This window comes from Callorhinus ursinus, unplaced genomic scaffold (assembly GCF_003265705.2).
Source record: "Callorhinus ursinus isolate GAN/ISIS: 27379988/994484 unplaced genomic scaffold, GSC_fseal_2.0 scaffold16, whole genome shotgun sequence".
NCBI classification, from domain to species: Eukaryota; Metazoa; Chordata; class Mammalia; order Carnivora; family Otariidae; genus Callorhinus; species Callorhinus ursinus.
The window spans coordinates 2,193,347-2,302,837 of NW_027397078.1; the positions used below are offsets into that span (position 1 = coordinate 2,193,347).

Sequence of the window (109,491 nt, forward strand, 5' to 3'; positions counted from 1 at the left end):
TCTCTCTCTCTCTCTCTCTCTCTCTCTCTCTCTCTCTCTCTCTCTCACTCCATCCTTCAATTTGAGCCCAGCCAATATGTCAAGAAGTCCAGGCTCTCCTGTTGGAAAGGCCACATGAGAAAGAGAGCTCTGGAGGAAGGGAGGGTGGGGGAAGAGAAATGAGGGCACCCCAGCAGCAGCTAGGACCAATGCCAGCCAGCCACATGAGGGGCACCTCTCAGAAGTGAACCTTCACCCCAGACCCGGTCAAGTCTTCAGTTTTTCATCATCTCAAACATTATTTTGGAGAAGGAGTAGATTATTTGGTCAGTGAACCTGCATACATTTAGGGAAAAAACCCAAGTAGAACAAAATGCCTACTTGTATTATACTGAACATCAATAATCAGAGAAAGCGTGATTATTTTTATGAAATCCAACTATTAAATGAGTCTCATTTGCCCAAGATTTACCTTAGTTATGTGACCTTGGACTCTCTTCGTTTCTAAAAGAATCTTTTCAAATCTAGCACGCTTTAAAGTATTAAAAGTTCCATATCCTCATTTTCTTGGAACTTGGGGAATTTTGATTTGTACCAGTGCATATTAATCTCTACATGCCAATCAGAACAGAGCTCCTTTGATTTAAGAGACGTCACAGAAGAATTTTTTTTTTCTTCTAATGACGGTTTCTTGTGGTTCGGTAATTGGGTGGTGCACATCTTTTTTATTCAGACGAGGCTGGAGGTAGAATTTGACCATCAGTGACTTCTCCCGTTGACTAAGCTCCTGAAGATGGACCTAGGGTTGCCAAGATCTAATAGGAGTGTTCAACATGGTACCTGTGGCCACTCGTATTCACTGCAAGAGACAACATCCAAGGCCACAAGAGTATCTGTCCTTGGGCCTAGGGGTGGGGAAAATGGGTAGACCATGTGTCCACTTCCTCCATTTTCCTCCATTATCTGCTAAACCTAATTTATAGGCCTATTTCATTTTTTAATGTCTGGTGTGAACACTGCTCCGCTTGATCCAGCCATATGAAGAAGTTGGCAAGGATTCTGTTGGCTGTCTCCTGTTCCTTTAGCTAAAGCCTTGGTCTCTCTTATGTGGACTGCAGAAATTCATGACTGTTATACTTTCAATGTTGAGCATACCCTTGACTTGTAAAAAGGGTCCTTTTTGAGTGTTTGATGCTTTTTTCCTTAATTTTATCTTGAATGCATATTGCAACTGCTCTTCTGTCTTTTCTCACACGTTTATATTTATCATTGAAAAAAAACTTTCTGAATCATTTTGATTTAGATATTATTTGACTTTTGAATTTTAAAAACATTTTTAATTTTTAATTTTTTAAGATTTTATTTATTTATTTGTCAGAGACACAGAGAGGGGGAGAGAGAGCACAAGCAGGGGGTGTGGCAGGCAGAGGGAGAAGCTGTTTTTAATTCAACTTATGAGTACCTGTAAGTTTTTTAAAAACTTATTTGACTCTATGTTTATCTAATTATCAGCAGCAGAAATGAAAGACTATTCATTCCTTCTCTTTTGTGAATGCGGTGTGAGTACTCCTGGGGTCACACAGACAGGAGTCTGGACACTCCAAGAGCCCCCCAGACTGGGGTATCGGCCCACTTGGGGTAACACAGGCTGGGATGTGGACTTCCATGAGTCCCACGGAGTGCAATTTGGAAACACTGGGGTCAGACAGACTGGGTATACACACACTCCTGGTGTCACACAGACCATACTATGAATGCTTCTGGGCTTGCACAGACTGGGGTGTCAACGTTCCTCAGGTCACAGAGACTGGAACGTGGACACTTCTGGGTACATACATACTGGGGGATGGACCTTCTGGGGTCACACAGACTGGGTTGTGGAGATTCCTTGGCTCACACCGAGTCAGGCAGGGATCGTGAGAGTGTCCCAGTCTGTGACTCCACTAGAGTCCTCATTTATTTCTGTGAACACTTATGTCCACATAATAACCTCTCACCCCCTTATACCCGACTGCAGGCTCTATTTCACCAGTTGTGACCACTCTGAAGTCCTTGTACGTTTCGTAGGTGTTCCTCTCCTATATCTGAGTTCGGACCAGAAGGCTACTGTTGCCAGAATATTTACCATGAGCCTGGGTTTGAAATCTCACCACAGAGGCACAGACGTTGAAAGACTTTCTTTAACAACAGTCCAGGTTTAGGGTCAGGAAACAGGGCATGGATGATGGACTAGTTAACAGGAGTCAGGGTCAGCACTCCAAAACAACAGAGTATTACTGATGGCGAAGTTACTAACAAAAGCCCTTGTTTGAGCTCAGGCCGAGGGAGCATTAACAGTGGTAGCCTTATCAGTGAAAGGCACCACCACCAAGAGGGGAACTGACAGTGGACGAATTAACAGGGACTGTGGTTCAAAGCCAGACAAGAGGGACATTGATGGCAGAGGAGTGAGTACACAGGGTTCAATAATGGACCAGAAAGTCACTGACGGTGGGATAAAGAGACCCAGGTTTGAGGTCAAGGTAGGAGGGGCCAGGATTTTTAATTAGTTTGCAATTACTTAACAACTCAAAAGAACAGTTTGAATATTGAGGTTGAGAGATATTGCTGTTAGAATAGTCAGCAAATGCTTGAACTCAGACTAGAGTGGCATTCAGGGTGTAATACGTAACGGAAGCCCTGTTTTAGGGTCAGACCAGAGAAAGAGGGATGGGAACAATTGAATAAACATATGGGTTTGAGTTTAGTCAAAAGGGGAATAGATTCTGAAATATTTAGCAGAGCCTGGGGTTGGAGTTCAGATTTGAAGGGCACTGGTGTTGGAAGAAATAACTGTTTAAGCTCAATGGCAGACCCACAGGGCATCCCTGACACAGCAGGTATCAGAGGATCAGGTTTGAGGTCAAACCAGAGGGGAGCTGAGGGTGGTAAACTGAACCAAGGACCGGGTTTGGGGCCAGGCCTGGAATGGAGGGATTTGGGAATAGTTGAATGGCTGTGTTGGATAATTTTAGACCAGTAGAACTTCGAATATGGAAGAGTAAATAAGTCCTGGTTGAGAATCAGATAAAGAGAACAAGGGTGGTGGAAGAGCTCTGATTAGGGACCAGGATGACATTGAAGGTGGAATGACAATAAAAGAGATCCCGGCTTGAGAACAGATGAGAAGGACATTGATGTTGAGGTGGTTAATAGCAGACCAGGTCTGAGGTCAGACCAGTGTAGCACTGTGGCTTAAGAGTTAAAATGGCCTGGGTTCAAAGTCAGATCAGAGAGGACTGCAGGTTGAATAGTTCAAAGGAAGCGCAGGTGCAACCAGTGTGGCATTCTTGGATGAAGAATTAACAGAGGTCTTGGTTTGACTTGAGACCGGAGGGGTCCTTCTGTCAGAATATGAAAGGAAGGCTCAGATTCAAGGTCATGTGAGAGGAGCAGTGATGGTAGGATATTTAACAGAGACCCTTGTTTTGAAGACAGACCAGAAGGGCACTGATGGTGGGAATTGTTAATAGAGGTCACACCAGAGAGGTGGGATCTTGGAATAGTTCAAAACCAGATCAGGCGGCCTCAATGTTGAGGGTTGATGATGATGGAACAGTTTACAGAGAGGTCTGTTTTGAGGTCAGGGCAGAGGGGCACCACTAATGGAACAGCTAATAAAAGCTCGGGGTTTTGGTTGGTTGAGAAGCCTGTCATGTTGGATTAGTTGAAAGACACCCATGTGAGAATTTAGATCAAAGGAGGTCTTGGGACACCTGGATGGCCTAGTGGGCTCAGTTGGTAGAGCATGCAACTCTTGATCTCGGGGTTATAAGTTCGAGCCCCATGTTGGGTGTAAAGATTACTTTAAAAAAAAATAAAATCTTGGGACACCTGGGTGGCTCAGTCAGTTAAGTGTCTGCCTTTGCCTCAGGTCATGATCCCAAGGTCCTGGGATCGAGTCCCACATCAGGCTCCTTGCACAGCAGGGAGCTCGCTTCTCCCTCTGCCTGCCGCTCCCCCTGCTTGTGCTCTCCCTCTCTCTCTAACAAATAAAATCTTTGAAAAAAAAATCTTTAAAAAAAGAGGTCTTGATGGAGTAAAAGCTAACAGAGTCTGGATTTGAGGTCAGACCAGAGATGCCCTGATGGTTCCAGAGTTCAAAAAGGCCCAGGTAGGGCAAAAAGCCAGTAGCAGTGGATATTAATCAGAGGCCCAGATTCAGTTGGACCAAAGAATAGTCAGCAGAATTTCCATTCCAAATAAGACCAGAGGGGTATTGATGGTGGAATAGTTCAAGGGAAGTGATAATGGAATAGTTAACAGGCACATGGGTTCTGAAGTCCACCTAGAGGGGACTGATGTTACAAGTGTTACCAGTGTCCTAGGTTCAAGGTAAGATCAAAGGAGCAATTATAGGAAAATAGGAAAGAGAGGCCAGGGTTCAAGCTGAGATCATAGGGGTACGGAGAGTGATACAGTTTCTTGAGGTCAAGCCAGAGGAGCAGTGAGTGTGGAAAAGTTCACAGAGGCTCAGGTTTCATACCTGAGATGCAGTGATACTGAGTTAACTGAAGCCTGGATTCAAGGGCAAAGAGCTATTGATGGTGGAATTCTAAACAGAGTCCCAGAGTTTAGACCCCCTGTAGCACTGACGGTGGAAGAGTTAAAAAGACTCAAGTTCAAAGGAAAACCAGGGACGCCTGGGGGGCTCAGTTGGTTAAGCGTCTGCCTTTGGCTCAGGTCATGATCCCGGGGTCCTCGGATTGAGCCTCGCATCAGGCTCCCTGCTCAGCGGGGAGTCTACTTCTCCCTCTGCCTCTGTCCCCTCTGCACCCCCTGCTTGTGCACGCTCTGTCAAATGAATAAATAAAATCTTTAAAATAAATAAATGAATAATGGTAAAATAATTAACGGAGGCCCAGATTCAAGGTCTGGACTGAGGGTCCTTTAGGTTGGAATGCTTGCTGAAGCAAAGGGGCACCGATCACAAATTAACAGAATCCGAAATCCAAGGTCATATCAGAAGACAACAGCTGGTGGAACATTATAGAGAGGCCCTGGTTTGAGATTTGACCAGTGCTACACTGATGAGGTAATAATTAACAAAGGCTCCACTTCAAGCTCTGACTAGAGAGGCTCTCGATGAAGTAAACACACGGGTTCAAAGTCAAAGGGCATATAACAGTTAATGGAGGCCTGGACTGGAGTGGCATTGATGGCGGAATGGTTAAGAGTTCCAGATCCGATGTCACACTGGAGGCACACGGATGATGGACAAGTTCACAGAGGCCTAAATTTGACCAAGATGATTTTTTTTATCATTTGCTCATAACTTATTTCCTCATAGGTTGTTAGTCGAGAAAAGGTATCATGAAGATGAATTTAAAGTAGAATGTCAGGGCGCCTGGGTGGCTCAGTCACATGTGACTCCTGATCTCAGGGTCATGAGTTCGAGCCCCATGTTGGGCATAGAGTTCACTTTAAAAATAAAAACAAAATAAAATAAAGCAGAATGTCAACTCTGCCACCTCAAAATTTCACGAGAAATCCCCCAAATCATGTATAACAATATCTGTGATTAGCCATCTTGAATTCAGATTCAATAAACAACATGAAGAATGTGAAGAAACGAAGAAGGTGCTAGAGAAAAATGACGTTCTCCCAACTGATCTTGTCCATCCACTGACTTTGGTTGAAACCGAGCACCTTTTTGGTGTTGGATAGTGTTCAGAAAGAGTTAACACAGCAGGCCTGAACTTGTCTCCTTGGAAAGGCCTGCTTCGAGGATGGCCCTTGGCTGGCATCTGGAAACTTAGATTTCACCACGGTTCTCACCACTCTGTGCCTCAACTGTTCATATAAGCACTCTGGTTTATGCTGAACACCTGTTTTTCTTCCTGGAGGGTCTGGAAGTTAGGTGTGCACCAGGCAAGGGGTGCCTATGTGACCAGCCCCCCAAAACAACCTTGGGCACTCAACCTTTAATAATGAGCTTCTCTGGGTTGTCAGGAGCCGTGATAGGAGGAATTAAGCATGTCCTGTGACTCCACTGGGAGAGGACCCTTGGAAGCTCGTGCCTGGTCTCCCGCGGACTTCGCCCTGGGTGCCATTTCCCTTTGCCGATTGTGCTTTATATCTTTTTTATGGGAAGAAATCATAGCTGTGTATACAACCATATGCTGAGACCAAGAGTCCTCCCAGCAAATCATTGAGTCTGTGTGGTTTGGGGGACCTCTGACACATATAGATGCATGAACTTCATCATGAACGTCCAGCTCGCTGATGTCCCTACCTCATCACCATTTGCCTTAAGGTCAAGACGGAAGCACGGTGTAGAAATGCTTCTGGCTACAAGTAACCACACTGTCAAATAACAGTGGCTTCAACAGACCGGTGATCTTTCCTCCTCCAACAAGACTGCTGGTGTTAGTTCGGTAGCGCGATAATGTTGGGCCAGGTTGGAGTGCCTGTGGCTCTGTGGGTTGACCCTGAGGCCTCACGATGGTAGGCCACAGTTCCCACTGAGGCATCTGGGTATGGCAGCCTATGCAGCTGGAGGGAAGGGAGCAGCCAGAGCAAGAGCCTCCTTGGCATTTCTGGCAACTTTGACATTTCCTGGTGACTGAGGTGATTGACAAGGGATTTTTGGTTCTCTGGCCCTGTCAATATCCCAAGCTTTCTCTCCTCACTCTGGACTCCCCTCAAATTGGAACATCACTTTACAGGCTCTGAGCTGTGCTGGGCCTTGAATTGGGGCCCTGGGTGGGCGTAGAAGGAGCTGGGGGTGGTCTGGGGTTCCTCTGGGGATGGAGAGAGAATCCCCATCCCCTCCACCCACCAGCAGGAGCCGCTAGCTCAGCCTTAGGGTCCATGGTTGTTTCTGCACGGGCTTCCTACTGCACGTCCTCAACTCGCCTGCTCCCTGTTTGTGGGGAAGAGCCTTGGGTGGGGGGGGAGGCTGGGAGCCTCAGCCTTCCCAAGGAGCCAGCAGAGCCCAGCAGCAGACTAACAACGTGAAATTCCTGGGGTAGAAGCCAGTACTCCCCTCCTCAACTCCCCCACTGTTACTACACTGGCACAAGTACCCATCACTGCTCACCCTGACTCCTGCGGGGCCTTGTGGTTGGTCCCCCTGCTTCCGCCCCTGCCCCCGCTCCAAGTCTGTTCTCTTCACAGCACCCACAGGGGTCCTCTTACAACCAAATGGGATCGTGTCCTTCCTCCGCTCAAGGGGGCAACTCACCTCTCACTCAGAAAAAGCCCAAGCCCTCACTGTGGCCATGAAGCTCTCCAGGATTGGGCCTGGCCTGTCCGACCTCATCTCCTACCATGCTCTGGTCCAGCCACACCGGCCTCTTCAACGAGCCTTCTGGCACACTCCAGCCTCAGTGCCTTTGCACTGCCTTTCCTCTCTGCCTAGAATCTTCTCTCCCCCACACTGCAGGTCCCTCTCACTTCACTCAGGTCTCTGTTTCAATGTCCCCGTCAGGTACGTCGTCCCTGATCACTGCACCAAAAAGAGCGCAACCTCCCACTCCCGTGCCTCTACCTCCTGTCCTGCCAACCCTGACCTTAGCTGATCTGTGACATATTTTTGTCTATTATCTCCCTGCGATAGACTGCAAGCCCCACGAAGGCAGGCATTTCTGTCAGTTGAGATTATGGCTCTACCCCCAGTACCTAGAACAGTTCCTGGCGCACAGTGGGTGCTCAATAATGTCTGTCCCATGCATGACTGAGCCAAACACTTACGGGGGGGCCCGTGACGCGGGAGGCATTCAATGACCGGTTGCTAAGTAAAGAAATCAATGCTGGAATGCACGAACGCGGAAGTGAATCCCAGTCCAACTCGGGGGCTAGAGCCACCCCCTCCCCGAGCCCACCCCCAGGAGACCTGGGAGCCAGCCACAGGCACAACCACAGGAACTTTATTTACAAACACAAGGCTGGAGCGGGAGGCGGGAGGGAAGGCGGACACGGCAGGACCTACTTCTGCTCCCGCCTCCAGACGATGACCATGCCACTGGCGTCGCTGGAAGCCAGCAGGCTCTCGTCGCAGTTGAAGCTGACGTCCAGCACGGGGGCGCTGTGGCCCTGCAGCTTGTTGACGGCGGCCTTGGCTGCCCGCTCCACATCGAAGAAGTGCACGCACATGTCCTCGCTGCCGGTCACTGCCCGGGGGAGAGAGACAGAGGGGCCTCGGGAGGTGTTGCCGGAAGCAGCGGGGGGAGGGGGGGGCCCGGGTGTGGGGAGGTCTGGGAGGGACGGTCCCTGAACCTGGGTCACCTAGCTGTTTTAGTCCCGCGTCCAGAGTGTGAGGTCTCTGAGCTGTTTGGGGGGTGGGGAGGCTGTGTCTCATGTTGGGAGGTTTCTGGACTCTTGGGGGTCTTTGTTCAAAGTGGGAGGCTGTTGGGGTGTGGGAGTTCTCGAGGCCCATGAAGTCTGGGCACCAGGGGGCTGTGCTGTCCGAGCCGGATCAGCACCAGCCCCGCTCCCTGCCCCTCCCCAAGCCACCCGGACCCCCCCCTCTGCGGGACTCACCCACACAGGCCCCCTGGCGGAAGGACATGAGGGGGCAGAAGATGCTGCGCACGGGGTGTGAGCTCTGCTCAATGGGGAAGCTTCTCTTCAGCTGCAGCGTCCCCTCGTTGTCCACCACCCTGAGGGAAGGACGAGAGCGGGCTGGGGCGTCGCCTCAGCTCCAGACGGCAATGAATGGGGGGCGGGCTGGTCTGTGTCCCCACCCCGGCACCCCAGTTCTTTTCAAGGTTCACAAAGTCTGGTTCTGAGACGACTGCGTATACCTATCAAGCACGGGCTGGTGCGTGCGTTCATGACAGTTTGGAAGCTACCTGTTGATGGAAACGGGGAGCCTCTGCAGCGTGACTCACTAGTTTCTCTTTCTAGGGGTCTCTTAGAGATCCTGGTGGTAAAACGGGCACAAGGGGGGGAAAGGGCCGACCAAACTGGACGCGCCTGTAATGCGGAAAGTGACGAGCTGTTCAAAAGAACGACTAAGCCAACAGCACTGCAGGGGACGTGGGAGCAGTTCAACAGGCGCCGTCTGGTGAGGAAAGCGAGACATGGGAAAGGATGGAGGAGGAGCCTGCTTCCGTGAGACAATGACCCTCCCTCCGACGTGTGGGGGCGGGTGCGCACGCCTCGGGTTGCAGGGGAGAGAACAAAATGTAGGAAGGACCATACAGAGTTGCTGGCCGAGGTGGCAGGAAGGAGGAGGAAAGAAGGGAGAGGATTCGGGGGGGAGGTAGCCCCACATTTGCGAGTACGCCTAAATTAAAAATTACACATATGTCTATGTGCGTGTGTGATTTTTTTTTTTTTTTTTTTAAAGAGTAGAAAAACAAAATAGTAGAATAGAAAGCATCCTGTCGGGCAGTGGTTTTCAGGCCGGGCTGGACATCACTTGGGGAACTTTTCAATATACCAAGGTGCGCAGTCCCGTCGTAGGGCTTCATTGGCCTGGAGCGGGGCCTGGCCATGATCTTGTGAAACCCTTCAGGTCATTCCAGCATGCAGCCCAGACTGAAAACTGCATTTGGGTAACATGTCATAGGTGAGTGGGGACAGTAAATTCCTCCATTTAAAAACACCAGAAAAGGAAAAAAAAAAAAAAGAGGAAGGAAGGATAGATGGAAGGAAGGAAGGAAGGACAGATGGATGGATGGAAGGAAGGAAGGAAGGACCACTGCTCCAAGAAGGCCCTAGTCTATGTTATGCCTCAGGTTGCTCATCTGTAGAATGGGCATGATCACAGCCCCCCTCCTCACAGCGCTGTTCTGAGGATTAAGTGGAGTGCTCTGTACGAGGTGCTTCCACGGGCCTGGTAGCAGCCCTTTCTATGTAACCATCAGCTACTCCTGTCACCACCCCTCCCACTGATACCCAGCACTATCATAAGGAGACCCGACTTCCCTGCTCACTCAAATTAACCTGATGGAGGAGACCAGCCCTGAGGCCCTACAGGTTTTCCTCTGACGAGGAGCCAAGGCTGCCATCCCAGTCTGATGGAGGCGGCGGGCCCTGCCTCTCCAGGCGGCCCGGACAGGGAAGACCCACCTATAGAGCAGCAGCTTGTTGAGGCAAGCGTTGATGAGCAGCGAGGGGTCCCGGGCCTCGCGGCTGACCCAGGAGCGGGCAGAGATGCTGGTCACAGGGCTCCCCTCATGCACCACCAGACGCTTGGCTTTGGTCAGTTTCCCTGGAACGACAGGGGGAGAGGAGGCAAAATAAGCGGGGGGGCGGGGGGGGGGGCTGTGTGCTGGGATGGTGGCAGCGCCAAAACCCAGATGCAGGCCTGGGGCCTGCCTACCTGTGGCCATGTCGAAGAGGAAGGAGAAAACACTGCCACGGTCATCGCCTGCCCAGAGCAGCCGGCCAGGGGCATCGAAGGACAGAGCGAGGACCCGGCCCGTCAGCTTGCTGGAGCCACCCTTCACTTTCTTGCCTGTGGAGATGTTCATGACGTGCACGTTGTGCTTGGCATTCCCCACCTGTGGGCGAGACCGGCGCACCATCATCCTGCTCTCAGCCAGTCCCTCCTTAGGTCTGACCATAATGGAGCTGCTATTGATGGAACTGGCGGGCTCCTACTAGAGTCTAACCCCGGTGGGGGGGGGGGGCTGTGGCGGGTAGACTGGGAGGTGACCGAGGCCTGCGATCCTTTAGAGCCAGCCCCTCTTGCCATCTAACCAGGACGGCCAGCTGCCCCTTAGCCAGCACCCCCCATGACAGGCAAACCACAGGGCCATCCTAGGCTGGTAATGACAGCTAGTCTCCTTCCTGCCTGGTCCCTGCCAGACGCTTGACTATACTGGGGCCGGTGCTGCAGCAGGAGGGATCCCAGAGCACAGGCTCACTCAGCCAGTCCCCTCTCTCCCGCTCAGGGCCAGGCCAGATTTTCACTTCTTTCCCCCGCCCTCCGACTCTCCATCCTGGGGCCGGACCACAGTGGAGCTGTGCCACTGGGATGAGCCAAGCCTTCCGACTAAGTCATCTTGCCTGGCGACCAGCAGCCCCTGGGGTTGGAAGACGGCAGCACTGCTGTTGATGGGACCCAAGGGGTACCAGAGCCGGGACCCTGCCTCCTGACCAGTCCCCCCCCGTGGAGTCTGTCACAGCAAGCCCCCCCCACCCCACCAAGCACGGTATCCCTGTTCTGACCCGTTTTCCTCTGAGTCTGACCACAGGAAGACCGTGGTGAGGGACTAGAGGGGAGCCCCCCCACCCCACCCCTATACTGACTCCCTGGGACAGCTCTCCTGGCCCAGCAGACCCGCCCTCGGCGAGCGGGCACCCCGGAGCCTGACCACAGTGAGGTTGTTGTTGACCGGCTGGAAGGTGCAGCAGAGCAGTTCGGCGCCATCGGGGTCAGGAATCTCCCGGATGCAGCGGCCGTCCTCAGAGGCCCAGATGCGCATGGTGGCATCGAGCGAGGTGGACACGAGGATGTCGTTGGAGAGGGACCAGGCGAAGTCGGAGACGCCGCGGGTGTGGCCCCGCAGCACGCGGAGCACCGTGGGTGGGGCGGGCACCAGTTGGCAGAGGGAGATGCTGCCGTCGAGAGAGCAGCAGGCCAGGCGGTGCCGGTCGTCATTGGCGAAGCGCACCCTTGGGACTGCAATGCCAAGAAGCCATCGGTGCGACTCGGCACGCTCACCGGGCGCTTTCGTTTATAAGAGGCTTTGCCGCGGGGGCTGGGGGCTGGGACCCACTGCACCAAGCACAGGGGCCTGCGCCAAGGGCTTTCCTTGGCTGAGAACGGGAGTGAGAACCCGAGAAGGCCCTCTGCCAAAAGCTCCCTAAATTGTAGCCAGCGCTTTACAATTACCAACATCTTGGCAGTTTGCAAAACCTGCGCTGCCTGTTGTAAGGGGATTTCTCTGTAGCGAAGGCTCTGAACCCTTCCAAGCAACTCACGACCCCAGAAGCCTCCTGCCAAGCCCTCTTTTGAGCTGCCGAGCCCTTTTACGATAGCCCAAGTACTTGAGATCTTGCAGACCGCTTTACTTTGCGGAGGGCTTGTGGGCTTGGGGAAAGGTTTAGGGATGGCAACTCCTCCTTCGGAGGTGGGCCAGAGACTCTGCGTTCCAGGAAAGGACACGCTGAGTAGCTGTCACAGTTTAGGCAAATGAGTGGTGAGGGGACCCGCTAACCTGCTGGCTTACCTGCCTCATCCACGTGCTGGTCGAAAACATGGTACATGCCCGCAAAGGCGTAGTTCTCACTCAGCGACGTATCCCCAGCCATGGCTCGACTTGCTTCTGCCGCTGATGTGGGCACCACACTGCCAGGGGGCCTGGGCCCCAACAGGAGTGGGGGGCAGGTAACATGAGGTAGGTGCTAGCATTCAGGCCCCCACGGCCCCTCTCCCCCTTACAAGTCCCCGGCTCACAGCCGCCCCTGTGCATACCTGTCCTCATAGACAGCACGGTTCATCTGTGCCTGTAGCTGGTAGGAGCCTCGGCTGACGGAACGGCGGTGCCCACGGGCCCCCAGGGCCCGAGGATCATCCTCAAAGTCCTGCAAACAGAGGGTCAGGGTGGGCACATCTTGAAAATAGTCCTCCAGAACCTGTGGGGTCTGGAGTCTTCAAAACATACCCAGAACCAGGGGTGCCTGGGTGGCTCAGTCGGTTGAGCGACTGCCTTCGGCTCAGGTCATGATCCTGGAGTCCCAGGATCACGCCCCACATCGGGCTCCCTACTCAGCGGGGAGTCTGCTTCTCCCTCTGACCCGCCCCCCTCATGCTCTCTTTCTCAAGTAAATAAATAAAAACTTAAAAAAATATATATACCCAGAACCAGATCCTTCCTCACCCTACCCACCACCACCACCATGGCCTGGACTACTGTCGTAGTTTCTGCACTAGCTCCCCACTCGGCTGATAATCAATAAACGTTCTGTGGAGAAAGAACGGACACTTTCCCCCTGAAAACCACTCAGCACCGTCTCTTGCTTCATTGCAGTCTCAGCTCAACTGTCACCTCCTCGGAGAGGCCTTTCCTGATCATCCCCATCAGACATAACTTCCCTCTGCCCCCACGAGTCTCATTTTATCCCAAGTCTGCTTTACTTTTCCATCTTAGGACTCCTCACTATAAGCCGTGTTAATTATTGATTTATTTATCTGGTTTCGCTTGTCTATTGACCTATTTATCTTGTTTATTGCCTATTTATCAACCTGTTCATCTTGTCTGTTGTTCGTTTATTGACTTAGCATATATTATCTCTTTCTGCCCCCTGCTTATCCTAAGAGCCTGGCACAGTGCCTTGCACATTAACAGGTGCCCGACAAGTCTGCTGAGTGAATGTATATGCAGGCAGGTGGCGTGCGTGGCAGGCAGTGTGGGGAGGAGCTCACCTCCATGCGGTCTAGGGTAGTTCGGCTGCTGCGAACGATGCTGTTGCTATAGGCACGGGCACTGCCTGGCTCGGAGAGGGGCCCGTAACGCTGGCCCAACAGCTGCCCACGCAGCCTCAGGTACTGCCGACGCAGTGCTGGGGGGTGCCCAGCCTTGGCATTCTCCCGCAGCAGCTGGCTGCGCCGTCGGATGTACTGTGTCCGAAACTGTGGAAACGTTGGTGTGCGGTACGCGTTGTACCTATGATGGCGGGAGGCAGGGTGGGCAGCAGGCACAGGATAGAGGGAATCAATCAGCTCAGGGGATGGGGAAAGAGAGTGAGGTGCGTGGCAGTGAGGGGTCAGGATGGCAAGTGATCAGCAGTGGTGATTGGGGTCCCTCTGGTGCTGTGATGAGGGTGGGTCTACAGTAATAAAAGGCATGGCGATGAGATCACTGTGGGGACAATGGAGGCCGTCTGCAGCTTTGCGGTTGTTGGTATGAGGTGTCAGTGTAGACAATAGTAGGGCTCAGGGTGACATGGTGATGGGGGTCAGTGTGGGGCAATGGTGGAAGTCAGTATGGGATGGTGATGGGGTCAGATTGGGGAAGTGATGATGGTAAGAGAAGTCTGCGGAGGGGGGGGGCAATGGTGGGGAATAGGATGTCACCAGCCTGAGCTCCATCACCCCCTCCCAAAGGCTCTGACAGCACAGCCTCTTTGCGCATGCCCAGATCTGACTGCATTTTCCCAGCATGCTCTTTAGGACCCTCTTGCCAGCCCGTCTCTGCAGGTAAGCCCCCACACCCTGCTGCTGCGCATGCTCACCTCCGGCATGCCCACGCAGCCGCATAAGGCAAGTTCTCCGCCCAGCCTCACTTATCTCCATTGCGCATGCACCACAGTAACTTCCGCTCCCATGGGCTTCGACCCCACGCCTCACCTCGCGTCTACTGCTAAGACCTGCTGCCACACCGCGGCCATTCCCCGGCCTCCTCTTCTGGCGTGTCCCCCCGCGGGAGCCTGCAGGACAAGGGCCTGGAATGTCAGCGTTTCAAGTGAAGGGATTTAATTTCTCCCCTTCCGCCAGGCGATCGTTGCCGTAGACACCGAGTCCCTCGACGCCGGGACGTCGCGAAATACCACCCGGCAGCTAGCATGTTCATCACCCCAGCCCTGCCCTTCCCGGGCAGTTCCCGGAAGACACAACAGCGATTCAGATCTGATCCCGCCCCTCCCCGGTCACCATAGCGACGCCCCTCCTCCCGTCTAGCAATCCTTCTTGGCATTCCCCATCCATCTTGTTCCCCCCGCCCTCCGCCTTCCCTTCTCGGGTTCAAGAGCAGGACCCGGGATCAGAGACCACCTCCGGGGCTGCCTCCGGCTCTTGAGGCCCCCGGGGCGGCCCTGAGACCAGTGTCGCCCTTTCCTTCTCTCTGCTCCCTCTCTCAGGCTCCAGGCAAGATGGCCGCCTGCTGCCAGGAAGAGCTGCCAAGCACAGAGCGAATGGATAGGAACCCTTCCCAGGGCGTGGGAGAACCACGCAAGCGCGCTATGGGAGAGTAGCTTCCGGCACAGGATGGAGGCTCCACCCCTTAAGTTCTACCCACCCCCAGTCCCTAATGGCATTTTTTGTATACACAAGAATAATATCCAAGGGCCAGAGAGACAGGGAAGAGTATGCGAATCACTAAAAATTAAGAAATACGACTTTCTTTTGAAACCGTGGGATAAACTGATTCTTAGGAGCACAATCTTGGCCAAGCAAGATCTGAAGCATAGGAGGGACCCCATCATCACTGCCGATCCGATCGCTTGCCATAGCATCAAAAATAATCACATATGCAGAGGCTCCTAGGCTGTTCTCCAGTTCTTTTTTTTTTTTTTTAAGATTTTATTTATTTATTTGAGAGAGAGAGAGGAGAGACAGTGAGAGAGTACAAGCAGGGAGGAGAAGGAGAAGCGGGCTCCCCCAAGGAGCCCGACCCGGGGCTCCATCCCAGGACCCTGGGATCATGACCCCAGCCGAAGGCGGACGCTTACCCGACTGAGCCACCCAGGCGCCCCTGTTCTCCAGTTCTTAAAATGATTGACAGGCCTCCATACAACCCTGGGATGAGAAGAGTCTGTTTTGTGATGGGGGTGGGGGGGGGGGGGGGGGGGGGTTGGAGGGTCCCAGGAAGCTTGGTCTGGGCGTGAGTCTCGAAAAGCAGAAGACATTAAGTAGGCACAACAGGCTTTGGATCCCAAGAGGCCATTGGAACCATCCTTACTTCAACTCTAACAGGAAGTTGCAACTCTTAACTATTCATCTTTTTTTTTTAAGATTTTATTTATTTATTTGAGAGAGAGAGAAACAGCGAGAGAAGGAACACAGCAGGGGGAGTGGGAGAGGGAGAAGCAGACCTCCCGCCGGGTAGGGAGCCCGATGTGGTGTTCAATCCCAGGACCCCGGGATCATGACTTGAGCCGCGGGCAGATGCCCAGCAACTGAGCCACTCAGGCACCCCTCATCTCTTTATTTAAAGTAATCTACATCCAATGTGGGGCTCAAACTTATTTCCTTGAGATCAAGAGTTGCATGCTCTACCAAATGAGCCAGCCAGGTGCCCCTCTAACTATTCATCTTAATGTGGTCAGGCATTAACAGAACTTACAAAATTGGAGATACGAAAGTTTAGTAGCTTCCTATTGGATCTTAACATTCATTAACTGCCACAATTCTCAAAACTTTTTTTCACACTTTATTTTATAACATACAATAATCTGAAGTTTTAAAGCCACTTGAAATGAGGAGACACATCCAAAACATGTATTGCGCTTTGTGTGTTCTAACAAAAATAGACCACTCTGTTTCGTATCGACAGAGCACCTCCCTTGTCCGTGTAACTAAGCTGTGGGTGTCTTTTTAAAAAGATTTTATTTATTTATTTGACAGAGAGAGAGAGAGAGAGAGAGAGAGCAGGAACACAAGCAGGGGGAGTGGGAGAAGGAGACGCAGGCTTCTCGCTGAGCAGGGAGCCCGATGCGGGGCTCGATCCCAGGACTCTGGGATCATGACCTGAGCCGAAGGCAGACGCTTAACTAATATAAAGTATATTAAATTTTTTCTAATGATTGTATTTGTTAATTTGACAGAGATAGCACAAGCAGGGGGAGCAGCAGGCAGAGGGAGATGGAGAAGCAGGCTCCCGGCTGAGCAGAGAGCCCAATGTGGGGCTCAATCCCAGGACCCTGGGATCATCACTCAAGCTGAAGGCAGACACTCAACTGACTGAGCCACTCAGGGGCCCCTATGGGTGTGTTTTTAAATATCTTCTGTTTGATGATTGCTAAAGAATAAACTGTTTGCACAAATGTGTAACCATGAACATTTATTGGATATGCTGGACACATGGTGATTTACATGTATTACTCCATTTAATCCTAATAACTGAATGTTGTGGGTTCCCTTACTACCCCCATTTTACAGATGAAGAAAGCTGAAGCCCAGGGAGTTCAAGGGTGACATTTTATTGAACTGGTCTCCTATTTGTGACCAGCATCGGGTTTATTTTCAAGTATTTTTCTTGCCATAAAGAATGCTATGACCAATGAAGCCTTTCCCATTCACACCTTGACCCTCCCTGGATGGGGCCCCACCCCTTCATACCACCACTCAGCTTCCAAAAAACATGGTGGGGAAAAAAAGTACAGGAAAGTCAGGGATGCCAGTGAGACTTACCCTCTTAAACTGCTGCAACTGATTTTTTTTGTTGTTGTTTTTACAATATTCTGTATGTTAAAATTTCAAAAATTATTTTAAAATTTCACCCCTGTAATGCTAGACTAGATAAACCTAATGACAGGGTTGATGTAATGAGCTAATGCATAGAAAGTGTTCACAACACCTGTTGCGTGAATGTTTGCTGTTTTTCTGAGAAGTACTACAGTACTTTTAAGAAGGCAGTATAACTTGGCCACTGCTGTAGGCTCTGCCAAATAGGAGCTATGATCTTGGGGAAATCACTTAATCCCTTTGTGACTGAGTCTCATCTGAAAAAAAAAAAAAGCTTCATAAGGTTATAAGGAGGACTAAATGAATTAATACTTGTAAAGCTTAGACGAGCATCTGGAGAAGAGAAAATACCCACTAAAGGTTATCTACTGTCAGCTGTTTTAAGAACTTTTTCCAGTAACAGATCCATCTGTCAGAGGTAGTTATGGTGCAGAAATAATGTGAATTAACAACTGCAGCCACCTCTTGCATTTGTTGTGTTTTGCATTTTTTTCTAAAATATTTACACACTCTCACTGGATTAAAAAAGGTGTTTTGAACAAGTTGGTGACAGAAGGCACTTTCAGTTTGCTGGGAGCTTGGCGAGAAAGTTGCAGAATTTATCTGCAAGAATGGCAGCAGGTCAGTGGGTAGGGACAGGAGGGTCTCAGGTCTGGGGATATCAAGTCATCAGAGGCAGCTCGTGGAGGCTGGGAATGACCTTGGTTGCAAACATGTCATCTAGAGAAAAAAGCTGAAGCCTATGGGGGAACCACAAGTCCTACTCACTCTAACAGGACCTGGGCTATTTACTGTCAGACTGATGGTTAAGGTTAAGGGTCCTAGCCAGATGACAGAAAAGATGGTAAGCCAGAGCTCTTTGAAGGTAACACCACATCACAATAGCGACTCGAGTCGTGGCAGAAACAGTCAGGGGCTATGTTTTTCCTGGACTCTTCCTTCCTTCATGTGCCTCTTGCCCATTCGGCACCCCCTAATTTAGAAATGCAAAGGCAAGCACTGGACCACACTAGCTGTGCCCACTTTCCATTACTAAGACAGGCTGACACCAAGCCTGAAGTTGGGCCCCATCCTCAGGAACAAAAAGCAGTGTAATTTGAGGGAAAGCCTGGGTGGCTTGGGGTGACAAGGGTATGCTGAGAATCAAGACCAAAGAGCAAAATGGGAGACATGGAGCTGAGGTGTAAGTGGAGTGTAGAGTTCTTATTCACTTATATTACCCCTGAAATTTCTTCCTGAATGGGACAAGTGGGGGTTGGGACATAAGGTCGTAACTGAAATCTTACCATTTCCTGATGGGAAAACATTTGCTTCTGAAGCCACAGTTCTCCTAATCTCCAAAGTCTTTTTTTTTTTTTTTTAAGATTTTATCTATTTATTTGACACAGGGAGAGAGAGACAGCGAGAGAGGGAACATAAGCAGGGGGAGTGGGAGTGGGAGAAGCAGGGAGCCTGATGTGGGGCTTGATCCCAGGACGCTGGGATCATGACCTGAGCCACCCAGGCGCCCCCTAATCTTCAAGTCCTAATGGTAATAACTCTCCATAGCCTGAATCAGAAACAAGATTCCTGCAGTTGGGAGAAGCCTCAAGACCACTTGAGCAGCCCCCAGCAAGCTGAAACAGAGAGCCAGCCTTCCAACCAGTATTTATTTGTCAAGCCCCTACTAGGTGCCAGGCACTGGGAAAACAGCAGTAACTGAAACAAACAGTTCCTGCTCTCACGGAGCTGCCACTGTAACTGGAAAGATAAACAGTAAGATCATATAAGAAATTGGTACTTACTATCATTAAAATAGAAGTTTGGTTAGTGTTGCTGAGCTGTGGGGGAAGGGAGGAGGGATGAGAAAGAAATTTAAGTTGGAACCTGAATGAAAAGGGGCCAGATACACACAGCTCTGGATGCTGAGTGTGTGGTTAAGGCCAATGAAGCTGGTCGGGGAGTGACTCAGAGAGGGGGATGAAATCACTTCACAGGGCAGGACTGGGGTTGCTCTGCTCCTAAGATCTCAATTCCATTTACTCAGTGAAGGATTTGGGGCCAGATTGTGGCCCTGGGAAAGACTGGACCCTGGGTTTGGTACCTCATTCCCCAGCAGTACAGCCCTTGATTCTTCACATTTTCTTCTGCTAATACACTGAACTACATCTCACTGCTCTTCGAATATTAAGGCGCCCTTGGTTTCCTGAGATCAGCCTTGCCTGGTCCTCCTGTGATCAGCCTGAATTTACCAGGCTCTTACTACATCCGTCTTCTGCGACTGTCACAAACCACCCTAGTGAGGTAGGTGTGACACTTAGCCCCGCTGTGAAGATGAGGAAAGTGAGCCCTGGAGGGGTTTACCACCCATAGTCACAGAAGCAAAAGACATTAGAACTAGCATTTGGACTCAGGCTGGAAGTGGAACTAGACTCATTTTCTTACCCTGGACACCAGAAACCACCAAGCCCTGGTAACCAGCCAGCAGCGTTGACAATAGTGCTCCATCCCTCTCTTCTCTACACATCCCCAGCACCGAGTCTCAGATCCATTTCCCCTCCTGTCTTTTGACCTTCTGCACTGGCAGGTCCACCCCGAAATTCACAATGGCTCCCAGCTGCGGTGAGGAGTTCTCGGGCCTCCTCTCAACTTCACCCCCTTGTTGCTCTTACTCAATCCAGTTAGGTTCCAGCCACGCTGGGTTTCTCGCACATCCTTTGAAAGCTGCACAAACTGTTCTTGGGCTCTGGAACGCTCTCTCCCATGCGCTCTCAGCAAACCCTTCTGCTCATCCTACTAATCACAAGTGCTCTGTGCCAGGCACTGTCCTAAGCACTTCACGGACATGGAAAACCTTTAATCCTCACAGCAACCCTATGAAATGGGTTACTATTATGCCACATCAGAGATGGGGAAATGGAGGGAAAGGGCTGAAGTGACCTGCCCAAAGCCGGTCAGTAAGCGCTGGGGCTGGATTTGTACCCAGGCCACCTGGCTCTGGGAATCCTTGCTCTTAACCACTACCATTTGACCCGTCAACAAGTCCTGTCAGTTCCACCTTCAGCATGCATCCAGAATGCAACCTCTCCTCTTCATGTCCACTGCCACCACCGCCTCAACTACCCTAAGCCCTCCCTGTCGGCTCTCACAGCAGCCAGAGGGTCCTGCTACAACCCAAGGCAGCCCTCAGCCCTCCTCTGTTCACGCCCGTCCTGCCTCCACCTCTCAGAGAAAAGCCCACAGTCCTCCCTGTGGCCAGTGAGGCCTCATAGGACTAGGCCCCTGTCACTTCTCCAAGCTCGCCTCCTGCCACCCTGACCTTCTTGCTGTTCCTCATGCACACCAAACAAGCTCCCACCTACCTCGGGGCCTTTGCACTTGCTTGCTTTTCCTGCCGCCTCCAATTCTCTGCCAGACAGCAAGGCAAGGTTAGGCTGACGGATCTGGTCAGGAAGGAAAAGAGCCCTCATTCGATCGAGAGGTTTGTTACTTACAGTGAAAGCAGGACCAGCCACAGATGCCAGCCCATGTCCCACATTCTGGGTAACACCAAAATGAAAGGGGCTGGATTACTGCAGCACGGATGGCAGCACACCCCGTTGCCAAGGAGCTAATGCCATGCTATGCAGTTCTACAGCCGTAGGTCAGGGGAGGAAAGGGACAGAAAGCCTCATACCTGACCAGATCCATGGGTGATGCAAAACTGCCTCATGACAGCCTCTTTGGTAGACAAGGAGTGAGAATTGGCCTCACAGCAGTTCCTCACTAGCCTCTTGTGCTCTGTGTTCTGAGGATCCCAGGGTGTTCTGCCCATACCTAGATCAGCCTGCCCACGTGGTCTATGTGGGGACGTGCAAGGCAGCCACAGTGCCATGGCAGAACCATTCCTCTGCACCAGATATCCTCCTTGCTTGCTCTCCCCAGCTATCACTAACTTCAAGACTCTGTTGAAAGACCACCTCCCGAGTAGCCTTCCCTAACTAGCTTGCATAAAATAGCACATCCATCACTCTCCACAACCCCACCCAGCTTTAGTTCTTGTCACTCCCTAACATTATGTTACACACCAATTTATTACTTTACTGTCTTTAGACCCCACCACGACATGACTCCTGAGGGAAAGAAACGTTGTATCCATTGCTGTCCCTACAATTATGTCACACATAACAAACGCTAACATTTGGGACGCCTGGATGAAATCTTAAAAAAAAACAAATGCTACCATTTATTGACCACATGAAACTACCACTGTTCCAGGTGTTTCCCATATTTTAACTCATTTAATGGGCTACTGCCTTTATTATCCCCCTTTTTATAGGCCAGGAGAGAGGTTTTAAGGGGTCCTGGGTATGGAGGTTGGAAGGCAGGACCTCCAGTGCCAGGCAAAGGGTAGTCCTTCTGCCTGGAAAAGCCAGAGGGGCCCTGAGATCTGTGATGGGGGCAGAGAAGCAGGATGGGATTCTAGGGCCAGTATCTGGAAAATAACAGTGTCAGATGCCAAGAAAGAGAAGCTAGCATTTATAGGACGGGGTTTCTTGAGGCCTTTGGAGTAGAAATGCCTGTGACTATGCAGAGGCCTTTGGGGGACAGGGTAGGCTAGCAGAAGATAGCTGACGGCTACCCACCTCCCATGCCAATGCTGAGGTCTGACAAACCACACCCCTCACACTTTTGTTATAGAAAATCTCGAACTTACAAGAGTGTTGATATAATGAACTTTCAAGTATCTATCAGAGAGATTCAACAATTATAAACACAAAGCATTTTTTCAAAATGCAGGCTTCACAAGCATTTGAGAGGTTTGGGTCAGTTGTTTTGTTAAGGTACAATGAAGTGGGGGCACCTGGGTGGCTCAGTTGGTTAAGCATCTGCCTTAGGCTCAGGTCATTATCTCCAAGTCCTGGGATCGAGTCCCACATCCCTCAGTGGAGAGCCTGCTTCTCCCTCTGCCTGCCACGCCCCTGCTTGTGCTCTGTCAAGTAAATAAAAATTAAAAAAAAATAGTTTATTTTATTCATTTGAGAGAGAGAGAGAGAGCGAGCGAGCACAAGCAGGGGGAAAGGCAGAGGGAGAGGGAGAAGCAGACTCCCTGCTGACCTGAGAGCCCGATATGGGCTCGATCCCAGGACCTGAAGATCATGACCTGAGCCGAAGGCAGACACTTAACCATCTGGGCCACCCAGGAGCCCCTAGTAAATAAAATCTTAAAAAAAAAAAAAGATAAAACGAAGTAGGAAACACCAGGACACTTTGCCCATTTCATTCATTAAGCCTTTCTTCCACTTACATAGACAAATGGGTGGACTGGACTCCAGTGAAGAAAAATCTACCTGTTACTATGGATTACAATCATAAGGGTTAAAAACAGAGACTGCAAATCTTGTGTTGACAACTATTAAGAACTAGAAAAAGCAAAGCAAAATTCCAAAGATGAGTTTTACTTAAAGGAAGCTTAAAATTGAGTTAAAAAAATTTGACTCGACATTGTACTAGGAACGTTTATACAGAATGCCACTGTCCTTGACAATTTAGAAGCCTTAACTTTCTTTTGTGCGTTCTCTGTATGTTAAGACCACCCATTAGGATCTGGGGCAGCTTGCCATAACCACTTTTTTGCAGTAGCTCTGGGGTGCTTGGCTGGCTTAGTCGGAAGAGCATGTGACTGTCTGGAGGTTGTGAGTTTGAGCCCCACGATGGGTGTAGTGATTACTTAAAAAAAGAAATTTAAGGGGCACCTGGGTGGCTCAGATGATTAGGTGTCTGTCTTCAACTCAGGTCATGATCTCCAGGTCCTGGGATCGAGCCCCATGTTGGGCTCCCAGCTTGGCTGGGAGTCTGCTTCTCCCTCTCCCTCTGCCTCCCCCCCTGCTTATGTGCACACTCTAACGAATAAATAAGATCTTTAAAAAAAAATAAACTTAAAAAGATTATGAAAAGCTCCATGTCAGGTCTTGTACCCAATTTGAAAAAAACGTTTCCAGTTTCTCATATCTTTATGCACTCTGAATTATAAAGGATCACGGCCTTTAAGTTAGCCGGCGGGCAGCGGAAGAAAGCAGCTGGGCAGGGACAGGTTTTGTCCTGAGAAGCTGTCGTGGAACACTGGCTACTGATCATTACCCAATATGCCTTCTTACATACCTTCAGTATTCACAGCAGCTTATTTTGAAAAGCTTATTCCAAGTTTCCTACACCCCCAAATCCAGGAGTGTGTGGGGCAAGGGTATGGGTGTACTATCAGTAATTTGCCATGTCCTAAAATGTCCATCTGGTGGGTACTATTATTCCCATTTTACACATTGAACCGGAGGCAGAGAAATGAAACTGTGAAGCAGGATGTGAAAACTGTGTTTTCAACCCACATGAGGTGGGAGGGGTTAGGCCTTTGGATTTATTCTTGAAATGGGCAGGGGGTGGGGTGTCTTAAAGGTTTGGGTCAAAGTTTTTGGTCTAGGCAAGATCCAGGGCTTGAAAATACAAGTATTTGCAGAGCAGGGATCTAGTCTTCGCAGGCCTTGGGACAGAGGTTCTTTAGGAACCTCTGCATGGAGTTCCTGGTCTCCGTGGGTTAAGAGACGAGCATGCACACTAGTGAAATTCTGGTCAAACTGAAGCAGAGGACAAGTATTTTAAGGGGGCTTTGACTCCCATATCTGAAAATTTTGATTCAGCAATTGCAGTGAGAAGATCCTCTAAGCCTTTTTTTAAAGCAAATAAACAGCAAGAGACTGGGCCTTTCTGGGCTGGATTACAAGGGATCTTCTATATTTAAGTAAGCTCTATGCCCAAAGTGGGGCTTGAACTCACAACCAGGAGAATCAAGGATCACACGCTCTACCAACTGAGCCAGCCAGGCACCCCTACAAGGCACCTAACATCAGGAGAGCAGAGCAGGTGTAGAACACTGTGGTCTTCATTGACATCACTCAGGGATCACTTTGTTGCAGGAACTCTGCAGCTGATTATGGAATCTTGCCTCAAGCCACACCAAGGGTGAGGGCATTTCACTTCCCAACAGGCAGGGAGCAGGTACCCCCCACCATGGCCTACTTGCAGCGTGGTAATGGTGCTCCTCCTGCCAGGCCCCACTGCCTTGGCTCCCCAAAGGCCCAGCACAGAGGGCCTCCTCAAAGTACCCAATACCTAACCAGTCGTGGTAGCCACAATGCCCCTTTTCCTGGGCCAGTGGGCCAGTGAGTTGTTAAAAGTTCTCTAGTCTCTACCCACCTGCCAAAGCAGATGTATGATTACTTGGGTGGAAGGGTCCTTGGAGCCTGCCCCAACTAGCTGGGACTGGGGAGGTAGGCTTCTAACACTGGGACTCTTCAAAAACAGGAACCTATAGTTTCAGTCAGTTCAGGAAACCGTAAAAACACCACAGACTGGGTGGCTTATCAATTTCTCAGTTCTGGAGGCTGAAGTCTATCAGGGTGCTAGTGTAGCTGAGCTCTGGTGAGTGCTTTCCCAGACTACCAACTTCTGGTATCCTCATGTGGCTGAGAACAGACGGGGGAAGTTTTCTTGTTGACTCATGAGGGCACCACCCTTCATGACCTTATCTAATCCTCATCACCCCTGCCCCCCCCAAGGACCTCACCTCCTAATACCATCATATTGGGGTTTCAATACTGGACTTTTGAGGGAACACCTTGAGTTAACATGCTCCATGAAGAAATAAGGCCGTTAAAAATGTCCTGCAACTGGCGATCTGGTGGTACTTGACTTTTCCATCAACTAGGTGGAAGCCACTGACACAACTGATTAGATCTAAATTCCAAAAGGAGGGACAAAGCTAATAGGACTCCAGTGCAACCACCAGGACCAGGACCAGGACCAGGACCAGGACCAGGACCAGGACCAGAGAGTAGCAGTAGGACTGAGAAATGAAGACCAGCTACACGTGCAAAAGCAGGCCCAACCATTACCACTACCCTACCACCAAAGACCCTCATAGCACCAAAGACTGAATCCCTATGACTAAGATATTTGCTAACTATTCTCAAATGACTGTACATGCCTATTAAATGTACTTAACCCTCAAAAAATGCAAAATGCCCATGAGGCTGAGGCGCACAGGTTAAGTGTCCTACCCAAGGTCAAATATAGCTGGAGAACAGCAGAGACTTTGAATCCTGGAATCTGAATCCAGAGCTCTTAGAACCTTGTTTTCAAACCAGGATTCTTCCATGTTCCTCAAAGGGGAGTTTAGTACACTTCCTCCACCTCCCAACGTTTCAGAGTCAGAAGAAACTGGAAATGCTGTTTATGACAGAATTTAACTTCCACCAGGTGCTTGAATTCTCAGAACAATCCTGCAAAGGGCACCCACTGATGCTCTGAGAAGCTGGGGAAGACTCAACCCCAAGCGGTCGAATTCCCAAGCTGACACTGATCAAAACAATGGGACCAAGAGGCCATCTCAGGAAACCCAATTCCAGCAAGAGTATTTATTTCCTCTGTAACCCCTACCACCCCCACGTTTCACTTATACCCAAATGCAACCAAACTTTGAGCTGGAGAGATCTACTCTTATGGCAACTGCTGCCTACCCCCAACTACTTTCCTAAAAGTCTCCCCCCTTTATCTTCCATTTTTAGTTTGAAAACTGGGTTGAGCAAGGAAAAAACACGTATCAGTTGTTTTCATGTTTCAACTTTTTAATTAGCTCCGTGGACATCCTAAAATGCTAAATGAGACACAACAGAATATTTTTTCTTCCAGTACTAAAAAAAGGACATTCACAGTGAGTATTTTAAGAAATTTCTGTATACTTAGGGTGGTGACTTTGAATAAAAAAACCCACCTCTAATTACTTTGATTTCTTATACTTGCATTTGGAAATTTCTTCCTAATCAGGATAAACATTGTATACAGGCTTTTAAATGCCTATTTTTTTAAAAGCAGTCTGAACAAACATTTTTTGCCATGATCAGTAATCCTGAGAGTCCAAACTGAAAAACTGGTAAAAGGAAAAAATACCCAGACTCTACAAATGTCCCAGGATTAGTATTTAAAAGGGAGAAAATTTTAGAAAACACATGGAGCTTTCTAAAAGGTCTTTGTGACAAGCTACCTTGGGAGCTCAGTTCAAAAATAGAAGTTGATGTACTAAAACAGATGTGTCAGTGCAGCTCCAAAAATCTTTATAAATACAGCCATTTGGAAGGATGATCCTGGACCAGAAGTTTTATTCCTTGTGTATCTGAGAACAGTAAGAAGGGGGAGAATTGTAATGTTGGGAAGGCAGAGGCACACATGCTCACCTCCCAGGGTTGATAAGGATTGCTGAGCAATGCCGCTTCATCTCCTCCATGCCCAGCAAGAGATTACAAGGGAGACAAGTTTTTAGACATCCCCTCCCAACAGCAGACTAGCTCTGACAGGCACCTGAGAGCAAAGGAGGCCTAGGAATGGTGTCGGGTGGGCCAGGTGAACTAAGTGCAGGCAGGAGGAAAGGTTGAGTGGAACATGACAGGGCTGGTGGACAGAGGTCCGCTCAGTGGCAACATCTAAGCCTCACCTACATTAGGTGCACATGCCTCATCTCAGTTGTCGTAATTGTCTCTGTAATTTCCTCCTGAGTAGCGGTCATAACCACCCTGGCTTCTGGGAGAAAACAGACACAGCAGTTAGCACGGATATATCCTAGACACCTTAGTATTAAAAACCATACACATTTACACATCCTATCGTGTTCTGTATGTTATTATACGCACTTTAACGTGTAAAACAGATGTATCAAACATATGCAGTACAGAAATCACGTAATTACATGACATGTAACTCACATACAGCATATTAAACACTAACAATATAAACATAAAACCAACTCGACACGATAAACATGTTATTACCATCTACCATATTACAACTTCATTAACTTCCAATTTACTAGTGCATTATACAGAACTCAAAACGTACTGAGTGACATACTTAAGGTTTCATTATAATTTGTAAAAGCTAACTGTTAACACCAAAATGAGATATGTATGAACTCTTAGGCAGCTGAGCTCTTAAAAAGAAAGCAGCACCACCAGAGTACCCCAATCCCTTGGCTACCCACCTGCCACCATAGTCTCTGGACCTTCCATATCCATACCCATATCCTCCAGGTCGACTGTCATATCTGCCACTCCCATAGCCCTGGTCCCCACCACCTATAGCAGATTAAGAAAAAGTTTAAAGGCAGCTGTCCAGATGTAAGTCACTAATAAGCCACTTTCCCCCATATCCAAACTTACCACTGCACTTACCTCTAGAGTAGCTGCGACCACGCCCATGGGCCCCAAAGGCACCCCCTCTAGTTCCCCTGGCCGACTTGCCCGCGTGATCCACACGGATCTGGCGACCATCCAGAGACTACGTGTGGGGAGACACAAGGAGGATGGGTTAGTGGTCAAACAGGGCAGTAGTAAGGGAAGAATGGGTAGGGCAGGTGGGCAAAAGAGCCCAGAAACTGCTGCTGGGCACCAGGTTCTGGGTGCCACGTTCGAGAACAAGCTCCTTTGACCAGAATGGTTTTATCAGGAGCTATAGAATCCCACAAAATGACCTAAATCCACCGTGTTCCCCCTGCTACTACTTACATCTTGACTGAACTCAGGCTGAGTTCTCCTCCCCACTCCTATAAGCTGCCCCACTATTAGGGCTAGATAGACACCTCTCTTGGTTTGAGACTTCAGAGTCCATCCCAGAAGACTCACGAGGTCCTCTCCGGGCCAGGCCCGCAGGTCTGCAGACTCTACTACCTAAGCCCAGGGCAGGTCAACCATCCACAGGTGGCTTCTCGGCCTCATGCAGGACCAGTCGTCGCCTCCCAGGCAGCCCGGCTCTGTCTGCCGCTGCCCTCCACCCCCTAGAACAGAAGGCAGTCATGCTCCTGTGAGTGGGCACTGCGGGGTTTGGTGGCCGCGCTGCCCCTAGCAGACACAGAGGGAAAAACAGAAAGAATGGTGGAAGTGGCAGATGGGGGCAGGGCCCCTATGTAGGTAGGAGACCTCACCTCCCCATTCATGGCTCTCATTGCATCTGAGGCATGCTCTGGATTGGTGAAGGTGATGAAACCAAAACCCCGGGATCGCTGAGTCTCCCGGTCCTTGACAACGACCACTGGATAAAAGAGAGAATGTAGGTAAGAAGAACATAAGCGACACAGGGTGTCATATAGAGGACGGACCCCCTCCCACCAATCCTCAATTGAAAAGTTACGGGGTTCTCGTAAGACTACACCTTAGACCTAGGAACAGAAAAAGGAGTATGTGAAAGCCTAGGGTCCTGATTTTTCCTTCCATTTCTTGAAACGTAAGGGCCCCAGACTTTCACCAATACCCAGATCATCATACATCTGGCCCATGTCTCACCCTCGGAAATAGGACCGAAGCTGCTGAAGTGGTCTTCCAGAGCCTGCTCATCGGTGTTGAAGTTGAGCCCTCCCACGAAAAGCTTCCCTTCTTCAGAAGACATGGCAGCGAATTCGAGGACTGCTGAGAGAGTACGAAAAGGGGTGGGAGAAACCGTGGAGATGAGAGAAAAAAGCAGGAGCAAGAAAGGATTAAGAAATGAAGACCACAGAAAGAAAGAAACAAAGAGGCGACTGCAGACCAAAAAGAAAAGCAGAAAAGGCGGGAATTGGAGGTGCCGCATCAGGGAGGCAGCCATTTGGGGGCGACCTTCGCGCATGCCCATATCACCACCACCACGCCCGTCATTTTGTGCCGCTGCGCAAGTCCAGAACACCCTCGCGTTCTCTCTGCGCCCGCAGAGTAAGATGGCGGCGGTCACGTGGGGGGGGGGGAAGGGCGCCCGCAAATCTCGGCTGTCGCGCGGTCACTCCCGCCACCGACGTCGCCAGTCCTTCCCAGCATTCCTCGCACTCAGATATAAGGCGCCAGCCTCCCACCAACAGAAAAGTGTCACCTCTCAGCACGGGACCCGCCCACTCGGGAGAAGCCCAAGCCTACGTGTCAGAAGCCGCTGCTCTCCCCACTCGCGCACCTAGCTCCTGGCCGGCGCGGCGCACATCAGTGAGGCGAGAAGCAGCCGGTTCACAAGACATGTGCTGCTTACCTGCAAATTAAGCAAAAAGACCAGAAGAAGAGCTACGGTCGAGGAGCGCAGAGACTGGGAAGATTGCCGCGCGGGAAGACGCTTGATAAAGCGTACGTAGCGTACACGTCACGAAACGTCCCCCCCGCGCGCACCAGCGTTCATGCTTATTGGCTGAAGCCAGCAAGGGGGTGGGAGGAAGGGACGGCAGAGGAAACGGACCAATAAGCTCAGCATGCTTCCGGGAATGGAGGCGAGCCTTGTGCGGTTGGTGCACCCTGGGGTCGTCTACGTTCGCTGGCCCAACCATCTTCTCACTTATGCGCACGAACCTTTTCGCTCTCACGCCCCTTTCCGGCCCTGACATCACCCCGCCATCCTTGACGTCATATTCCCCCATTGGTTCTGGCGTCTTCCTCACCGTCTCAGTCATTTTCCTGTAGGTCCCCAAGACGTAATTACTGCAACCTCCTTCACCTCCCAGTCCTCTCATATCCCTCAAGGGCCCGATGTTTTATTCCCCACTTTCCCTGTCGTCCTAACCCTTCACAGTCCTTAACGTCAGATCCTGCATTTTCTCAGTGTCTGATGCCGATCCCTACATTTTCTTCCCTGCCCAGCATCTAGCCGCCTGTTCTGGGATCCTTTTGCCTGGCGTCATTCCTTCTCATTTCTGACTTCAGCCCTCCTCCTTATCTGACAGCCTCCTGAAGCCAGTCTCTTGATTTCCCTGCCAGTAGACTGCCCGAGATGCTTTCTACAAAACAGGATGCTCCAATCTTCAGAGGGAGTAAATTCCAATCCACAGAACAAGGGTTCCTGAGCCCTTGATCCACAGAAAAGACTTTCACAGTACACAGTGGACTTACCCAAAGCAAGGAGGGGCTGAGCTCACTGCCCACGATTTGGTCTTGTCCAGCTTTCAAAGGGTGTCTAAGCTCCCCGTCAAGGAAGACTGGGTTAGTCCGCTCTCAGAAACTCTACATTTCTTATCCATAGGATGGACTTGTCCAGCTTTCTAAGGGTCAGCCCTCCAAATACAGACTAGATTTGTTAACTTTCGGAGTACACAATTGTATGCATCCACAAAATGAACTTGTCTGACTTTTGCCATATCCAGGCCTCCTATGCCCAGGATGGACATGATTAGATTTCACATTGTGCATATGCATAATGGTCTTAGGTAGCCTTTGGAGAATCTGAGCCCCCATGCAAAAAAGGAGTACGCGCTTGCCTCTCAAAGTGTCTGAGCTCTGATCATACCCGACAGTTCATGACACATCCTCATTGTTGTTCCATGAAAAGCCCCTCATTTTATTTATTCTCTTTTAATCCTGCACCCAACTTTTGTTCTCTTCCTTCCACAGCTAACCATTTTATTGGGTTTAACGTGTACTTTTTTCAACCTTTCTTTCCTGATAAATGTATTTAAAGCTACAGGTTTCTTGTGTTAACTGATCTTGCTGTGTCCTACAAATTTTGCATGTAGTGTTTTTATGTTATTTAGTTGTAAATATTTCCTTTTTTAACATTTTATTTTTTTTAAGATTCTTATGTATTTATTTATTTGGGATAGAGAGCATGGGGGCGGGGGGAGCAGGGCAGGGAGGGGCAGAGGAAGAGGGAAAGAGAGAATCCCAAGGAGAATCCCCACCAAGCATGGGGCCTTATGTGGGGCTCAACACTTGGACCCTGAGATCATGACCTGAATCATGAAATCAAGTGTCGGATGCTTAACTGACTGAGCCACCCAAGCATCCTTATTTATTTATATTTTAAAGTAAGCTCTATGCCCAACATGGGGTTTGAACTCTCGACCCCAAGATCAAGAGTCCCATGCTCTATGGACTGAGCCAGCCAGGTACCCCTAGTTGTAAATCTTTTTTTTTTTTTTTAAGTTTTATTTGTTTGAGCGGGAGAGGAAGAGAACGAACACAGGGAGGGGCAGAGGGAGAGAAAAACTTTAGCAGACTTCTTGCTGAGCTTGGAGCCCTACTCGGGGCTTGACCTCAAGACCCTGAGGTCATGACCTGAGCTGAAACCAAGAGTCAGATGCTTAACCAGCTGCACCACCCAGGGCCCCCTTTCTTTTTTTAATATTTTTATTTATTTATTTATTTATTTATTTATTTATTTAGATTTATTTGAGAGAGAGTGAGTGCATGAGCAGGGGGGAGAGGCAGAGGGAGAGGGAGAAGCAGACTCCCCGCCGAGCAGGGAGCCCAATGCAGGACTCGATCGGAGGACCCCAAGATCATGACCTGAGCTGAAGGCAGATGCTCACCCAGATGCTGCTTAGTTGTAAATATTTCTAAAGTTCCTTTATGATTTCTTCTTTCATCTAAGGGTTATTTAGTAATGTTAGTTTCCAAAGATTTTTTTTTTTTTAGCTTTTTGCTGTGCTAATTTCATTGTATTATGGTCAGAGATAATGCTTAATATTGATACTTTTGAATTCACCGAGGCGTTAGTGCCCTAACGTGGTCTATTTTTGTAACTGTTTAAGTGTAAGCATAAAAGTAGTCTTCTCCAGGGGCGCCTGGGTGGCTCAGTCGTTAAGCATCTGCCTTCGGCTCAGGTCATGATCCCAGGGTCCTGGGATCGAGCCCCGCATCGGGCTCTCTGCTTTGCAGGAAGCCTGCTTCTCCCTCTCCCACTCCCCTTGCTTGTGTTCCTGCTCTTGCTCTCTCTCTCTCTCTGTCAAATAAATAAAATCTTTAAAAAAAAAAAGTAGTCTCCGTTTGTTAAGTGTGGGTTATATAGGAATGTGTTCTTATATATATGTTAATATATAAATATTATATATTATACATATATATGAAATATCAAGCTTAAAAATGTGTTGTTCATGGGTGCTTGGGTGGCTCAGTTGGTTAAGTGTCTGCCTTTGGCTCAGGTCATGATCCTGGGGTCCTGGGATCGAGCCTGTGTCAGGTTCAGTGCTCAGCAGGAAGTCTGCTTCCTGCTTCTCCCTCTGCTCCCCCCACTTGTGCGCTAATAAAAAAATCTTAAAAAAATTTATTGTTCAGTGCTCCTTAGGTGTATATGTTTGTGGTAGACATATCTTCCTGTCAATGAGTGTATGTCCTTCTTTGTCTTTTGTGATCTTAAATTTTATTAACTATTGGGATGGCTATCCCAGCTTTCTTTGGGCTTTTATTAATGTGCTCTATCCCCTCTTCATCCTTTCATTTTCAACATTTCCCAATCTTTGCGTGGGTGTTGTTGGACCTTTTTTTTTTTTTAATCCATTGAGGGTCTCGGTGTTCTAAATTTTTTTTTTTGATGTCGTGTTCCATGATTCATTGTTTGCATATAACACCCAGTGCTCCATTCAATACGTGCCCTCCTTAATACCCATCACCAGGCTAACCCATCCCCCCACTCCGTTCTAAATATTTTTTGTGATTGCTATTTATAGTAAAACTTCTGACATCCCATTTCATATTCTCCATTTATAGCATTTTTCTGTTCCCTTTTTTCCTATCATACACCTAATATTTTCTTTAGGTCCCTTTTATATCACTTGTTCTGGTTTTATATTCTACTTTTATCTCTTACTTATTGTATTTACTTCAAATTCTTCATGTGTGTCCCAATACTTCTGCTTTGGATATTATATGTCACCCGGTATGGTAGCCAGCCTCCAATATAGCACCTGATGATCCCTGCCTGCTGGTATTCACGTCCTGTGTAGTTCCTTCCCATGTTGTCCTAGGGTTGGTCGGCGTGACCAAGGAAATATAGCAGTAGTGATGGTATGTCATTTCTGAGGTTGAGTTATAATAGATGCTACAGTTCCGTCTTGCTCATGGTCTCCTGCCTGCTTGTTGGGACCACGTGTTGTGAGGAGCTCTGTGGAGAGGCTCAGGTGGTGAAAAACTGAAGCCTCCTCCCAACAGCCTCCTGAGTGGGCCATGTTGGAGGTGGGTCCTTTAGCCAAGCGGTCATGTCTTCAGTCCTGACAACTTGCCTGAAACCTCAGATGAGACTGAGTCAAAACCACCCAGCTGAGTGGCTCCCAGATTCCTGACACTCCAGAAACTGAGAAAATAAATGTTTGTTGTTTTAAGCTGCCAAGTTTGGGGATCATTTGTTACATGGCAGTAGATACCTAATACCTCCAGTTTAATTTTCTCTGGAGGCGGTTATGCTGCCCCGGTGTCTAGTCGTTTCGGTGGTGAGCTCATGTTCCCCGGATGGGAGCAGCTACTGTGGCATGTACAATGTATTGAGGGAAGGCTGAAGGCCAGACTGGACTCTGCTAAACCCCCAGGAGTTCAAAGTGTAAAGAGACGGGTGGGGAGATGAACCAGAGGGTGGGCAGCCCCGGGCACCACAGGAGAGCTACCACTCTCATCTGCTAGTGCACCGCTTGGCAGTTCCTCTGATAGGAGTTTCATCTTTAAACTCCAAGAGGAGGCCATCTCCCTAAGTGTCACCAGCAGCCCTGGTGTCTGGAGGGGGGCGGGTGGGAGAATGATTGCCTCTGGCTGCTCATTTCCTCCCCTCAACAGGGTTCTTGCTGCCCTGATAGTAGCCCCCCCCCCACCCCGACAACTGTAAGTGGTTTGGATGACGTCTGCAGTGAGGGGCAGACAAGGACCTTCCCAACACGACATGGGGGAGAGGTTAAGAGCCAGAATTTAAAGCTATCCTGTATTTGCTGCCTTCAGCCATTGCCACTCAAAATGTAGGCCATTTAGAGACAGCCTTCCATTTTCCCATAGGTCTCCATAGCTGTGCTGCGGTTTCTGGAACTCACATTTCCCTCTGTAGTTTCTCCAGGGTTGCTTTTGGGCAAGGGAGTCAGTGCCTTGTGCTGTTTGCCACTATGGCAGGAACTAGAAGCCCCAAGTATTCTCGGGGACTAATAAGAGGTTTCTGCCCTTCAGCGTCTCTGAGCTTCCCAGTCACAGAAAGGACTCCTTTGACCCTCAGAGGTCCCAAGCTGCCATACACAGAATTGACGTGTCTGGCCCCTCAAATATCTGAGCTCATCAATCACAGAATGCACCCAGAGGGTATCAGCTGGTGCCTGATAAAGGGGCCAGTTCAGGTCCTCAGAGGGCCAGATACCCTCTTATCTTGGACGGCCCCTGGATGGGATGTGTGTGTCTGAGCACCTTTCCGTACTCATTAGACCGGTAGCCTTGGAGTACCCTGGACACAGGATGGTCTTGTCCTGCTCTTCCAGTGAAGCGAGCCCTCATCGGAGGAGTGGTCAGCTTCCCCTCTAAAACTGGGGCACGATGGGAACCTTTTAAGGGTTTCTCTCCAGCTTCATATGGCATTCTTGGGGGAGACAGATGAGAGGATGGCTGCCCCAATGCCTCTCATCTCTGTGCCTAGTGCAGCAGCGACTTCCGGCCAGAACCTGGTATAGCCAGGCCATAACCTGAAGGAACCCAGTTACCTAACCCATCATCTGCCATCTTTGTGGAGAACGGCACCTGGCCCATGGAAGAATCCACCTTCTGAGAAGGTAAGTGGGGAAAAGGGTCTTCTTTTGATCATTATCTTCCCAGTAAGTAGGTGACATCTTTTAGGGCCTGAGTTTTATCAGTACTTGATTTGTGTGCCAACATAAGTGGGATGGAGAAGGCTAAGGAATGGTTTCTGTTGCTAACATGGTTAAGACAGGCCCTCATGAGCTACAGACCCAAGTTAGGGCTTAGAGCCCTAGACATGGCAAGGCCACCGTCCCTCGAGCTCGTCCCAGAGCAAGTGATAAGAATAGGCACCTCAGACCCCTGCCCAGGACCGCCAGCATTAGTGCATGAGACTCACAGGGGAGGGTCTGGATCCTAGAAATGGTGACACGTGGAATGGCAGAAGTGGCTGGCCCAACATTTCTAAGTAGCCTGTCTGTGTAATGAGACTTGCCCTTTTGGAGTCAGGAACTCCCTCTCTCATGCCTCATTTGGGGACCTGTCCTGAAAACGTACATTCACAGCCATAATCCAGACCCTTACCAGCAGACAGATGTACCACAAAATGGCCTCAGGCCTCCCCCAAGCAGTCCTCGACCTGCGCTCACCTTCTAGAACCAATTCTCAGCACCCACTCCCCTGCCACTGGGGAAGCGGGGGCCACCCTCCACCATGTGAGGTGTTTCCACTCCCTCAGGGCAGGAGCCCCTGGGGACTCCTGTCTATAACAAAACCCAGAGAGAGGGCAGAGAAATACACAGACCACAGTGACCTTCATGTGTGCAAAGTCCAGTTGTTAAAAACAATACAACATAAACTGAGAAAGGAGGCCGTGGCCTCCATGGGCCAGTGCCAAGGCAGAGCCCCATACTCTCAGACCTGGGGAGAAAGGGGCCTGCACTCCAACAGGTTGAGGGCTGGCAGGCAGGGAGCTGGGGTCTCGTGTAGGCCCCCGTGGTAAAGAACAGAGGTCTGGTGGGGCTCGTGGTGGGCTGCAAGGAGCCTGATTACGACGGGGCTGTGGCCTCGGCCCCCTCCTCTGAGTCCCACACCTCTGACTGCAGGTAATCAGCGAAGAGAGCCTTGGCCCGGCGAAGGACGCGCCCCAGGTGGTGTTTTCGCACAAGGCGGTCAAAGTGCATGGCCAGCTCGTTGTAATCTAGCCCGTTGCGCATGATGTGGTCGCGGTGCTCCAGCAGGATGGCAAGGCAGAGGAAGAGCATAAATGGGTTCCCTCGGCCAAATTCCTGGGGCGGGGGCAGGCCCAGTGGGGGTGGGGGTGGCAGGGACTTTCCAGGTTCTTGTGGGGAGCCCAACTCTGGCATCAAGGGGGATCCCGCAGCCACATCACCAGCGGGAGAGGCCTCTTGGGTGGATGGCGGAGATGAGGAGGATGGGGAATCAGGGCGGGAAGAGGAGGAGAGTGGGTCTGAGGAGTTCAACAAGGGCTCGGAGAGGGACTTGGAGCTGATGAGGGCAGCTGGGTGGGGCAGCTGGACCAGAGGGTCCCTCCTGGAGCCCGTGTTATCCCTGAGTTGCTGGAGGTCATCCAGACTGGCTTGTCTCAGGAGACGGCCCCCGCCACCAGGCCCCTGGCCGGTCGTCACTAAGTGGTCAACAGCATCTTCGAAAGCACTGCCCCCTCCCCCGGCAGGCCTCAGCATGTGCCTCTGTCGCATGGGCCGCCCCCTGTGGCCACTGAAGCCAGGGTCTGCCACTTGGCTGGGGGGTCCGACGAGCTCTACCTCATGTTCAGGAGGATCGGGGGGCAGCGAACTCCAGGTGACCTCGAGCATGCGGAGGGCATCGTCAAAGGCAAACTCGCGCTTGAGTTCCAGCAGCAGCCAGCGGTAGCAGAAGAACAGGTCGTCAGCACCGGCTTCTTGTAGGTACTGGTAGAAGTCAGGGTCGGCATGTCGTAGCAGCAGCTTGAGGTGGGCAAACTTGGTGGCCATGGCGCGGCCATCAGGATGGAAGTTCGCGGCCAGGCGCTTCATGATGCCACAAAAGCAGACGAAGGCATGGCCTTCGTGGTCCATGACGGCAAGGATGGGCGAGGCGAGGTCGCTCATGCCCTGGCAGTAGGACACCTGCGGGTGGGTGACGGCGTAGGTGGTGAGCAAGTCGTGCAGTGCCCGCAGGTGTGGGCCGTCCTCGGGCCCTGCATAGTAGGGGTGGGCCCGGTCCGTCCGCAGCACATCCTTGAGGACTGTGCTGCGGATGAATTCCAAGTCTTCAGGGCTCGCTCGTTGTGCCCACTCACTCTTGAGCTGTTCATACTCGCGACTCTTGCGTTTCATGTAGTCCATCCGCTCGCGGCCCGTCAGCCCATCTGGGTACACGTTCAACAGGTACCGCCACACCACCTGGCCACGGACAAAAGGGATAAGGCTGAGGTTCTACAAATGAGCCGCCACACCCCAGTGGCTATCCGTTGCCACCCACCCTGCTGCCTTGGGGCCTTTGTCTTCCTTCGGAAAAGTCGGCCTTTCCTCCTCTGCCTCCCAGCCCCTCCTGAAGGAGAGCTGGCTGTCCTGGAATGGCGCCACGCCATCCCGTGACAGCGTGGTCCGCTGCCTGTGTCTCGTGAGCTAGTCATGGACTGCAGGAGTGAGAGATCCGATGAGTGACCGAGGAGGCTCACCTTTCGCAGGGAGGGCTCCACACCACCGTGATAGATCCGCAGGCGCAACTCCTCAGGGCGGGAGAGCTGGCCCTCGTGGTTCAGGTATGTGTGAAACTCGGCATCGCTCAGGGGAGGCTTGAAGGGCTTGACATCTTCCCCATATGACCAGCTTAGCACCTGCTGGACCTTAGACAAGGTGCGGCCCACCTGTGAAAGAAGGAGGGAGAAAGGCCACCAGTCAGCTGGGCAGGCTACGGGCAGGTGCCAACCAGCATGCTCAGAATCGGGGGTGCCAGGTAGGCCTGCCCTCCCCCTGCAGCCGGCCACAGGGGTCCCTGAAGCCACCTGAGAGAGGATAGACTGTGTGAAGGGCAGGGCAGCTGTCGTGAGCGATGACCTTTTCTCAGCCAGTAGCACGTCAGAACCAATGACATCCTTGGGGCTGATTATGGCCCAGTCTTCCAGCAGAGGGCCTAGGCACACAGAATGACATGTTACAAGAACAGGGGGAGAGTCCCACACCTCAGAGCTGGGTTCCTCTCCTACCAAAGCCAGGCCACCACCACCGCACCCCCCGCCGGGGCAATGAATGACTCCCGCTCTCTCTTCCCATGTCATCTGAATCAGGCAAAACATAAAACCGTGAATAATTCTTTTGTGGTAACTGTCCCACAAAATGGCTCGGCAGACTCTAAGCAGTACTTTAATGGTATAAAGTAATAGTTATTGTGGGGCGCCTGGGTGACTCAGTTGGTTAAGCCACTGCCTTCAGCTCAGGTCATGATCCTGGAGTCCTGGGATCAAGTCCCGCATTGGGCTGCCTGCTTCTCTCTCTGACCCTCCCCCCTCTCATGCTCTCTCTCTCTATCTCATTCTCTCAAATAAATAAATAAAATCTTAAAAAAAAACCCAAACCGAAATTAAAAAAAAAAGGTAATAGTTATTGAGCACTTACTATGTGCCGAGCACTGTGACAAGGTCTTCCCTTTATGCCAGGAAGTGTTCTGAGCCCTTTGCAAATACTGACTCATTTAATATTCACATCCTTTCTATAAGTTGGGCACTATTTTTTTTTAAGATTTTATTTATTTGACAGAGAGAGACACAGCAAGAGAGGGAACACAAGCAGGAAGAGTGGGAGAGGGAGAAGCAGGCTTCCCACGGAGCAGGGAGCCTGATGTGGGGCTCGATCCCAGGACCCTGGGATCATGACCTGAGCTGAAGGCAGATGCTTAAACCGACTGAGCCACACAGGTGCCCCTGGGCACTATTTTTTTAAAAGATTTTATTTATTTATTTGAGAGAGAGAGAGAGAAGGAGGGAGAGCACCAAGGGAGAGAGAGGGAGCAGCAGATACCCCACAGAGCAGGGAGCCCGATGTGGGGCTCGATCCCAGGGCCCCAAGATCATGACCTGAGCTGAAGGCAGATGCTTAACAACTGAGCCAACCCAGGCATCTGGCACCATTACTACTAGTACTACTACTATTATGATTATTATTTTTAGAGATTTTATTTATTTATTTGATACAGAGAGACACAGCGAGAGAGGGAGCACAAGTCAGGGGAGTGGGAGAGGGAGAAGCAGGCTTCCCGCTGAGCACGGAGCCCGATGTAGGGCTCGATTCCAGGACCTTGGGATCATGACCTGAGCCGAAGGCAGACGCTTAATGACTGAGCCACCCAGGTGCCTTATTATTATTATAATAAATATTTTTATGTCTAAGTAACTGCCACACACCCAACATGGGGCTTGAACTCACAACCCCAATATCAAGAGTCACATGCTCCGCTGACTGACCCAGCCAGGCGCCTCCAGTTAGGCACTATTATTAACACCATTCTTTCTATGAGGAAATAAATAGGCACAGTCAATATAAGAGCGTTGCCTGGGGCGCCTGGGTGGCTCAGTTGTTAAACGTCTGCCTCCGGCTCAGGTCATGGTCCCAGAGTCCTGGGATCGAGCCCCACGTCAGGCTCCCTGCTCAGCGGGAAGCCAGCTTCTTCTTTTCCCGCTCCCCCTGCTTGTGTTCCTTCTCTTGCTGTCTCTCTCTCTCTCTCTGTCAAATAAATAAAATCTTTAAAAAAAAATAAGAGGGGCGCCTGGGTGGCTCAGTTGGTTAAGCGACTGCCTTCGGCTCAGGTCATGATCCTGGAGTCCCGGGATCGAGTCCCACATCGGGCTCCCTGCTCGGCGGGGAGTCTGCTTCTCCCTCTGATCCTCTTCCCTCTCGTGCTCTCTCTCATTCTCTCTCTCAAATAAATAAATAAAAATCTTAAAAAAAAAATAAGATAGTTGCCTAAGGCCTCATAGCTAAGTAAGTGAAAGAACTAAATTTGAAGCCCAGGCCCAAAGCTCGAGAGCCCAAACTCTTAATCTTATATTCACGCTAGTCTCCATCCCACAACTGGTACAGATTACCATATCATTCTCATTTTGTAGATGATGACAAAAAAGTTTGGGACAACTGACAGTCAGCCAAGATTCTACAGCTGGGAAATGGTAGGGCTGGCTAGATCGGTTCCTTGTTTACCTTACTCCAGAGCCCAGACATATTTTAAGGAGAGGTATTTGTGGAACAGCAATTTCGTGTATCTTACACAGAGGAAATAGTGCTGTCATCACTCTACCCAGTTCTGGCCCTTGGAACATCAGCAGAAGTCTATCCCTTCCCTCTCTTCCTTACTTGCCCTCACATCCTTTCTTCCCACCTCAAATGTGATGTGATGGCTGAAGTGACAGTGGCCACGTGCAGGGAAGTTTGAGAGACTTATTAAGAGATGTCAGCCCCGGCACCACAGAGCTGCTAAGATGACAACAGCAATGTCCAGTGGATTTCAAACTCTGCTATATGAAACAAATCAGCTTTGTTTAAGCCATCGTCATTTGCAGGCCGATGCTGTCCCTAAGCAGCCTGTCCATAGAGTCCACTGTACCTTCTCCCACAGAGCCGAGGGAGGAGCAAACCCTAGGCCATATTTGGATGTCACTGCCTCTCCCTGGATGTCTCATAGAGCACTGAGAACCTACAGAGTCCAAAAGGAGAGCCAAAGATCCACTCTGGACGTGACCTCCTCCTCTGCTCCTCTATCTGTTCATTTGCTTGAGCCAGAAACCTGAGAGACGTCCTTGCTGCCTCCCACTCTCTCAACTCCCAGGGCCAAACTGTTGCTAAGCCCCATGGCTTCTGCATGCAAAACATACTTCGGTTCCACCTCTTCTCTCATCTCTGCCTTGTCACCTGAGCCACCACATCTCTCACCTGAAACTGCCTCTTTGCTCCTCTCCACTCTCTCCCAACAGCTGCCAGAGTGGTACTTTGGAAAGAAAGTATATACTTTGGAAACAAAGTATGAAAACACTTAACAGGCAAAAGAGAGAAGGTCAAACTAATGGTCTGAAAGACCAAATAGAAGAACCCCTTCAAAGTACAGAGCTAGAGCTTGATGATTTGAGTGAAAATGTAGAGATACCCGGAAGACAAGTCCAGGAGACTTAAGATGCAAGTAGTGCTGTTCCTCAACTCTGGAAGCAAGAAGACAGTGGCTTGCCGCGCCCATGGAGCACTGTTAGGAAAGCCTTGAGATGCAAGCCCCCCCGCCCAGCCAAGACAGTACATATCTATCATGGCCAAAGAAAGACATTTTTGATCATTGGAGTACATCCAATCCATGCATCTTGTTGGAAAACAAGAAGTTCTCTAAGCAAATGACTCCTGAATGACTACCAGGGCTCCAAGTGGGGAAAGGCAAAAGGGAGGGTAAATGGCGACAGGCCACAAGTTTTTAATATGTGTAGTTAAACATGAAATGACAAAGGTACTGTGATTGGGAGTTTGTAGGATTCCTGAAACATAAGTGAACTACTATAAAGAAAATATGACAGCCTGGAATTTAAAAAGAAATTACTATCTATCTATCTATCTATCTATCTATCTATCTATCTATCTATCCAAAAAGAAATTACTATCTAACCAAAACCCAGAAGTTAAAGGTTAGGGATCAGAGTAAAAATAAGAATTAAAAGTGTTCTGAAGCTTCCATTTCAAGGGCCTGGGAGGGTGGGAGAGACTGGAGGGAAAAAGATTTCACTGTCACTTGCTTAAGAAAACATAAATCCTAGTATGGGGTTTTTGTGAGAGACATACCTAAAACTAAGTGACAGAGAAAGGCTGAAAGCTGAAGAAACCTAAAGGTATTCCTGGCAAACACCAACAAACAGAAAGCAAGCACAGCCATGTGAATGTCAGAAAAAGCACCGCTCGAGGCCAGAAGTATTACAGGAAAAGAAAGACATTCTATATTGATTAAAAAAAGAGAGAACCCATAAATAGGACGGGCAAGGGATTTCTATAAGCACAAACTCATCCAGTGGCAAAGCCTGATCTGAACTGCCATAAGACTATATCAAGTCTTTATATAACCTACTAAGCGTGAATGCGTACACATTTCCCTGGAGAAGCATCCAAATGTCTCATTATGGGGTGCCGTCCCAGGCCCTACTTGTGGTATTACATAATAGATGCTATGCATACTACATTTTCCTAAAATTGTCAAACTTCCCAAACCCTAAATTAATACATAAATTCTGTGCAATGCCAATCAGAAATCTAATGGGGTTTTTCCTGGAACTGGATAAAAACTATTTTAATGATTATATGGAAGAATTCACATTTAAGAAGAGTTAAGAAAAAAAAAAGAGCCAGGAAAAGAACAGTGGGAGGATGGCAATGCTTGCCTTATTAAAATTAACCACAAAACCACGGTGATAAAAATATGGTGTTAGCACAGCAATAGACAAATGGAGTCAACCGGTGGAATGTGGTAAACAGCCCAGAAATAAATCCCAAGTACACACGGGAACTCAGTGTATGATAAGAGTGTCACTTCAAATCAGTGTAAACATGGTGGTTCTTTAATAAATGATGCTGGCATAACTGTTTATCTGGAATTTTTTTGAAGAACCAGGTATACTTATCACAATGTTCACAGCATAGAGATTTATATGTAAAAAAAGAAAATAATAAGCACATTAGAAGAAAACGTAGGAGAATATCTGCATAAGCTTGGGGATGGGGAAGATGTTCCAAAGTAAGGGGAGATACTCAAATCATAAAGGAAGAGATAGGTATTATGTATAAGACTGCATACAGATTATAGTTTTCAGTAGGACAAAAAAAAAAAAGACACTGTAAGCAAAGTCATAAAACAAATGATAAGCTGGGAAAAAATGTTTGCAGTACATATGACAGAGAGAGGATCCCATATCCCAGCTGTACACAGTGGTTGAAGGTCTAGGCTGGGTGATCTTCCATCTGTAGAGGTGGCAGAAACGGGCTTCTTCCCAGAAAGAGGGACTGGCTGTCCACGTTGTCACAACAAGCCTGTTGCTTTCACAGTCATGAACATGATCACAAGAACATCATTAATATTTATAATGACAGCCGCATCTATTGGATACTTAAGAGTCTGAGACCATTTATGTTAAACACATACCATTTGTGTATATATACAAATACAAATATACTTATGTTTATATGTGGATAAATATGTGTGCGTGTACGAATAAGTAAAGGAACTGCAAAATTACACATCAAGCTAATCAAAGTGGTTCCTGTAGGGCAAAAGGGTAGGGGATCAAGATTAGGCACAGTGCAGGGTGCCTGGGTGGCTCAGTCAGTGAAGCGGCTGCCTTGGGCTCAGGTAATGATCCCAGGGTCCTGGGATTGAGCCCTGCATCAGGCTCTCTGCTCAGCGGGGAGGCTGCTTCTCCCTCTCCCTCTGCCCCTCTCCCCAGGCTCCTGCTCCCTCTCTCAAATAAATTTTCTTTTAAAAAAAGGTTAGGCACAGTGGTTCCAGGAGACTTCAGTACTATTTGAAATGTTTTCATTTTTCATAAGGAAAAATTTTTTTTAATTTTTTTTAAAGATTTTATTTATTTGACAGAGAGAGACACAACGAGAGAGGGAACACAAGCTCGGAGAGTGAGAGAGGGAGAAGCAGGCCCCCCGCTGAGCAGGGAGCCCGATGTGGGGCTCCGACCCAGGACCCTGGGATCATGACCTGAGCCGAAGGCAGATGCTCAATGACTGAGCCACCCAGGTGCCCCAGGAAAATTTATTTACTAGGTAACTAAAAAGTTAATTTCTTTAAAAAAAATGCAACTTAAATCAAATTCCCATTAGGGTTTTAATGAACTGATAGGCTAATTCTATTAGATGAAAAGAACAGTAAGTGCACAAGAATATTTAAGAAAAATTTTTAAAAAGGAAAACATTAAAATCTATCATAAAGCTATGTGATTGAAACAACATGAACTGGTTTGGCTTTAACAAAGAGATCAACTATAAGAAGACCAGGAATTCAGACGAATGGCAAAGACAGATAGCCAGAGATAGGAACTTCTGCCAGAGTAGCCCTGTGTGCTTAGCTCAGTCACTTAACTAATTGCCCAAGCCTTGGTTTCCTCACCTGCAAAATAGACACAGTAGCATTGTTTCAGTAAAGAAATCAAATCTGTGCAGGGACGCCTGGGTGGCTCAGTCGTTAAGCATCTGCCCCTGGCTCAGGTCGTGATCCCAGGGTCCTGGGATCAAGTCCCGCATCGGGCTCCTTGCTCAGCAGGGAGCCTGCTTCTCCCTCTGCCCCCTCCCCTTGCCTGTGCTCTCTCTCTCTCTGATAAATAAATAAATAAATAAATAAAAATTTCTTTCTTTCTTTAAAAAAAAAAGGAAAGAAATCAAATCTGTGCAGCTAATAAACATGAAGAAAACCCCAACTGCATAAGAACTGAGAGGAATGCAGGGACGCCTGGGTGGCTCAGTGGGTTAAGCGTCTGCCTTCAGCTCCGGTCACAATCCTGGGGTCCTGGGATTGAGCCCCGCATCAGGCTCTCTGCTCAGCGGGCAGCCTGCTTCTCCCTCTCCCTCTGCCACTCCCCCTGCTTGTGCTCTCTCTTTCTCTCCGTCAAATAAATAAATAAAATCTTTTTTAAAAATTAAAAAGAACTGAGAGGAATGCAAATAAAGCAGAGAGACGGACCCTTCTCAATTTGACAAAAAGACATTTAAATGTTATTTTTTTAGAGAATCAACTTTCCAGTTATTGATGAGTCCATTCTTTTCCTACTGTTCTCTCATTTACTACATTCCTGCATTTGGTAAACAAACCTGTTTCTGTCTTTTGCCCATCTCTGTCACTATCTTTCTCCCTGACTCCAGTTTTTCTCTCCCTCTCTCCACCTCCTGCTCTTTTTCTCAAGGCTGCCAATCTTAACAAGCCCACAATTTCATAGAATCAAATGGTTAAAAGCAAGGCATCTGGAGCCACCATCTGGGTTCAAATCCTGCTCTTGCGCTTACTGTCTGTGTGACATGCGCAAGTCCTGTTCCCCTCTCTGAGCCTCGGTTTCCTCAACTATAACATAGGGATGACCATCATGCCTACCCTGTAAGGTTGTTTTGACAGTCCAATGAATAAATATGACATGTGTAGAATGGTCCTAAGTGTTCAACATATATTAGCTATTTATATGTTACTATGACGTTCATAAAGACCTCAGTCATTCCAAATGAGCATATGAATTCCCTGAGGCTGGGAACCATGTTTTCCACTCCACAACTTTTATTATTTATTTTTTAAGATTTTATTATTTTTTAAAAAGATTTATTTATTCATTTTAGAGAGAGAGACAGGGACAGAGTGGAGGGAGGGGCAGAGGGAGAGAATCTTCCAGCAGACTCCCCGCTGAGCATGGAGTCCAATGTGGGGCTCGATCCCATGACCCATGAGACTATCACCTGAGCCAAAACCAAGAGTTGGATGCTTAACTGACTGAGCCACCCAGGCGCCCCCAAATTTTATTTGTTCGTCTGAGAGAGAATGAGAGGGAGAGAAAGCATGAGCAGGGGAAGGGGCGGAGGGAGAGGGAGAGGGAGAAGCAGACTCCTCGCTGAGCATAGAGCCCAAGGCAGGGCTCGATCCCAGGACCCTGGGATCATGACCTGAGCTTAACTCAGTTAAGCAGCCAGCTCTTGATTTCAGCTCAGGTCCTGATCTTGGGGTCCTGGGAATGAGCCCCACTTCGGGCTCTCTGCTCAGCGGGGAGCCTGTTTCTCTCTCTCCCTGCCACTACCCTGCTCGTGCTCTCTCTCTCTCTCTCTCTCTGTCAAATAAAGAAATAAATTTCAAATCTACAATAAAGTTAAAAAGATGAATTCCGGGGCGCCTGGGTGGCTCAGTTGGTTAAGCAACTGCGTTCGGTTCAGGTCATGATCTTGGAGTGCCGGGATCGAGTCCCACATCGGGCTCCCTGCTTCTCCCTCTGACCCTCTTCCCTCTCATGCTCTCTATCTCTCATTCTCTCTCTCTCAAATAAATAAATAAAATCTAAAAAAAAAAAGATGAATTCAGAGGGCACATTCTGCGTGGAGCACTGGGTGTTATGCACAAACAATGAATCATGGAACACTACATCAAAAACTAATGATGTAATATATGGTGATTAACATAACAATAAAAAATTTAAAAAAAGATGAATTCATTGAATACCCATACATCCTTCATCTAGCTCCCCTAATTATTCACATTTTTTGCCACACTTGCTTCATCTTGCTCTCTCTCTATAGATACATATTGTTTTTTTTCAAAGATCTACTTACTTATTTCAGAGAGAGAGCAAACGGGTGGAGGGTCAGAGGGAGAGAGAATGCTTGGGCAGATTCCCCACTGATCGTGGAGCCCGACGTAAGGCTGGATCCCAGGACCCTGAGATCATGACCTGAGCCGAAATCAAGAGCTGGCTGCTTAACTGAGTTAGCCACCCAAGTGCCCCAATACATACTATTTTTTTGCTGAATTATTTGCAGACATCATGACACTTTACCCCTTAGTACTTAACTGTTTTTCCCAAGAACAAGGATATCTTCCTTCAATAACCATGATACCATTACAATACCCAGGACATTTAACACTGATACAATATTATCATCTAATGTATGGTTTGTAATCAAATTTTTGGGCCCATGTCTTAATTTATCTGTGTGCTCCCAGGGACGAACACAGGTAAGTGTCAGGGAACAAATATGAGAAGAGAGGAAGTGGCTGAGAGATCAAGGGAACAATGAATGAGTGAGCAAGAGTACAAACAAATATGAGTGCACGATGAATGAATGAATGAATGAATACAACCATCATTATTATAATCAGCATTATATAGTTAGGTGTTATTATAATGGGAACATACAATACTACATTTCCATTGTTATGCTGCATTATATAATTATAACTTGTATTACTAGATTATATAATAGTAAATATAATATAAGTTATTGTTAGAACTAATATTTTTTTTAATATTTTTATTTTGGGCGGGGTGAGGCAGGGGGAAGAGAGAGAGAGAATCTCAAGCAGACTCTGCAGTAAGCGCAGAGCCCAACACAGGGCTCGATCTCACGACCCTGAGATCATGACCTGAGCCGAAACCAAGAGTTGGATGCTCAACCGACTGAGCCACCCAGGCTCCCCTAGAGCTAATATTTTTTGAGCATTCACTATGCAGCCATGCATTGTTCCAGGCATTTTACGTGAATTTCCCTGCTTAATCCTCACGATGGTCCTAAGATACCATTATTTCTACTTTACAGGTAAAGAAATCGAGGCCCAGTGGCCAAGCTAGGATGTGAACCTAGGATACCTTCTTCCTTTCAAGCCCACTGAGAGGGAGTGTACTGTAAGGGCGTGAAGTCATCCCCTGGGGAAAGGGTGCGGCCCAGAGCAGTGCCCCCAGGGCGCCAGGTACTCACTGTCCTCGGTGGGCCGAATGTCTACCCGCAGCTGCAGGTAAGGTTTGGAGGCTGTGGTGAAGGCTGTACTGAGGTCCCAGTCAGAAAGGAGTGAGAGGTAAGTTTCCTGCCCCAGCCGATCCCGGCCCAGGTAGCTGATGCCAAAGTTCTTCTTCCTGTACAGAGGAGGTGTGGCAGCTCTCAAGTGCCCCCAGTGCCCTGGAGGCCCCAGGGACAGTTTCCACAAAAAGCCAGGAAAGGCAGAGATGATGCTGAACAACTCTGCTATGTGTTGGGTACTGTGCCAAGGATTTTGGGCTGCCTGAGGTCAGATGGTTTACCTCTACTTTGTTACACAAACACAGAAATGGGTACACACCTGCTTATATCTAGAGGGCACACTGAAAACTTAAAATGTTGATCCCCTCTAGGGAGGGTGACAGGGTAGTTGAGGGATAGAAGTGGGAAGAAAGCAGCCTTCCTGGTGCATAAAAAATAAAGCAAGCTGTGTGTTTGTTATTTTTCACAACAAAAAATGTTTATGCAAAAAAGTCAAATAACAACTAAGAATTTGTTCCTCAGATACACTTGAGCAATTGTGTGATGAAGTATGTGGTGTAACTACTGTAACCATGGAAACATCCTAAGTAGACATCACTTGTGTACTCTTTGTTACTATGTGCATGTATTCTTCCAAAATAACAACCACAACAAAATAAGCATCACACCTGTCCCCAAGAGACACCACTTTTCATCTATCAGGTCAGCAAATTTTCCAATGTTTTCTAGTAACCAGTGTTTCTGAGGGAAACAGGCATTTTATATGCTGCTGGGGAGATTGTAAATTGGCAAAAACCTGTCTGGAGAGCATTTTGGAAACATCAATTGAAATTTTAAAAAGCATACACCCTTTAACCCAGCAATACCACCGCTAGGAATTTATCCTATGACTAGATTTCCCCAAATATCCCAGGATATGCAAATGTGGCAGTTCACTGGGGGATTATTTGTAATAATGAAACAAACAAACAACAAAAAAGCCCAACAACCACTGTTGAGGTAGGTGGCCCCAGGGTCAGTCCCCCAGCATCCCATAACTCACCCATTCAAATCAAATGCTCGGATGAGGATGTGCTGTAAAACATCGAGTGAGGTGATCTGGGGGTCGACAGCAAAAGAGCGGAACTCAGGTGACAAAAAGCTCTCACACTTCTGGGGAGAGAAGACACAGGGTGGGCCATCAGGTGCCACATCACCACACTGAAGCGGAGTGAGGGATAGGAGGCAAGGTCAGACAAGGTGTGGGCAAGGGCACATGGAGGTGGGTGTTCTGGGTCATGGTTTTTGCTCTGAGTGAGGAGTAAGACTTGGAGGGTTCTGTGCAGAGGAGGAATGTGATCTGACTCGGGATTTAACAGGATCCTTCTGGCTGGTCCTAGAAGAACAGACTGTGGGGGGCAAGGGAGAAAGCAGCAGTCCAGTGAGGAGGAGGCTACTGCAGTGGTCCAAGCATCTAGTCCTTCTTCTTTGTTCCCTCAACAATGGTTGTCAGGATCACCATGTCCAGTCTGGCCCCCGTTAAATCAATACTCCATGCTGCATCAATTTAGTACATCTATCTACAATACTATCCTGCTTAAATCTCTTCAAAGGCAACCCCCGGGTCCCCAGAAGGTGGGCCTATAGGACGCTGGCCAGCCTCTCTTCAGTCAGCTTTTTTGAACTTTACACTCTGGCACCACCAAACTGCTGGAAGTTACTTTGAACACATCCTGGCTCCAGGACTCTGCCTGTGCTGATCCCCCTGTTTGTAAAGTCCTTCCCACTTTCTTCCAGCTGGCTTACCCAGAGCTTGGCCATCATCTCTTTTCTGAATTCCCAAACCCATTACCCTGAGGCGATCTGTTTACTTCTTTCCAGAATCTACCTTCTCACCAACACCAGTGCCACCACTCTAGTCCCAGCCACCATGACCACTTGCTGGAGCTATGGCAACAGCTTTCTTAGAATACATGGCAAAGGCCCTTCACAATCTGCCCCTCTTTTGCCTCATTGTTTTACCCCCTACCCACTCCTGCCCTTGCTCTCTCGCTCCAGCAATGTGGGAACCTAAGGTAACATGCCAAACTCATCCCCAGCTCCCAGCCTTTGCCCTTGCTGTTCTCTCTGCTTCCACTCTTCCTCCAATACGCACAGGGCTGATTCCTTTTGTATTTGGGTCTCTGCTTCCTCAATACCTCTCTAGGGACTTCCCGCTACAACCTTGGCTAAAGTAACTCCCTAGTTCAGAAGCTTTTTCCTTATCTCCTCACAACATTCACCAGTGTCCAAAGCATCTCATTTATTTAGCTGTCTTCCGACAAGCAGGTCAGCTCATCCTGGGTGAGACTGTAAATCTGCACACAAGCGCAGTCTCAATATACATGTTAATTGACTTCAGCACCTCCTTTTCAGACACCAACAGCCCCCCTCACTCCTTTTCAGACACCAACAGCCCCCTCACTCCTCAGGACCTCACTCCTTAACTATTTAAGGCCCCTCCTCCAGCCCTATGGCCCCTCCTCTCTACCCATAATCTCCACCTATCCATTCCTTGGGCCCCCTACCCTTCCATCTTCAGTCCCTACGTCCTCAGGCCCTGCCCGGCATGTCCAGGTCCAGCCTCCGCCCCGCCCCCCCCGCTCGTCCCCACCACTATCACTCTGCCCTCAAGCCTCGCCCCTCAGGTTAACACCCCAGATCTCGGGTCCCGCCCTCCAACTTGGGAGAGTCACCGCCTTCCCCTCCCCTGGGCACCCCAGGAGGGCAGGCCGACCAACTGTCAGCCTCACCTTGACTCGGACCCGTACCACCTCTCGCTCCTCCTCCTCAGCCGCCGCCGCCTGGGCTCCCCCACCAGGTGGGGGCGCTCCAGAGCCGGCCAAATCCGAGGATCCAGAGGCCGACGCCATCCCGCCGCCACCCGCCTCAGGGCGACGGTTGACCGTTGCCCCCCACCTCTGTGCGCACTCCAGAGTACGGGCGCCCGCGGCCCCACCTTGCGCCCCGGCGCAGGCGCAGAGGGCGCTGTGCGACCCTGCCCCCCCATTGCCCCTCCCACCCAACACAGGGTGGAGTTGGCCTCTGCGCACGCGCTTGAGATACTGTTGCCAGCTATCCCGCCCCCAAAAGCGGTGCATTGTGCCTCATTTCCACCAGTGCGCAGCCGCCTACTGAGGTCCCATCTCCCCGAGCCTGCGGTTCGGTTGTCTTGGCAGCTCAATTCCCGATTCACCTACGCGTTACTGTGACGTTTTACTCAGGCGAGAGAAGTGGGCGGGGAAAAGAACCTGCTGTGCGATGACGTCAGGCCCCACATCCCGCCCCGAGTTCCCTCGTGCCTCTGCTTAACAGATGATGTCATCTATTTCAAAAGCCTGTGGCCCTTGCTTCAAATGAGTCCGCTGAATGGAAAATAATCCTTTTCCAGAATCTCTTAAAAATAGTTTCCACTTTGTGAAAATTCATGGAGCTGCACATTTATGACTTTTGCAGTTTCTGTCTGCATATTCCTTTTTAAAAAAAGACTATTTGCGAGAGAGAGAGTGCATAAGCCAGGGGAAGGGGCAGAGGAAGAGGGAGAAGCGGACTCCCCACTGAGAAGAGAGCCCTACCGTGGGGCTCGATCCCAGGACCCCGGGATCATGACCTGAACTGAAGGCAGATGCTTAACTGACTGAGCCACCCAGGCGCCCCTGCATGATATCTTTCAATAAATAACTTACTAAAAAAAGCTATTTTTATGCTCTCTGGAGGTCCTAGCTTTTTAAGTTTGCCTTCATTTTATTTAATCCTCGCAACACGTTGAGGTCAGTCCTGTTATTAAACAGTGTATGTCTACTAAATATCAGCCGGATGATTGAACATTTTAGACTCCTTAAATCACAAAATACATGAAGGCATTCTACTCACTTCATTGCATACCCATCTGGTTTGGACAAAATACAGACTGCCCTTACAAGTGTAATTTCTAACAAAGGAGTCCTGTAAGATGTCTGGACTTGAGGGAGCCTGGGTGGCTCAATTGGTTAAGCAACTGCCTTCCGCCCAGGTCATGATCCTGGAGTCCCGGGATCGAGTCCCCCATCAGGCTCCCTGCTCGGCGGGGAGTCTGCTTCTCCCTCTGACCCTCTTTCCTCTCGTGCTCTCTATCTCTCATTCTCTCTCTAATAAATAAATAAAATCTTTAAAAAAAAAAGATGCCTGGACTTGAGTTATTATTGCAGTGTTGTATGAATGCTACTCTTAACATTAGCTTTTTAGAGAAGTCTGCAATTCTATTTTGGTATCTTTTTTTAAAAAGATTTTATTTATTTGAGAGAGAGATCAACAGAGCACGAGCTGGGGTGGAGGGGCAGAAGGAGAGGGAGCAGCAGACTCCCTGCTGAACAGGAAGCCCAACTCGGGGTTTGATCCCAGGACCCCAGGATCACGATCCCAGCAGACACTTAATCAACGGAGCCACCCAGATGCCCCTATTCTGGTATATTTTTAAATAATTTGTTTCCTTGATATTCATATTAGATAGATGTCAATTTTTTAGATGGTATAAATAATGGGGACTTTTTTTTTTTTTGAAAGCCAGAGAAGGATTTTTGGCACATTTCTTCCAACCCATGTGCTTGAGTAAACAACAATTCTTATGGCTCTGCTGGATTTTCCCAAGGAAATTAGAAATTTGAGAGTCTGCTTCTCATTACAATTAACATAGGGTGGGATGAACAAAACACTAGCCTGGAGTTCAATCCTGATGGCCCTGGAGCCCAGGTTTTAAATGGGGGTATAATGTGGTCAGATGCCTATCTTGGTTGTGGAGAGGGCCTTGGATGGAAAGACTGCTTAAAATTGGAAGCAAGGAGACAAAAAAGGAGGTCCTTGTCATAGTCCTGGGGAGAACTTTCTCTTTCATTTATTTATTCTTCCATTCAACAAATACAAAGTGTATACCAGGTGGTCTACATATATTAATTCATTTACTCTGCATAAAAATCCAATGAGGTAGGTACTCTAATTAGAATTTTACATGGGAGCACTGAAGGTCAGGGAGAAACATGCTCAAGGTCAAGGGGATAGTAAGTGGCACAGAGAGTAGGTGCAATGGACAGAAGGTGGCTGTGCCTGGCGTTGGCTTTAACAGTGAGGCATTTCTCAAAAGCTATACTGGAGGCTTGAGCAGAACCAGGATTTGAATTGAAGTCCTGCTCTGTACAGGTCACCAGGAGCCAGTCTACAGGTATCTGCAGTTTTTTTTTTTCATTCTTTGTCATCTCCTCAAAATTCCTCAAGTACCCATTTGTTTTATGACTCAAGGTCTGTGAGGTTAATGACAGACTAAGGGAGGAGCGACGGGGGTGGGTCTATAGGGTGAGAGGAATCTGTGGGGTGAATGATGAGAATCTGTGGATACATGATAGGTAGGTGGTCTGCAGGATAGGATGTGGGGTGAGTGATGGAAGATCTGTGGGGTAATTGGGGACCTGTGGGGTATGAGGTGACAAATTCTGCAAGGTGAGTTATAGGGGTTTGTAGGGTAAGTAATGACAGCCTATAGGGTAATAGGGGATTTGTGGGGAGACTGAGAGGGTCTGTGTTATACATGAGGGGGGGGTCTATGGGGTGAGTCATGGGGTTGTAGGGTGTATGACTAGAGGCCTCTTGGGGTAAGTTATGGGGTATGTGAAGTGAGTGATGGGTCTTGTGTGAGTTTTGTGGGGTCTCTGGGGTCCAAAGATGGGGATCTTTAGGGTACTGATGGGTGTCTGTGGGTTAAGTGATGGCGGGGTCTTTGGAGTAATGGGGGAGTCCGAGGTGAGGAAAGATCTGTGGAGTTATTGATGGGGTGTCTGTGGGGCACCTGATCAGTAGACACAAGTTCTCAGCCTGTCCATATTACAAAAAATGAGAAAGTGTGTTCTGGAGAGAAAACCGAGGGTGTGAGTAGATGATCACTTCTTAAGAGAGATAATGGGCATCTCGTGGATCTAATTAGTCATCACGGGACTCTGTGGGGTCAGTGATAGGGGGTTTGTGAGGTTATAGATTGGAGGTCTAAGTGATGATAATGGAGGGGGTCTATGGCTGAGAGAATGGTGGTCTGGGAAATGAGTGAGTGAGGGAGGGGTCTGTGGGGTCAGTCATAGGGCATTTCTGGGGTTAGTAATTAAAGATCTCTCAGTGTTACGGTCAAGATCTTTTATTTCCTGATTTTAAAAACTGCCACCATTATGGCCCTTCTAGTTTCTTCTGTACCTTTGTCCCAGTGGCTCCTGGCTGTAGCTCCACACAGCTCCTTTTTTGCCCCTGCCTCTGGCCCTTCTGGTGCTTACCCATTAACCCGAGTTTGACAGATCAATTTGCTTTGTCCCTCCAACCTATCGGACTGGACTCTTCTTCCTGGTGGAGGGTTCCTCATCGGCCAGTGTTCAAGCCCAGCCTACTGCTTATTAGTTCAGCTTGCTCTTGGCTATTGTGGTTTTGGTGTCCAGCATGCTCTGGGCATGAGTGAGCTGTTTTACAGAATCGAGCACAAGGATTCCAGGCAGCACCAGCCACAGGCCGTTCATGAAGACAAAGTAAAACCAGAAGTAGAGTGGGTGGCCCAGCTCCCCATGCTGGAATCCGTCCCGGTGCTCTGTTAGAAAATAGAGCACATCCCCATAGATCTGACCTGTGGGAGGCAGAAGGGGAAGGGGAAACCCAGTCAGGAGGAAAAGGTATTCCAAGACATTTTCTAAGTCATCATTCAAGGTCTCAGAGCTCAGGATCCCCAAATTTAAAGAGCTAAGAATTCTGAAATCATACAGCTGAAAATCTGATGAATTAGAAAAGTAAGAATTCCAGAAATCAGAAGCTGAGAATTTCTCAACTCAGGAGAGTTCCCATCTCCAGAATTTAAGGAAGCTCAAAATCCTTTAATTCAAGAGAGCCATGATTCCAGAACTAAAGAAAGCTAGCAATGTAAGAACACAAGAGGACTGAATGCCAGATGAATGGAGCTCAGAATCCTAACCCTGGAGGATCCAGGGGCTTCCCGCCACCTCATGTAACCTTCACAGGAGACGTTGTGATGAAGGAGGAGGAGGGGGAAGTGAACCTTTCCCACTCGAGAACACAGACTGAGAGGGTCATGGCTGTTCCAGAACCTCAGGAGGATGTCATTCAGCCTGACTCAGCCCTGGATGGGCACAACTGAGCAATGCTCCCTGCAGGGATACCCCTGTGTCTGTGGATCCCCCATCAACCCCTCCAGCTCCTCACCCACAGAGACCACGAGCTGTAAGACAAAGCGGAGGGGCTGCTGGCGGAGAAAGGCGATTACCACCCATAGGCTGAGTGGTCCCCAAAGGCAAGCTGTGATGGTCTCCATGCATATTGTGAAGTTGTCACTCCTGTGGGGGGAGAAAGGGTTGGGGAACACTGGCATCACTGTGCTCTACCCACAGGGCGCCCCATGAGTACTCCCCGACTCACCCCCCACCCCAGTCAATGGAGGTTTCCCTTGACGGAGGCAAACACTTACAGGATGTATCGGCTGTCTCCTTTGGCATACTCTTTCCCTGCAGAAGGTAAGAGACATACATGAAGAATAAAGGCAAGAAAAGGAACTCGGATGTGTGAGAGCTGAGGGCCCATGTAAGGTGGGATTCATAACCCCTCCCTGCCTCAGTTTCCTCATCTGAGAAATGGGGTAGCTGCCTGGATTCTAGAGTGAACATATGTATATAAGATAATGTGTGCAGACCTGACATGGAACAATAAGGAATGCTGTGAATGTCTGGTATTCAATAAATGTGGAATAAAAGAAGGCAAGTGTAGGTGATGGGGTGAGTGAAGTAGCCAGTGAGTGAATGAGTGTGAGAGCATGAGAGACAGAGAGAGAGCGCGTACAAGCGAGCGAGAAAGCACAAAGGTGAACAGATGAGTGAATGAAAAATGAACAGAGAATTAATAAGAAAAAGACCACTCAACATAAAAACAGACAGGAGACAAGAATAGGTTCTTCATAAAAGAGATTCCAAAATGGTCAATAAACATATGAAACATGCTCAAACTTTCATGAGTTATTAAGAAAAAGCAAATTAAAACCATAATAAGATATCACTTGCATCCACTACGACTAAAATTGAAGAAACACCTGACCATACCAAGTGTTGGTGAAGTTGTGGAAGAGCTAGAACTCCCATATACTGCTGGTGGGAAAATAAAATGGTGCAGCCATTTTTAAAAACCGTTTGGCAGTTTTTCATAAAGTTAAACACACACCTACCATTCTTCTCTTCCATATTTACCCAAGAGAAATCAAAGATCTCCACACAGACTTGTGTTAGATCAAAGTTTTATATAAGAATAGCAGTTTTATGGGCACCTGGGTGGCTCGGTTGGTTAAGCATCTGCCTTCGGCTCAGGTCATGATCTGAGTCCTGGAATGGAGTCCCACATTGGGCTCCCTGCTCAGTGAAGAGTCTGTTTCTCCCTCTCCCTCTGCCCTTCCCCCCTGCTTGTGCGCTCGTGCGCACATGCTCTCTCTCAAATAAATAAAATCTTTGAAAAAAAAGAATAGCAGAAAAATAATTTATTCATGAGGCCAAAAAGGAATATTATTTATAATAGCAAAAGACTGGGGGTGCCTGGGTGGCTCAGTCGGTTGAGCATCTGCCTTCGGCTCAGGTCATGATCCCAAGATCCTGGGATCGAGCCCCGTGTTGGGCTCCCTGCTCAGCGGGGAGTCTGCTTCTCCCTCTCCCTCTGCTTGTTCTCTCTCAAATAAATAAATAAAATCTTAAAAAAAAAAAAAGATTGGCGGGAAATATCCCAAAATACTGGACAAGTCAAATAATTCTGTAACATCCATGCTTTGAAAGCTTTTTATGAACTGATGAGGAGTGACTGCATTGAAAAAAAGCAAAGTTCAGAGGTGTATATACCATATTACTATTTGTTTGCATAGAAGGGAAAAAAACGATGATGATGACGATAAACAGTTATGGCATCTACTATCTGCCAACACTGTTCTTCAAGTCTTTTTTTTCAAGATTTATTTATTTGAGAGAGAGAGTGTGTGTGTGCATGAGCAGGAGGAGCAGAGGGAGAGGGAATCTCAAGTGGACTCCATGCTGAGCTCAGAGCCTGACACAGGGCTCGATCTCATGACCTGAGCCGAAACCAAGAGCCAGATGCTTAACCGACTGTGCCATCCAGGCGCCCCTGCCAACACTGTTCTAAGTGACTTACATATATTTGGGTATTACCATTATCCCTCTTTTACAAATAGTAAACTGAGGCTTATCCGTGTAATTTTGTGTAAATAAACCCTGGAAAAAACCATACACAATTATTAACATTGGTTAATAACTACAGAAACTTGGTGGACAGAAGGTAGATTTTCACTGCACACCTCTTTAAATGGTTTGGTTTTTTTTTTTTGACCCATATGAATATATATCCAACAAAAAAGTTGCATACATTTTTAAAATAAATTAACGTTAGAGTTGGTGGGCGGAATAAACATCTAAACCAATCTGTGCCCAGAAAATTCCCTCCCACAGCACATGAAAGAACTCAGGACTCACAGAGTTGGGACAAGAAAGCTTGGTCTCCAAGAAGGTCTTCGTGGTAGAGGCTGAACCAGCCCTCAATCACCATGTGAATGAACCCACATATGGCAAACCAGCACAGGGACAGTCGCCGCCAAGTCCCCAGGGGGACGACCGCAGCACGACCTGACAACAGCCATGTGGTCACAACCAAGACCCCAGAGATGGAGAAGAGGCCGGCCAGGAGATGCCAAGTGGGGCAGTCATTAGGCACAAAGTTGTCCAGCCTCAGATGCCGAGGCCAGTATGGGTGCAAGGGGCTGGCGTTGGTGGTCATGTCTTTGTAGGCTGATGGCTGTGTGTGGATAAGTAGAAAGGAGAGGAAAAAAAAAAAGAGAGAAAAACCTGAGCAAATAGAACGCACAGAATGAGATCATAAAATCAAATCCAAATAATTTATTATCACAAGAAATGTAAATGGACTAAAATTATCAGTTAATAGACTAGATTAAAAATAATCTAATTATATGCTGTTTTGAAATCATGACTATAAGGCTGTTTAAGTCCTCCAAGAGTCCTATGATGTGGAAGATACAGGAACCAGGCCAGGTTCTAGCCTTCATTGGTCACAGTCTGGTGGGCAGACACAAGAACCGGACTAGGTCCCAGCTCTCATTGGTCATGCCCGGATAGGGGACACACAGGGGCCCGGCGTGGTCCCCACCCTCAGGGGTCACAGTCGGCTGGGGGAGGCACAGAGACCAGGCTGGGTTCCACGGCAGGGGTCAGGGTCTAGCATCTTTCCACAGAAAGCTATTCCCTCCCCCATAGTCCTGGAAACTGCAGGACAGGAGAGAGGAAACTAATCAGAACTACAACCCTCAGGTTCAGTGTGTGGAAAGCCAAAACCCTCCTGAAATCGTGCATAAGGCCACCGACCTGCGAGAGAAGAGGAAAGCGGAAGGCAAGGGTCTTGGGCGCAGTTCTAAACAGGAAAAACGAGGGTCAAATTCAGAGACCACCAATTGGAACTAGAAGCCTCTGGGCCAGCTGCCCAATGAGAAGGCAGATCTTCTGTCGTCCGGACAACCGCGCGGTAGCTGGGGGTCTCGCGCAGGCGCGTAGGGTGGGCTGTGGGAGTGTGTGTGTCGGCGTGGGACGGGGAGGCGCGGTGGGGGGAGAGGAAGGGTCGAGCGCAGGCGTCGAGGGTCGGCTGTTTAGCAGTTGAGAGCTAGGGGATGGAGTGGGCAGGCTGGGCGGAGGACACTCACCCAGCGGCGTGGTCGCGGCGGCCTCGCTCGCAGGCAGCGGGCTCTCCCTAGCTAGCGCGCTTGCTGCGTAAATGCCTTCGTTCCGATTTAGCCCCTCACAGGTTCCTCACCTTACGGAGCTGGCCAATGGAGGGGCTGGGAAGGCGGCCAGTGCCGCTCCTAACCAATAGGAGCTCTCTCGGTGCCGCCGGCCCCGCCCCCATGCGTGGTGCCATTTTCGCTGTTGGTTGAGACCCAGTCAGGAGTTGCGAGAAGGCTGGGACCCGCCAAGGTTGGTGGGCGTTTTGGGGCTGAACCCCGTCCGCAGTGAGTCCTGGCTTCAATTTCCCTATCCCATTGTCAGTCAGTCGTATCGGAAACTGGGTGTTTACCCTCCTCATCTCCTGTTGAGTCAGCATTGCTGTGTTCGCTCACCTTTGCCCTCGTTTTTTAGGCAGAGCAGTCAATGAGTTCCCGGACCAATCTCAATCCTAATGCTCGAACCGGCAAGGAAACTTAATATGACAGGCAGATCACATCTTGTACACTGTGCCTCTGCCCTCTCCCTGGGCGCTCAGAACTCCTCAGCGGGCATCTCCACCTCTCCCGACTTAAGTCAGAAGAACTAGTCAAAACCCAGGCTCCTCAGCCTTGCTGGCCAATTGGCATGAGGACCGTTAGTCTCCCTGTGCCAACTCTAAAGGGCCAACCCGAACTCCGTAACCCTAAGCCCGCGGGCACCCCAGGCTGCGCAGTCAAAACCCAGACCTATCCCAGACCTTCCTATCCAATTAGAACCCACAATCTGTCTTGTTTCCCCCCTCCCTGTCCTACTCAGAATAACCAATCAGAAAACCAATCAGTTTTCCAGCCAGCTAGTAGCAGGTTCCGCCCCCCCCCCCCCATTCCACATCCAACTATCCAGGCTGTCCTGGCTCCACTCAAATCAGGCTGTGCAGTCCTCGGGCTCATCATCCAACCCTGAACAATAATAAATTAATCATGAACCGATCACGACCTGCTCCCTCTTCAGGATTTACAGCTTCCAAACCTTTATCCGTGCTGTGTCCATTCCTCACTCAATTGTTCCCCACTGAGCAGTGAAGAAAGAGCCTTTTGTATCTTTCCTACTTTTATTTGACAATAACAAACTGTATATAAAAAGGGAGAAGGAAGGCGGGGAGGCCCTGGATCTCCCCCTCCCTGCTTCCCCGAGCATCCTCCACCCCTAGGCCCCAGCAGGGACCACCCCCTTCCCGCCTTGTGGTGGAGTGGGGATCGACAGGCATGGAAATTGTGTGTGTGTGTGTGTGTGTGTGTGTGTAGGGGCGTCGGGGGGTCAAGGATGGAGAGGGGTCAAGAATTAGAGATAGGGCCTTCCCTCATCCCCCATCAGAGCTGGCACCCTGAGGAGGGGTCTTGAGGGAGCTATGAGGGTCCACAGATGTGCCTCAGCCTATGAGACGATAGAAGATCCAACATCCAAAAGTGACCCAGTGACTGGCCCAGCTGAGCTCTGACCACTTGTGGACAGTGTATGCCATGCCGTAGCCCTGTGGGAGAGAAAGAGGTGACAGTCCCACTTGGCAAGAACAAAGAAAGGTCTCAGGAAAACCCATCCTTTGTTCCAGGACATTTCTGTGACTCCATGGTAACCCTAGGTGAGGCCCCAGAGAAGAGACTGGGTACATATAAAAGGTAAGCAGATTCCGGTGTGGGTGTGTGTGTGTGTGTGTGTGTTTCATGTTTTCTTCTTCAAATATTATTTTAAAAACAAAACAAGGCAATTCCATCCTCTGCCCTGTACTCTCCCTAATACAGAAGGAGCTCCTAGAAAGCGATTTTTCAAAAAGAAAAAAAAAACTGGCAAAGGAGGGGAGTATGCCATTCTCACTAAGGAAAAACCCCACTGGCCCTTAAATATATGAAAAGATACTCAGCTTCACTCATAATCTTCCTCCTCTCAAACAGGCAAACCTATCCAGGAAGTCTGAGAGGCACTCTGTTGGTAGGGCAACAGATATGGTCACACACGGCTGGCGGGGGAGGCAAAAAAGAAACTTTTTCATTGTAACTATGGAGGCTAGATCCTATAGTTCTGTCTGCACCTGTGTGAATCCACATGGGTACGAGGGTATGATTACTTGCTGCAGCACCATCTGCAATAGGAAAGGGCTGGAAATCGCCTCGGTGTTCGCTGATAAGGGACAAACTACACTGTGTCATATTGTCATATCCTAGCAATGGAAAACGAATGAGGACATTCCATGTACTTATGTGGAAGATTTTCAAGAACTATTATGTGAAAACAGCGACATGCAGAACAGTTTCATTCGTGAGTTATTTTAGGGTAAAACCTGGGGTGAGGGAGGGAATTAAAATATATTATAAATATACTATTGCGCTTATATTTTAGAAGGATATTTTAATAAAATGATTAAAAGTAGTTACCTGTAAGAGGGGAGGAAGTAGACAGTAGGAGCAAGACTTTTCCCTGAACATCTTGAATACTGTTTTGTTTTTGAACCTTGTGATATATACATGAACTATTTTTAAATGTTTTAATAAAAATAAAAACCCAGATTTTGCACACTCAACCTGAATGAAGATTAAAAATTGTTTTTAATGACAAAATAGAAAGTAAGTTTTATTTTCAATTAAAAATTAAAAATTCAACTAAGAGAGAAGCAAAACCTGGATCCTGCAAGAGCCATATGAAGAAACAGTATTTTTAAAATCGTCTTTCATTTAAAAAGGAGTAAAATCTGGAATGTGCATACTCCACATGAATAAAAATAGTACATACATTTTAATGTGCATTTTTAAAGCAGAATCCAGAGTTTGCACATTCAATCTGAGTAAAAATACTTCCTTAATTAAATAAGAAAGAAACCTTGCGAATTCTACCCAGACAAAAATATGATGAAATAATTAATTTTTTGAAAAGTAAAACCTGGGGACACCTGGGTGGCTCAGTTGGTTAAGGGGCTGCCTTCGGCTCAGGTCATGATCCTGAGGTCCTGGGATCAAGCCCCTGCGTTGGGGTCCTTGCTTAGCAAGGACCCCACTTCTCCCTCTCCCTCTGCCCCTCCCTCTGCTCCTGTTTTCTCTCTCTCTCAAATAAATAAAATCTTAAAAAAAAGATAAAACCTGGATTTTGCACACCATCTCCATAAAATAAATTTTATAAGTAAAATAAACATAGTTTGCACGCTTCACCCTAATAAAAGCCCCAACAGGACAAATCAACCAGAAGGACCCTGGGAAAGAAGGAGCGAGGAGCACTAGCTTTGCAAGCTAGATAGACACATGACACAAGGTCCTCAATGCCTCAGCCTCTTCACCTTTGTTCTCATGGTTCCCATGAGCAGGTAGCACATCCCTAAGTAACCTCCAGCCCAGGGCCCCACCTCACCTGCTCCTCTGTGGTGTCATCCACATCGACATCAAACAGGGAGCCCAGGTAGGCCAGGTGGAAGATGGCCAGGGCCCCAAAGAGCAGGTTTAAGGCTCGCACCCCCAGGCCCTGTGGGGGACAGATGGATATGCTTGGCAGCTGGATCTACTCACTGTCCCCCAGCCCCACCTGGGCAGGGGAGCCCAGGGAGATGCACAAGGCCCAGTGGTTCCCAGGAATGAGGATGTCCAGGGCACAGGGCACCCCCTGGGGTAGGAAAAAGATGGTTTGGAACTTCCTATGGGAGCTCCAGAGGTATCCAAGGATGAGGGTACTGTTAGCCTGAGGGCATCCAGGGGGAGATGCGAGTGTTCAGGCAGAGGAGGAAGAATGGAGGGGCTTGAGCTGGGGGCTTATGGTGATAAACATCGGTTGCGGGGTGGGAGAAAAACCTGAGGTTGTCCATATTATTGCAAACAATGAAAAAACAAACCGAAACAAATCCCCACCATGACCTACGAGACCCACCACTCTCCCCCCTCACTCGCTCTGCTCAAGCCACACTGGCCGCCTTGTTGTTCCTCAAATATTCCAGGCTCTCTCCCATGTCAGAGCTTTTACACCCATTGTTCTCGCTTTGCCTGGAATGCTTCTCTTCCTCATCTCCTTCAGTTAAAGAACTCAAAAGTCACTTCCCTATTTAAAATTGGAACCACTCACCCCCTCCATACTTCCCTTCCCCTTTCCCTCATGTCTTTTCTCCTTGGCATTCATCACAATCTAAGAAACTATTATACTTTACTGACTTTAAAAATTTACTGTCTCATCTGTTAAAATGCTTGTCCCATAGGGCTGGGATTTTAGTCTCTTTTGTTCACCACTGTGTCTCCAGTGCCTAGAATAGTGCCTGATGTCAGCAGGTGCTCAATAAATGTTCAGGGGGGGTGGGGGGACAGATGCCAGGTGTGTATACAGCAGGGGCTTGATAAATGTTTGTGAGAGAAATGGATGCCAGTGAATAGAAGTGAGGTTCTGGGGATTGCTCAGGCACCAGAAGAGGAAGCTGGGCACCCTGAGACAGATTAAGATGGAGACGGAAGTAACATTTTTGAGGGGGAGTGTTGGGCATGAGGTTGCCCGGGCAGAACCCTCACCAAGCGATGCTGGTGCGAACAGTTTGGTGGGCACCGTTTCGACAAGACGCAGGCACTGAGGATCCGAGCCAGGCGCTTCCGGAGGACTGGGGTGCATGCCAGGAAGGTAAGCGGGGGGGGGGGGGGGTGTTCAGGTTAGCCTCAGGGGACAGTGGTTCTAGCCCTGCCCCCACCTTCCGTCCCATCTGCTGGGCTGGGCTCGGCACTCACCATGTTCCACGTAAGTGATAAACGCCAGGGACAGCAGCACCGCAGCCAGATGGAAGCTGAAGCCCTGGAGGGCCCAGGGGGCAGTGAGGTGAGTAAGGAGGAGGCCCTGCCCCCCTCCCCACCCAGCTCTCCCCACCCCACATCCCCGCTCTGCCCTGCTCACGTGCAGGAGGGCACTGGCGGCATAGGTGACCAGCACCGCTGAGAAGGTCCCCAGGCGGAGAGCATTCTTGAAAACATCTGGAAGGGGGAGATGTGGGTCAAGAGTCTCCTGGGATCCCCTCTGCCCTTCCCCGGGGGGCCAGAGGGCAAGGTGAGGAACCCGCGACCTGTTGGAACCCCCAGGATAAAATCTTTATAATGGGCCCAAACGTCCCATGTCCAAAACTTAGCTCCGGATCTTCCCTCCCAACCTGCTCCTCCCATAGTGCCCCCAAGTTCAGCCAATGTCCAAGAGACTCTTCCAGGTCCTCAGGGCAAAATCCTAGACTCACCCTCGCTCTGCCCTCCCCCCCCCATATTCCCACAAGCAAACTCTCAGCAAATCCCGTCAGTTCCACCTTCAGTATGTATCCAGAATCTGCCCTCTCTTCTCCACATTCCCTGCCACCACCGCCGTAGCTTGCTTGGACTACTGCCATGGCCTCCTTACAGCTTGCACCCTGTCTGCTCTCACAGCAGCCAGAAGGCCCTGTTACAACCCGAGTCAGCCCTCAGCCCTCCCCTGCTCACACCCCTGCTGTGGCTCCATTTCTCAGAGAAAAAGCCCCAATCCTCCCTCCAGGCCCCTGTCACCTCTCTGCCCTCCCCTCCTGCCATTGATCCCCTCGCTCACTCTGCTCCCACTGCACCCGTCTCCTCCCTGTTCCTCAGACACCTGCCCAGTATGCTGCCTCAGGGCCTTTGCACTGGCTGTTCCCGCCATCTGCTCCCCTCCTCCCCGACATATCGGCATTGCTTGTTCTTTCACCTTGCTCAGGTCTTTGCTCAAATGTCACCTCCTCCGTAGGACTTGCTCTGGCTAATTTATTTAATATTGCAACACTCCCCCCCCGGACTCCTGCCAACACTCCCAGATCATCTTTACCTGCTTCATTTTTTTTTTGTTACCATAGCACCTGTCACTACTTGAACTATTACGTATTTTTTTTTCTCTGTCTGCTCTCCCCACAAAAATGCCAACTCCACAGGGGCCAGGGACTTTGGTTTTGTTTTTTTTCCTCGTCCCTGCAGTATCTTCAGTGCCTAGTACACAATAGGTTCTCAGTAAATGTTTGTTATATGAATGGAAAAGGGCCTGGGTTGAGCACTCCCAGCTCTCTTGGAGTGGTGACTTGGTGACTCACAGTTATTTAGCCAATAAGACATGGGCAGGTTCCAGCTTGTGACAACTTCTACCATGGACCGGGGCAGCTCCACGTTCAGTGGCTTGGACACCGTCAGGTCCCTGTAGGCAAAAGAGACCTGCAAATTCATTTGGGGTCTCAACCCATCCATCTAACCTCCATACTTTCGTCTTAGCTGTTCCCTCCCCCCGGGACTCCCTCCCCCCTCCCTGCAGCTCCTCTAGGCAACACCCTGTGGGAGAGGGAGGGGCCCCCCCAGCCCTCCCCACCATTCCAGGTGATCCTTCTCCTCGGTGAAGCCGGCCCCTGCCAACGTGGCCGTGGCCTCGGACAGAAAGCCCACAAAATAGTTGCTGAAGTGGAAGGAGACAGCACTCTCGTAGGCTCGCAGCCACCTGGGGAGAAAGTAGTGGGGAGAGAGGGATCACTCCTAGGCCCCCGGCATGACACCCCGCCATGTGTCAGCATCCCCAGCCCCACTCTGCAGACTCACCTTACCATGGTGCCCCTAGGGCCCCCAGGGGTCAGGAAGGCAGCAGAGAAGAAAGGAAAGAGAGTCAGAGAGGACCTGGAGTCTGGCTGGAGTTGTTTGTAGACAAGACAGAAACATGGCAGCAAAAGATAGTCACACGCATGCGTACGCCGTCAGTTTCACGCACCCCAAACAAAAGTGTGAGCCGCCCTACAGTATGACACGGTCCTGTAGCCTCCTGGGGCCAGACATCCAGACCCAGCCACTGTCAGAGGCCCGACCTCACCATGCTACACACCGACACAGCCACGGGGCCAGGCACAAACGCTCTCAGACTCCCAGCCTCGCAGCTCTCCAGTCTGACCCAGTGACCGGAAGATACACCAGAGTCCTTTACTCAGGCACAGACACCACCAAGCATCCTGCTTTGCACACGTACACAATACTATGCTCAATCCAGTCATCCTGTCAGCTGAACAATCAGACATGGTGAAAAAGAGACCGCGTCCCGGAAAAAGTGTAGGTTCTGGAATCAGGCCTGGGAATATTGTCCGGCTGCTTAGCTAGGTGACACTGGGCAAGTCCCTCCACCCTTTGCGAGCTTCATTCAGCATCAGCCACCATCAGCAGCCAGTGAGTGGGGCACTGTGTCATACAATCAAACAGCTGGATGAAATCCTACAGTCACACCAGAGGTGGATGGTTGGTCCCAGACAGGCACAGACACACGGTCGGTCATGAGCCCTCAGCCAGACAGCACCAGGCGGCCAGAGAAGGCAGACTCACAGGCGGAATCCATCACAGACACACACACAACAGACCCATTCCCAGCCAGAGTTATGGACGACCCCACTTTATCTTATCCAGGGACAGGCACACATCCCATCATTGAAAATGGCACAGCGAGACAGCCGGAACACCAGTCCCACATGGAGGGTGAGTGGCTGACAGGCAAACAACCCATATACACCCCTAGCCAGCGTCACAGGCAGGTCAGCGTCACCCACCAATACATACTTGTCACTCCCCATTGTCGTCACATGATTTGTTCCTAGCTGTGGACTAGATGGACAGCCAGGCACAGTTATGTGTTGGAGTGTCAGTCATATAGAGTCACAGAGCCAATCGTGGTCAAACAACAGCCATAGACACTCAGTCTCTGTCTAGTCGTGGGATAGATTGCCAGACAGTCTCGGACTTACAGAACAAACCGGCCACAGACTGCGACCCCCCCAACCCCCAGTCAGCCCCACTCGCCCTTAGCACCTGCCCTCATTTACCTGGCTTTGCGTTTCTTGCTGTAGTAACAGAAGACAGACAGAAGGATTAAGAGACAGGCTCAGAGCCGGGGAGACCCCAAGTCCCTACCCAACCCCCTCACTGTTGGGCAGAGGCCTCGAAGGCTGTGCTCACTTGCGAAGGAGGCGGTCACCATCAAGGGGGATGAAGTATGGGAAGAGGTAGGGGCCCACACAGGTGGACAGCACAAGGCACAGCAGGGCCAGCGCCAGGCTCCGGGCCACCTTCTGCAGCCATCGGCGGCTCTGTGGGGATCAAGGCTCCATGAACATTGCCCCACGGTGGCTCCCACAGTCCCTGCCCACCTGTCCACCCAGGACCTCACCAGTGGGCGGCCTTGGACAGCCTGTAGGTAGCTGTGGAAGGATATCCAGGGCCCAAAGACGATGGTGCCCACGAAGTAGAGGTAGCCCATGAACTCCATGGGCGAGGGCACTGCACCCACCTCGCCCCGGTCCAGGTCGAAGCCCAGAGACACCGCCTTCATGGCCACGATCATCTGGGCCCCTATGTATGGCGCCCATGGTCAAGTGGACAGGCAAAGAGCAGGTCCGCGTGGGGGAACGGGGAGCACCGGGTGAGAGGTGGTAGGAAAACAGGAGGTCAAGTGCAAACAGGTGGGCACGGTGTCAGACAGGCAGGTGAGCAGGTGGGCCCGGGACCAGCAGACGCCCTGACTCAAGTGTCAGGCGCGTGCGTACATGAGATAGGACAGACGGACAGCGGTGGGGTGGGGAGGCATGGGAGAGACACAGATGTCAGGGGAATCTGAGGCCCACATGCCCACTGGGGCGGGCAGATGAGGGAGAAAAGCGGGGAAGGACAGACAGGGTTGGGGGAATTAGGAGCTGTGGAGTGGGGCAGGACAACCAGGGCAGGCGAGAGGGCCGGGGTTGCCTACCTCGCATCTTGTGCCATGTCACAGTGTCCACCATGTGCATCTCACTACGGAAAAAAGGTGGTCTTGGCTCCATGACTCCCATGGTCTCAGAGACCACAAAGTGGGGGAAACCAAGGTGCAGAGAAGGCTATATATCCCTCCCCCCTCCCGTCCCGCACAATCTCCTGGAGAAATAATTCTCCAGGACTCCCTCCTCCAGGGGGAGCCCAAGCCCCGCCTGTCCGGTACCGTAGCCTTCAGAAAGCACCAGTCTCCCAGATTGCCCCCCCCCATCCCCTATGCACTCCTTGTCCTGGACAGCCTCACGGAGGAGTGGCCTGGGGGCCCCGCTGGCGCCTTGGCCAACGGCGCGGGGAGGAGGACTCGCGTCCATACCCCATGAGTAGGTAGATGAGGATGGTGACCGAGAGGAAGACGCCGCGATGGGAGGAATGTCGGCAGAGGAACAGCACGAGGTAGCACAGGAGGCTGAGCAGCACGACCCAAACCATGTGCAGCTGGAAGAAGTGGTAGAGGCTGAAGAACCCACCTGCCACGGTGCTTGCATGCTTCAGGTAGGATGGCAACCCTTCAGGGGCGAGAGAGAGAGAGAGAGAGAGAGAGAGAGAGAAAGAGAACAGGAAAGGGAAGTTGGGTGGGCTGGGAGGAAGGGAGGGCAAGTGGGCAGAGGGCAGAAGAGAGGCTGGAATGTTTGGTGAGATTGCAGGGCCCCCCCCCCCCCCGAAGCGAGTGGGTTTGAGAGGGGGGCAGGAGAGGGGGCGGGGCTTGGGTTTAAAGGAAAGAAACATCTATAAAGGACATTTTGGGAACCCTGGGGGAAATGTGAATATCAACTTCTGTTGGATAATTATTATTGCACCCAGATTACATTTCTTGAGGCGTGAGGGTGGAGGGTGTGCTTGTTGGGGGAAGATGTCCTTGTTCTTGGGGGATGCACACACTGAAGGGTTTGGGGTGAAGTGTCAGCACGTTCTTCACAAGATTTAGGAAGATGATAGGTAGACAGATATATAGATATAGAGCTAACGTGTCAAGATGTCAGTTGGAGAATCTGGTAATGCATATATAGGTGCTCATAACATTATTCTCTCAGCTTAACTTTCCGGTAACTTCGAAATATTTCAAAATGATGAACCTGGGGAAAAAAAATCCATTTAAAATAAAAGAAAAAAAGGGGGGGGCACCTGACAGATGGACAGACCTGTCAGGGGAGCGTGCAACTCTTGATCTTGGGTCATGAGTTCAAGCCCCACGTTGGGTGAAGAGATTACTAAAAAAAATAAATAAATAAACTTGAAAAAAAAAGAAAAGAAAAAGAAAGTAATAGAACCTTTGAATCTCAGATTTCCAAAATTCTCAGCATCCTATGGGAAATTTGGGAACTTGGAATCTTATCGTTTGGATATAGGCTTGCCACGATTGTGGAAACATTCCAGAATCCTACAATCCAGAAATCTCATCATGCCCGGAGTCTTGAAATCCAGAATGCCAGCATTTTGGAAGGCTAGAATGTGAGAATTTCAATTTGCCAAAATGCCCAAACCCTGTAACATGGTACTTTGGGATTCTATAGCTGACATCAGCATCCCAGAATCTTGTAACCTTGGGATGGAGACATTTCAGGATCCCAAGATCCAAGAAGCTCATCTTTCTAGAATCCCAGAACCCAGGCGTACTGAAAGACATGACTTGCCATGGCAGGACGTGGCTTGGTGTGGTGTGGCATGGGGTGGTTGGGCATAGCAGGACGTGGTGTAATGGAATGGCACTTGCGCTGGTGGGATGTGGTGGGCTAGACACGTTGGCGTCCGGCTTGGCATGGCAAGATGTAGCAGGATAAAATGTGGCTTGGGATGGATGAAATGTGGTATGTGTGATATGGCCTCCTGTGGCGGCACCTGGTGTGGCAAGCACTTACCAAGCCTCCAGAGGAGGCGGCAGGTGAGACAGATGGCAAGGAGCAGCCAGATTTGGTCAAGGCCCTGCTGGGCAGTAGGCAGGAGACAGCCCTGCAGCAGTTGCTGGAAAAATTCCTGGCGGCTGAAGGTGGCCATTGCGGACCCCCACGGATGGATGGACAGATGGATAGACCTGTCAAAGTGGGGACAGAGAGGGAGCCAGGATGTCCATGGGGCAGACCATGCTCAAGGGATGGACTTGAACACTCAGATTTCAGTTTGGGGCTGTCCGTGTGGAGACGTGGTCCTGGAGGGCTGAGGGAGGGTGTGAACGTCAGGTACATCAGACAGAGCCACCAACTGTGTGTGTGAATGGGCGTCCTGGGTGCACACACACACAGCCCATGACCTGTGGTGAATGAAGGACCCGGGTCTCTCGTATGCTGTGAACAGTCCGGGTCCGATGTAATTGAACGGTGTACATTCTAGGCCCACGTATCAAATGCGGGGCCCCCCTGGTTTCCAAGGTAGAGTCACTGTGTGTGGAGGGCAAAGAGGGAGATCCTGTGACACTTGGGGGCCGTGTGCATCTCTTCTTCTACGGATGTGGGGGGTGTCCTGTATCCCCCGCGCGCCCCATCTCACCCCCACCTGGCCTCTTGCAGCCGCCAACAAAGCTCTGCCCAAGCCCGGGAGCTGCAGGGAGGTGAAGTTGGCACTAGGGGATGTAGCAATTGGAGCAGTGGGAAAGGTGATGGAGAGGGGGCCCCAGGACACGCGCTGCAGACCCGCGCGGGGAGGCCGGCTCAGGATGGGAGCGGGGCAGCCGCACGCGCACTGCTGGCGACTTACCTGGCAGGAAGGAAGCCGCGGTCCTGGGGCCCGGGGACGCACCGCCGCCGCCACCGTCGCCGCCTCCTCCGGGCAGCCTCCCCCGCAGGCCGCAAGGCCGGGACCAGCTGCGGCTCCCTGGGCGGCGCGGAGAGCGGGCCCTTTAAATCCCGGGGAGGCCCGGCCGGCCAGCTCGGCCAATGAGAGGGCAGGAGAGGGGCGGGGACGGAGGAGGAGGGGAGCCGGAGGAGCGAGGGAAGGAGGAGCGGGAGGTTGAGAGGAGCGGGGCGCGGGAGGACGTCGGCGCGCGGAACGTTCGCGCCCGCACCTATCCGGCTTCTTGGGGCCGTTCCAGCCCCTTGAAGGTTCGCGCCGGGAGGTCCTTTGGCGGCCCGGGAACAAACTTTGCAGTCGTCAGATTCCTAATCCTTTGAAGAAGCTGAGACGCGAGAGATGGGGGAGGGAGAAGGAAAGCCCGCTCCCGCGACCCGGCCAGACTGCCCACCCGCGCAAGACTTCTGGCCACTTTTGTCACCCCCCCCCATTTCACAGATGGGAAAATAAATCGAGATCTCTCCTTCCCCATCCGGTGAGGGAACTAAAGGAATCTCCAGCCCTACCCACCCGCAGAGACGGGCTAGAAGCGTAATTACTGTGTCACCTAGGAGCACGAATTAGGCGCCTGTGCTTCCCCTAGGGATTCCTCGTGAGCACTTGGCTCGTCGTTGAGAACTGATATGCCTGCATAACTCCCTACTGGACTCACTCCTGCCCTGAGGGTGACCCCAGCAACTAGTAGTGAGTGTTCCCTGTGAACTAGGAGGCTAGTACACAGCATCGATCCGGGAGCATGTTTAAAAAGCACTTAACAGTTCCCCTCAACAATGATTTCTTTTGGGTTCCATCGGCACCAACACTGAGGATTTATGCTGCACCTGGTGTTTACCTCCCTTACCCAGCAGTGTCTGACACTCCACTCTGTCCCTAGGCTGATGAAGTGTTTATTATTACAAAGGGGGGCATTTATTGGGCACATACTGCATGTTTAGCAGGAGTTGGAAGAGAGAAGGAAGCCCAGGTCAAGCTGGACCTCACCGTGACCTGAGGGACTAAGGAAAACAGGGTCTAATCAGATTGATAAAACACCGGGCTTCAGTGTCCCTTTCTGTTAAACAAAAGAGTGGCATTGCCTCTTCTTTGCTTGGAAATACCAATGGCAGTTGAAGAGAAATGAATGCTTCATCTCCTTAAAAAATGTTAACATAGGGGCGCCTGGGTGGCTCAGTTGGTTAAGTGTCTGCCTTCGGCTCAGGGCATGATCCCAGGGTCCTGGGATGGAGTCCTGAGGTCAAGCCCCACGTGGGGCTCCCTGCCCAGCGGAGAGCCTGCTTCTCCCTCTGCTGCTCCCTCTGCTTGTTTTCTCCCTCTCTCTGTCAAATACATAAATAAAATCTTTAAAAAATAAAAAAAATGTTAACATAAAGTTAAATAGGCATTTAACTCATAAAATTAGTATTCATGTATTACAAATGAAAAATATTTAACACAGTAAGAATATATATATACACACATATATACAATGAATGATTACATGGTCCAGATGCACAAACACTAATTCCTTTCCTTAACAAAATACAGACCATACATTTTTTGAATTATCATTTTAATTTTTTTCTCAGTTTTCAAACATACTCAGGTAGAGTCAAGAATGACCGGCACCATATGCCAGAAATATTTCCCTTAGTTGTAAGACCTAGCATTTAAACTGGAAGATCCTCACTGTGGATGACCCTGAGCTTCACAGACTTAATTGTTTCCATCTAGTCTTTTGATGTGTGTGACAAAGAACTAGTATCTAGACTCTAGGACATCTAAAGGACGTCTACAAATCAATAAGAGAAAGACAAACAACACACTAGAAAGTGGAATGTGGACACGAGTAGGTAATTCAGAGCAGAAGACACCTGGAATGACCAACATGTATAGTATATGAAAATATAACCCGATCTCTTTAGTTGTCAGTGAAATGCAAAATTAAAATGACAATTAGGGGTGCCTGGGTGGCTCAGTCAGTTAAGTGTCTGCCTTCAGCTCAAGTCATGATCCCAGGGTCCTGGGATCCAGCCCTACATTGGGCTCCCTGCTCAGTGGGGAGCCTGCTTCTCCCTCTCCCCCACACCCCCTGCTTGTGCTCTCTCTCTCTCTGTCAAATAAATAAATAAAATCTTAAAAAATTTAAAACAACAATTAGATACCATTTCACATCTACTAGATTGGTGTTTCATATTTTTATCACTGGAGCTTAGTAAAGGGTGGGGTTATCTGTCAAATCTTTTAGCCTTTGTGGTCATTGCAGTCATTCCAGATTATGGTTCCTGGGGCATTTTAAATGGTCTCCCGTAATTAAAGAGATGCAAATTAAGACAAATGAGATCCCATTTTTCACTTATTAGATTGGCAAAAAAATGCCAAGTCTCATAATAATAACAACATATCTCTCTGGTTCTTTCTGCCTCTGCCTCTATATCTCTATCATCTCTATCTATATTTTTTCTAAACCATTTTTATATATATTTTTAAGATTTCATTTATTTATTTGTCAGCGAGAGAGAGAGAGAGAGAGCGCAAGCAGGGGGAGCGGCAGGCAGAGAGAGAAGCAGGCTCCCCGCTGAGCAACGAGCCCGATGCAGGACTCGATTCCAGGACTCTGGGATCGTGACCCAAGCCAAAGGCAGACATTTAACTGAGCCACCCAGGCTTCCCTTTTCTAAACTATTTAATAGTGGTTGCAAGCGTGATACCCTTTCAACTGAATACTTTAATATGAATTTACTAAGAACAAGGACATTTTCTTCCGTTCCTACCAGCGAAGTATGAATGTTCCAATTTATCCACATCCTTACCAACACTTTGTTATTTGACTTTTTGATTATAGCCATCCTAGTGAGTGTCAATAATGTCCTTTTTTAATTTTTAATTTTTATTTTTTTAAAGATTTTATTTATTTATTTGAGAGAGCGAGAAAGAGAGAGAGAGCACATGAGAGGTGGGAGGATCAGAGGGAGAAGCAGACTCCCCGCTGAGCGGGGAGCCCGATGCGGGGCTCGATCCCGGGACTCCAGGATCATGACCTGAGCCGATGGCAGTCGCTTAACCAACTGAGCCACCCAGGCGCCCTGTCCTTTTTTTTTTTTTTTTTAAATGAAGTATAGTTGACATACAATGTTACGGTTAATCTCAGGTGTACACACAGTGATTTGACTATTCTATAAGTGTAGTCACCATGCAATGTTATTACAATACTATTTACTATATCCCCTATGCTGTACCTTTCATCCCTCTGACTTATTTTATAACTGGAAGTTTGTACCTCTTAATTTCCCTCACCTCTTTCGCTGTGTCCTTTTATAGTTAAAGGAAATCCTAGGTCACAAGATACATTCTGTTATCTGGTCTTTTTAATCTCTTTCAATCTGGAACAATGTCTCGGTCTTCTCTTAACTTGCATGATCTTAATGTTTTTGAAGAGCACAGGGCAGTTCTTTGGAAGAATGTCCTTCAATTTGGGTTTATCTGATGTTTCCTCAGGATTTGATTTGCATTATGCATTTTTGGCAGGAATTCCACAGAAGTGACTGTGTTCTTTTCAGCGTATCCGGAAGCTCAAAGTACTGGTTAATTGCAAAATTGTTGGTGTTAGCTTTGATCATTTGATTAAGGTGGTGCCTTCCAGGTTTCTCCATTGTAAAAGCACTATTTCCCCTTTGTAATGAAATGAGTATCTTGTGGGGCGCCTGGGTGGCTCAGTTGGTTAAGCGTCTGCCTTCGGCTCGGGTCCTGATCTCAGGGTCCTGGGATCGAGTCCCGCGTCGGGCTCCCTGCTCAGCAGGAAGCCTGCTTCTCCCCCTCCCTCTGCTGCTCCCCCTGCTTATACTCTCTTGCTCACACTCTGTCTCTCAAATAAATAAATAAAATCTTAAAAAAAAATAAATGAGTATCTTGTATGAAAGACCTAAACGTGAGATGAGACAGGAATCCATCAAAATCCTAGAGGAGAACACAGGCAGCAACCTCCGTGACCCCGGCTGCAGCAACTTCTTGCTAGACACGTCTCCAAAGGCCAGGGAAACAAAGGCGAAAATGAACTACTGGGACTTCACCAAGATAAAAAGCTTTTGCAAAGGAAACAGTCAACAAAACCAAAAGACAACCGACAGAATGGGAGAAGATATTTGTAAATGTCTTATCAGATAAAGGGCCAGTATCCAAAATCTATAAAGAACTTAACAAACTCAACACCCAAAAGACAAATAATCCAATCAAGACATGGGCAGAAGACACGAACAGACATTTTTCCAAAGAAGACATCCAAATGGCCAACAGACACATGAAAGAGTGCTTAACATTGCTCCACGTCAGGGAAATACAAATCAAAACCACAATGAGATACCACCTTACACCGGTCAGAATGGCTGAAATTACCAAGTCGGGAAACAACAGATGTTGGCGAGGATGCGGAGAAAGGGGAACCCTCCTACACTGTTGGTGGGAATGCAAGCTGGTGCAGCCACTCTGGAAAACAGTATGGAGGTTCCTCAAAAACTTAAGAACAGAGCTACCCTACGACCCAGCAATTGCACTACTAAGTATTTACCCCAAAGATACAAACATAGTGATCTGAAGGGGCACATGCACCCCAGTGTTTATAGCAGCAATGTCCACAATAGCCAAACTATGGGAAGAGCCCAGATGTCCATTGACAGATGAATGGATAAAAAAGATGTGGGAGTGCCTGGGTGGTTCAGTTGGTTAAGCGGCTGCCTTTGGCTCAGGTCATGATCTCAGGGTCCTGGGATCAAGCCCTGCATTAGACTCCGTGCTCAGGGGGAGTCTGCTTCTCCCTCTCCCTCTCCCCCAGCTTTGTGCTCTCTCTCTCAAAGAAATAAATAAATAAAATCTTTAAAAAAAGGATGTGGTACACACACACACACACACACACACACACACACACTGGAATATTACTCAGCCATCAAAAAATAAAATCTTGCCATTTGCAACAACATGGATGGAACTAGAGGGTATTATGCTAAGTGAAATAAGTCAGTCAGACAAAGACAAATATCGTATGATTTCACTCATATGTGGAATTTAAGAAACAAAACAGAGAGGGGAGCCTGGGTGGCTTAGTCGGTTAAGCATCTGCCTTCGGTTCAGGTCCTGATCCCAGGGTCCTGGGATGGAGCTGCACATCGGGCTCCCTGCTCAGCAGGGAGTCTGCTTCTCCCCTTCTCTCTGCCTCTCTCCCAGCTTGTACTCTCTCTCTCTCAAATAAATAAATAAAATCTTTAAAAAAAAAAAGAAACAAAACAGGATCATAGGGGAAGGGAGGGGAAAATAAAGCAAGACGAAATCAGAGAGGGAGACAAACTATAAGAGACTCTTAACTCTAGAAAACAAACTGAGGGTTGCTGGAGGGGAGGGGGTTGGGGGGAAGAGGTAACTGGGTGATGGACATTAAGGAGGGCATGGGATGTAATGAGCACTGGGTGTTATATAAGACTGATGAATCACTGAACTCTACCTCTGAAACTAATAATACGCTACATGTTATTTTATTTTTTTAAATTTGTTTATTTTTTATTTTTCTAAAGATTTTATTTATTTATTTGACAGAGACACAGCGAGAGAGGGAACACAAGCAGGGGGAGTGGGAGAGGGAGAAGCAGGCTCCCTGCCGAGGAGGGAGCCCGGTGCGGGGCTTGATCCCAGGACCCTGGGACCATGACCTGAGCCCAAGGCAGATGCTTAACGACTGAGCCACCCAGGCGCCCCTAAATTTGTTTATTTTTTAGAGATTTATTTATTTATTTATAAGAGAGAGAGAGCATGAGAGGGGGGAGGGTCAGAGGGAGAAGCAGACTCCCCGCTGAGCAGGGAGCCCGATGCGGGACTTGATCCTGGGACTCTGGGATAGTGACCTGAGCCGAACGAAGGCAGTCGCTTAACCAACTAAGCCACCCAGGCGCCCACTACATGTTAATTAAAAATAAATAAATAAAAATAAAGAACATTAAAAAAATGTGTATCTTGTAGGGACATACTTTGAGATTACATAACTCTGCTACTGTTCCTCGAATTTCCACTTACTAATTTAGCATCCGTTGGTGATTCTTACCTGAAACAATTACCACTATGATGGTGGCCAAATGATGATTTTATTTTACATGTTTAACTTGGATTTTACGGTAAGGAAGAGTTTTCCCTTCCTCCCCATGTCTTTATTTATTCATTTGTTTATTTGTATTAGTATAGGGCTCATGGGTTCTTCTTTTAATTTAAAGGTTAAAGTCAGTTCCTATCTTTATTTATAAAAGTAGCTTAACTGAGATAAAATTTACATGCTATAAAACTCACCCCTGTTAGTTGTACAATGCAATGGTAGTATATTTATTGACTTGTGTAAAGTTCACCACAGTCTATTTTTAGGACATTGCAATCACCCCAAAAAGAAACCTTGTGCCCACACAGAGCCTGATGTGGGGCTCGATCCCACAACCCAAAGATCATGACCTGAGCTAAAACAAAGAGTTGGATGCTCAACTGACTGTGCCACCCGGGTGCCCCAGAAGTTTTTAATTTTGACATAGCCAACTTACTTATTTGTTCTTTCATTGCCTGTGCTTTTGGTATCATATCCAAGAAATCATTACCAAACCCAATGTCATGAAGCTTTCCCCTATGTTTTCATCTAAGAAGTCCTTTGTATTTTAGATGTTTGATCTATTTTGAGGTAATTTTTGTACATGGTGTCAGGTATGATTCCAACTTCATTCTTTTGCATGTAGCTATCCAGTTTGCCCAGCACCATTTGTTGAAAGGAACTCTCATTTATTTTAATGCTCCGACTGTTTTAGATTTGGCCAGTGGGAGCCTCCTCCAGTTGGTTCCTATGTCCTTTTGACCTATCTCCATCATTTATTTGAGTACATCTTTCCTTCGGATCACATCAGGATGTTTCAGGCTCAGCCATTTCCCCCAAGAAGCCTTGTTTCCTTTTAATGGAGAATGGCATTTAGGAAACCAAGATCTGGGCACTAGAAGTGCTCATTGCTTCTAATAGTGTTGCTGATTCTAGGCCCTCTCAAAGGACAGAGGTAGGATATAAATACAGATGCATATATGTAGTGAATCCATATACACATACATATATAAGTCCATACACACATCTATCTTTCTGCTTATATATTAAAATCTATGAGTTCCTACTGACATCTACAATACCAATCCAACACCAGAGTGTTCATCCTAGCCTTTTCCTTTTCTGTATTTTTAACTCCCTTCTCCAGCAGTGAGAATCCCGATTCTCTTCATCCAAGAGAATTTACTTATCTCAATCCCAAGATACACATTCAGTAGTTTCAGATTCACTAACTGATACTACTGTGGAAGACAAGCCTACCAACTAGAGGTCAATATTTGTCATAGTCCTTTTTGTTTTTAGCCTTATGGATACTATATTCAAAAGCTACTTGGGTTAGTTCTTCCTGCTCTCCTTCAGTGAGGCTGTGTTTGAAATACAGTGAAGGTTAATCTGTTCTGTTTGTATTCCTTTTTAGGATCCTCCCCATCCTAAATAAGTTAATTTTACTTATTTATTTATTTTAATTTTTAAAAAGAGTTATTTATTTATTTGGGGGAGGGAGGGGCAGAGGGAGAGAGAGTCTCAAGCCGACTCTGCGCTGAATGCGGACCCCGCCATGGGGTTCAATCTCATGACCCTGAGCCGAAACCAAGAGTCAGACGCTTAACCAACTGTGCCACCCAGGCACCCCTAATTTTATTTATTTCTTAAGTATGTAAAACATTAACGTGGTTTCAAAAGTCAGAACTATACCAACAAGTATGCTCAGAGAAGTATCACTTCTCCATTCTATGCTTTCCAGCCGGCTCCTTCCCAGCCCCTCCAGACAACCAACTTTAATAGTTGCTGGTTTATCCTTCCTATGTTTCCTTTTGTAAAGATATGCAAACATACGTGTTTCCTTAAATGCTCTTGTTTCTTACATGAAGGGCTGCACACTGTAGATAGTTTTCTTTTTTAAAAAAATGTTTATTTATGGGGCGCCTGGGTGGCTCAGTTGTTAAGCGTCTGCCTTCGGCTCAGGTCATGATCCCAGGGTCCTGGGATCGAGCTCCACATCGGGCTCCCTGCTAGGCGGGAAGCCTGTTTCTCCTTCTGCTCCTGCTTGTGTTCCCTCTCTCTCTGTCAAATAAATAAAAATAAAATCTTTTAAATTAAAAAAATGTTATTTATTTTTTTAAGTAAGCTCTATGCCCAGTGTGGGGCTTTGAACTCATGACCCCGAGATCAAGAATCCCATGTTCTACCCACTGAGCCAGCCACATGCCCCACTTTTCTCTTTTTTTAATTGAAGTATAGTTGACATGCAATGTTATATTCGTTTCAGGTATACAACATACCTAACAATTCTATACATTGTACAATGCTCACCATGATGAGTGTAGATACCATGTGTCACCATACAAAGTTATTGTAGTATTATTGACTATGTTCCCTATGCTGCACTTCACCCCTGTGACTTCTTTATTTTATAACTGGAAGTTTGTACCTCTTAATCCCCTTCACCTATTTCACCCACCCGCCCCACCCCCGTCCCCTCTGGCAACTGCCAGTTTGTTCTTCGTATTTATGAGTTTATTTCTGTGTTTGTTTGTTTATTTTGTTTTTCAGATTCCACATATAAGTGAAATCATATGGTATTTGTCTTTTTCTGTGGAACTTATTTCACTTAGCATGATGCCCTCTAGGTCCAGATATTTCTGTGCACTTTCCTTTTTTCACTTAACATATGTCCTGGAATCACTCCTCATCAGTTCATAGCATTGATCTCTCTAGAGCTGCGTAGGACTCTATGGAATGAATGAATGAATGTACCACAGTTTATTCAACCACTGCCTATGTATAGGAACTGATACTGTTGCCAATATTTTGCAGTTACTAACCATGCTTCAGTGCCTACATATTTTCACATTGTTGGAGGTGTATCTTCAGGGGCAAATTGCTGGAAGTGGGATTGCTGGGGCAAAAGAGAAACACGTATGCATTTTTATTAGATGCCAAATTCCCTTCCATTTGGGTTGTAAAAAGGACATTTATAAAAGCACAGAGAAGAGGGGCGCCTGGGTGGCTCAGTCGGTTAAGTGTCTGACTCTTGGTTTCGGTTCAGGTCATGATCTTGCGGTCATGGGATTGGGCCCCAAGTCGGGCTCCGTGGGCTCCACGCTTAGTGCGGAGTCAGCTTCAGATTCTCATTCCCTCCCCCTCTGCCCCTCCCCCTGCTAGCTCACCCTCTCTCTCTCTCTCTCTCAAATAAATAAATAAAATCTTAAACACACACACACACACACACACACACACAGAAGAAAAGCTACTGTTCATAAGAGAAACCAGACTTCCTTGCTGCCATTCAATAGTCCATGTTGGTTTTAAGATTGAGGGATTTAATTTCACAAAAAGTGGCTTTTCCAGAGTGATCTAATTTCACCAGCATTGTTGAAGCCTCTGTGGGTAGCTGTGCCGTGCCCCACACAACGTGATGTTGTCATAGGAGCCACCCAGTTCATAGAGGCAGCCACTGAGGTCACGTGTGATAAGCCATGGGAGGCGCCATCAATGAACAGATATCTGTGATGCAAAGCCTGTCTGGACTATAGGTGATTTTAGAGATTAAGCATTTGTTTTTTTGTGAGATCCCAGAAAATCTGATCAAAGCTCTCTCCTTAGGAACACACCAAGAAAGAGGAAAAAAACTCACATCCAGGAGCTGGCCTTGCACACACAGCCAGCCCCTGGTGTCCTCCTGCTGAACATGAACAATTTCATAGAACATCAGCCTCAGAGAAGGCCACTCTACAACTGCAGTCGATCAAGACAAAAACAAGACCACTCCGTAACTGCGTCTGAAAACAGATGGAACATGAGCATTGTCCAAGCCACAAAAGTGACCAAATAGTCCCCTAACCTGGCTAATGGGCTGCTTCTTTGCCAATTTCTTTTTTTTAGATTTATTTATTTGAGAGACAGAGAGAACGCACGTGTGAGTGCAGGTGGGGGTGGTGGTGGTGATGGGAAGACGGAGAGAAACTCAAGCAGACTCTGTGCTGAACGTGGAGCCTGCCACAGGGCTCGATCTCACAACCCTGAGATCATGACCTGAGTTGAAACCAGGAGTCAGACGCTTAACCGACTGTGCCACCCAGGTGCCCCTTTACCAATTTCAACTTTAGCCTCACTTTCGTCTTCCCTCTTTCTAGATAAGATTTATTAAGATACCCAATCATAGAATGCCCTTCTTCCAATCCAGAGCAAAGCACTGCTCCCTTAAACCTGCCACCAAATCACCTAACACCAGCCCAAATCCTAGAAGAAGTTCTCTCCAACACCGGAGACTGAGACACCCCATGGTTGCCCACAGTGTGCTCTCTCTCTCGTTGCAACAAGCAAGCACCCCAACTTGTTGAACCACAGATGTATTCCTGGGGGTCTTTGGTTGGAGGGCTTTGGTGGCACTTACGGAGTTTGCTGCAAGTTCAAGCGCTCTTTGGAGCCACTAGTCCACAGACTCCTAATCAAGTGGCCTTGAGCCTAGAGCCTCAGTAATGCCCTTAAACAGACTGAGAAACCAAGGTCTAGACAGACAGTGACTTCCTCAAAGCCCCACCACGAGCTGGTAGCTGGGTGGGAACCGACAACCATGGTGGCTGACCCCAAGGGGAGGTCTGTCCAGCAGACACAGGGCCTATCCCCGAGCCCATTCTGGCCCAGGCAAGCTCGAACATGTGGTCCCTCGTGCATGGGCCACAGAAGTCTCTGCAGGACACACACATGCCCATCTCTGAAGCATGGCTTCTTTTCCCCCTTGCCTTGTTTTCTTTCTGTAGAGCAATAAGATTCCAGGTTGAGGTGAGGAATAAGGGAACCCCCACACCTGGGTTGCCCTCAAGGAGGTTCAGGCAGTGAGGTCTCAGCCCAAAGAGGCTCCATCTTCCGTGTCCTACAGTCGGGTCCCTCACAGAACCTGTCATCAGGAGTACACCGAATTCCTGTCTCTGTTTACCTTTGCATACCTTCCCGCCTTTGCCCATGCCATGCCCTCTGCTCGGAATGCCCTCTGCTTCTCATCCTTGAGCTCTGATCATTTTCCTTCAAGATCCACCTCAGTGGGGCGCCTGGGTGGCTCAGTCGGTGAAGCGTCTGCCTTGGGCTCAGGTCATGATCCCAGGGTCCTGGGATCGAGCCCCGCATGGGGCTCCCTGCTCAGTGGAGAGTCTGCTTCTCCCTCTCCCCCTCCCCCCTGCTTGTGAGCACTCTCTCTCACTCTCGCTCTCTCAAATAAATAAATACAATCTCAAAAAAGGATCCAGCTCAGTATTACCTCGGCGGGGGGGGGGGAAGCCCTCCCCGCCTCCTGCCTCTGTGACTCCCACACCCTGACAGACCCTCTCTTCAAAAGCCTCATCACACAGAAGTGTCCATGTCCCCACCTGGGATCCTAGTGCCTGCACTGGGCCGGGCTGGGCTTCCGGGCCCTGTCAAGCAAGTGTTGATGACAGGACTCCATCAAGTAGCCGGAGAGCGGAAGTGCGGGAGGGGTGGCTGCTGCTAGCCTCTGTACTTGGGATGAGGCCCCCAAATCCATCTCTGGATTGGGGGGGAAACTGAGGCTCCTCTTCACCCTGCAGCTTTACTGCCCTCAGCTTCCTGCGCCACCCCACCCTCAAGCCGCTGCTTCCTTCCTTCCAGAGCCAGCGTGGGCCTCTCCACCGCTCCTGTTCCCTGCCCCAGGTCCCTCCGGTGCCCCAAGAGCTGACTGCACCGACCTCACATCAAGCTGTTAACACTGTGGCCCTTTCCCAACTGGGCCTGACCCTGGAAGTCTGCCGCACGGGGTTTTGTTGGCCCCTGAGCCCGGTTCCCTGCCAGGGATGTCATCCCCGGGGCACATCCTCGACTGTCCTCCTGTCGTGCTCCCTGTGGAAGACAGTGCCATCCGACAGAATCGGGGATGCTGCCGACGAGAGGCCTAGGATGGGTCTTTTAGATAAAACTTCAGCTATGCTCAGGAAAAACCAGGAGCTGCTTCGCTCAAGGAAATTCTTAGAGCCCCAGCTGGGCAAGGCCTCCACGTTCTGGGGAGGGACGCTCAGCAGCACGGCTGCCCTGGCCACGGCCTTCAGACCCACTTCCCTTCTCTTCCCTTGGCAATGTGGCCATGTCTCTTGTGAGTCCCCCAGCCTTGCAGAGCAAGCTCCATTGGGAGGCTCATGCCTAATGCCTCAGACCCTATTGGGTCCCTGGCACATGAACCCGGAGCACGTGGCATGGACCAGAGTTCTCTCTCTCTCTCTTTTTTTAAAGATTTTATTTATTTAGGGGCACCTGGATGGCTCAGTCGTTAAGCATCTGCCTTCGGCTCAGGTCATGGTCCCAGGGTCCTGGGATCGAGCCCCGCATGGAGCTCCCTGCTCCGCGGGAAGCCTGCTTCTCCCTCTCCCACTCCCCCTGCTTGTGTTCCCTCTCTCGCTGTGTCTCTCTCTCTCTGTGTCAAATAAATAAAGAAAACCTTTTTTTTTTTTTAATAAAAAAAGCAGGGGGAGCAGCAAGCAGAGGGGGAAAGTAGGTTCCCCCACTGAACAAGGAGCCCGATGTGGGGCTCGATCCCAGGACCCTGGGACCATGACCTGAGCCGAAGGCAGACGCTTAACCAACTGGGCCACCCAGGCGTCCCTGGACCAGAGTTCTTAGTTGCATCTGCATACCAACCAGCTGTCTGTGCATCTATCCGTCCCTCTGTCTGTCCATTTCAGGGACCGTTCCCTTAACGGCATCCTTCCTGAGGTTTGGAGTCTTTTGTTTCTTTGAACTGTGGGTTGGCAGGCATGTCTCATCGAGTCCTTGAGCAAGAGTGCGCTGGCCACTCCCAGGTCTCTGGCCACACTCTCTGTGGGCTGGCTCTTTGGCTCAGATGTCGCCCCTGGCTTCCTGGGGCCAGGAATTAAAGGTCCCTGCTCAGCTTTCTAATGTCAACTTCTGCCTCAGCCCTCCATTTACCCTATGTTTCAAACACTCTTACACCTCTCAGAATTCACCCATGCTCTTCCTGCTTCCCAGAATGCCCCTCCTCCTCCTCTCTCTTGACAAACACCAACGGATCTATCAACATCCAGCTAAAGTGTCATTGTCACGATTAAATGCTCCTTGGGGTTTCCACAGCATTGATCAGAGAATCATGAAGTGAGATATACCCGAGGATTTTTCTCCAGCTACACTGGGAGGCTTAAAAAAGCAGGGGGTAGACATGACTCATCTCCGTGTTCCCAGTGAATGGCACAAGATGGAACCATAGCAGTCACCAGTTATCACGTGGGTAGGCGGATGTGTGGACGGTTGGGTAGGTGTACGGGTGGGTGGGTAGATGAATGAAAAGAAGAATGGGTAGGTGGGTCACTGATGGGTGGATGAATGGGTGCAAGGCTGGGTGAGTGGCTGGGCAATGGGTGAGTGGGTGGACAGACAGAAGGCTAGACCATGACTATTTTATTTTTTTTATTTTTATTTTTTTTAAGATTTTATTTATTCGAGAGAGAGAGAATGAGAGATAGAGAACACGAGAGGGAAGAGGGTCAGAGAGAGAAGCAGACTCCCCGCTGAGCAAGGAGCCCGATGCGGGACTCGATCCCAGGACTCCAGGATCATGACCTGAGCCGAAGGCAGTCGCTTAACCAACTGAGCCACCCAGGCGCCCCTAGACCATGACTATTTTAATGTTCTAACCTGTCCTATCTGCTTCCAGGAGTCTCCCCTCTGGCCCTCCCATACAGAACCTATCCATAATCATCCAGAATAGACCTTCTCCCTCTTTAGAAAGATCCTTCCTCCGTGTTAGAAATTGTTGCTTGATGAATACACACCAATCTTTTTTTTTTTTTTTAAAGATTTTATTTATTTAATTGACAGAGAGAGAGAGAGACAGACAGAGAGAGAGGGAACACAAGCAGGGGGAGTGGGAGAGGGAGAAGCAGACTCCCCGCCGAGCAGGGAGCCCGATGCGGGGCTCGATCCCAGCACCCTGGGATCATGACCTGAGCGGAAGGCAGTCGCCTAACCAACTGAGCCACCCAGGCGCCCCGAATACACACCAATCTAACAGCTTCAGAGCAGAGCTGACAGCTGGACAGACAGATCCCTCAGAGGAAGGGAGCAGAAGAGCCTAGCACTCTGACATGCCTTGGAGGACCATCTGTCTTTCACGGAGACCTAAGACGGTAAGGTTTCTCTTTCCTCCTGGGCCACCTTTATGTTGCTTCATCCACTGCATCCTTGGATATCTCCCCGGAGATCTCCCCTGCCCTGTGGCCACCCCACTGCCCTAAATCCCACCATGAGATCGAATCCTCTCCTGTGCTTTGGACAGCCTCTGTCACAAAACACTGTGGAAGATAGTTGACATTTGAATCCAAACGACCTTTTCATCTGTCACGGGAGGCAGAATTTCTGGTGGCTGAGAGAAATGAGGTGGCTTTACTGCATAAACCCCAGGATCTCCAAAAGGTGGGCAGAGAGGGACCAAGGCCACCAGGGATCCCATTTCAGGTTTCGGTGGTGGCCTGCAGCAGTAAGCAGGCATTCTTTTGGTCAAACTCAGCACCCCTTCACTCTTCCTTTAACACCCCCCACCCCACCCCAGGGCATGTGGTTTTTAATGGGGCTAATTCCCCCTGGCCCCACCCTGCCCAAAGCTCCAAGAGTAGATCCCCGACTAGCCTGGTCCATCAGAGCAATCTGTCCTCCTGACCACAGGGTCAGGAAGGGGCGTGTGACCCCAGCCGCACCACATGACCTAAAGCTGGGACTTCAGGGGACGAAGTCTCTCGGTCCTGTTCAGGTGGAGGCGAGGCGACCACCACATGAGGGGAGCCCGCTGAGGAGGAAGCTATCAAACACAGAGCCCACTCCCGGTGAGACGCGGGGTGCATGCCTCGCGCCCCCACCCCCTGCCCAGGTCTCTTCATTTGAGTAAGTCCCTTTGGCTTCAGCTGATTTGGCTTGTGTTTCTGACACAGCCCAGAGATCCCCGAAGAATACGTCCAACTTGGACCCCCTCAGGCCATGGAGTCCGTCCCCTGGCCTCTGTTTAAGTTCCCCTGGCAGGCCTCAGGAGTGAGCTGAACCAAATTTTCCTCCTCACTAAGGCCAAGAAACTTGGCCACCTGGGCTCTCAGCCAACTCTCCCAATCAACCTGCTGGGCCACTTCCTGTGGTGTGCGTGGGAGTGCCTCTCCCTTTCTTGTCTGCTCGGCTTTGTCAACTGAAAGCAAGCCCTGGCCTGGGAGAACCTCAACTTCTAGCTGTTATGCTCTCAGAGACCATCTGTTTCTCCCTACGCGGTGGCTGCCAAGGTCCTCAGCAAAGCCCCAGCTCCAACGGGCCCACTGTACAGAGGGAGAAACCGAGGCCCTGACAGGTGACTTGCCCCAGGGCACCCCACAGTTACCTGGCAGGTATTCACCTTTCCCTGTGCTCTTCCTGCTGTGTCCTCTGGGCCCCGGGATCTCCTGGGTGGCGGCATGGGGGCGCCTGCAAGAGCAAGCCGGGCGTGTCGTTGCCGGCCAGGGCTCTGACTCACCGATCCACCACCCAGGGAGCCCTTACTGGGGATCTGAGCCAAGGATAGGGGAACGAGGTGCTGCTAGGTCAGAATCTGGAAGGCGTCTCGAAGCATCTTTTAAAAAACGTCTACCCCTGGAAGTTGTGCAAAGCTAACAGACTGAATGCCTGACAGCTGAGATTTATCGAGCGCTGACTCTGCACCAGACTATTCTGAAGACCTTCCGTATCCACTATCTCACTTAATCTTCACGCTGCCGCCGGAAGGCAGGAACCATAATTACCTGCATTTTATTGATAAGGAAGCTGAAGCCCAGCAGTCGAAACAACCCACCCAAGAATAAAGTCTTTCCCCCAGGGTTATCAGCAGCACTACAGTCCAGAATGGCAAGGGGGGGTGCATTTCAGCACCTGTGAGTCCTCAATAAACCCACCCAAACAGCAGTTAGCCAGGATGGCCCGGTGTCGGGGAGCCGCTGAGTCTTAGATTCGCATCAGGGCCCAACACAGAGTGTGGGAACCAATGGGGCGGGGAGTGGCCCTCACCCCAGAGAGTCATTCCACATCCCCAGAGTAGGGGATGTGTCACAGCCCCCATTCCACACCCTGTGCGAAGCGCGAACCCCCCCACACACCCCCACCCCCACTCGGGGAGCAAGACAGAGCTCAGAATGGCCTAGATCCAGCTCTGTCTCCCAGCCCCAGCCCCTGAGGGTCACTTCGGGCAAGTGCCTCCCCTCCCCCCTCGGGTGACCTCATCTGTGCTAGGAGCTGGTAGATGCAGTTAAAGGATAATTTCCCAAATGGTAATATCATGACTCACACAAATATAAAGTCAACACGTGTCAAAGATTTTAGTTAGGTCTTCTGGGAAGGACAGAACTGGTGAGACGTTGCAATCTACTCAAAGGAGAGTCTGGGGAACCGACATATACAGGCTACCCGGGACACTGAAACGAATCTGCCGTCCCTGTGCCTCCCCTGCTAGGTTCGGGCGGGGTGGGGGTGGGGATCAGGGCTAGTGGTGGGGGTAGAAGCTGCCAAGAGATGCGCTAGAATCTATAATTATATTTGGACTCATCTTTTCTTCAGGGCAGCCGTCAGTGATAATTCGACAGCACAAAACCCATTTGCATGTTTATGAGCAGATATCAGCCCCGCACATGTTAACTCCTGTCTTTATAGGGTTTCGAAATGGCCCAGGCCCAGACGAGGTTGCTGCCCCCTGTAGATCAGATAAGCCATAAAGGTCTGCTCGAAGACACCAGCGTTCCTTGAAAGGACACCTGGGAATAGTTTTGTCCATTGAAGAGCCTTTCAAGGTTTTTCCTGACAATGTAAGGGGCTGGACCAGACAACGGCTGAGACGCTTTCCAGCTCAGAGGCATCGCTGGGCTAAGGCGTTTCCAGCCCGGGGAGCGGCGTCCACATTCGGGACTCGTCTCCCGACTTTGCCTTTATTTTTTTATTTATTTTTTTAAAGATTTTATTTATTTTTTTGACAGAGAGAGAGACAGCGAGAGAGGGAACACCAGCAGGGGGAGTGGGAGAGGGAGAAGCAGGTTCCCCACTGAGCAGGGAGACGGATGCGGGGCTCGATCCCAGGACCCCGGGATCATGACCTGAGCCGAAGGCAGACACTTAATGACTGAGCCACCCAGGCGCCCCCGACTTTGCCTTTAAAGCCCCGGACACTGAGGGGCGCCACTAGCTCGCCTAGTGCTTCTGTGAACCTCAGACAAGGACGCTCCTGCCTCCTGATGGGCACAGCCCCAAGCCCAGGACCCGGGGATGCCAGAGGAGCCCAGGCTGCATTTCTGTCCCCGCTTCCCTCCGTGGCCTGCCGCTGCCTGACATTCCCCAGTCAGTCGTGGTGACCCCCTGGAGGGTCTAGAAGAAAGCCATGGGCTTGGGGTTGACGTGGGAGGACAGGAAGGTCCTGACGCCGTGCCTGAGGGGCTTTTCTGCAGGGGAAGCTAGCGGGGCTGGGGGGCTGAGCCTGGAAAGGCGGAAAGGGAGACCCTGCTCTCCATCTGGACCACGCTTGGAATTCAGGAGCGGCGGTCACTCCTCGTCCAACCAGAGCCAGGAGTATCGGGGTCCGTATGCCTCCCCTGATATATTCGGGTGGGGTGGTGGGGAACCAGGGCTGTTGGTGTAGGCATGCACGCCTTCCTAGCCCAGCGGTGTGGCACCCACCCGGCCTGGCCTCCCTGCTGCTTCCCCAGCCCATTTCCAAGCCTTGACCCTGGGGGCAGAGTGGAAGGACGCAGAGATGGCACGGGGGCAGGAGGGTGGCCCAACCCTGGGGAGCAGCTGCCTGCTCACTGCCCGTGGGCTACTCTTTCAGGCTAAATTCTTCCCTGGGCCTGGGCTGCAGACAGGCAAGCTATTTGACAGTGAAGAATACTGAGGCTCGGAAAAGGCAGGAGGCTTACCCTAGGTTCCAGGGGCCCAGGGAACCCTAACCTGCTTCCTAAGTGTAAGCTGCTTGTTCTGGGGACAGATAGACAGCTTCCCCCACCCGCCAATCCTCCTTCACCCCTGGGCCCCTCCTAGGCCTGGGCACATGGATTCCAAGTGACCAGAGAGCCAGGAGGATCTTCCTGACCAAACGAATACTACCATTTCACTCCCAGGCCTTTGCCTTCTGAGCTTCCTTTACTTTGACTTCTCTCTCCCTACTCCCATCCCTGCGCGTCCAGGTCCTCCCCATTGCCATGGGCCCCCCTTTTCCTGCGCCTTCCTACCCCACCCTCTAGGAAGCCTTACCTGAGTCTCTTCTCCCTGCTCTGAGTGGCTTCCTGGTGCTTCTGCTTCATACGTGGTGGCTTATAAGCATTGCTCATCTTTCCCGGAGTCTGGAGTCTGGCCGGAGTCACTCTCGGGGTTGCCACAGAGCCCAGCATAGCTCTCAACTTGGGAGCATAGGGCTGAAAGAAGGAAGGGGCGTTTTCCAAGCTCTAGCTGTGTCCCAAGTGACAAGGTTTTGTTTTTTAAAGATTTTACTTATTTATTTGACAGAGAGAGAGACAGCGAAAGAGGGAACACAAGCAGGGGGAGTGGGAGAGGGAGAAGCAGGCTTCCCCGTGGAGCAGGGAACCTGATGAGGGGCTCAATCCCAGGACCTGGGGATCCTGACCTGAGGCGAAGGCAGATGCTTAACCAACTGAGCCACCCAGGCGCCCCCAAGTGACCAGGTTTAAGAAAAGCAAAATGGTCCTGAATTTCACTCCCTTGGCTCTGCCAAAACCTGGATTCCTCTAGAAAGCACATTCCTCGGTTTCCCTTACAATCCCCCACCAGATGTAGGTGGAAGTGAAGCTGCAGACCCATCCTCCCCACATGGCCACATAGGCACTCATAGATGGCGTACATGGGCCCCCAAGGAGATGTGCACACAGCACGCTCCAGGCCATAGGCACATCTGAACATGTGCGCGTGCCCATACATGGGCCCCTAGGGATACACATACACACATGCCCCGAGCCAAGCCTATGGCTGCGCCCGAAACCATGCACACACATGCACATTTATACAGGGTCCATGTGCACAAACCCCCAGGCCCAGGCCCATGGGCAAATATGCACCTGTGCACACACGCGTTTACAGGCACCCAGGGGTACATGTTCATAGACGCCTGGGCCTGAGCCCATGGACCCACCTGCACTCGTGCATGCAGCCGTTTATTCATGGGTGCCCAGAGGTACCCCTCACAGACATCACGGTCCAGGCTCCTAGACATTTGTGGTATCTTTGCACACATGTATGCATTGATGGGCACCAAAAGATACATGAGCACAGACACCCAGACCAGGACCAACAAAAATGCACACAGCCGCACCAATTACATGCCCACGCCCAGGCTCCCAGGGGTACATGTGTATCACCAATCCGCTCCCATCCCCATGTGTGCACCTGCTCCCTCACACTTGCACACACTTGGGCACCCAGGGTATATACATGCACAAAGCCTCAACACATAAGCACGGGCCAATGGGCTCCCCTGTACCTGTGCACTCGTACCCAGCCATGCACATGCACCCTGGGGTACACATGTACACACCCAGACACAAACACTCAGGCTTGCATCTGTGGCCACGGGAGTTTGAGCTGGAATCTCGTGCATGAGCACACCCTCATGCATCTGCACGATTACTTTTCAAAAAACACCTTTGCCAGGGTACAGGCCCCTTCGCACCTGCTGGGCTCCTCTGCACCCGAGCATCTCCGGGAGAACACACACTTGCTCTTGTGTAGCACACGTACACACCTGCAACCAACCTAGCAAAGCCTGGCCACACACACGTACCACATATGCACGCATGTAAGAATGCACTGTAAATATGCACACGCAGGCAGAAGCACATAACTTTACACATGCTGAGATGTTCATGCGTGCACACACACGGCCATGCAGGCACGCACACACCCAATTACCCTTGGAACCTCTCATTCACCACCCCTGCCTGGCTGGTAATTGCTCCCAGATCCTGCATCTGGCAGAAGTTTCACACGGGATGTGGGCTGTGACCCATGATTCACTCCAGCTTGCCCCAGCCCCTGTCATCCAGGAAGACGCAGACATTTGTCCCTTCCCTGGGGCTGCCACTGGGCCTGAGATTACACCATTACAGATCCTCTCCTGAAGCAAGGCACTGACAGCTCGAAAACTGCCTACGTGTTCCGTGGGGGAACAGTCTGGCATGAACCAGGCTTGGGTGGGGCTTTCGAGGGAGACTTGGGGCAGTTCTGAAATCTCCCAAACAATTCTTACTCATACTGCAGTGTGGACACAGCTCCCGGAAGCTGACCTTCGGGAGTGCAGCGGATTGCATCGCTCGGGGTTTCCCTGGGTTGCGTGGCCCTTCTCTGAGCGCCCCCTTCACCTGGACGAGGAGGATGCGCCAAATTCTTCTTTTCCCCCCTGGAACCCTGCTGCCTTCAGCTGTGGCCAAGATGAATCTCCTGAAGTCAGATCTGAAACTGAGAAGCAGTGAGTTGGTTTGCTTGGGCTGCCATCACAAAATGCCCCCAGACTGGGGGCTTCAACAACAGATATTTATAACCTCACAGTCTGTAGGCTGGAAGTCCAAGATCAAGGTGCCATGGGGGTTGATGTCTGGTGAAGTTTCTCTTCCCGGCTCGCAGACGGCCACCTTCTCGCTGTGGGTGCACTTGGCCTTTCCTCTGTGCACGCGTGCGCAGAGAGTGCACTGGTATCTCTCCCACTTCCGTCATAAGGCCACTGGTCCTCTAAGATGAGGGCCTACCCTTATGACCTAATTTAATCTTTATTACCTCTTTATAGGTCTTATCTCCTTTATTAGGGCACAACATATGAATTTTTTTTTTTTTTTGGTAGAGGGGACACAATTCAGGTCCTAATAGTCAACAAAACACTACCTAGTCTGACCACAGCTCCTCCTTTTCCTCAGGTGCATTCCTGAGACAGGTCTGTGCAGAAACCACATGGAGAGGAGGCATAACAAGAGGAATGATCACAGCTGCCCCCCACCCTTTTTTGAAAAAGTTTTCATTTTTTTTTAAAGATTTATTTACTTATTTGAGAGAGAGAGAGAGAGACATGGAGAGCGAGCAGAGGGGGATGGAGACAAGCAGGCTCCCCACTGAGTGCAGAGCCTGGCACGGGGCTCGATCCCAGGACCCTGAGATCATGACCTTAGTCGAAATCAAGAGTCAGACGCTTAACTGACTGAGCCACCCAGGCACCCCGAAAAAGTATTTGTTTGGATTCCGGTCAGTTAACATACAGTGTTATATCAGTTTCAGGGGTGGAATATATGGATCCCGCACTTCGATACAACACCTGGTGCTCATCCCAACAAGTGCCCTTTTTATAGACACAGAATTCTTTATTGCAGGCACCTGGGTGGCTCAGTCGGTTAAGTGGCTGCCTTCGGCTCAGGTCATGGTCCTGGGGGTCATGGGATCGAGCCCCGCATCAGGCTCCCTGCGCGGCGGGAAGCCTGCTTTTCCCTCTCCCACTCCCCCTGCTTGTGTTCCCTCTCTCACTGTGTCTTTCTCTGTCAAATAAATAAATAAAATCTTAAAAAAAAGATTTTTACTTATTTATTTAGAGAGAGAGCTAGAGAGCACAAACGGGGAGCAGCAGAGGGGGAGGGAGAAGCAGGTTCCCTGCTGCGCAGAGAGCCTGACGTGGGACTCGATTCCAGGACCCCGAGATCATGACCTGAGCCTAAGGCAGATGCTTAACGACTGAGCCACCCAGGCACCCAAGTAAAATCTTTTTTTTTTTTTTTTTTTTTAAGAAAGAAAGGTATTTGGGTTGTGTTGTTTTCAGTTTGGAGTGATTACAGATAAAGCTGCTGTAAATATTGGCATACTTTTTTTGTGTGGACATAGTTTTTATTTCTCTTGGATAAATGACATCTAGGATTGGGATTGCTGGATCATGTGGCAAATGTATGTTTCTCTTTCTGAGAAATGGCCAAGCTGTTTTGCAAAGTGACTCTACCATTTAACATTCGCACCAACATTGTGGGAGAGTTTTGTCTTTCCCCAACACTTAGTATGGTCGATCTTTTTCAGTTTAGTCATTCTAGTATACAATGGTATCTCATTGTGGTTTTATTTTTTAACTTTTTAAAAAAGATTTTATTTATTTATCTGACAGAAAGAGACTGCGAGAGAGGGAACACAAGCAGGGGGAGTGGGAGAGGGAGAGGGAGAAGCAGGCTTCCCGCTGAGCAGGGAGCCGGATACGGGGCTTGATCCCAGGACTCTGGGACCATGACCCGAGCCGAAGGCTGACACTCAACCAACTGAGAAGCCCAGGTGCCCCTCATTGCGGTTTTATTTTGCATTTCCCTAATGGCTATTGATGCAGGGCATCTTTTCACATGTTAAGCCCGTCTGTATTTCCTCTCTGGTTCAGGGTCTGGTCAAATCTTTGGACATTTAAAAAATTGGGTTGTTGGTTTTCTTACTGAATTGTGGGAATTCCTTTTTTATTATTTATTTTTTGAATTGAAGTAGAGTTGACACACAATGAGACATTAATTTCAGGTGTGCAACATAGTGATTCAACTCCTCCATACATTATGCTGTGCTCACCACCAGTGTAGCTCCCATCTGTCACCAGGCAACACTGTTACAATTCCATTGACTGTATTCCCTGTGCTGTGCCTTTTATTCTCCTGATCGATTCCATAACTGGAAACGTGTATCTCCCACTCACCTTCACCCATTTTGCCCATCCTCTCGCTCTGCTCCCCTCTGGCAACCATCGGTTTGTTCTCTGTATTTATAGGTCTAATTCTGCCTTTTGTTTATTCATTTTTTATTAGATTCCACATATGAGTGAAAGCGTATGGTATTTGTCTTTCTCTGATGGACTTCTTTCACTTAGCATAATACCCTCTGGGTCTACCCATGTTGTTGCAAATGGCAAGATCTCATTCTTTTCTATGGCTGCGTAATAGTCCATTGTGTATATGTACCACATCTTCTTTATCCATTCACCTGTGGGTGGACACTTGGGTTGCTTCCCTGTCTTGGCTATTGTAAATAATGCTGCGGTAAACATAGGTGGGTGCATATATCTTTTTTTTTTTTTTTTTGCATATATCTTTTTGATATATCTTTTTGGGTTTTCATTTTCTGGGGGGAAATAGCCAGTAGTGGAATCACTAGAGTGTATGATACTTCTATTTTTAATTTTTTTTTAAGATTTTATTTATTTATTTGAGAGAGAGAGAGAGAGAGAGAGAGAGAAACAGCATGAGAGGGAGAGGGTCAGAGGGAGAAGCAGGCTCCCCGCTGAGCCGGGAGCCTGATGTGGGACTTGATCCCGGGACTCCGGGATCATGACCTGAGCCGAAGGCAGTCGCTTAACCAACTGAGCCACCCAGGCGCCCTATTTTTAATTTTTTTTTTTGAGGAAACTCCATACTGTTTTCCACAGTGGCTGCACTGATTTACAATATTGTGGGAATTCTTCATATATTCTGGATACTGATCCTTAGTCAAATAATGCATTTTGAAAATATTTTCTCCCCAGCTGTGGTTTATCCTTTCACTTAAAAAAAAAAAAAGATTTATTTATTTATTTATTTGAGGGAGAGAGAGAACAAGCCAGGGGAGAGGCAGAAGGAGAGGGAGAGAAGACTCCCCGCTGAGCATGGAACCCAATGCAGGGCTCCATCTCACAACCCTGAGATCATGACCTGAGCTGAAATCAAGAGTCAGACGTGAGGCGCCTGGGTGATTCAGTTGGTTAAGCATCTGCCTTCGGCTCAGGTCATGATCTCAGGGTCCTGGGACAGAACCCTGCATTGGGTTCCTTGCTCAGCGGGGAGCCTGCTTCTCCCTCTGCCTTCCACTCCCCCTGCTTGTGCTTGCTCTGTGTCAAATAAATAAATAAAATCTTAAAAGAAAAAGAGTCAGACGCTTAACTGACTGAGCCACCCAGGCGCCCCTATCCTTTCACTTTTGCATTATACTTTTATATCTATTATTTTATGTCATTTATTCCTTCAATAACTATTTACTAAGACCCTCCTATGTGCCAGGTACTGCTCTGGGCACTAAAAACACAGGAGGGAACACAACAGACACGGATGCCTGCCTTCAGGGACTTCCCATACTCGGTATTATTGGACAGACAGTGGAAAACACTAAATCAACCTGCTGGATATGCTATGTGTCTTCCAGTCCATTCGCACTCTTTCCCTGACCCGCTCTGTGTCCCAGGAGGTTGACTGTGTGAACTTCATCAACTGGGCTCTGCCGCATCTGGCTTCCGGCCGAGCCGGGCCCATGAGAAGCCCTGCGAGGCACCTGGGCAGTGGGAGGACAGAGAAAGCTGGGTGTTCACTGGCCAGGGCTGGGCTCCAGCTTCCCCTGGGTTTCAGGAACACTGTTTCCTTTCCCGCCCTTTCCCGCCTGGGAATGGTGACAGCACCCGCCCTGGTGCTAGTCCTAGGGGAGCCCAGCAGCGATGCTGGTTTGCCGAGCCCTCCTGTGTCTCTGTAAATGGTCCCTTCGTTAAGGGCTCTTCAAAATCCCACCTGCGTGTGCCTTGTGTACCCCGCCTCCCCGGTGGCCCCGCTCAGGGCCCCTGGCTGACTCAACAAGTAAATATGTATTATCGGGAAATGCGAACGCCATGAAGAAAACAAGGCAGGATGCGGGGGTAGAGAGGGAGGGGGTGCTGTTTTGGACAGTCAGGGAAGGCTGCCTGAGATGACGTTTGAGCAGAGAGGAGCAGAGAGAAGCAGACAGAAGCAGAAAAGCGAAGAGGGCAGCCATGTAACCCTGAACTACGTACTTATCTTGGGAAGAGTGTCCAAGCAGCGGTGGCAACAACAGATGCAAAGGCCCTGAGGTGGAATAATGCTCGGCGTATTTGAGGAACATCAAGGGGGCTGGTGTGGCTGGAGACAGTTGGCGAGTAGAGACGCTGAAGAAAGTGGTAGGGCAGGGATTAGCTCACTCATCGGCCAAAGGGGGAAACCCGGGACCTAGGGAAAGGCAGGACTGGCCTAAGGTCCCACACTGAGGCCAACTTTGCTCAATCCCCATACCTTCCTCCTAGCATGTGCTGCCTTTCTGGAGGACAGGAGGAGGGCTGGAACCCTACCATGTACCCCAGAGAGAAAGCACAGCTTCCTCGGGAAACCTGCCAAGTGGTTATGGTGCTGGGCCCCTGGGGCCACTGCCCCCCGCCCCCCCGCCCCAGATCAGATCAGCCTCATCTCTGATCCGATTCAGGGGCTTCAGTCTGTCCTCACAGCAGCCGCCAGAGTGTTCCGTTACAACCCAAGCCAGCCCTCAGCCCTCCTCTGCTCTGGTCTCTGCTCTGGTTCCATCTCTCAGAGAAAAAGCCAAAGTCCTTTTTGTGGCCGGCAAGGCCCTACAGGACCAGGCCCTTGTCACCTCTCTGACTTGAGCCCCTGCCACTGGTCCTCTCACTCATTCTGCTTCCACCACACTGGTCTCACAGTTCCACCTCAGGGCCTTTGCCCTGGCTTTTCCCTTTGTCTGGATCACTCTTCCTCCAGCCATAACTCCTTCTGGGGTCACATTGGTTTGTGTATGGATCCTCCCAGGGTCACACAGTCTGGGGTGTGGACCCTCCTGGGATCAAACAGATGGGGGTGTAAACACTCATGAAGTCACTAGATTTGGGCATAAGGAATCCTGGGGATGTACTAATTGGGGGTGGGCCTCCCAGGATCACAGAGATGAGTTTTGGACACTTCTGGGGTCACACAGTAGGACATGGAGGCTTTAGGGCTCCCGCAGACTGGGATGTGGACATGGCTGAGGTCACACAGAAAGAGGCGTGGCCACTACGAAGTATCACAGACTGAGATGTGTTTTCTTAGGGTCCTATGGATGGTATGTGGACACTTTTGGTGTCACACAGGCCGGCGTGTGGACAACAACAGTGGGGTCACACGGACGGGAGTTTGGACACCTCTTGGATCACCTCGTTTGGGATATGGACACTCCTGGGGCCACACGGACTATGAGCTGGTACCTTCTGGTTTTATACAGGCTCCACTTTGGACACCCTCAGTCACAAATCCCAGAGTCTGGACACGCCTGGGGTCTCAGTCTAGACCAAGGCCATCGCTGAAGATGCACAAACTGGGCACTAGATGCTACTCTGGTCAAATGGGTGTGGCACGGGTACTCCTGGATTGTCATGGGCTCGGCCATGGACACCCGTGTGGTCGAACAGCTTGTGGTGTGGACTCTGCTGAGGTCGCACCAACCAGAGCAGAGATGCCTCTCGAGACACAGAGATGGGGGGGTGGGTGCCCCCGTGGTCACACTCCTCTGGTCACACTGAATGGGACATTGTCTTCCCCTGTCGTTGCAGAGACTGGGGTGTGGAGACTTCTGTGGTCACACAGACTGAGCTGTTGCCACTTCCGAACTCACTCTGACTGTGGGGTAGGTGCTCCTGGGGTCCCATGGGCTGGGCCGTGGAGGTTTCTTGTAGTCAGAGACACTGGGATGTGGACGCAGCCAGGACTCATCTGCGGTCATAGAGACAAGGAAGAGAACATGTTTGTACTGGAGTGTAGACACTCCCTTGCTCACACTGTCTGGGGTGTAGACACTCCTGGAATCCTACAGACCGGAGTTTGGCTGCTCCTAGGGCCACACAGACTGGGAAATGGACCCTCCCATGGCCATGCAGGCAATGGAGCAAATGAACTTGAGGCCACAGAGACTGAGGTGTGGAAACTCCCTGAAAGTTGCAGACCAGGGAGTGACTCCCCGGTGGTCAGAGCTTGGGGCGTGGAGACTTCTTTGATCATACAGCCGAGGGTGTAAAAACTCCGGGAATCACACAGCTAAGGACATGCCACCCTGGGGACACGAAGACTGGGTGGTGGCTTCTCTTGTGGTCACACTGAAAGTTGGTCATCCTGGGGTTACACAGACAGGCTATCGTGTGGAGACTTCTGGAGAAACAGGCTGGCTGTGGGCCCTCCTGGGGTTACACAGACTGGGGCGTGGACACTTGTGGCATTTCAAGGTCTGAGGAATGAGACTCCTAGGGGACACTGACTGGGGGAGGTGGAAAGCCCATGGTGACAGACTGGAGTGTGAACGATTCTGCAGTAACACAGATGAGGGGTGCACTCCCGAGGACACCCATGGGGGTCTGGAGATTCCTGGGGTCACATAGAGCGGGGGGACACTCCTGTGGTGACAAAGGCTGACATAAGGCCATTGGTGAGGTCTCTGGGGTGTGCGCACTGCCTCAGGCTAACATACTTGGTGGTGGGCACTTCCTGTGGTCAAACAGACTGGAGTTTTCACAACTCTGTGGTGACAAGCTTTGCGATGTGGACACTTGGAGGCTCAGAGAGACTGTTGTTGAATATGCCAGGTGTCACACAGACTGGAGGGCATATACTCCTGTGGTGATATGATCTGTGTTGTAGACACCCCTGGGGTGACCATGACCGAGGTGTGGTAACCCTTGAGGTCACACAGACTGGGGAAGGGACACCCATTGTTGTTACGCAGTCTAAAGAACTGAGAGGGGCGCCTGGGTGGCTCATTTGGTTAAGCGACTGCCTTCGGCTCAGGTCATGATCCTGGAGTCCCGGGATCGAGTCCCGCATCGGGCTGCCTGCTCAGCGGGGAGTCTGCTTCTCCCTCTGACCCTCTTCCCTCTTGTGCTGTCTCTCATTCTCTCTCTCTCAAATAAATAAATAAAATCTTTCTTTAAAAAAAAATAAAGAACTGACAAACTCGTGGTCAAACTGACTGGGGTGTGTACATTTTGGGGCCAACACAGACTGGGTAATGGAAAGCCTAGGGTCACAGCCTGGAAAATAAACTGTCATCACAGACTGGGTGGAAGTACTCAGACTAAGGTAAATGCTCAACTGGGGACACATGGTATGGGGTACACCTGCCTCTGGACCCTGACTTTGGTGTGGAGTCACCTAGAGGTGTATGGACGTTCCTAGAGTTGCAAGGCTAGGGTAGCCACACTCGGGGCCAGACAGGGTGCTCCCGAAGCCGGAGCCTGAGCCTGGGTTAGGCTGGTCCTTCCGGGGCCACACATTCAGGGATGTGGACATCGCTGGGTCACACAGTTTGGGGATTGGGCACCTGCTCCCATCACAGGGACATGCGTGTGTCGGATGTCACACAGATGGGGGTGGACATGATTAGGGACACGGAGCCTGAGATGTGAATACTCGCTGGGTCCCAAAGGCCGGTGTGTTTATACTCCTGGAGATTTAGGTGGATATTCCTGGGACCTCAGACTCTAGTGTGAACCTGTTGAATTTGCATGGTAATGGGTGTGGCTACCCCCGTGGTCACATAGGCTTTTGTGCAGATACTTCTGAAGACTCCTGGTTTAACATTCCATAGTGTGCCCCTCTGCCAACATCAGGCATTATAGACTCAATATGGACACTTCTAGGTTCACACGGTCAGGTACAGAAACATCTAGGGTCACCAACTGGAATGTGGGTGGTCCTGAGATCACTGAACTGAGTTGTTGATGGAGAATGTTTCTTTTTTTTTTTTTTTAAGGTTTTATTTATTTATTTGACAGAGAGAGACAGCAGGGGGAGTGGGAGAGGGAGAAGCAGGCTTCCTGCCGAGCAGGGAACCCGATGCGGGACTCGACCTCAGGACCCTGAGATCACGACCTGAGCCGACGGCAGACGCTTAACCGACTGAGCCGCCCAGGCGCCCCACGGAGAACATGTTTCTAAAGATACAGGAGGGACGCCTGGGTGGCTCAGTCGGTTAAACATCTGCCTTCGGCTCAGGTCATGATCCCAGGGTCCTGGGATGGAGCCCTGCATCGGGCTCCCTGCTCATCAGGGAGTCTGCCTCTCCCTCTGCCCCTCCCCACCTCCGCACCCTTGCTCTCTCAAATGGATAAAATCTGTAAAAAAAAAGAGAGTAGATCTTAAAAGTTCCTATCACAAGAAAAAATTTCTAACTGAGGTGATGCATGTTAACTAAACTTATTGTAATCATTCTGCAATAGCTATATATCGAATTAGGTTATATACTTTAAAATTTATATGAAGTGATATATCTTATGTTAATGAGAACAAATATTACTATATATATTAAAATGAAACAACACTGGGATAAAGTAATATATGGACTTTTTTATTAGTACATCAAATTATAAGATCTTTCATAATTCAAAGTAGTGACAAATGTGAACAGCATTTCAAGATGCCTGCAAAAACCATACTGGAACATAAAAAGTAACGGATTTGGCTAACTGGTACTGCTTTTACTATTGTGATTTGTTGCCAGCATTCCTATTGGGGGGTAAAGCTAAATTTCGGTCCTATGAGTGAAATTTCAGTTCTATTAGTGAAAATAAAGATGTAATATTTTCCTCCATCAGGTTCACAGATACCCCTGATTTCTATCCAGGTTAAGATCCCCTGTTTTGGGGGTAAACTCTAGACATAATCAGGACACCTTTGGAAAGCTTGAGAGAGGAGGCAAGGCCTCACTCAAGACTCTCCTCTGCGGTGTAGACAGGCATTGTGTGATGTTGTTTCCTTGCTGTGTTCCCGGTGGTCGTTGCAGGTTCCCACTCGGGGCGTGGATGTTCAGGACCCGTTGATGAGATATTTGAAAACCAGTTCATCAACGCAGGTTCTCGTTTTCCCGACAGCAAACAGCTTCCGAGATGTATCAGACTGCCAGCTACCTAAAGTCAAGGACAAAGAAAGTTTTAAAAATACATTTTCCCACTTCCTTCTACTGTAATCATTGTTCACTCAGGTACTGACATTTTTTTAAAAGATCTTTTTTTTTAATTTATTTCACAGAGAGACTGAGAGAGCACAAGCAGGGGGAGCGGCAGGCTGAGGGAGAAGCAGATTCCCCACTGAGCAGGGAGCCCGACATGGGGCTCGATCCCAGGACCCTGGGATCATGACCGAGCCGAAGGCAGAAGCTCAACCAACTGAGCCACCCAGGCGCCCTGGTACTAACATTTTTGTGACTTTTTTCCCCTACTTCTATTGTGAACCATAACATACAGAAAAATACACAACATCTACATATGTTTTATACATGTTCAGTTTAAGGAGTGACAAGAAGGTGTTATTTTTAATAACTGTAGGATGTTCATTCTCATTGCTGTGTAATTCTCCACTGTGAATATACCAGGATTTAACGATCCATTCTGCAGTTATGGATGTTTGGGCCTATCTAGTCTGGGGGTACCAACAGTGCTGGTGAGGAATTCTAGTACTTATTTCTTAGGAGCAGCACTGGCTCGCGTGCAGCCCTAGACAATGCCTAACCATTTCCCACAGCGGCCATCAGTGTATAGGAGAGTTCCTATTGTTGCACACCCTTCCGGACACTTGGTATTGCCAGTCATCTTAGTGTTACCTTGCATTTCCCTGAGAAGCAGCTTTTCAGTGCTCGTTAGCCAATCTCCTATTTTCTTTTCCCTATTGATTTATAGGAACTTTTTAATATCAAGGACACTATATCTAGGGTCTGTAAATAATCTTTTCCCACCGTGATTCGCCATTTCATTTTTTAAAAGGTACTTTTTACTTCTTTTTTTAATGGAAGACTTGGTCTAAAAACCCTGCTAAGCCATTGTCAGAAAGGGACTTTCTCTGACGTGCCTTCCTGAGGATGAAAAGTCCTCCAGCACAGAGAGGTTTGGCCCACTCTGCAATGGGCAAACTGGCCCCTGACGGCTCCCTCACACACCACGCATGGTTCTGCCGCAGGGCCTTTGTATTTGCTATTCCCTCTCTGTGGAATGCTCTTCCCCTAGATGAACACACACATGCTCTCCCTTATCTCCTTCAGGTCTCTGCTCAAACATTACCTCAGTGAGCCCTTCGTTGACAACCCTTTCAAAAAAACTGCAAACTGCCACCCCTGGAATTCCTGATCCTCTGTACCCTACTTTATTAAAAAAAAAAGTTCATATCCCTTATTACCTTTACATATACACACCCCCACCCCCACCCGTGTGTGTGTGTGTGTGTGTGTGTGTATACATACACACGATATGCTGACTCAAGCTATTTACAGTGAAACACAAACTATAACTGTATATGTATATGCACACGTAGTGTACCTGTGGGTATGCTGTGTGTAGAAACGCCTGCATCCATAAGCTGTTTGTTCATTACCTCTTTCTCAGTCTAGAAAGGGCCAGGATATTTGCCTGTTTTGTTTGCTCTATCTCCCAACCTAGAACAATGCCCAGCACACAGCACATGCTTAATAAACGTTTACAGAATGCCTCAATCCGTAAAATGCTTAAAGCAGGTCCTGGCACATGACATCAGGTACTTAGTAATGGTTGGCTGACTGAAATCTTATCAGTTAATGTAAAAATTCCAAAGGTGAAATTTTTCTGAGCTTTTTCTTAAAGATGCCCTTTACTCAAACTGTTAGATAAAAAGGCAAATTTACCTGAATGTGTTAAGGTGAACAATTCATTTCATTGTCTTCCACCTACCCAAGAAAAAGAAAAATGACTCAGATACTTGCCTAAGCTTTTCCATTCATTATACTTGGGTCTTACCCATTGATTTTTACAGCTACTGGGAGGCAGCGAGGAGTGTTTTGGCCCCAGAGACCTTGTGATTTGGGGGCAGAAAGAGGTACACTTGAGAGGGGATCATATGGGCTCCGAGAAAGGGCACTGAGGGCCCCGGGCCACACGTTTCCAGACCTCAGAGGCCAGCAGGGTGTGGCGCTGTGAAGCAGCCAGGGGCTGGGACAACGTGTCCACTGTGCTGATGGGGCAGTCCTGGGGACGGATCTCCTTGGCCAGCCGCCCTTTCTTCTTCAACGTGCAGGCCTCCTGGTACGGTGGCGAGATGGGGGGCTGCGTGGGTGGAGTATACTTGTACTCTGAGCCATCCTCTAGCTGCAGGGACACATGGTGGGGGGGACAGTGAGGACCTGGGAACCTAGGACAGTGCCCCCCCCCCCACCTGCCTACTGTTGGTTGGGCACTCACGTCCAGTGGGTAACTGCGGTCCGAATCATAGGAGCTTAGGTCCCCACAGGTCACAAATGGCACAATGATACGAGTAGGACCATCCAATTGGTTGAAATCTGGATCTGACAAGCAGGGAGACATAAGACAGGACAGGGCTGGGGTGCCTGAGACCAATCGGGACTCCTTCTACAGCAAGGGTATGGAGTCCTCCCCATGTATCTACCAGTTCCTCCACCGGAAATCCTTCACTTGGTTCAGATCACCTCCTCAGGGAGGCCCTCCATGATCACCTGTTCTAGAACATCCCCCTCCCCTGCTTTTCTCACACGGCACCTTATGTTCACCTGTGATTCTACCATATGCTGCCTGAACCCTGTCTCACTCAAGTGTGCTCACCTTAAGAGCAGGCTCTGTGCCTTTTCCCACTAGGGACCAGGCTAAAGACTCTCTCGGGGCAAAATTCCCGCACAGAGGTGGAGTATCCACCTGAGGGCATGACCGAGTCTTCCTAGGCTAGAATCTAGGACTCGGGATCCGAGAGTAACCATTAGAGGACCGGGATGAAGATCCTCCTGGGACAAAACATCCATACAGGGGTGGAATTTCCACCAGAGGGTGGGGCTAAGGATCATCTTGGGACAGAAGTTCCATAAAGGGTAAGTTTCCACCAAGGGATGGGGCTGAGGGCCCTCCTGAGACATAAATTCCAGAAAGGGGCAGAGTCTCCCCCCCTCCCCCCGCCCCCGGCCCCGGGAGGGGCCCAGGGCTCTGGCTCTCACCGTAAGAGTGGTCCAGCAGGGGTTTGGTCAGGTCCGGAAGGAAGCCTTCAGGGGGGTCATAACCCTGACAGACAGCGAAGGCCTCTGTGGGTGGAAGGTGGGGTGAGGGACGACTGCTACCTCCACCCCGCAGAGGATGCACCCCCGCGATCGGCGTCCGCCTGCCTGGCCCTCCCACCCCCGCTGACCTATGCTGGAGTTGCGGCTGCTTCTGGGCTTGGCACAGAGCACGCTGGAGAAGAAGACGCGCAGCTGGCTATAGATCAGGGTCACATCCCGGCCTCGGAAGATCTGCAGGGCGAGGGGACAGAGATGAAGGCGTGAGGGTGGCCCTGGAGGACCCCTCTTTACCCCTCGCCAGGTTCTCCAAGGCTTACCTTGGCTACAAAGCAGCCTCCTGGCTTTAACACGTGTGTAGCAATGTTGAGAGCCTGTGGGCAGGACAAATGGCTAAGGTGGAGGTGGAGACAGGCACGAGGGGTCCAAACTGAGGCAGGGGCGGCCAAGGTTACTCACGGCTAGGAGGAGCTGGGCCTGCATATACTCATCAACATCATGGAGGCCAGTTACTGCAGCAAGAGGAACAGCGTTAGGGGAGGCCATCTGGTTCTGGCTAGCTCCTTGTCCCAGACAGGTCGGGATGCTACAGACATTTCCCAGGCTCTCTTACTACTAAGGTTCTGCGTGCAAATTCCTATCTGCCAACTGGATGCATGTTCTGGGCTCCTAGCCCTTAGGCACTCATTTCAATTTTCAAAACAACCTAATACACAAGTATCATTATTATCATTTCTTACCTCCAACCCAGACTGCTCCTCCAAGCGCCTGACTCACAGATCAGACTCTGACACGTCCAAGACCAGACTCCTGACCTTCCTGTTCAAACCTCTCTCCTTACACCATCTTCCCCCCAACTGATCCTTCCAGTTGTTCCAGCCAAAACCCTCTGTACCGCTGACACCCTCCGTTCTCTTCTCACATCCACGTTCAAGCGTTAGCAAGTCCTGTCGGCTGTACTTGCGCAAGATCTCCCGGATCAATCCTCTCACCTCATCTCTGCCGCCGCCACCCCGCCCAGCGCTCGCCTGGGCTATGCCGTGGCCGCCTCCTCCCGCCCTTGCCCCTCACACAGCCCCCAGCAGCCAGAGGGGTCCGGTCACGGGCGGAGTCAGGCATGGCCCTCCTCTGCTCACAACCCTCTCATGGTTCTGAGCTCTCATCTCAGGGAAAAGGCCACAGTACTCACTGTGGCCCTCACAAGGACCCACACAAAGATCTGCCCCCCCCATCCCGCCACCTCTCTGACCTCCCATCCTACCACTCTCCCCCTTGCTCACTCTGATCCAACCACACTGATATCCTCGCGGGTCCTCACACATGCCAAACGCCCTCCCACCTCAGGGCCTTTGCACTGGCTGGTCCCTTTGCCTGCACTGTTCGTTCTCCAGATATGCCCCTGGCCTACTCCCTTACCTCTTTTAAGTCTCTGTGCTAAGGTCATGGGGGCCTTCCCACCCACTTTACTTAAAGTTCCAACAGATACTCCCTGTCTCCTTCTCCTTTCCACTGATTTTCCCCATGGTACCTATCATCTCATTGCATGCTATGTGGCTCCATCATTTGTTTCTTTTCCCTCTGCTCCCACTAGAACGTCAGGTCTATGAGGTCAGATTAGTAGAATTTTATTCACAGATGTTTTCCCCACTTGTGGAACAGTGCCCGACACACAACAGGTGCTCAATAAATGTGCACCGAGTGAACGGTTAACTGAAAAATAGGAATGAACAGCACCATAGAAACAGAGAGTTGCAGATGAGAGATGAGCAAAGGGACGGGTAGACAGCAGCCGGACCAAAACGGCAGGGTACGCAGACGGAGGGGACAGAGGCAGAGATCGGGAAGCAGGGGCAGGGAGAAACTGCTAGATGTGGGAGAGGTGGGGGACAGCTGAGAGCAGAGGGGAGGCAGGGAGTAGCTGAAGTGGTGAAAGAAGCCAACAGAGGGCGCCTGGGTGGCTCAGTCGGTTCAGTGTCCGACTCTTGATTTCGGCTCAGGTCATGATCTCAGGGTCCTGAGATCGAGCCCCACGTCCCGTGCTAGGCGTGGAGCCTGCTTAAGATTCTCCCTTTCCCTCTGCCCCCACCTCTCTTAAAAAAAAAACAAAACAAAAAAAAAGGAAATAGAGAAAGAAGCCAGCAGATGTGGGAGCCACAGAGAAGGATGCACACGGGGCTCCCGCCTGGCCTCCCGATCCCTGCTGCTTACCGTCAGGAGCCCCGTCGCACACCACTAGGTCCGCCGGGCAGCCCTCAAAGTGCTGGATGATCTCCTTGGCAGTGGACAGCTACAGAAGAGAGGGAAGACGAATGGTCCCGGGCCCCCCCCCCCGCCCCCGTCCGCAGCCCTCTAACCCCGCCTGCCCATGGCCCGAGCCAGCAACCCTGGGGCAGCCAAACCCTCAGGCTTCACTGGTCTAACACCGGGCTCCATCTCCGGGGGACCCAGTCCCATCACTGCTGGCTGGCTGAAATGACGACCGGCTGGCTCTGTTTCTCCACTGTTACACTCTCCCGGGTTCTCTTGGTTACTCTCTCTCTGTCTTTCTCTTCCACTTCCCGTAGCTGCCAGGTTTGGAGGGGCTCTCGCCCAGGATGCACCCCAACACCCCCAACCACGCTCTTACCTGGGTGATGTCCCCTTGGATCTGTAACACACCTGGTAATGGAGCCATAGCCTGAAGGTCCACGGCCACCACATGGCCGGAACCCTGGCCCCTGTGGACAACATGGCCCACGTCAGCCCAGTTGTCACTCCTGGCTCATCCCTGACCTGGCCTGCCTTCCCAGCTGCCCCATCTGGGACCCCACACTCACCCAATTTTCTGGCTCAGCACCTGGCTCCAGCTGCCCGGGGCTGCGCACAGGTCAACTGCCCGTGTCACGCCTGAGCACACACAGGAAGGTGTAGTGGTCAGTTGTACCCACCTCTCCAACCCTGAGCCCTGCAAAGTTCACCCCTTTCCCTTGGGGGAGCACCCACATCTATCCGTGCCCAACTCCTTCCAAGTTACCTGCCCCTCTTCCTGCCCCGTCCCTGCCCCGCAGACCCTCCAAGTCAGCCCACCTACCACAGGAAGCTCTGCCGACATGGCCCACTTGTCTATTCCCTTTGCCCACCCCATCCCCCAGTGACTCGCCCGCCAAGTGGGGACCTTGGAAGAGGTGGAATTCCTCGTCAAGTTGTAGCAGCTTGAAGGCACTGCGGGCACGCCAGCCATTCTCCTTGGCCAGGCGGTAGTAGACATCCCGCTTGTCCTTTGATGTCCGTCCCATCTCACACGCTGTCTGCCCAGGGACCTGCCAACAGTAAGCTGATGCTGCCCTGTATCAGTACCTGGGGGGAGTGGGCTACCATCTATGTCTGCAGGGCAGTGAGAACCACACAAACCGCCCCAGAACCCCCAGGACAGCTCACTCAGCAGATGGGGAAAGTGGAGCCCAGTCCCTGACCCCACTGACCTCACAAGGCCGGAGGGACTCCATCACTGAGCTCTAAGGCTTCATTGCTCACCCCCACAGAACCCGCCCTGCTCACTCCACAGACTGCCCCACTCACCACCACAGATCCCCAAACCCAACACTTATAGATGACCCATTACCGACCCTGCGGGCCTCCCACTGCTGCCCACCCATACTCCACACATCAAGCCCCGTGACACTCACCCACCTCACCCCCATTAACATCTCACTGACCATCTCCCCAGCTGTCTTCAGGGCCCCTAAATTCATACACCCCTATCAGCCTTGCTCTCACCCCCATTATCCTAGTACTACCTCATGGTACTCCTCACCCCCTTAATCTCTCCCCACCCCACTCCCCATTAATAAATGATTAGTCCCCCACTAACTCCTTTATTACTACATCCTTACCAACCTCCATTAATGCGTAGAGAATCATGGCCTATGAGTTCCCCATTAAGCTCTCAATTACTATGATTTATCAGCTCCCATTAACCCAGCCCTCCAACTGATCCCTCACTGATCTCACCGTTAGCCCCCTGTAACCCCTTCATTACCACACATGTTAATCCCTGATGATCACACATCAGTTCGCCCACCTTGCCCCCTCAATAATCACTTGATGATCACACCCCAGCAGCTTACTATTACCTTCTCTTTGCTCCCTGTTCCCATTAATTCCTCAATTATCATGCCATGACTCCCCAAAACCCTTTGACTACAACACACCTACCTCTCATTCACTTTTCCTTGATCACTTCCCCCGTTAGTTCCTTGATCATGACTCCCACTGGCTTCACTTATTCCCTCCATAGCTTCACCATTATTCTTTGGATTACTACTGTCCCACCGCTCTTCGTCAACTTAATATCATACCTCAGCAGTCCCCCAGGGATCACGCCCCCATCCGCCTCCCACTACCTTCTTTCTAGTTGCCCACTCTACCACCCCTTCATTCATCAATGAACACACCCCTGGCCCCCATGAACATGTTGACTAAAACACTCCCATTAGCCCCCACCGATTCCCGATATAGCACGCCCATCAGACCTCCAGTATTTTCATGCGACCCACGCCCCTCTCCCATTAACAGCCCTCTGACCACGCTCCCGGTCTCGCATCATTAACTCAAAGCCCATGTCCCCATTGGGACCACCAGACCCCATTCAAGGAGGCTCCGCCGATATCTGGAACCCTGCACTCCCCCCCGCCCCCTGTCGACCCCGCACAGCGGTTCCCTTCCAGACAAACCGTGGGTCTGGAGCCCAACCGGCACCAGCCGCCCAGACTACGCGGCTGCAGCACGGAAGGCGAACTTCCCTCCTTCCCTCGCCGGCGGGACAGCGCAGGCGTGCCTCCACTGTCTCGGCCTGGACCCTCGTCCTCCGCGCCCCAGGGCCTACCTTAGCTTTCCGGGTGGGGAGGAGGGGGGCGAGGAGACCGGTCCGTGAGCAGCCCGAGCCGCAGCCCGAGCCGCGGCGAGAGCGCAGACCCGCCAGAAATCGTAAGGCTTCAGCTTGTGTTCTCAGTCAGTCCGAAAGCCTGTCGCGCATGCCTACGGACTCCCGCAGCGTGGCGAGCCTGTCATCGTGGAACGCGAAGGCTCCGGCGCGGCGCGGACCCGACCTGAACGTACAACGTGAGTCCCCGTCATCTTGTGTCGACGTAGTTCGTCTCGCGGACTGCCGTTCCCAGCATGCAACGGGCCCGACTCGAGCTGCTGAAGTCGCGCACAAACGTCGCGAGGCGGTCAGAACCGACTCTTCTTTTGTTCCGCCCCTCCTTTTTTGGACCGGCGTGTTCACTGGGGACTACATTACCCAAGACGCAACGGGCACGGCGGAACCCGTTCCTTTTACGCGAGCCGCGAAGTGAAATTACAGCTGGCGTCGTGAGAGTTAGGAAACTGCGTTAATTAAGTGCGCTAGAGCACGGAAGCCGGTCTGTGGCAAGATTCGCATCCACTTCAGCTAACTGATAGCGCTGCTCGAGTAGTACCCTTTCAGAGCTTCAGTTTCTCCCTCTGTAAAATGGGGATAATAAGTAGTATGGCTTCACAGAGTTATTGGGAGGATTTGAATAGGTGTGGTTCAGCACAGTGTCTGTCCTTTTGTAATTCTGTGTTCTTCAAACGTTTTTAACTCCGACCCACTGAAAAAGACTGCATCGCGACCCGGTGCGCAAGTAAATATAGTAATGGAAACATTCATTAAAGCGTTTACCATGTGCCAAGCACCTATTCTAAGTGCTCTGGTAAATAAATGGCTAACAACCGGTTCTTTGGGCGGGGGCTCGGGGGTGGGGAGGAAGCCCTGATGTCTCACATTTGCCCATTTTCCGTGGTTTCCATACCATCATCTTGTCAGATTTTAAATTACCGACGTGTAGTCACGGGACGCAGAGTTTGGAAGAGATGCAGTAGTGCGGCATTATGTAATATTTCTACCATACTGTTCAAATAGGGGTAAATGACCTCAAGAGCGTAGAGAATAGTGAAATGCAGTAAAAATAATCAGGAAGTGACGAGTTTTGAGTATCACCTTTTAAATAATCTAATTTATTTTTTTTAAGATTTTATTTATTTATCTGACAGAGAGAGACAGCGAGAGAGGGAACACAAGCAGGGGGAGTAGGAGAGGAAAGAAACAGGCTTCCCGCCGAGCAGGGAGCCCGCTGCGGGGCTCGATCCCAGGGTCCTGGGATCATGACCGGAGCCGAAGGCAGACGCTTAACGACTGAGTCACCCAGGCGCCCCTTGAATAATCTAATTTATTTAATTGTAAGTTTATATTATTTCATTTTAAATAATAGCTGTTTAACAACTGGTTCGCGAAATTCCTGAAAATTGAACAAGCAGTCTGCAAACCTGTGCGAGGCTCCAGTGCACTGCTGGATTCTTTCCTTGAACTCATTTTAATCCTGATAACAACCATCTGAAGTAGTTACTGTAACTATCCCCCGTTTATAGATATATAGGGAGGCTATATATTACATTAGGTGTATAAACATATGCTGCTTAATATGTATATGTGATTATGTAGAAATATAGTGATGTATAATATTCATTAGTGTATAGGTTATATGTTAGTAAGAAATTAAATATAAATATACTGTTACATGTAAATGTAAGAAAATATATTTATGCATTTTGTATAGAGTATATATAAAATACACATATCTTATGCATATGACTTTTATTTATTTACTCTTTCTTTTTTTTTTTTTTTTTTTTTTTTTTTGACAGAGAGAGAGTGAGAGCAGGAACACAAGCAGGGGGAGTGGGAGAGGGAGAAGCAGGCTTCCCGCCGAGCAGGGAGCCCGATGTGGGACTCGATCCCAGGACGCTGGGATCGCGACCTGAGCGGAAGGCAGACGCTTAACGACTGAGCCACCCAGGCGCCCTGCATATGACTTTTAAACGTCTGTACTGATATATATAAATATACTGACATCTATATACATTTACTTACTAAAGTAACTGTACTAAATTAAACATACTATTATATGTGTAAATATATGATGTTATGTCAGGTGGTGATAAAAGCTATGAAGAATAACAAAGTAGGGTGAAAGGGATGGAGAGGAACAGAGGGGTCGAGTTGCTCTTTTATTTTATTTTTATTTTTTTGGAAGATTTTATTTATTTATTTGACAGAGAGAGAGAGAGAGAGAGTGAGAGAGGGAACACAAGCAGGGGGAGCGGGAGAGGGAGAAGCAGGC

At 49.8% G+C, this 109,491-nt stretch overlaps 6 protein-coding genes and 1 long non-coding RNA gene across 20 annotated transcripts; 1 reads left to right on the forward strand and 6 right to left on the reverse strand.

The window, feature by feature from the left end:
* Positions 1–7,867: 7,867 nt before the first annotated feature.
* Positions 7,868–20,633, reverse strand: WDR13 (WD repeat domain 13). Of its 5 annotated transcripts, none has more exons than XM_025857387.2 (10): positions 20,443–20,544; positions 14,267–14,346; positions 13,343–13,583; positions 12,392–12,501; positions 12,147–12,277; positions 11,289–11,596; positions 10,292–10,472; positions 10,039–10,180; positions 8,503–8,621; positions 7,868–8,132 (listed from the first exon to the last, which is right to left on the reverse strand). In XM_025857387.2, exons 2-10 carry the CDS (start codon positions 14,305–14,307, stop codon positions 7,948–7,950), a joined length of 1,458 nt encoding a protein of 485 aa, XP_025713172.1. In that variant the 5' UTR covers positions 14,308–14,346; positions 20,443–20,544; the 3' UTR covers positions 7,868–7,947. The 5 variants fall into 5 exon arrangements, with proteins under 5 accessions (XP_025713172.1, XP_025713171.1, XP_073757941.1 ...); XM_025857386.2 differs by lacking the exon at positions 20,443–20,544 and adding an exon at positions 14,690–14,843; XM_073901840.1 differs by lacking the exon at positions 20,443–20,544 and adding an exon at positions 14,690–14,768 and having other exon boundaries at positions 13,343–13,549.
* A 5,083-nt stretch (positions 20,634–25,716) lies between these two features.
* Positions 25,717–29,300, reverse strand: RBM3 (RNA binding motif protein 3). Of its 3 annotated transcripts, none has more exons than XM_025857395.2 (7): positions 29,147–29,300; positions 28,441–28,560; positions 28,083–28,189; positions 27,334–27,439; positions 27,144–27,237; positions 26,601–26,686; positions 25,717–26,282 (listed from the first exon to the last, which is right to left on the reverse strand). In XM_025857395.2, the coding sequence occupies exons 2-6, from the start codon at positions 28,541–28,543 to the stop codon at positions 26,626–26,628; spliced, it is 471 nt and encodes a 156-aa protein (XP_025713180.1). In that variant the 5' UTR covers positions 28,544–28,560; positions 29,147–29,300; the 3' UTR covers positions 25,717–26,282; positions 26,601–26,625. The 3 variants fall into 3 exon arrangements, with proteins under 3 accessions (XP_025713180.1, XP_025713178.1, XP_025713179.1); XM_025857393.2 differs by having other exon boundaries at positions 26,601–26,683; positions 28,441–28,563; positions 29,147–29,291; XM_025857394.2 differs by having other exon boundaries at positions 28,441–28,563; positions 29,147–29,290.
* Positions 29,301–35,330: 6,030 nt separating this feature from the next.
* On the reverse strand, positions 35,331–50,233 carry TBC1D25 (TBC1 domain family member 25). The gene is made up of 6 exons (XM_025857385.2): positions 49,796–50,233; positions 48,067–48,176; positions 46,986–47,140; positions 37,529–37,656; positions 37,202–37,390; positions 35,331–36,923 (listed from the first exon to the last, which is right to left on the reverse strand). Exons 1-6 carry the CDS (start codon positions 50,141–50,143, stop codon positions 35,565–35,567), a joined length of 2,289 nt encoding a protein of 762 aa, XP_025713170.1. The 5' UTR covers positions 50,144–50,233; the 3' UTR covers positions 35,331–35,564.
* Positions 50,234–51,890: 1,657 nt separating this feature from the next.
* Positions 51,891–57,931, reverse strand: EBP (EBP cholestenol delta-isomerase). Of its 2 annotated transcripts, XM_025857772.2 has the most exons (6): positions 57,808–57,922; positions 57,476–57,521; positions 56,573–56,891; positions 54,523–54,559; positions 54,261–54,391; positions 51,891–53,670 (listed from the first exon to the last, which is right to left on the reverse strand). In XM_025857772.2, the coding sequence occupies exons 3-6, from the start codon at positions 56,871–56,873 to the stop codon at positions 53,447–53,449; spliced, it is 693 nt and encodes a 230-aa protein (XP_025713557.1). In that variant the 5' UTR covers positions 56,874–56,891; positions 57,476–57,521; positions 57,808–57,922; the 3' UTR covers positions 51,891–53,446. The 2 variants fall into 2 exon arrangements, with proteins under 2 accessions (XP_025713557.1, XP_025713556.1); XM_025857771.2 differs by lacking the exon at positions 57,476–57,521 and having other exon boundaries at positions 57,808–57,931.
* A 986-nt stretch (positions 57,932–58,917) lies between these two features.
* PORCN (porcupine O-acyltransferase) lies at positions 58,918–69,445 on the reverse strand. Of its 4 annotated transcripts, none has more exons than XM_073901842.1 (15): positions 69,316–69,445; positions 68,484–68,656; positions 66,941–67,133; positions 66,566–66,609; positions 65,990–66,171; positions 65,779–65,909; positions 65,646–65,663; positions 64,387–64,401; positions 64,163–64,288; positions 63,894–63,994; positions 62,711–62,787; positions 62,548–62,611; positions 62,338–62,423; positions 61,202–61,312; positions 58,918–59,339 (listed from the first exon to the last, which is right to left on the reverse strand). In XM_073901842.1, the coding sequence occupies exons 2-15, from the start codon at positions 68,617–68,619 to the stop codon at positions 59,238–59,240; spliced, it is 1,386 nt and encodes a 461-aa protein (XP_073757943.1). In that variant the 5' UTR covers positions 68,620–68,656; positions 69,316–69,445; the 3' UTR covers positions 58,918–59,237. The 4 variants fall into 4 exon arrangements, with proteins under 4 accessions (XP_073757943.1, XP_073757946.1, XP_073757944.1 ...); XM_073901845.1 differs by lacking the exon at positions 69,316–69,445 and adding an exon at positions 67,593–67,700 and having other exon boundaries at positions 68,484–68,603; XM_073901843.1 differs by lacking the exons at positions 64,387–64,401; positions 65,646–65,663.
* Positions 66,994–99,377, forward strand: LOC141374266 (uncharacterized). The gene is made up of 3 exons (XR_012381010.1): positions 66,994–67,119; positions 95,856–95,929; positions 99,319–99,377. It is a non-coding gene; the product is annotated as an uncharacterized lncRNA (long non-coding RNA).
* Positions 98,618–107,456, reverse strand: FTSJ1 (FtsJ RNA 2'-O-methyltransferase 1). 4 transcript variants are annotated; one of them, XM_073901847.1, is made up of 13 exons: positions 107,175–107,456; positions 105,465–105,646; positions 105,127–105,196; positions 104,937–105,027; positions 104,519–104,597; positions 102,770–102,822; positions 102,631–102,684; positions 102,442–102,544; positions 102,254–102,337; positions 101,493–101,596; positions 101,202–101,399; positions 100,940–100,981; positions 98,618–99,197 (listed from the first exon to the last, which is right to left on the reverse strand). In XM_073901847.1, the coding sequence occupies exons 2-12, from the start codon at positions 105,583–105,585 to the stop codon at positions 100,949–100,951; spliced, it is 990 nt and encodes a 329-aa protein (XP_073757948.1). In that variant the 5' UTR covers positions 105,586–105,646; positions 107,175–107,456; the 3' UTR covers positions 98,618–99,197; positions 100,940–100,948. The 4 variants fall into 4 exon arrangements, with proteins under 4 accessions (XP_073757948.1, XP_025713553.1, XP_025713554.1 ...); XM_025857768.2 differs by having other exon boundaries at positions 105,465–105,609; positions 107,175–107,455; XM_025857769.2 differs by having other exon boundaries at positions 101,493–101,590; positions 105,465–105,623; positions 107,175–107,455.
* Positions 107,457–109,491: the final 2,035 nt, after the last annotated feature.

What these genes read in the sequence shown, in the direction of transcription:
- WDR13 (XM_025857388.2), bottom strand. Translation starts at nt 20,550, where the DNA reads ATGAGGGCTCTTTTCCTTCCTGACCAGATCCGTCAGCCTAACCTTGCC. An exon ending in CCAGCACGTGGATGAGGCAG is followed by an intron (nt 11,597 to 12,146) that starts GTAAGCCAGCAG and finishes TTGGCATTGCAG; the next exon opens with TCCCAAGGGTGCGCTTCGCC. An exon ending in CCTCTTCGACATGGCCACAG is followed by an intron (nt 10,181 to 10,291) that starts GTAGGCAGGCCC and finishes CTGTCGTTCCAG; the next exon opens with GGAAACTGACCAAAGCCAAG.
- RBM3 (XM_025857395.2), bottom strand. Translation starts at nt 28,543, where the DNA reads ATGTCTTCTGAAGAAGGGAAGCTTTTCGTGGGAGGGCTCAACTTCAAC. An exon ending in CTTCGGTCCTATTTCCGAGG is followed by an intron (nt 28,190 to 28,440) that starts GTGAGACATGGG and finishes TCTTTTATCCAG; the next exon opens with TGGTCGTTGTCAAGGACCGG. An exon ending in TGAGAGCCATGAATGGGGAG is followed by an intron (nt 27,440 to 28,082) that starts GTGAGGTCTCCT and finishes CCCCACACGTAG; the next exon opens with TCTCTGGATGGTCGCCAGAT.
- TBC1D25 (XM_025857385.2), bottom strand. Translation starts at nt 50,143, where the DNA reads ATGCACCGCTTTTGGGGGCGGGATAGCTGGCAACAGTATCTCAAGCGC. An exon ending in CGAGCATTTGATTTGAATGG is followed by an intron (nt 47,141 to 48,066) that starts GTGAGTTATGGG and finishes TCCTCTGTACAG; the next exon opens with GAAGAAGAACTTTGGCATCA. An exon ending in TGGAGCCCTCCCTGCGAAAG is followed by an intron (nt 36,924 to 37,201) that starts GTGAGCCTCCTC and finishes GTCCGTGGCCAG; the next exon opens with GTGGTGTGGCGGTACCTGTT.
- EBP (XM_025857771.2), bottom strand. Translation starts at nt 56,873, where the DNA reads ATGACCACCAACGCCAGCCCCTTGCACCCATACTGGCCTCGGCATCTG. An exon ending in AGCTTTCTTGTCCCAACTCT is followed by an intron (nt 54,560 to 56,572) that starts GTGAGTCCTGAG and finishes TACCTTCTGCAG; the next exon opens with GGAAAGAGTATGCCAAAGGA. An exon ending in ACAGCTCGTGGTCTCTGTGG is followed by an intron (nt 53,671 to 54,260) that starts GTGAGGAGCTGG and finishes TGCCTCCCACAG; the next exon opens with GTCAGATCTATGGGGATGTG.
- PORCN (XM_073901842.1), bottom strand. Translation starts at nt 68,619, where the DNA reads ATGGCCACCTTCAGCCGCCAGGAATTTTTCCAGCAACTGCTGCAGGGC. An exon ending in GACATGGCACAAGATGCGAG is followed by an intron (nt 66,172 to 66,565) that starts GTAGGCAACCCC and finishes CGCCATACATAG; the next exon opens with GGGCCCAGATGATCGTGGCC. An exon ending in TATCACTTACGTGGAACATG is followed by an intron (nt 62,424 to 62,547) that starts GTGAGTGCCGAG and finishes CATGCACCCCAG; the next exon opens with TCCTCCGGAAGCGCCTGGCT.
- FTSJ1 (XM_073901847.1), bottom strand. Translation starts at nt 105,585, where the DNA reads ATGGGACGGACATCAAAGGACAAGCGGGATGTCTACTACCGCCTGGCC. An exon ending in CAGCCGCAACTCCAGCATAG is followed by an intron (nt 102,338 to 102,441) that starts GTCAGCGGGGGT and finishes TTCCACCCACAG; the next exon opens with AGGCCTTCGCTGTCTGTCAG. An exon ending in CCTGCTGGACCACTCTTACG is followed by an intron (nt 101,597 to 102,253) that starts GTGAGAGCCAGA and finishes CCTGCTTGTCAG; the next exon opens with ATCCAGATTTCAACCAATTG.